This window comes from Haliotis rufescens, unplaced genomic scaffold, assembly GCF_023055435.1.
Source record: "Haliotis rufescens isolate VD_foot unplaced genomic scaffold, xgHalRufe1.0.p SCAF_13, whole genome shotgun sequence".
NCBI classification, from domain to species: domain Eukaryota; kingdom Metazoa; phylum Mollusca; class Gastropoda; order Lepetellida; family Haliotidae; genus Haliotis; species Haliotis rufescens.
In genome coordinates this window covers 27,758,018-27,878,365 of record NW_025963813.1, presented here as the reverse complement: position 1 = coordinate 27,878,365, position 120,348 = coordinate 27,758,018, and the positions used below count along the sequence as shown (strand labels likewise).

General features: G+C 40.7%; 6 protein-coding genes across 7 annotated transcripts; 2 read left to right on the top strand and 4 right to left on the bottom strand.

The window, feature by feature from the left end:
- Positions 1 to 1,977: 1,977 nt before the first annotated feature.
- Positions 1,978 to 6,812, bottom strand: LOC124152486 (protein-S-isoprenylcysteine O-methyltransferase-like). The gene is made up of 4 exons (XM_046525429.2): positions 6,601 to 6,812; positions 5,799 to 6,057; positions 4,572 to 4,789; positions 1,978 to 3,905 (listed from the first exon to the last, which is right to left on the bottom strand). Exons 1-4 carry the CDS (start codon positions 6,802 to 6,804, stop codon positions 3,723 to 3,725), a joined length of 864 nt encoding a protein of 287 aa, XP_046381385.2. The 5' UTR covers positions 6,805 to 6,812; the 3' UTR covers positions 1,978 to 3,722.
- A 3,966-nt stretch (positions 6,813 to 10,778) lies between these two features.
- LOC124152487 (ultra-long-chain fatty acid omega-hydroxylase-like) lies at positions 10,779 to 37,921 on the top strand. The gene is made up of 12 exons (XM_046525430.2): positions 10,779 to 11,140; positions 13,046 to 13,196; positions 13,823 to 14,010; positions 18,437 to 18,561; positions 19,971 to 20,033; positions 20,761 to 20,884; positions 23,871 to 24,015; positions 25,591 to 25,720; positions 27,607 to 27,719; positions 28,968 to 29,133; positions 33,213 to 33,278; positions 34,597 to 37,921. Exons 1-12 carry the CDS (start codon positions 10,964 to 10,966, stop codon positions 34,703 to 34,705), a joined length of 1,557 nt encoding a protein of 518 aa, XP_046381386.2. The 5' UTR covers positions 10,779 to 10,963; the 3' UTR covers positions 34,706 to 37,921.
- A 5,446-nt stretch (positions 37,922 to 43,367) lies between these two features.
- LOC124152488 (potassium voltage-gated channel subfamily S member 2-like) lies at positions 43,368 to 62,611 on the bottom strand. The gene is made up of 2 exons (XM_046525432.2): positions 61,880 to 62,611; positions 43,368 to 45,975 (listed from the first exon to the last, which is right to left on the bottom strand). The coding sequence occupies exons 1-2, from the start codon at positions 62,348 to 62,350 to the stop codon at positions 44,938 to 44,940; spliced, it is 1,509 nt and encodes a 502-aa protein (XP_046381388.2). The 5' UTR covers positions 62,351 to 62,611; the 3' UTR covers positions 43,368 to 44,937.
- Positions 62,612 to 72,191: 9,580 nt separating this feature from the next.
- On the bottom strand, positions 72,192 to 77,562 carry LOC124152489 (DNA fragmentation factor subunit alpha-like). The gene is made up of 5 exons (XM_046525433.2): positions 77,366 to 77,562; positions 76,888 to 76,999; positions 76,250 to 76,408; positions 75,823 to 75,953; positions 72,192 to 74,562 (listed from the first exon to the last, which is right to left on the bottom strand). Exons 2-5 carry the CDS (start codon positions 76,973 to 76,975, stop codon positions 74,350 to 74,352), a joined length of 591 nt encoding a protein of 196 aa, XP_046381389.2. The 5' UTR covers positions 76,976 to 76,999; positions 77,366 to 77,562; the 3' UTR covers positions 72,192 to 74,349.
- Positions 77,563 to 77,671: 109 nt separating this feature from the next.
- Positions 77,672 to 87,618, top strand: LOC124152490 (peroxisomal membrane protein PEX14-like). Its single transcript, XM_046525434.2, has 9 exons — positions 77,672 to 77,771; positions 79,409 to 79,465; positions 80,710 to 80,794; positions 83,723 to 83,857; positions 84,520 to 84,614; positions 85,123 to 85,314; positions 85,772 to 85,863; positions 86,396 to 86,612; positions 87,366 to 87,618. Exons 1-9 carry the CDS (start codon positions 77,742 to 77,744, stop codon positions 87,552 to 87,554), a joined length of 1,092 nt encoding a protein of 363 aa, XP_046381390.2. The 5' UTR covers positions 77,672 to 77,741; the 3' UTR covers positions 87,555 to 87,618.
- An 11,574-nt stretch (positions 87,619 to 99,192) lies between these two features.
- LOC124129262 lies at positions 99,193 to 114,250 on the bottom strand. 2 transcript variants are annotated; one of them, XM_046492774.2, is made up of 7 exons: positions 113,465 to 114,250; positions 108,601 to 108,812; positions 104,450 to 104,525; positions 103,962 to 104,073; positions 101,558 to 101,682; positions 100,402 to 100,572; positions 99,193 to 99,313 (listed from the first exon to the last, which is right to left on the bottom strand). In XM_046492774.2, exons 1-7 carry the CDS (start codon positions 114,081 to 114,083, stop codon positions 99,255 to 99,257), a joined length of 1,374 nt encoding a protein of 457 aa, XP_046348730.2. In that variant the 5' UTR covers positions 114,084 to 114,250; the 3' UTR covers positions 99,193 to 99,254. The 2 variants fall into 2 exon arrangements, with proteins under 2 accessions (XP_046348730.2, XP_046348731.2); XM_046492775.2 differs by having other exon boundaries at positions 101,558 to 101,667.
- Positions 114,251 to 120,348: the final 6,098 nt, after the last annotated feature.

The following is a 120,348-nucleotide window of genomic DNA, read 5'->3' as shown; positions in this document are numbered from 1 at the left end:
TACTCAGGACCCACCCTACCCAAGTACCTGAGTTACCCGATCCAGCCCTGGTACTAACAGTAAACAAACAGCAAGAACACAGAAAGACTATTTCATTTGTTCATACGGCCCATGAGCCTTAAAAGAGAGCAGGTGCTTTTCAAACCTAACTAACCCTGCTGGCCAGTTAATTGTATTATTACTTAAATCTACCTCAGCGATGACCACAATATATTTGTGGCCGCCAGAGATTTTAACAATTTTTCAATCACAAATTTCTGCATTACAGCAAAGATATTTTGGTCAAACAAAGAACAACCCAAACACGTCTATGCTACAAACAAGACAAAAAGACAAGCAATCAAGAAACGAAAACTTTGAACAGAAATGGTAATTGTATGCTTCCAAACAGACTAGACAAGGTTCTCGTTGTGGAATGCCACCAGCCCACCAGCTCTGCAGCTGGTCAAAACAGTCAGTTATGTACAGTTTTTGACAAGGAGAGTCTTGTCCAACAAAGAGACATACATGAATCATATGATATAAAATGTCACACTCGTCTGCAGTCTTAAACATAACAATGCACATATTCTTCAAAACATGATTGTGTAATTTAATACTAACAATAAACATACAAAAGGATTTGTTGTAAAGTTCTACAAAACAGTTGTAAGGCAATAGTTGAATAATCATGCCACATTGCTGACTTCTAAGATTCCGGAAGCTGGACAGAAATGATACTGGCCCATGAGGTTATAACAGGCTTACCTGGTTGTAATATGGAATGACTTACTCTCAATCGGCATCACTCTTTCCTCTACGTCACAATTTCAAGTCCCAATCCACTGGACACTGAATTCATTTGCAAGACAGGATTTGCTTTTACAAAGGGAAGGTGAGGTGAGGTGAAATGGGGATTAACGTCACGTCCAAGATTATTGCACTTATATATATATGCGTGCGTGCGTCTGCTTGTACAAGTCCGGACTGATGCTGATTTATAGTGCTAGCTGACTGACATACCATGCCGCAGTTTAACATGAATGCCCCACTGACTCCAAGCCGACCAGTCCTTGCTTTAGCCCCTCAATGCCGAGCGCAAGACAGGGTAAGAACAAGTACCATCTTTTAACATATTTTGGTATGACATAGCCGGGGATAGAACCCCGAACCTTCCACTCTCCGGGCGGACGATCTACTACTAGTCCACGGAGGCGTCTTACAAAGGGAGAATAAAATCTGGTGTAAATGAAGAGTAAAAATATCAAGTTGATCAGTAACTTGTCTTAAAGTTGAGCCAACATAATTTTTGATAAATTTCACTCGTAAAGAAGGGTGATAACTTCATAACTTTTCCCTCAAAGAAACACACCAAGCTTCTTTCATTTCCACCGAGATATTACCCGACTGTTTGTTTGTGGTTGAAAGCTGCAGCCAGCAATATTCCAGCTAAATGACAGCGGTCTGGAAATAATCAAATCTGGACCAGATAATCCAGTGATCATGGTGATTACAAATGTGAACAAAGATCCACGCTATCGGGATACAATGACACACTATCAACCATGTCACTGAGCTTTACCACCCCATCCATTAAGTTTCCACTAATGACAAGCATAGACAAGAATAATTAGGATGTGTGGTGGGCTGGGATGAAATTCTGATATTAACCTATAATGAAGTGGTCAGTCAGGGTGTTTCCCACATGGTCCAACCATCACCATGTCCAGTGGATTGAGGTGAGGTGAGGTGAAATTGGGTTTAACGTCGCGTCCAAGATTATTGCACTTATATAGCGACGTGCATGCACGTGTATGTGTGTGTGTGGCTGCTTGTACTAGTCCGGACTGATGCCGATTTATAGTGCTAGCTCACTGAGATACCATGCCGCAGTTTAACATGAATACCCCACTCAGACACAGTATACTGACTCCGAGCCGACCAGTCCTTGTTTTAGCCCCTTAATGCCGAGCGCCAGACAGGGTAACAACAAGTACAATCTTTTAACGTCTTTTTGTATGACGCGGCCCGGGATCGAACCCTGGACCTTCCGCTCTCCGGGCGGACGCTCTACCACAAGACCACGGAGGCGGTCCCAGTGGATTGAGCTGGGCTGAATGTACAGCATCAGGCCACTATCAATACATCATAGGTTTGTGAAGACTATACGCCTGAAATGCCCATCAATACACATGTTCATTATGCAGCGTAGTCGAGTATACTGAACCAACAAATCAAGATTGGCTAGTTCCAGTGAGGGAGATGAAGGAGCGCTCAAGCTAATGAGTGCTCAGATCACATAAAAGCAATATTTCTTGTGCAGGGTGTGCTACAGTGTTGCAAGCATCTATTCTCCACATTGCTTCATTATCAGACAACGGTAGGTTTCATACAAAACTCAACATTGATGCACAAAGTTGAGATTATACGGAGCCTCCATCTTCCCAAGACAACAGAGTTAACTGAACATGAAAGTACAATTTCCACCCTTGCCGAACTAGGCTGGAATTATGGAGTTATATTTTGGCTGGACTTAGGAGTCTATGCATATCAAATTTGCGTGACGAAATCAACATCTTGTTATAATCTGCCGTGAAGATTTCAGTCAATTGCAGGGTTTTTACCGCCAACTCTGTGTCAAAAGGTTTTTCCAAATCTGTTCCATGTTTATAATTAAGGTGCTCACATGATTTGATGCATTTCGCTAATTAAGACCCGTTTTATCACAATATAGATTTTGACTATCAATTAAATCGTCTTGACAGAAGGGACATAGCTCGTAATAACCACTGGTGGCGCTACAATCATGACAATCGTGCCCACAAATACCACCCTAGTTCAGCGAGGGTGAAAACTGGAATTTCATAGTCAGTTAACTTCCTTGCCTCGGGAAAATGACATGGCCTCATTCCATTGCTTGACTAGTCAGTACTACACGTCATATCATCCCTATGTATTCATGGGTGACGGAGAAATGTGGTGTATACAAAGCTGTAAAGTACTGACAATGAGTATCTGGCATACTCCAACCATATCAACAGGACAACACCAAGTACTGACCCATCAGTATCCTCTTGTGACCTTTGTCCAGCACATGTAAACTATGGACAAGATCTACGTGGTTCTTGGATGCTATCATGATGGAATGGGACCTTGACTTCACGAGATTCTACTAACATCAGCGGTAGAAACTAACAGGTTTGATCCACTAGTCCTTGTAATGATACCATATACTATAGCAAAACCCTTAAAATGGCAAATGTCTACTAGTCCTTATGATACCTTAACTTTTGGGCAGTTTGGCAAGGACCACAGGACTAGTGCCAATTTCTAACGCTGAAACAATGCATTTTGTGTTGACAACTGTACATATGAAATATCTCTTATCATCTATCCAGCCTGAGACTGTAACCACTAATCTTCAGTCTAATAAATATTTCTTTCTGTCAAGTAAACATGGAGAATTCAGCTGAAACAACTACCATGTACTAACACTAAAATCTATAAATAATGCCAAGTCTTGGCTAGTAGTAGTACATTAAAACGTTTTGGCACAGACTGCCTATCAAATACTGACAAATAACAAAAAAACTTCAAATTTAACTGTAAATTTCAAACCGGCAACACCATGGATTTCTCCTTTGACAAATTCACCAACAGTCAAAAAAACATTCCTGTGCATAGTGTTGAAAGATTGTCTATCACATACTGCAGTAACTACACAAATCCTGCATGTGTTTACATCAAACCTCAGCACGGAATCCCTTGATAAACGGCAAGCCTGTGCCGACTTTCCTCTGGTAGTCAATATACTCTTCACCAAAGAAGTTCAGCAGGTACAGTTCCTCTTCGAAGATCCTCTCCTTAAAGAACCTCCAGGACACAGCAGTGTAGCCAGCGAGGCAGACCGGGTTGCACAGTACCAGCTGCAAGGTGCAACATCCATGTTCACCATCAAGTTTGTTATTTCATTGGCAAAAGCAAATAATAAACACTTAACTTCCAGTTCTAAATTGACAAATATTTCGTAACGTAAATTTGTTTGTTGTTTAACATGTGTTTAACATTGCACGGACCAAAATTACTGCTATATGACAGCGGTCAGTAAATAATCGAAACTGGACCAGACAATCCAGTGATTAGTATCATTAGCATTGATTACACAATTTGGATATGATGACATTCATCAACCAAGTCGGCAAGCCTGACCTCCTGATAGTCGTAACGAAAGGCATAGCCAGTGATGATGTAGGCTTAACATGGGAAATGTGTTTTGAGTTAGTGAGTTGAGTTTTATGCCGCTTTTAGCAATATTCCAGCTTTATCACACACTGAACCCATGTCGGGAATCAAACCAAAGCTTTTGGTGAGCAAACACTTTACCCACAAGGCTACCTCACTGCCCTAATGTTTTTTTTAAGCTTTGGTGATGTTGTCAGGGTTATCCGGGTTGCAGGGAACCAAACAGGTAGCAAGCCTGCTTGTCAGAGTAATGTTGTCTAATATTAACAGAGCTCCAGATAACTTTTTGAGCAATTGACTTTTTACTCACTCACTCACTCATTAACATGAAGGGGGATACTCCTACTGACCTGGGTCCCTATACTCCAGTAGAACCAGCCGACATAGGCAGGATGTCTGAAGAACCTGTAAACTCCATGAGTGACCAGTAAGTGACCGGCTTGTTTCGTATGCTGCACATAGTGGTTGAAGTTTGTGTTGGCTGTCACCATACTCACTTTCCGCAAAAACTCCCCACCAATCACAAGCATGACTCCGATGAGGCTCAGAAATCGAATCTCCTTCAGACCTGATTTCACAAAAGATGTAAGGGTTAAATTAAGGCTGCTGGGCTACAATCATGAAAACACAAACAAATGCCTTACTTGGGCCCTGACAGATATGCCAGGTACTCAACAACAGGATGTGTGGGTCTCTGAGCCAATCTCAAATCTGGACAAGACAATCCTTTGATTGACATCATGAGCATCGATCTATGCAATTGGCATAAGATGACATGCATCACACTAGTGGTGTCACGATAAATCGAAATATCTATATATTGCTATTGGTAAGCACTTAAAGTCAATAAATCGATTGTTAAATCAGTTTCCGATCAATAGTATCGATTTCAGTTAGTAATATCAATAGTTTCGATTGTATTTACGATTTTAATGAAATACATGCAATGCTGTTAAATTTTGTTTTTCTTTTGATCATGAGTGGCAGTAATTTACACATGGTAATGTGGAAGTTTCTTTTTCTTAAATTATTAGGGTAAAGAAAAAACAAATCCGTCATATCTCAAACTTTACTTTTCATTTGTTGTTATGGTTATCACATTCAAAGGAAACTTTAGTTCCAAGGTTTAATTCAACTCTAAAATCCATCTGAAATGATACACTGAAAACTATCGATATTTATCGCAATAGTTGCTTGCAATATCAATAGTTATCGCAATAGTGATTTCCAGACCAATAGTCACCCCCACATCACACACCAAGTCAACAAGCCTGATCATTCGGTCCTGTTAGTCGTCTCTTACGACAAACATGGGTTGCTGAAGACCAATTCTAACCCGGATCTACACGGGGATACCACAGAAGTTTGTTTGTTGTTTAACGCCGCACTCAGCAATATTCCAGCTATATGACGGCAGTCTGTAAATAATCAAGTCTGGACCAGACAATCCAGTGATTGCCATCATGAGCATCAATCCACACAATTGGTTGTCAATGACATGCATCAACCACGTCAGCGAGTCTGACCACCCGATCCCGTTAGTCGACCAGAGAAGTAATTAGATGTACAACTCTTACTAGGAAAAATAAACCATTCGATGGTGAACTCTGTCCAGCTGGCTAGTGCCGCCAGCTTGTATTCCCGACTGTGATCAAGAAGATAGGACTCCAAGGACAAGGCTTTAGGGTTGGTGACTGCAGTTGTGTAGTACTCGGACCAGTGGAAGAAGGCAAGAGCTGTGATGTACCAGCCGAAGTGAACCCATGATGTGTCAGACATGCTAATCAGCAGTCCAGTTCCAAAACATACTCCCAAGAAACCTGCACGCACACCATTCTGAAAATATTAAGGAATAAACGCTGAATGAAGGTGTTTCTGAAAACAATAAAACACACTACAAAAAGACTTTCACTTGTATCCCCCCTCCAAAAGTTATATATACATATACCGTGTTTCTTCCAACTATATATATTTTATTGGGGGGGGGGGGGGGGTACGGGCGAAAGTCTTATGCGTCAGCGGTAGTAACTAACATTTAAATCCCCTTGTCCTCATAAATATAACATGTAGCAAAACCTTTAATATAATTTCTTCAAGACCTAATGATACCTTTACTATTGGGTAGTTTGGCAAGGACTATAGGACTAGTTAAAGACACTGTAATCAATAATCACTCTATATTCGATCAAAGCCACAACTTCATAACATAAAGAAAGGTATGCCAAAATCGTATGAATTGATTTATTAAATAATCAGCGATCAGTTCAAGCATGACAAAATACTCATTAACAAAACAATTACTCGAGGTTTTCATTCCCGTTGGCATAGGTGACACGTCGCTATGCAAACACTGTTCATGCGTACGAAGCCGAGACTTACTTTGTACATGTCCTTATTTTGGATATATAACCCAGCAATGACAGCATTACAGGCGATGACATAAGATCCTATTATGTAAACATGGTGATCGTCCCACAAACTCTCTATCAGAAAACTGAAGTATGTAAATACAGGCAGGAGACACACGCCACTTCCTAAACAAAAACATTTCAAGCTCGTTCGGCTATCTCTGGACGCTGCCATTTTAACTATCCCGCACTAAAAATCCCTTCACATGTGATTGGTTAAAATGTAGAGCGCGCCTGAACTTGGTGCCCGACTTCATGCGAAATGGCGAAGCGTAACCGTTTTGCTGTATTTAACTGTAAAACAAAATTATGATCCTGTCCACGTTCCAGTAGCCAGGGCACGATACTCTTCAAAATTGACCGTAGTATCACAACATAACATATAGGCGGGCAGTTATATCTGTATAAGATATATCTATCTGTAAAAGGTATCTGAAATACCAAATTAATTGTTATAACGAGAGTCCGTATAGAGACTGTATGCGCGCGTGCGGTCGGGACACGCCGACAAGCCATCAACCAAGTCTGACACCAGAAATGGGCTTCACACATTGTACCCATGTCGCGAATCGAACCCGGGTCTTCGGCGTGACGAGCGAACGCTTTAACCACTAGGCTACCCGACCGCCCCTTAGTCAATACAGAACATATTAGGAATATGTATGATATACTCGCATAATAGACTTTTTATTCGTAACATGTTGTGATATATAAGGTACTAAAACATATTAGTGTTATAATCTCCATTTATCCAAACTTTATTTAATGGAGTAGAAAATCTGCGCCGTTACTACTATTGTGACGTCATTACAAATTACTTAATCTGTCTCACAGTCTATGAACCATTATCTTCCATTCTGCCACGCCCTTTCTGTAAATATATAGCCCTAAATGAAGCAAGTCTAGATTTCCGCAGGTTCTGTATCTCCCATCTTACCGGGGCTCCTTTTCAATTAAAATGGAGTTATTTGTTTCCATCAAAATCATATATTACAGAGCCTAGGCGTTAGCCTCAAATTACGTCAACAATGCTGGGTTTTTTTAAATCTACATTTACAATGATCTTAAAAAACGTCAATCAAACCTGAAAGTATGTGCAATTCAGCCAATCAGAGCGCCGTAGTTTGAGTGACCTTGACGGAGTGATAACTTCCTCTGATATTCAACAAGCTTTTATATCTCTGGACGTTTAATTCTATATATTGATGGTTCAAGCTGAACATCTGATCTACCCAGCAAGGCTCCCTTAATTGATAACATTACATAGATCGACATTTTCCTTGCTTGATGACCTTGGCAGTGGTGAAAAATGTCAATAGTTTGGTTTCTGAAAAATATCCAAACTTTAAAAACATTATGTTCATGGTGAAAATGAATAGATTGTTTGATAGTGCTCAGTAAATATATTGTTTGTTGGATATAACTGGGCAAAATAATTTTTCTAAAACAATTCCGTACCCACCCCAAACAAATCAAATAGATGCACCCTAAATGCAGGGGGCACGGGTGGCCCAGTCGTCTAAGGCGCCCAGATGCATCCCTTGGGCACGCCAGAGACCTATGATTGTGAATCCCAGTTCACCCCGATTATGTTTCTAGGTTTGTCAGCACCATACCCGTGCTCGTGGGTTTCACCGAAGTGGTAAACGTCTGAGACCTACATCACTTCGGGCTTTCCTCCCACATTAAGCTGACACGCCGTGGTGTAACTGGAATACTGTTAAAAGTGGCGTTAAACCCAACTCACTCACTCACACCTACATATTATTATCGTATATATTGTTCTGTTGTTATTATTATATTATTCTTGTTGGATGTCAATATATGTGTTGTACAGACTCTCTGCAATTACATAACAATTTGACGTCAACTGCTTTGAGAACCGCTAAATTGCACATTAGTGTTGTCATGTGTTCATGTCATGGGTTTATGCACATATTCCCACTACACTTCCCCACAATAGGTTTTCAGCAACCCATGCTTGCCGTTAAAGGCGACTATGCTTGTCGTAAGAGGATCGGGTAGTCAGGCTCGCTGACTTGGTTGATGCATGTCACCCTATATACAAATTGCGTGGATCGATGCTCATGATGTCATTCACTGGATTGTCTGGTCCAGACTCGATCATTACAGACCGCCGTCATAAAGCTGGTATATTGCAGAACAAAACTCTCCATACGGAGAAACTCCACAAGCGATCTACAAGGATATTATATGAGTGTTCATGTCATAGTTTGTTTACGACGCGAGTGTCACCAAGATAGTATGACATGAACACGAATATAATGTTCTATTTATTACCGAAGAAGATGTCTACATACAGAGACGAATTTTACGGGCGCGTTGCAAGCCACGAACCGCTAAGAGAAAGCAAATTAATCGCTCATCCTGCTACAGTTCGAAGCGCTTGCGAACTCTTCCAAAATGGCGGCGCAACTAGCGCTTGGTTGCCTTGACGTAATGAAGAACGTAATAGAAGAGGCTCAATGACGAGCTGATGGAATTTATGACTACATGTACTTTGAAGATGTAGAGCAGGCTGAGGATGATGGGGTGTTGGCTGCCTTTGCTCATTTCCTCGTTGATCAAGTCAAGAATTTCTTGTTCCGCTCTCAAAGTAAGCCGTCATTTTGGTTTGAGAACGAAGCGACCTCAGCCAGCGATTGTTTCGCTTGCAAGCGGCTGAAAGTTAGCGCACTGTTGTAAGGCGAATCGCTGTTCATCGCTTGCAAGCGATTGGCGCTTTGCAACGCACCCGTAGTGTTTACCTATAAGGACAGCAAGTCGCAACATGACGCCGTTTCTAATGTGAGGTCACAATAAGATTCGAATGACGTCAACAATGCCGTCCGGATGACGGAAACAATACACTGTTGTCTCGTGACGTGATATGGCACATATGTTTGCACCCGTAGGTAATAAATGTATTTATCACACACGACCAGAGACACCAACACCTATATGGTCTCTGGCTCGACAATGAGGTCAGTACTGATTTACACCTTGTGTCAATAACTATCAATGTGTACGTGTGATAAAACATGTGGAAAATAGTGCAGGTCGGGATGTAGACCAAACCGCTAGAGCACACTCTAGATAGCGTTCACTTTTAGCGATATCTCCTTCTGGTGTCGACTTCGGAGTCTGCGATTCTGCTATCGTCTGTTTCCATCACTGGCCCAAGTAGTTTATAGATTAGAAAAAAAAGTTAAAAAAATTATAACCACACAAATTGCTAGATCGATATACCAGCAACCAGCATTTTCTAAAAGGGAGGGGTCAAAAATAACAAATTCCGTTCTCAGTCAATTTTATTTGTATGACTTTATTTGTTTGTTCGTTTGTTGTTTAACGCCACACACACTAATAATACCAGTCCGGCTATGCGGCGACGGCCTGGACAATCCAGAGATCGAAATTCCAGTCTCATTCAAATGAGATCTTAGTGCATAGTATTGCTACAGAATACTAAGTTCTTATTTCAATGAAATTGTCGAAATTGTGAGAATGATCCATGTCGTGGGGACCTACGATGACAAGCAATCAACTATATATTTAGTTGTTTCTTACGACCAGCATATCGGTTGCTGGGTAGCAATTCTAACCCGGAATATCTACAGTGTTTAAATGATTTAAACCAAATATACTGGATATTTTTAGTGGCTTATTGAGCCTAATCACAATTTAATTTGGTGGTAGGGGTTCATGGACTCAATTAGTTACTCAATAACTAGTAGTACTAACAAACAAACTCATAGACGAGGCCTCGCCTGCGAGTTTGTTTGTTATTATTATTAGTTACATATTAGTTACATGGTCCTGTGATTAGTGTCACCGCAAACTTTATTTTACAACTGTAGAACTCTGGTCGAGGAATTTTGAATGTGTAAACTATATGAAAAAAAAATAGACGAATACCCTATTGAATAGGTGAGTTGAAATGCATAAGTAGAGACATAAGTAGAATGGGTATCCTTCTTGACTGCTTATCCTACAAAAGAATAGGTCGGTCATTGTTTTAGCGGTCAGCAAGTAATTTCCTCACAGGCTCCAAACATTGAATCTCATGGACACAAGTGGTGCGCCGAAGTTAGCGATACTTGGCTCCTGTCTAGTGGTGTTGTAAAAGCGCATTACGTAAGGCAGCGTACAAGTAAAGTACTGGGTCAAACGTGAGCTCAGCAGACCGGGTCTTCGTCTGGCTCTTGGGGGCCTTTGTACTTTGCAGTATAGTAAAAAAAATAGTTTTCGCTTTGTGTTATCAAGGAATGTAATGACAGTTTGACTCTGAACATTGAATTTATATCATTTAGCTTGACAAGTACGACGGAAACATGGAGGGGTCTTCTTTCAATGCTGCAACCATTTTAAACACTATCATCATTGCGTCCTTGGGATATTTGACAGTCAAGTGTATCAGCGGCATTCTCAAGTTCTTAAAGTTCAGGAGAATATTTAACGCAATCCCTGGGGAACAGTCCTTCAATCCTCTGTTTGGGACTCTGCACAAGGTGAGATATAGCCGTGGCAATGGCCACACTTACATCTGTATGACACGTAACGGATTATTTAATTGATCTTTTATTCAGTAGGCCCTACTTGTTGTCTTTATCCTACCAGGTTATCAACAGGCCCCCAGTACCAGTTGCATATGGTATTGTGTTAGTGCACCGCTAGTATGTTTGTACTTGGCCTTAAATTACCCTTACACTAGTGGCCCAGTCATCTGAGGTGCAGCAGTTCGGTGTGCAGAGTTGCATCACCTGAGATTGTGGGTTTGAATCCTGGTTCGCCACAATTATGCATCTAGGTAAACGTCATAGACCTGCATCACTTCGGGCTTTTTTACCGCATTAATCTGACATGTCGTGATATAACTGGAATAATGTTCAAATCAGCTTTTAACAAACTCACTCACTCACTCTCTCACTCACTCACTCACTCACTCACTCACTCACTCACACATGCACAGTTATTTTGTTAGTGCATTACATGGTTGTTGTTTAACGCTGAACTAAGCAATATTTCAGCTATATATGACGGCAGTCTAAAGAAATGATTCTGGTCCAGAAAATCAAGTGATTGACATCATGAGCATCGATCTACACATCTGGTTTAAGATGACTGCTAATGATACTTTGACATGTGTTTCCTAGGGATGTGATGTGATTATTATCCCCGAATATGATACATTTTGAATTACAAATATGCATGAATTTTGCATGAATTTTTATATTTTTATTATTTTTTAAATATAAACACTATTTAAAAGGCTTGAAACTTCCTGAAAACTGGCCTCATTTTTCTCATTTCATCAATTAATCAATTCACTTTTAATAAGTTTAAAATTATTTAAGATAAAACACAATTTCAACACCAGTTAGAAAAAGACTGAAATAGAATTTTAGTCTTAAAACTATGTACATTGGACACTGAATATATAGCATAAACTAATAATTATAATAATAATGATGACAAGGACTCATTTTGCCAACAAAGTCATTCCATTGCTGTATAATGTCCCATGTGTCGGAAACTATGGATTAAAATATAAATCAGTACAGGATTACAATATGAATCACTACAGGTAAGTGTGTCTCAAGGATCGTATCATCTGAGAATATTATCGATGCACTGATATATTGATGAATCGTGACATACCTAGTGTTTACAGCTAAAGATGCCAAGTCGAAACTGAACATCCACCCAGTAGGGCTGGGATGGGTAACTCGGATACTCGGGTTGGGTGGGTACTGAGTAGAACCCGGTACCCACAGGACTACCCGGACCCGTGGTTAGTCATGTGATATTGTTTATTGACAAAAACTATCTAAAACTCTATGGTTACTCTACAAGTCACCAATGTTCCCATTTCCTTCTGACTATACATGGGGGCATGGCTCGCTGTGCAGAGTTGTGTACATTGGGCACTCCCAAAATATATGATTGTGGGTTTGAATCCCAGTTCGCCCCGATAATGTTTGTAGGTTTGCCAGCACCATACCCGTGCTCTTGGGTTTCATCGAAGTGGTAAACGTCTGAGACCTACACCACTTTGGGCTTTCCGCCCACATAAGCTGACACGCTGCGATATAACTGGAATACTGTTAAAACTTAAAAGTGGTGTTAAACCCAACTCACTCACTCACTCACTCACTCACTCACTCACTCACTCACTCACTCAGCAGGTAGGGTCGGGCAATAGGAGGGTTGGTACCCAGGTAGTAAATTTAAATTCATCCCTGCCCTACCATCTAGATCCATTTACTGCTAATTGTGTCATGACATGTTCACTGACAGTGTTGCCATATTGAGTTCTCCACTTATTGATGTGAAATCATGATGTGTATTAACTATTGGTTCATTACAAGATAACATACATCCTGTTTGTACTCATATTGAAGTTTTCCTTCCAGTTTCCAGGGCCTAATGAAGCAGGCATTGAATATGACTTCAAAGTAATGCAGGACGTTGCTCCAAAGATAGTAAGGGTTTGGGCAGGACCATTCCTTCCTGTAATTATATTACATCACCCCGACACCGTCCGACACCTGCTCAAGTCCTCAGGTAGGTTTACATTTACTTGGTGATGTCAGACACCTGCTCAGGTAGGTGGTTTGCATTAATTGATGCTGTCCGACACCTGTTCAAGTCTTCAGGTAGGTGGTTTACATTTACTAGTGATGTCAGACACCTGTTCAAGTCTTCAGGTAGGTGATCGATGCTGGCCCAATCCGACACAGTATACTGACTCCAGCTGACCAGTCTAATGCCGAGTCCCAGGCAGGGTAACAACAAGTACCATCTTTTAACTTTCTGTTCTCCAGGCTCTTTCACAAGACCGAAGAGGCAGTCTAGTGGTATCTTAAGATGTTGGAAGCTGAAAGGATGGTGAAGAGGCTGATTCAGTTTTTGCAAGTATTTGCAAACACCTTAAGTTGCATTTTATTGTAATTATATTGGTGGCTGCTCCAGTCTGCCTCTACTATTAATCTAGTTGGTCGGCTTGGAGTTTGGAAGGTCGGTAAAAGATGGGACTTGTTACCCTGCCTGGTGCTTGGCACTAAGGGAATAAAACAAGGCTCTCAGACACACGCACACGTTCATGCATGGTGCTATATAAGTGAAATAATTATAAACGTGATGTTAAACCCAATTTCACCCCACCTCTTCTATTAATCTGTTTCTTTCAGAGCCGAAGCCCAGGGGACAGTATGTATCAGGGCCGTATGACATGGGAGTGCCCTGGTTGGGGGAGGGTCTGCTTATTGCAAATGGAGCCCGGTGGGCTAGGAGTCGGCGCCTTCTCACTCCAGCCTTCCATTTTGACATCCTCAAACCTTACATTTCCATCAATAATCAATCTTCTAATGTTTTATTGGTACGTATTTGTTGTGATTACTTTGGTGCTCCTTTTTTTTAACTTAGCTTTCGGATCCCCTGTCCCCAAATTTCACATGTTCAATCTTTCAGAAACAATTGTTTATATTTCTCACTGCATCCACAAACAAATTTATGATACATGAATCCACCCAAGAACGCTATTGAACAAGCTCCTTCCCAGAGCGTGACACCTTCGTTACACTCTTGGTAACATCGCTGATGTCAGTGTGGCAGCAGCCATTACAAGAATCTTGAAATTTGCCCTCTAACCCCAAATGTAGTAACATTTATATTTTTATGTCTTTGGGAATGCCATGATAGTGAATTTTGAAAATGTTACAACTGACCATATTTCCCAGATGACTTTAACTTTTGATTTGTTTGATCAGATTAGTTAGAGATTGCATACGAATGGAAAATCACTCAAGTTCCCCCTTATATTCTTACTATACAAATTACATGATAGTTAAAATGAAATAGAAATTCAAATTAACAAAGAAAATAACTTAGCTGGGGCAGAGACCATATAATAGAGGGACGGCCCTCTAGCCTATGCGCGAAACCATCAGTGCTACGGCTTGTACTGCGCAGCCTGTCCGGAAGCGAGCAGAAACGCGTTCACTGCAGTCATCGTTGTCGCCTTTTTTTCCCATGCAAAAGATATATTTTACAATACAAAATTACACTCATGTATTTCTTAACATTGTTAACATTACAACTGAGATTTGTTGGTGCCCTAAAGCATGTCGTTGTCACTGTATTTGATGACTGTGATCACGCTTTGTCTTTGTCCGAGGGAACAAAATGGCGCACATGTAAAATCGGCAAAAGTGCAGATTTTGATTTTCAATAACGGCCTCTAATTCGCAATGAAAGTCCTTGGTTACCGAGGTGTATAAAAAGGAAATATGTTAAAAATTGGCTTAGTGCCATTTACAAATTTAGGGCGGATGCGATATTTCAGATTTTGACTCCAGAAATGGGACTAAATCTGACTTTTCCCGAAATAATTACACCACAACTCTTAATTTTCGCATGCTTTCAGACGAATGTGTTCCTATCATCGGTCCTGAATTAAATAGTTTTACATTCATCACGATTTCCCCTATGGCTTGGTACCGAAGGTATTTAGGTACGATCGGTAGTTTTTTTGTATGATTTTTGGCGCAAGGCCATATTTTACGTCACATATTTTAAGTTAAATTACCATAACATATTTGTTTATCTTCTGAAGATTTTGTCTGTATTAATCATGACTACATTTAATCAATTATTTATTTTATGCCGTGTAAATACTGATTATGAGCAAAATGATCTTGGCCTAGACCCAATCATAATAATGTAAATATGATGAAGGTACTACTTACTTTGTGTATTTACACAACAGTGAAAACATCATACAAAAATAAACATCCGTTACATGAAATATTTGTATTATAAAATTATCATTTGCTTTGTAAATGCCAAGAAAAAAGAAGGATTATATCGGCAGTCGTCGGGAGAGAAGTTCCAGACAACAAGGTCGAAGGTGTCAAACTTATCTCGCTCCGGCAAACCCCAGTATCACTGCTAGCCCCAAACTGGCATTAACCAATAACATTTGATTCTTTCGAAGCCCATTGTCAGACACATCGAAAATTCATTTAACAACGCTCGTAGTTTAATGTGTATTTTTAATTCATTGGAACTATTAGCATTATAAAATAGTAGCGAATTTACATGAAATAAAAACATTAATATGGCGTCATTTTTTTTCTGGCTAATAGTAAAGCATTTACACCAGTCGGTGATCATGCATTTTTGCAAGTAAATCTAGTCTGGACTTATTATAAGATATGAAGTTAATCTGGAGATATATTTTGTGAACATCGGGAATATGGTGATATGTTACAAGTGTCTTCCCTGCTTCTGAATGAGTTTTATTTACACTTCCTGAGTTCCTGTGCAATTTACCGGATCGTAGTTTTCTGTGGCGTTCGTAGTAGATTTGGTATATTTGTTTATTTATAATAGTTAACAATTGCAGCATAAAATGAGATATATAAATTGAAATAAATGTCCCGGAAGACACACATGTTCAGCAAATAATTTGCAGCCAACTGACATGTGCTAATGAGAGATATCATACAAAAATCTTTGTAATCCGCTAAGAGACGTCCTTTTATTGGATTGTCGCTGGTCGTAGTCGGATAAGCGAATTAACTCTTACCCCGGATATTATGTAATATTGTTTACGTGGTTACCAGAATGGTCAGTCGTGAATGTCTGCGCATCTATTGCGCATCTGCAGCAGTACAGGGAGGTTAACAGCAGGGTGTCGGGGTGTATCAGTTACATGCCAGACCGTAGCGCTGATGGTTAGTGATAAACTGTTGGTGAGGGCCGTCCCTCTATTATATGGTCTCTGGCTGGGGTAAGAGTATTTGGTGTCATGACAGTCATCACTTGTTTGTAAACGATTTGCGAGTTCAACTCCAAGGATGGTTGTAGCCAACTATCACAGTGGGGAACACAGCGATAGTATAGAGAGCTTTGCAAAGGGGCTATCGCTAATCTTTTTTGTGTAGTATGTTAAACTGAATGAAGCCAGCTTCATGAACACAGCAAATACTGTAAATAAGCACATTCCGATATCATATGTCCCTGTTCATCAAACTTATTATATAGTATGACTCTGTATTATTGCAGACTCTATATTATCACAGTATCGCTACATCTTGTAACCCACACCCCCTGTCGACTGTTTACTTATGCAAATTTAAGCACAATATTTCATTGCTTAGTCAAATACAGGACTCGTTTCTGTATGTCACGGCTACTCGTAAGTATTATATACATGTTAACTTTTTTATGATAGTTTCTAGAATGTTCTTGAAGTAGAATTACCCCTACCTCCATTGGAAATTGATTAGGAAAGAACCCATTTGTTTTGACGAAGTCCCTTCACCCAACCTAGGTCGTATGCAGACTGATTATGCATAATCCAAAACAGGAAGTGATGTAAACCACATAATCCACATGTATCACACCACAAAATAGCCACACCACGATAATATAGAGTTACCCCCCCTTGAGTTGCTAATGACAAGTACTTTGTTCACCGAACTCGATAAAGAAAACCAGCATAGATCAATACTAACTGATGTGTCATAAAAGTTGAACAAAGAACAAGAATTTTTTCCGTAGGAAATATTTAAGACATATTTAGCACGTATTTAATAGGTTAGTAAGCATTACGATCCATTATACATTAAATGCCGCGATAATATGGCATACAATCCAATGTTGAATGTGGTATCCATGTTGCCACAATCACATTAAAATCAGATCTAAGTTCTAGCTGCCGCAAACAAAGATCTGAGGACATCCCTTTACGGGTCATGTCAGAACGACCTTTTGCGAACTTTGACCGACCACTCAAATGACTAACAAGAAGTCGACATCAGCCAATTAGAAAGCAGCTTTCTTGAGCTTTACGGCACTCGTTTCAACCTGGCGACTTCCATTTCAGACTATGCTTGAAAAATATGTTAACACAGTTCTCGATTAAGTTTTTGAAAACTGAACAAACAAACATTCCGGAATGTCTAATATATGGTTGCGATTGTATGGCAGTGCTTCCCACGTACTGTGCAACAACTTCTCCGTTCAAATGTTTATCCCACGGAATTCAAGAGATAGACGATAGTTTTGACGTAATCAGTCGTATGGGCATTAACTGTCGTTTGGAATACCATGCGTTAACATTTTCGAGGTTGCATGATTAGAAAACACAATCCAACTGTCACTCTCATGATCTGGTAAGCGATGCTTTGATTGGTCGGATGAAAGGTCGTTCTGACGTAACCCATAATGGGATGTCTTCAGATCTTTGTTTAGCGATAGCAAGAACTAAGATCTGATTTTAATGAGATTGATGTTGCCAATGCAAATAGCTTGGTTTGTCTAATTCAGATCAAAATAATCGATACTTCTCAGACCTGTGAAGATCTGGGGTGGAATAGGTCTTCAGCAACCCATGCTTGCCGAAAAAGGTGACTGTGCTTGTCGTAAGAGGCGACTTATGGGATCGGGTGGTCAGGCTTGCTGACTTGGTTCATGCATGACATCGTATCCCAATTGCATCGATCGATGATCATGATGTCAATCACTGGATTATCTTGCACAGACTTGATTATTTACAGACTGCCTTCATATAGCTTGAATATTGCTGAGTGCGGCGTTAAAACAACAAACCAGCCAACCAGATACTTCTCAAGAAAAGTATTCATACACATGGAAAGTCGAGAGGATTTCCAGCATCCTATCACATTAAACAATGTTTTCAACCAATCAGATTACAGCACACACTTCCTATCTTTTGACAGTACCGGTATTGCTTCAGTCATCATAAATATTCTATGTTGAAATCATCTCTTCCTCAGAACAAAATAACAGAACACAGCAAGACAGGGAAAACCTTTGAAGTGTTCAACGTCATCAGCCTCTGTGCCCTTGACATTATCCTCAGGTGTGCCTTCTCCTACACCAGCAACTGTCAGACTGTCGGGTAAGTCTTGGAACAGTTGATCATGGTTTGTTTTGGTATAGCTCTTCCAAACACGCTCATCGTTTAACTTGGAACACACCCATTACTAGACCACTTGCGCATGTTCTTTTTTGTAAATCTCATGCTTTTCATGCTCTGTATGTGGCAGACCACTACGTTGAACAGCGTAACATTTTTCAGTTGACATTTATTCGTTGTGGGACATAGACGTCCTTAGAACTCCAGATAGGAGATTGCTTTTGCTAATATTAATATGAACTTCCATTATCGGGAAGTTAAATCCACTTTAAAATAGAAAGTGGTCAATTATTCACACTTTCATTGAATATACAGAAAAAGTGTCATTTTGGGGGGATTTATTCAGGTTTGTAAAGGAAGGTTTGTGTTTCTGTCTTTTGTCTCATTAAATGTCCGACATGATCTTTTTGACTTGTTGTTTATTTAACGGGGAATAAGAACTGCCTCATTCCCGACACTAATATTAAGTCATGAGGTGAGGTGAAATAGGTTTGAATTTTTTGTTAAAAAATATTACACATATATGGTGCTGGGCATGTGACTTATTCTGGTTTCATTGTGTTACCCCATTGAGATACCATGCCACAGTTTAACGTGGATACCCCACAGTATTCTGACTCCAAGGAAGTACGTCCTTGTTTTATTCATCAATGCCAAACACCAGGCAGGGTAACAACAAGTATCATCTTTTAACTTCTTTTGGAATGCTTTGGCCAGGGAATGGAACCACAGCCCTTCCGCTCTCCGGGCAGACACTATCCACAACACCACAGAGGTGGTCCTATTATTAAGAATATCTCTCACTTATTATCAATTATCTATGGGACATATGATGATAGTTAATACTATTTAATACTGCCTCTATTGCCCAAGTCATTGACATATATAACTGAATGTGGACCAGTGGCCTTGAATACATTGATCTTAATAGAATTGAATACATTACTCTGAATAGAACTGAATACATTGATCTTAATAGAATTGAATACATTACTCTGAATAGAACTGAATACATTAATCTTAATAGAACTGAATACATTAATCTTAAAAGAACTGAATACATTGATCTTAATAGAATTGAATACATTAATCTTAATAGCACTGAATACATTGATCTTAATAGAACTGAATACATTAATCTTAATAGAATTGAATACATTAATCTTTATAGCACTGAATACATTGATCTTAATAGAATTGAATACATTAATCTTAATAGAACTGAATACATTAATCTTAACAGAACTGAATACATTAATTTGAATAGAACTGAATACATTAATCTTAATAGAACTGAATACATTATCTTAGTAGAACTGAATCTGTAAACTGATTAGATAACAATAGATATGCATGATGCACATTTTAATCTTGTATTGTGTTTATTTCAGAGAGAATCATCCTTACATTCAGGCTGTCAACAACCTCACGACACTGTGGTCGGACCGATCTCTGTAAGCAGCCTCATTGAGTCCTTCAGCGACATGGGTGGCCCAGTCGTCTAATGAATTCAATGTGCAGAGTTGTGTCCCTTGGACATGCCAGAAACTTATGATTGTGGGTTCGAATCCTGGTTCATAATGATTATATTTCTAGTTTTATCAGCACGATATCTGTGTTCATCGGTCTCATCAAAGTGGTAACCGTCTTAGATCTGCATCACTTTGGGCTTTCCTCACACAGTAAACTGGAATACTGTTCAAAGTGACGTTAAACCAAACTCAGTATTCTACAATACTCTTTTCATTGTGAAAGAATCCCCATTAAGATCTGAATTAAAATTGGTCTTCAGCAACCCATGCTTGTTGTAAGAGGCGACTAACAGGATCAAGTGGTCAGGCTTGCTGACTTTGTGAAGCATGTCATCATATCCCAATTGTGTAGATTGATGCTCATGATGTCAATCACTGGATCGTCTGGTGCAGACTCAATTATTTACAACCACCATCATATAGCTGAGTGCATGGTTTAACAACAAACAAACAAACAAACAATAGATTTTGTGATGGGGATGTTTACCTAACTAGGTACACCTTACCTATTGCCTCAGGCCAATATAACTGACCATAGACCTATAACAAGGCCAGTATGAAAACACCCACATCATGACATACTAGTCTTCTGCCTACATCAACTGTCATCATCATTTGAGTGTGTATGTCTTTCATGTTTCATATGCAGAAACCCCCTGTTATACACTGACTTTGTGTATTTCCGGAGCCCGAGTGGCCGCAAGTTCCTCAAGGCTTGTGACTATGTGCATCAAGTTGCTGAGGAAATTATTGAGTCCAGGAGGAAAGTTGTGGTAAGTCATTTCTTGTTTTTATTCTTTCATATGAAGATAAAAGAGACAAATACCCAAGGGGTTATAATGTTCTCGTGGAAGCTGTATATGACCATTGCCCATGCCCACGGAGTGGATGCTCCATCCCGATAAGGTCTAACTCCTTTGTCAGAGATTCAGCGCCCTCACATAGATATCTGGCCTCATGGAAGCTGTATCTGACCATTGCCCATGCCCACGGAGTGGATGCTCCATCCCGATAAGGTCTAACTCCTTTGTCAGAGTTTCAGCGCCCACACATAGATATCTGTCCTCGTGGAAGCTGTGACTCACCCACGGACATCATCATGAAAGGAGTGGATGCTTCATCCAGATATGTTCCTACCAGGGGTCCGGAAAATTTAAAATCCCAATCGGACATTTGCATTTAGGCCACGCCCCCTTCAAATAGCGTATTTTAGTACGACTTTTCACACACATTACAAGTTTACGTATTCATAATATGATGAATTATGAATTGTTTCAATTTAAATTGTTTAATTCACCGGACAATTAATAACAAATAATATCATTTTAGATTTACATGGAAAACATACGTTTGTTTCTGTTATAATAACGATCTGTTAACGTAGTGAACGGTCTAATTAATATTCATGAGTTATATTCATGAGTCTGCTCAAGTGTACGCGTTGTAACATTTGGATCGAGACTATTATCCCATATTTGGTTATCACGTGACCTCACGGGAAAAGTTTTTTTTTTAAACTAAAGATTTTTTTAAAAACAAGACAGATAATTTAATCACAAATACTAAAATATCGTTGATAGCAATAGTTATTTGAATACTTTTTTCATCTGTACTTAATTATTGACCATAAAAAAATTGGATATCGATCGTCCGAGAAAGCAAAATGGCGGTCAATCAAGATTCAATATACGACTAGCTACTGAAAACAATAAAATCTAAAAAATCCTCATTGTATGTCAACCAAGTGAAAGTCGTTAGCCACGACTTACAGAATGATTGTCCAGACTTTGAGGGTTTGGCAGATCTGCTCGACTGATCTGCATCGGTCGACTGGCTGTCGTCACGCTTTCGCTTCTTGTCTGAGGTTACGTATCGTAGCATTTTGAGGATAATGAGGTACATCGATGATGCAAGGTAATAATGTACAGTTGTAAACACCTTTCACTCAAATTAACAAGATGTTCTCAGTAATAAATCCTCGATTAATCAGTGTCAACTCAGTTTATTGCCTATTACAGTGATTGACCGATTGGACTATCATGTAGGTACGATGTATTTACAGCAATCAAAACAAACAAAGCTTGTCAGTGTAGTTAATCTTCTTGTGTTGCAACTGCAGACAGAAACTGCTCATTCCTAACTGTTGATCATGTCCTGTCAAAATTTAAGAATGTCCGGACAATACTTTTTAAAATGTCCGGTAAGCAATATTTTAAAACGGACATTTGAGATTCCCAATTGGAAATGTCCGGCGCACATGACGGTTTCCGGACCCCTGGTTCCTACTCCAGAGATTCAGCGCCCAAACATAGATATCTGGCCTTGTGGAAGCTGTGACTCACCCACAGACATCATCATGAAAGGAGTGGATGCTTCATCCAGATATGTTCCTACTTCTTTGTTAGAGATGTTTTCTGTCAGGTATGAGTCTGTGGTAGCAGCCAGGACCCGGTTGTATGAAGCCTTCATTAACTAATTGCTACATTAAACCCTAATGATACATTAAATTCCTAATGCAACATTAGCATGATTAGTTAATGGCATCATTAAAGTTTGATACAACCAGGTCCTTCACACAACTGAGTTGTCTCCTACCAGATGCAACATATTTAAGAAATAAATGACGAGTGGGAGTTGTTTATCATACAAGAAAACACTGCAGAGAGAATAAACCACGAGGGGCGCAGCCTTAAATACTACTATTGTACGATAATTGACCACGGGTTGTTTATTTCTTATATGAGATATCAACATTTTGTGCGGCCTTTTTAATGATGTCAATAAAATGTAAATGCTTTAAAAACTTTTACCTTTATTTGAATAATGATGACTCCCTGGATACAATGCAACATCGGCAATGTCGGTCATGTCCATTTTATGAATGGGGGGATTACATTTGGTAATTCCTGGATATTCTCACAATTTTTAAGTCGATTACCTTTGCCTTTTCTCCCACTACCGATTGTCATATCTCACTTTTGAATGCGATCGTTCAGCCTTTGCATTTATCTGCGTTTGCAAGCTAACATATATGGGGAACAACTCACAAGACACTTCCCTCTCAAAACTAACATCGATGACATGCATCAACCAAGTCAGCGAGCCTGACCACCCGATCCTGTTGGTTGCCTCTTACGACAAGCATAGTCATATTCTACCCCGATCTTCATGATAGAACACTGTTTTATCATGAAATAGACCTGTGAAGATCCAGGGTAGAGTAGGTCTTCAGCAACCCATGCTTGCCGTAAAAGGCGACTATGGTTGTCAAAAGAGGCGACTAACGGGATCAGATGGTCAGGCTCGCTGACTTGGTTGATGCATGTCATTGATCCCAACTGCATGGATCGATGCTCATGATATTAATCACTGGATTGTCTGGTCCAGACTTGATTATTTACAGACCGTCATTATATAGCTGGAATATTGCTGAGTGCAGCGTTAAACAACAAACCAACCAATTTATCATGAAATAAACCACACTTTGTTCTTCATTGTTCTTTCCGATTTATCACATAGCTGTCATATATAACAAGATAATAGCACATAGGTGTGATACATGGAGTGTAGCTTAATGTAGGCTTCTGTGTTTCTCTGACGATATGAAGAAAGTACACAATCAGGGTCAAGTAACTCCGAACTGGTGACCCTGGTCCTCGTTACGTTTGTGTGAAGAGTTTCACTCTTGTGTTTTGAGTGCTGACAATAAGAAGCAAATGTCATGTCAGAATAAGTATATGATGTATGTTGTATTTTCAGAATGAGAATGGTCCAACAACTCAGGACAACGGAAAGAAGAAGATTCTTGACTTCTTGGACATTCTCCTGACGGCCAGAGACGAGGATGGGAATGGTTTGACCTCACTAGAGATCAGGAACGAAGTGGACACTTTTCTATTTGAGGGTATAGTTTATTACAATTGTATGATGGCACAAAATATAATGCACTGATACTTGAGGTGAGCTGAGCTGAGGTGAGCTGAGCTGAGGTGAGCTGAGCTGAGCTCAGCTGAAATTGGGTTGAATGTCTTATTCAAGATTCTTTCACTTATGTAGTGATGTGCATGCATTTGTGTGAGTGTCTGTTTGTACTGATTTTGTTGTATAGTGTGCCACAGGCAAGCACTCCATCCACTGCACCATGGAGGCTTTCTGATATGTCGGTGAACAGCAGCAGTCTGAGCAATTATGATGAAAGTCATATGATGGAGCGTATATGTACATTCACTATATAATAGATATAGTTGATGCAATAAACCAATTGTGACATCACGTCTATAAATATTCAAATGAGGTCACCTAGTTGGAACTACTTTTTGTCATATCAATACCACCTGTGAAGATTCAGGGTAGAATAGAACTTCAGCAACCCATGCTTGCCATTAAAGGCGACTATGCTTGCCGTTAGAGGCGACTAATGGGATCAGGTGGTCAGGCTCACTGACTTGGTTGATGCATGTCATCGTATCCCAATTGTGTGGATCGATACTCATGATGTCCATCACTGGATTGTCAGGTCCATACTTGATTATTAACAGACCGCCGTCATATAGCTGGAATATTGCTGAGAGCGGCATAAAACAACAAACAAACAAACAAATCATATCCATACATTGATGTGTTGCCTACTTGTTTGAAAACCTGTTGCCTAAAATTAGATGTCTTTTAATCACTTGACACCTAAACATGATAAATAGACAATGGGGGTACTCAGGCACCCAACCTGGACCAGGTCCAGCTCCTGAAAATGCTACCATGAAGGTCTAAAGTTTTACCAGTTATGTGATGACGATCCAATGATCGTCCTGTATCAAGATGCCCATATGGAGAACCTAGTCTATACTGCTGTGATTTTATTCATATGCAGTTTCTAAAGTTGCCTCAGTGGACAATTATGTCTAAACATTTTAAGAATAACATATGATAAGAAATCATTACCTTCACAGTGGTTGAAATTGGGCGTCACTCACTCACTCACTCACTCACTCACTCACTCACTCGACCGCCTCCGTGGTCCTGTGGTAGAGCGTCCACCCAGAGAGCGGAAGGTCCGGGGTTCGATCCCCGGCCGCGTCACACCAAAAGACGTTAAAAGATGGTACTTGTTGTTACCCTGTCTGGCGCTCAGCATTAAGGGGCTAAAACAAGGACTGGTCGGCTCGGAGTCAGTATACTGTGTCTGAGTGGGGTATTCATGTTAAACTGTGGCATGGTATCTCAGTGAGCTAGCACTATAAATCGGCATCAGTCCGGACTAGTACAAGCAGCTACACAAACACATACTCGTACATGCAAGTCGCTATATAAGTGCAATAATCTTGGACGCAACGTTAAACCCAATTTCACCTCACTCACCTCACCTCACCTCACCTCACCTCACCTCACCTCACCTCACTCACTCACTCATTCGCTCGCTCACTCGCTCACTCGCTCACTCACTCACTCAAATTAGGCATGATGCATATTTCCCAACCTGCAGGTCACGACACAACAACGAGTGGTATGTCCTGGATGTTGTACCACATGGCTAAACACCCAGAGTACCAGACTCGAGTCCAGGAAGAGATAGACGCCATTTTGAAGGGGAGGGAATCGGACAACATCCTTTGGTAAGTGAGTTAGCCAGAGAGTAAATGTGGCTAGGTGGTGATATAAATAGTATTAAGTTATTCAGTAAATTTTGAAATATTTATATTTTTCTTTCTAAAGGGTTGATGTCTTCCTCTTTTAATGAAAGAGACGATTATTTGGTGATCATAATCAGTGGATTCTGGGACAGAACACATCACAGCAAATCTGACCATTCATGCCCCAAGTGCCCCCAGTGAGATATGTGATCAAGGTTAAGGTCAATGTCCACAAGTTTCTTTTAGGGGTACAGGACATCTTCCTGAAGCAAGGGAGTTAACTGACTGTAAAAGGCCAGTTTCCACCCTTGCCGAACTAGGCTGGAATTTCTGGGCTTGATCGTAGTGCCACCAGTGGCTGTTATGTCTCTCCTGTCCCTCCTATTGACCAATCAGATTCTGCCTCTCATATCACTTTCATTTGCTTCAAACAAAATGGGGGCGTCCAGTCTGATCGGTAGTCAAGATCTATATTGTAATAAAACGGGTCTTACCTCACAAAGTGCATCACATCACGCGAGCTTCTTGATTAAAAACATGAAAAGAATTTGGAAAATATCTGTCGAAATCCAGTTGACGGTACACATGGTATGCAAATCTTTCAATCGACCGAAATCTGCACAGCAGTTTTACAAACTGGATGTCAATTTCGTTATGCAATTTTGATTGTACAATGCATAGACTTGTCAAGACACCATAATTCCAACCTAGTTCAGCAATTCGCTGTGCAGAGTTGCCTCCCTTGGGCACACCAGAGACTTATGATTGTGTGTTCGAATCCTGGTTCGCCCCGATTATGTTTCTTGGTTTGTCAGCACCATACCCGTGCTCGTGGGTTTCACCAAAGTGGTAAACATCTGAGATCTGCATCACTTTGGGCTTTCCTCCCACATTAAGCTGACACGCAGTGATATAACTGGAATAATGTTAAAAGCGGCGTCAAACCCAACTCACTCACTCACTAAGTTGTGACATGTTGTCCTTGCATTCTAAACATTTTTGCTTTTGAGGCTGAAATGCCAGAACCTGAAACTTTGCTTGGGTGATCATGATCCCTTGCAGCCATTTGAAAATGTTAAGTTGGCGATTTCTGCTTTATGATTCTGGAAATTCCTATGCAGTAAATATATGACATGAGGAATGACATATGATACAAATTTTGGACTATTTCCTTTTACCCTGCTGTCCCATGAAGATCGGGGGTAGAATAGGTCTTCAGCAACCCATGCTTGCCGTAAAAGGCGACTATGCTTTTCGTAAGAAGTAACTAATGGGATCGGGTGGTCAGGCTCGCTGACTTGGTTGATTCATGTCATCTTGTCCCAATTGTGTGGATCGATGCTCATGATGTCAATCACTGGATTGTCTGGTCCAGACTCTATTATTTACAGACCGCCGTCATATAGCTGGAATATTGCTGAGTGCAGCGTTAAACAACAAACAAATTTTTACCCTGCTATGACCTTGACCTTCACATACCCCCAGTTTATCCAGTGTCCACACCTGAAGCCTTGGGATTAATGTCGTTGAAATGTTGTGATTATGATCCAAGCAATGGTGTCGCTAAAAGCTGCTTGCACAATTCTGATCAGATTTTAAACATGGTCACCATGACAACTATATTGAAAATGTCACTTTGATCATTTATCAACAATTTCTGTATGATCAGGCAAAATGATGATAACATGGAATATGTTTTGAAATTCAATGCAACTTCTGTTTTAACATTCTATTTTTGCCTATTCAGGTTCACCCTTATGTGGGTCTGGTCTGATATGATACTAGTATTCCTGAAAAGATTCTGTGGCTGTATTTTTCTAGTTTGTTGCTGTCTGCGCCATGACTGATAAGTGTCTCCACTCTTTCAGGGAAGATCTTCCCAAACTGGAATACTTTTCTCTGTGTTTGAAGGAGTCGATGAGGAATAGAACACCAGTCCCTTTCATAGAGCGTGAACTGACGAAGGACATTGTCCTTGATGGTATGTTCTTATTATTCCCCACCCCGTTTTTCTTTTTCCAAGCAGAACTCAGAAACCATAAAAGATAACTTTACAAAACCTGGTACACACTTTCAACCTTTGTTATATATGTGCCTTTTGCTAATTAGCTTTCCCCTGCATTTTTAATACATTTTATATAAGATTTTGAAAGTTGGAGCAGAATTTGAAATCCCTTTAGACATGTCTTTAAGAACGTGGTAAACACATTCACCATATAGTGTAGATATGCCTTTTGCTGTTTATGATCCACCCAATTATTTTGTTTTTATACAAATTTTATAAATTTAGACTTGTCTGTTATGTACTCCATGAAACTTTGTAAATATGTGTCAGGCTGTTACAGAGTCTTTGTTCTTTAGAGATTTCAAAATTATGTTTCATTTTCTTAAATAGCACACCAGTAGGCAATACAACTAACAAAGCTATAAAAGCATTCATAGAAGATAATTAGAAATTCACCAGGTTTTGAGGGATCTGCCAGTTTCCCGAGACAAGTGTGTCCACTAGCCTATATCAAAGCCTCGTTTCTTCCCTTGCCACATCAAGCCACTTTTCTTGGCTCAATCGTGGCGCCACCTCGCTTAGATAATAAGTTGTGCCCCTTCTAATGAAAACGAGCCAACCAGTCCTTATTTTATCCCCTTGTGACAAGCAACAGGCAGGGTAACAACAAGTACCATCTTTTCACACCTTTTGGTAAGAAATGGCCAGTGGATCGAACCACCGACCCTCCACTCCTGTCAGATACCCTATCCATATCTTCACAGATGTGAGTGATTGGTATTGAGGCACACACGGATATTTATATATTTTGGCCTAATATGCATATTTTCATATTAAACCATATTCAAATACACATAGGGGCGGTGGGGTAGCCTAGTGGTTTAAGTGTTCTCTCGTCTTGCCGAAGACCCAGTTCGATTCCACACATGGGTACAATGTGTGAAGCCCATTTCTGGGTGTCTTCCCGCTGTGATATTGCTGGAATATTGCTAAAAGCGGCGTAAAACCATACCCACTCACTCAAATACACATGAAGTTGAAACAATAAGGAGATTAACAAACTGTGTTTTCAATTTAGACATTTCAGAAGTAGATTGAATATCTGTAAAAAGAATTTAGACCTAACCTTGAAACCACAGTTGGCTTATCACCGTTCTACCACGACTCAAAAACCAATAAATGGTAGTAGAGCTAATGTGTTGTTTACTGATTCACTTTCTTCAGGATATCACGTCCCCAAAGGCACTTTTGTGGCTGTGCAGCTATACAATCTGTGCCACAACCCCCACGTGTGGGAGCGCCCCCTGGACTACTATCCTGAGAGATTTCTTGCTGAGGAGGTGAAGGCACAGGACCCCTTCGCATACGTTCCATTCTCAGCTGGACCAAGGTATTTATTTTGGAGATTAACCTACTGTGTTTTCTCTGTTGAGATTTTTTCTATAGATTTCACACGGCTAAATTGATTATGGAAATAAAAGATTGAGAAAGAAATTATTTTGTATAAATAATACCTTCCACATCACTCAAATCAGATGTTGCAGTCAGAGGTGGTTTTTATGATTTGAAACCTCCGACCAATCAGAATGAATGTGTTTTTTTCAAATTCATGATAGTCATGAATTAATTTGGCCTGGTCATACAGCCTTTTTTTTGCATAAATTTAATATGGGTAAAACTTATATACTTATCCTTTTGTATGTAAAGGCTATTTACAATTAACAACCTAGCTGTTTACTTGTAAATATTGATATACATTAAACTACATTTATAGGGAACATGCGAATTGACAAATATAACAAACTGTTCTTTTGGTCCCGGCCATTTTTCATATATTTTATCATATAAAGTTGATGGATATAACGAACACGCTCATAACGAAAAAACGGATATAGAGAACTCACGTTGTGGTCCAGTGTGTACTCTGTCAACGATCATGTTCAAGTGTATAACAAACTGTTAACTCCTGAGCTGAGCTCCTCATGTGTCATCTGCCTATTAAAGTATCCGCAGCCAAGCGCTGCTGTTCAAAGCGTCAATAAACAATTGGAGGCAATTGATTTACTCTGATGTACTGACACCTTGCCCTCAAATTACACCTTCAATGGGCGATCTTTTTGTTCCAAAGGGCAATAACTCTCCTTTTGATATGATATAAGCAACGGTCCAAACTGTCGCTTCCGGTCTGGTTCCCGGATCAATGCGCGCTGCGACAACTACTGACATGTAGAGACGGAGCAAAGCTAAAGAGTTATCCTGTTGCCCCTGCGTTCAAAAACAGTCGTTTACAACTGAATATTTTTAACTAGCACATATTTTGTAGTGATTATTAGTTTATAATATGAACATTTGTTGAGTCTTCAACAACAAGACGAATTGTCACTTTGGAATATAGCGGGAAAAACGTCATGAAAAATGGTATATTGCCACGGTATTTTCTACGGTCAGAAAAGAGCGAGGCATTAGTCGGTCTGGGCTAACATATTGCATCCATGAAATAATGCGAACTCATTTTATTTATCAGCCTTTGTGTTATTTCCCACAACAATTCAAGCATTCAAATCTCAACAAATACTACCATGGACTTCAATTAAATAACATTAGTGATACGCCAACATTTGCAGCACACAGACATCTTTGACAGGCCTTTACCAATGATCTATATAGTAAGTATACATCCGTGACTTTACAAATATTTTAAGAAGAAATAACGTTCACAATAATAAAACAACTGATTTTAAATGTATCTTTTTATATCAAAATTAAAGTTGCATCTGAATATTTAAATTTACATTATTTTTTTTAGAAATAGGCCAAATGAACATCTACCATGCATCTATTAAGCACTCAGTTACTCATTTGCAATATACATACCAGTCATCATTCTTTGAAATAAGAGATTTACCCATATTATTCTGCCCCTTATAACATGTGTCCCACCATTAAGTGCTCTGAGTCATCACATGTGTTAATTCATTGATCCATCATTTCTTACAGAATTCTGATACTCATGCTCTTAAAATGGTAGTTAATTACAGAGATTTGTCCCAACAAACAACAAATCATACTGACTACCCCACAAAATGTGTATGATGCATAAATAGATCTAAATCATAGTTTTATCTTCTTGTTTTAGTAACATCATATTTATTTTAATGTTGACAAATTATTTTCCATACAAACCCACACACTATCCTAAGTATCCTGATTTTCATTCAACAGTACTTCAAGACACCTGTAGTATAAAGTATATTTATATGAAAATATGAATATGAAAGTTTATCATCAAATCTTCTGATGGTTGAATAAATGCAAATTGAACCCCACAGTCATTCCATGTAGATAAATGGATTTATTTATGTTATTTGTTTTTGCATATAACAGATTATTCTTACATATGTTACAGTCAGTGTCTATAATCAGGCCCAATATGTATATTGACTGATTCACTCAGGTAAGGCATATTTTTTCTTAAATTTTCATTCACTTATTATTGCCTGAAAAATAGGACCTGATTTTAAACAGACTGGCTGTAATGAATAAGACTCCATAATTTAATCCTCCTCAATTTAATTTGGATCTATTTTGATCTTATCAAGATCAAAGTAACTTATGTAAGAAATTAAAAATGTTTTCACAATGAATTGATTGATTCTCCAAACCTGAAAGAATACCAGAGTCCCTTAATTTTTAATGTTACTTATCTTTATTAGCATAATATTCAGTTCCGAAACAGATGACAGCTAAAAAGTCATGCATGTGTAATCAAATATTAGTACACATGCACAAGTGTGCCATGATATTAAATAAAATAATAAGAGTCATAGTGCAATGCAATGCTTTGAACGCCTATCTAGTGGATAACTATACAATACAATCAGTCGTGGTCATCCCTTATGTATCATTAAATCAAGGAAAATTTATTTATTACATGGCAATAGATAAATCATTGTTTAGGCGAAAAGATATGCTGCCCACACACAAGCGTGACTGTTGCCGACAGAGGTGAAGGTTATACTAGTTAACTGTCTATAGGCGTCATAGTAACATGTAGTGCTCGTTTTGCGCATACCACATGCGCCATCAGTTTAAGGTTGGACCGTCCGGGTCAGCGCACCTAGCGGGTAAGTGAAGGGAAGATAAATTGAAAAAGATCGCCCATTAACAATAGTAACACAGTGATTGAAGTGGATATATTCTGTACATGTACAGTGCACACTTGTGTTATTTATCGAGTAATATGATGTCACATGACTTGATAAAGGATGTCTGATGACAGAAATGCTTATTACGAACGACGGATATAACAAACTAAAATTAGTGGTCCCTTTGAGTTCGTTATAACCATAGTTTACTGTAGTTTCAAGAAAAAAGAGTTAGTTTTATGAAATGATTCTTTAGGAGGTGATCTGTCTGAGAGCTTTGTGAATACTGAAATATTGCCAATGTTAATTGCCAATGTAGGACAAGAGGTGTTTTGGGCATCAAGTTTATGAGTTATGTCAGAAACATATATTATACATATTTGTATGAAAATTGTCTGACGTTTTGAAATGTCTAGCAGCTAACTCTTTCCTTCCTTTCACTTGCCACTTCTGAATTTGTGGCATGATCAATAGAATGATACAGCAGATGTTTCAGAATTCAATTGAAAATCTATCTCTGACCCAGTACCTGGCCTAAGATGAATTATTCACAATAAGATTGTTCTATTTTTATCAACATTTGCTAGGAAATCAGCTTAAGTCAAAGATTTGCTCATGTTCACAATAAAAACAAAGCAAATTAATCGCTCATCTCTGGGTCTGCAACAGCTCGAAGCGCTTGCTCACTTTTCCAATATGGCGACACAACTACCGCTTGGTTGCCTTGCCCTAATGAAGAACATAATAGAAGAGGCTCGATGAGGAGCTGATGAAATTTATGACTACTTTAAAGACGTGGAGCAGACTGAGGATGATGGGGCCTTAGCTGCCTTTGCTCATTTCCCAGTTGATCCAGTCAAGAATTTTCCTGTCCTGCTGTCATACTAAGCCGCCATTTTCTTATGAGAAGTAAGCGACCTCAGTCAGCGATTGGTATGATTGCAAGCAGCTGAAAGTTAGTGCCCTGTTGTAAGGCGAATTGTTGTACATCGCTTGCAAGCGATTGGGGCTTTGCAACAGACCCCAGGTGTTATTTTTTTAACAACGTGCTTTAAGAGTTGCAGATTCCCTAAAAGAGACCTCACTTGTGCTTCATGAACAGTATAATACACATAAAAGAAAGACCAGATAAAAATAACAACAACAATAACAATAATAATAATTAAAAAAATATATAAAAATATGTTGTCAATGTTTTATTCTCAGCTCCTTGGGGAGAATACAACCCAAGCTGCATGTAAGGTGCTAGAAGGTTAGCCATCATTACCATTTCAACCTACAGATGATATTGCTGATAAAACCAGTATTTTCATTATTATTTCAGGAACTGCATCGGACAAAACTTTGCTATGCATGAAATGAAGGTCGTCCTTGCAAGAATACTTCACAGGTACGTTGTCTTTAGTGCTGTCTTACATGGTACAGTATAAGTTAAAGTGGTATCATTTGGGGTATATGTGGTTTTTTGGCACCCTGCAAATGGTTTTATACCACAAGAGGAGGAGATCCTGCTATATCGAATTATTCTTGCTGGCATGATTCTATTTGCAATTGTAAAAGAATTAAAACAATTTGAACAACTGTTCGACTGAGTTCAGGTTAACTTGTGCTGTGTCATGTGACTTTCATTGACTCGTAAGCAACATGCTGCTCATTGCTTTGTATTCTTAGCTTGGTAGTGGGTGATAAGGCATTTATTCTCATGCTCAGAAATCCTTGAGCAGCCTGTTTTCTTCATGGTGGGATATAAGGGATTTATCCTCATGCTAAGAAATCAAAGTGCAGCCTTTTTTCGTGGTTGGGTATAAGGGATTTAATCTCCCGCTCTGAAATCTTTTTCCTATTTTATGAAGATCACTTGGACCAATGAGATCTCAACATTCTGATATGAAGATCATTAAATTGTAGCAGTACCTCGAGGGGTACATGGGGTTTTATGCATCCTGTGTTAGGTTTTAACGAGGGACACATAAAAGCCCATGTAAACCAAGTGATCCTGCTACAACAAATTGATCTTACCGACATGTTTTAATATGACATTGTAAAAGAATACGAAACAAGTTCAAAATTAATAAAAAACAGCTGTTCGATTGAGTTGTGCTTTGTCACGTGACTTTCATTGGCTCAGAAAAAGTGTGCAGCGTTTTGCTTCAAAGCGGGGTATAAGGGATTTATTCTGCCTCTTCGAAATCCTCTTGCAGCCTGTCTTGCTAGTGGTGGGGTATGAGGTATTTATTCTCCTACTGAGACACATAGTATTTTATCAAGATCATGTGGACCAATCAGATCTCATCATTCTGACATGGAGGTATGATAATGTCAGTTGTCAGTCATCGGTCTGTCTGTTGTCTCTAAACTTTTGACTCTTTCTTCAAACTGGGTGAAGGGATTAGCCTGCAGGAACGTGTGTAGTATGAGAATCAGCCATCCATCCAGCTGTGTTTACCTGAAACCACAAGGCAAAATAAGGAGCAGAAGCTTTGTTTAGATGATCCCAGCTATGATGTCTCTGTCCGCATAATTGTGAACAAGTTTTAAACAGTGGCGGATTCAGAATTTTGACTGCTGCACCTTGTGGCTTAATGATTTATTAATTCAGTAAATCAAACTGAATTTCTCAGTTAATTATGATAATTATTGAGTTCATTTAAGCACCATCCTCTGTGTGTAATTGTGCCCATTATTGACAAAATCATGTTTACTCCAAGGTTCACACTACGCCTTGATGAAGATCATGTGGTCAAGATGAAGAGCATGGCTGTACTGAGGACAGAGACTGGCATCATGATGTATGCCACGCCGCGGACCCCGGCCTGATCTCCACCTGATGGCACCAGCGTGTACACCAAACACACTTCCACGGGGATAGTACCATGGTACAGGAATTACGAATGTGCTTCTTATCAACTGCTCCAACTTGAATTGTTTGATAGGCATTACTTAGAAGTTGACGGATGACAAAGTAGACACAATATATGGATAACAACTTCTTTATTACTGTAAAGGCAATGTTTCAGTATAGATCCTTATACCATTGTCAAGCAAGACTGGGTGTTGATTGCCACGTCTCCATGTAGACAACGGATGAATTGTTTGATAGGCATTACTTAGAAGTTGACAGATGACAAAGTAGACAAAGTATCAAACAATTCATCCGTCGTCTGAATGGAGACGTGGGAAGCAACACCAGCTTTGCTTGACAACGGTATAAGGATCTATACTGAAACATCGCATTTACAGGATTGAAGAAGTTGTTATCCATAAATTGCGTGTACTTTGCTCCAACTTAACTGTCAGTCTCTAATACTGACTGTTTATTCTTCACAATTCTGGTGTTTATTCTGTAAACAAGGTCATGAAATAAGTCTCCAATTAATTGCGACCTCATTGTGCAGGTTAAGCCCCCAAGGTTGTGCAATCATGCTCTGATACTATGTTCTTTGATACGATATTGTATTTCTAAATTAAAGTTACACCATAGTTACACATAGTTAATTGGCGATTAAATTACTCACCATTGTCTTTTATTTTATTACTTCAGAAATTTATTTTATTTTACGGGCACTAATTTGGTGTCGCACCATGTAAACACAAAATGGTGACGTGTGTTAAACAAGCAACCAATCATTGTAGAAAAAACAATGCAAGATAAACATATTTGCTCATATATTAATCATATTAGGCATATTATCTTTATCACAACTCAAGAAGTGTTAACCATAGGCAATACAAACATATTCCAAGTGATCTTCAGGGTCAGGCATTTGTTGTGTGACCTTCTTTGAAGGTCAAGGTAACTGTACAGAATCAACCACCTGGGGTGGTCTGACATGTAGTTTGTAAGTGCTAGCATCCATGTTGACAACTAGAAATCTTCTTGCATGTCATCGTCTGAAATTGAAAAGTCTTTGTAAAAAGTGTGTAATGATTTCCAGACCACTGAGGAAACAACAGTGAAGGGGTCAGCTCCTGTTGAACTTTCCAACACACATCAAGTTTTACAAGCAGGCCTCATTAATGATGTAAAAGTTTTGCTCAGTGTGGCACGACATTCCACTATGAGCTGTGTCAATAATTGTGTTTGTGTTTGTTGTCAAAATAATCTCTTGTACTATATTAATGGCTCAAAATGAGACAAAGTTCCTAATGTTATTTTTGCATTGGAGCTACATAACCTTTCCATGTACTGTTTTAACATGCATGAACATTTACCAATGAGTGTTATGATTTAGTTGTGAAGTTCCCTGTAGTTGTGTTCATTGTTGACGCTGGTTGTGTCCGAGTGATGACAGATTGTGTCCGAGTGATGACAGGCTGTGTCTGCTTTGGGGAGGAAGAGTCTGAGATGAAGGAAAACAGACGATTCCGAAAAATTTAACAGTGTAACGAATTCTTGAAAATCATTTATGTATGAGTGTAGTTCCAAAGTTGGATGTCGGTTAAAATCTTGATTCCTTAAGTTTGGGGTTGGGTTGTAACAGGTCTGAAAGTTTTCAATCCAAAAAATGAACTTTGCCGAGATTTTATAGTTTGGGTCACTAAAAACCGTCTCTAATTATCTTGTTTTCATCCTGAAACTAACAGCATCACAATACAAGATCATGCCAGTTGTAAAAAATTGTTTGGTGTGTTGGTGTTTTATGTTGCACATTAACTTTTGTTGAAATGTATGCTTTAAATCTTCGATTTTTTATGTTTTTGCATTTTGAAAAATGTTGAGTCTCACAATTCTGTTTAAGAGAGTGTGTAGGGATATATTTCAACTGTGCTGTCGAGTGTTGCAGCTGACTGTGCAGAGTTGCATCCCTTTTCCATCCCAGAATCTGCTATTACTTGGCTTCATTCCTAGATTTGCCCTGATTAGCATCGATACGTTTTGTCTGAAGATGGGGGCCACCAAGAAGCACATAATACAAGTGTGTGAGGTGGCGTGAAATGAGGTTCAACATCTTGATCAATATTATTGCACTTGTATAGCGACGTGCTTGCATGCATGTGCATGTGTATGTGTGTGCTTACTTGTACGTATGTGTGTACATGTGCATGGTATATGCTAGCTCTCTGAGATACCATGCCAAAGTTTAACTTAGATACCCAACTCCGACACAGTTTAAAGTTTTATCTCCTAAAGGGGAAGTTTACACACAAAAATCACTTTCTGTCTTATTTGAAACAAAACGCAATTTTAGAATTAGTTAATATCAATGTTTGAAAATATATCCTCATTTTTCTCACAGTGAAAATAGTAAGCTCACAATAAGTGTGAAAATGTTATGTTGTTATGAGGCTAAACATGCTTGACTTATCCCCCTTAGATTTTGAAGTATTTGGTGCTGAATAAACTGGGTCCCTGTCTAGTCTCAACACAATAGATAAGAAGTACCAGTTTAGGGTGAGACAACATGGCATCCGATACATTGTCTGATTCCGAAGTTCCCTTGACCCATCAAGAAATCCTAAAACTATACACTTATGAACCAATGGAGGATATTGATGAAGATGACTGATTAATACTGGATGATGAGCAATTTTTCGCTCATCTTAAGTTAAATAGATGATGAAATAATAAATAACAGGATATGGCAGAGCTGTGTGCTATTAATAGGACTGTAATGATATGGTAGTACTTCCTTACGGTATCCCAATTGTGTGGATCAATACTCATGATGTCAATCACTGGATTGTCTGGTCCAGACTCGATTATTTACAGACCGCCGTCATATAGCTAGAATATTGCTGAGTGCGGCGTTAAACAACAAACAACAACAACAACTTCCTCACGATACGATTCATCTCTATGAATCTAATGTCATGATGCTACTGTGGCAGTAGGCGATATACACATGTTCATTTGAATCATTGTCTTTATTACATATGTATCAATTTATTAACAGGGCCATGGGTGGCAAGTCGTCTAAGGCGCCGTGATTCGCTGTGCAGAGTTGTGTCCCTTGGGCAGGCCAGAAACCTGTGATTGTGGGTTTGAATCCTGGTTCATCCAGATTACGTTTCTAGGTTTGTCAGCACCATACCCATGCTTGTTGGTTTCACTGAAGTGGTAAACGTCTAAGACCTACATCACTTTGGGCTTTCCTCCCACATTAAGCTGACACGACATTACTGGATTACTATTAAAAGAGGCGTTAAACCCAATTCACTCACTCTATTCATTAACTCATGAATTGTTTCCATCATATTAGGTGATATGTAATTCTTGGTGTGATAAACTATTATGTAAATGTTGTTGGTTTGTTTAAATAAAAAATCAGTATTTTGTATGTATTGAATTGTGGAATCAACTTTTCCACAGTGTAAAACATTGGATGCTGCAAAATGTACTTTTACCACAGTGATGTTTTGCACTTTTGTACTGATCTTTAAGTCACTCAGATTATTGAATATTTGTTGATTATAGAAGTAGGAACAAGTGAGGCTTGTCAAACTGAATTTCCTGTTTCTCTTGACCTGCCTGCAAATGAAATTATTATGTTATGAAAAACTTTGTGAACTCAAATTTAAATTTTGCATCATGTTTCATCCTTTCGCACACACCAACTCAGTCCTTGTGTCAGATTGGCAGTGGAACCCCTTCATTCATACTTCCATCTGCAGAGGGTGTGGCCAAATCCTAAAGTCATGTGCTACATAACAATCAAGTTTGCTTTGATAGATCGTAACCTACTGAGGAAATACAATAGAGTAAACTACGGTTATGACAAATTCAAAGGGACCACTAATTTTAGTTTGTTGTTCAGAAGTTATCTGTATCTGTATATAAAAAATCCAAGCTCCCTTAAAGTCATGGAATTTAATTTTTTTTACAGGCCTATTATGAGTATGCATGTGTTGTGTTGATCTCAGATTTTGAGCCTGAGAATTACTATCAGTTATTGCTATATGCACTTAAGGTGCAAGATCAGACTTTGTTTTATAAATAAAAATTCTATCCCAGTTCTGTAATGATGTCATTCATTATTTTGATTTTGTGTCAAATGGGCACCAATTGACAGGCCAAATTTGATTTCAGTTGTAAAAAAATCCTTTGTCTGCCTACTCCATGTGCATGTTAATGATGTAGAATAATCAATGGGTTCATGATTACGCTCATTTCACACATCTAATAACATCGCAGCTTGAATTTAACATTTGCACCAGACCATGCAGTGTTGCACTCTTTAAAGGTGCTTTCCTATCATGATCATTGGCTAAAACTAGGTACATAGCCATAGATGACAATCACTTACTAAATGTAATTTGTCTCGCTCATGAAATAATTTGATTGAACAAAGCCTAATAGCAAATGGTTCCAGGATATTTATCATAATTTACAACTCAAAACAAGTTAAGGACCAAGTAATTCTTTCATATTACCATTAATTGCCGTAGTTAGTCTGTTATGGCATGAATTAACTATCGTACTGTAAGCTATGTTTATAACGAACATGCTTATTTTTTGGTTCCGGACATTTGCTATATATGATGTAAATATGCTTATAACGAACTACGGTTATAACGAACTAAAATTAATGGTCCCTTTGAGTTCATAATAACCGTGGTTTACTGTAATATGAATGAAAGAATCGATCTGGTGCCCTGCATGAAATAGACGCATTGACTGCTGAATTAGAGTTATCTTTAACTGTAAAATTAATACGCTTTATGAGATGTGAAGTATCAGGCAAATGAAAGTGGACTTCCAACCCTGTTGTGGGTGATTCCCCCTTAATTTTGAAAATATTGGATTTATGCAAATGTTATACAATTATATGTTTACAGATATCAACGAATACCAAATAAAGATGAGTGGACACCTTTACAAATGTACATTGTCCATCACTACCTTGTTGTGTGCTATGTTATGTACAATGAAGCTTCTACAAATGTACATGTATTGTAAGAAAATGCAAATTTGACAAATGCTTGAATAAAAGAATTGTTGCATTTTCGAAATGTTTTATCACCTTATATAATACTAGCAATGCTAGCAAAAAAACCAAAATACTACTTTGACGGTTTTAGACAAGTTTCAATGGACTTGCGGGAATTGAAATGAACCCACTTCTTCAGTGTGACAGATAGACACCTTGAACCACAAGGCTACCCCACCTATCCTTTATATCAGGACAAGTACTTATCATACATGGGCCAGGTTTGTCCACCCAGTGGGGATTCCGGGTCAGAATTCTTCTCCACTACCTCATAATTGTCCATCCAATGGGGATTCTGGGTCAGAATTCTTCCCCAGTAACTCATGTTAGTCCACTGTGGGTATTCTGGGTCAGAATTCTTCCCAAGTAACTCCACCTAATAGTGATTCTGGTTTAGTATTCTTTCAGCGCCGCGATTCGCTGTTCAGAGTTGCGTCCCTTGGGCACGCCAGAAACCTTTGATTGTGGGTTCGAATCCCGGTTTGCCCCGATTATGTATCTAGGTTTGTCAGCACCATACCTGTGTTTGTGGGTTTCACCAAATTGGTAAACGTCTAAGACCTGCATCACTCCTCCCAGATTGGTGATATGACTGGAAAACTGTTAAAAGCAGCGTTAAACCCAACTCACTCACTCACTAGTAGTCTTCCCCAGTACCTCATGTGTTCACACAATGGTGATTTTCCTGTTAAAAACTGGTCCCCAACAGCCTTTGCTGGTCGTAAGACTTTATTTTTAGGTGGTCTCCCTCTGTGACCAAAATTCACCGTTAGAAATGGTCCAAGCAATTCATGCTTGTAGTATGAGGCGACATGGTGGATCTTGTGGTTGGGCTGATAGCGTGTCATCGTATCCCGATAGCATGGATCGCTGCTTATAATATCAATCCCTTGCTTCTTTGGTCACATCTTTCCGCGGTAAGGTTTGTTGTTTTTTTTTGGTTTTTTTTGGTTTAACGCTATTTACAGACCGCCGTCATATAGCAGGAATATTGCCGAGTGTGGCGTTAAACAACAAACAAGTAAGGTATTGTGTGGTCAGACTCTGTCACTTGGTTCACAAGAATTTGCAGTTCTGATTAAAATAATTCAAATCCAATACATACGTGGTAATTTGTACAACTTGCACAAAAGGTTGTCCAGTTATGTGTTTGGAGGTATATTTGTTAGAAGCGAACTTATCTGATGTTAATGATTTTATTTTCAGAAATCTGGCAAAGACAAGAGTGGGTTATGATCTGAGTGCTATGGGTTGCCTGTTATCTCACACATATAATTTTCACACCTAGTTTGCCCTTTACGCCAGATGGAATCAGTTTCGGCAGAAAATCTAGGCTTGCATTGACAATTTATATTTATTTCACGATAAAACATTGTTTTATCATGACCTCATTTCTGGAGATTCGAACATGCGCTCACAACATAATGATGTTATTTTTGAGAGGGGAGTGTCTGGTGAGTTATTGCCCATAGATGTAGCTGGGCAACGTAGATAAACGCTATGGCCGAACAATCGCATCCAAAAGCCGGAGAGATACCATAATCGGAATTTGGAGAAAAGGGTACAGGTGATCGACGTGAGGATTGTTAGAATATGCGGGAAATATACACCTGTGCATAAACTGGACAGAAATTTATATACGGGTATATATTTTTAAAGCTTGCACATTTTATCATCATCCTTAAACAGGCTGTAAATAATGTTGATATCTCATATAAGAAATAAACGACGAGTGGGAGTTGTTTGTCACAACTATATGGAAGGGCCTGAAAAAATGACAGCTATATTCTTTACAAATTAAATCAAATATAAATTTGGACATTATTTAGGGACTGGCTATATAAAGCGTACATGTATTTGAGTGTGCGTGTGTGCGTGTGTGAAAACATTCCACAAAATGGGGGTGGGGGCGTCGGCGGAGAAATATGAAACAGTCCTTCTTCCAAAACCTCCCCACCCACCCCCATATAAATGGCCAATCCCTTATGCGTTTATTTCCTAGTTCGATTCTCCAAAGCCTCTGCTTCAGCAACTCCTTGGCGTAGTAGGTTTTGTCATACTGTAACGCAGAATTGTTCCAGACTGTCTCAGTATTGAAATACATCATCTTATTTCCTCCATGACGCCAGGGAAATCTCTCGGCTGTCAGCTTACTCCACTCGCTTGATGTACTGCTAAATTCTTCTCTGTGTCCATGTACAGTCAAGTCCCGTTAATCCGACATCGATGGTTGCATATGATTATGTCGGATTAACGAGTATGTCGGATAAACGAAATTTAGTAGTATCAACGTTCGTGATCGAAAATTGGACAACTACACGATAGATAAGGATTCAAACACGTAATAAAAATTATAAAATGAATATTCATATTGTTATGTTACATTGTTGGCGGAATATGTTTTCTAATCATGCAACCTCTAAAGTTTAACACAAAACAACTGTTACGGACAGTATGACCGATTCAAAATACTTTAAACATAGTCTGGAATGGAAGTCGCAACTTTGAAACTGGTACCCAAGCTTAAGAAAGCTGCTTTCTAAGTGGCTAACGTCGACTTCCTGTTGGTCACTTCATTGGTAGGTCATAGTTCGCGAAAGGTTGTTCTGACGTGACTTGTAATGGGATGTCCTCGTCGAAAGCGAGAACTTGTATCTGATTATAATAAGATTGAGGTAATCTAAGCATGTGAATTATCCTGTTTTCTTTATTTAAAGCAGTAATTGTTGATTGTTAAGCAAGTTTATCTCTGCAGCCGTTGTAATATCCAGATACCAGCCGATTCGTCTCGCATCAAAACACGGGCTGTGTACTCGCGGGCAGGTGACCACGGAGTACGCTGATCACTGTGTCGGATTAACGAGACTGATTAATGAGTGATTTCGGTAATTTGTTGCAAATTAGGTGTGTCGGAGTCGGAGTGCGAGATTGTCGGATTAACGGGACTAAATAGCACTGATTTAATCGGTTCCCATCATTAGTGTCGGATAAAGCCGATTGTCGGATTAACGAGTGTCGGATTAACGAGACTTGACTGTAGTTTATCCTCAAATGCTCTCTGTCTTAGGTTGAACCCATCTCACTCACTTACAGAGAGTTCATGTAACTCGTATAAAGTCCGAACAGTTGCAATTCAAGAGACCCTATGCTTATATACAGTGCGTTCATACTTGTCTAGGTCGACGTTGAAACCGCCTCCGTGGTATTGTGGGTAGAACGTCTGACCTAGAGAGCGTGATGTCTTTGGTTCGATCCCCCGGTCGCGTCATACCAAAAATAAGTTCAAGGTGGTATTTTTTGTTACCCTGCCTGGCGCTCGCTATTGAGGGGATAAAACAAGGACTGGTCGGCTCCGAGTCAGTATACTGTGCCTGAGTTGGCTACCCAGGGGGCTCTGGTGACGGAGGTTCTATCTTAAAGTGTTAACTATACTTCAGTGAGTTTGTGTGCCAAGTTATATGCATATAAGTCCTATGCGCACGGTTTTAGAGTGTAAAGATTCAACAGTGTAAACACACATTTAGGAAACTTGCCAGCCATCTTGAACTTTGGCAGATTTGTCAATAGTCGAAAACGTTCAGTAGTTGTGAATATTATCTTTTTAGAAACATAATATGGCTATTTCGCAAAACAACACTTTTTTTCATCAAAACATTGAACCTCATCTGAAATATGGAAGATATATTGATAATTGGTGGCCATATTGGATTATGCAAATTAGACATATTTCCCAAACTAGGATTGCTTGGGACTTTTAGTATGTTGTTTTCGGGACCTTATAGAAATGCATTGTGGGGAAATAAATTCTGTTGCAATTTGTTCCAAGTGAAACCTTATTTTGCCTGGACTATAATACATAGTCCACTTAAAGAAGTTGTGTAAATCAAACTAATTCTATAAAGGAACCCTGCAATCTCTTAATTTCGGGATAAGATGGGAATGGGAGTGAATGTTTTAATAAATATATGCTCTGGGTCTGTAAGAGAGACCAGCACTAAAAAGATTCAGATTCCACCTATCCTTTCTCTTGCACTTGCTTTAAACAAAATGGCGGCGCCCAGTAAAGATGATTCCATCGATAATCAAGATCTATATTGTGATAAAACGGGTTTTACCTGCCGTGCCGAATTCGTTCGAGTGCTGGATTTGCAGAGTATGTGTACCGTCAACTCGTCGTCGACACATATTTTCCAAATCTTTTCATGTTTTTCATCAAGATGCTCAAGTGATTTGATGCACTTCACGAGGAAAAGCCCGTTTTATTACAATAAAGATCTATATATCGATGAGATCGTCACGGCTAGGCGCCGCCATTTTGTTGGAAGCAAATGCATGTGATATGAGAGGTGAAATCTGATTGGACAGTAGTGTGGACATAGAAGGAACATAACTCGTAATAGCCACTGGTGAAGCTACGATCGAGCCCAAAAATTCCAGCGTAGTTCGTTCAGCAAGGGTGTGAACACTCTTGCCTAGGGAAGATGCTCCAGCTTGATAACGGTGCAAGAATCTACATCGAAACGTCTCTAAATGTAATGAACCACAACTTCTTGAGAGGGTGAGTGAGTTGGGTTTAACGCCGCTTTGAACAGTTTTCCATTTATTTCACGGCGCGTCAGCTTAATGTGGGAGGAACGGTTTCAGACGTTTAACACTTTAGTGAAACCCACGAGCACAGGGCTGACAGACAAGGAGACCTCTCGTGGACTAACAAGAGCTACTGACATACAGACTGTAGACTGTGTGTGTCTTTGAATGTGTGAGGTGCAGTGAAATGGGGTTCAACATCGATGTCCATGATTATTAATAATAAACAAATATAGCACTGTGCATCAACACGTGTGTGCGTGTTCGTGCGCTTCCGCGTGCGCGTGTGTGACTGTCCTGGTATGGGTTTATTGTGCCCATCGAGATACCATGCCGCATTTATCACATTATACCGACTTCGAGCTGACAAGTCCTAATATACCTTAATGCCGAGCGCCAGGCAGGGTAAGAACAATTACCATCTTTGACGTATTTTGTTATGACGTGGCAAGGGAGTCGAACACCCGACCATCCGCTCTCCGGACAGGGGTTCGATCCAAAAGACCGCGGAAGCAGTCTCACTTTCAGTGGGTCCTATTGCGACATGAATTTTTTCATTCTCACTCCTTCTCTGACAGGACTAATTTTGTTTGAAATCTCGCAAGATACCTGGCAGCTGGTTGATCTCTGCTCCTTCCTCTGTTCAAGAGCGCGTGTATCTATGACCCTTGAGTAGCTGTAGAACAAGATAAAGGTGTTCACGAAGATGGGAACAGTTACGGCCAACAGCAAGACACCGCTAATCGCACACCCCGCCGCGATCAGTTTGCCACCAAATGATCTCGGGACGACGTCACCATAGCCGACCGTTGTCATGGTGATCAGGGCCCACCAACATGCATCAGGAATACTTCCTACTTGGTTATTGTCTTCTGTGTAAAACATGACGCTACCGAACAGCAGAACGGCCAAAGCAAGAAAGGATAACAGTAAAAGTAGTTCTTTGGCACTGGATCTAAAGGAGTACATGAGTACACGGAAACCTGTGACGTTTTTAACAAGGCGGAGGAATCTGAAAATGCGCATGAACTGCACGCATTCTATGATGTCAGCGGAAGTGGTTGTGAAACGTTTCGACGGGATAAACAGTTCCAGTCCAGCGCTGATGTATAAGGCCGCCAGAGCGATGAATTCAAAAACGTTGACAACGTTTGTGACGTACAGCTTTAAACTTGGACAAAACAGAAGTCTCAATAAAAACTCGAACGTGAAAAAAATGAGAGCGGCGTACTCAATGTATTTCAAGGAATCGACTCGCGCATGCGCTTGGGCTATTTTGGTGTTCTTGTTCGGCAAGTTTTTCAAGTCTTTTGGTGTCGGTGACGATTGTGTTGTGTTGTGATCGGTAGTTGAGGTGACGTCATAATAGGCGTATTCTTCATCGTCATAAACGTCGTCATAGTCATCAATGTAATTAAATTTTTGAAGGACTGGCAGTTGTGACTGGAATTCATCCCCGAGGTATTCCTCCCATTCCCGTTTTCTGAGGTTTCTTTGGAACAAAGGATGAGTACTGGCCACGATTACGAACATCGAAGCGATGACAAATAACACCACAATCGCCATGAAGACCTGAAACAAAAATTGACAAAACATTAATTAGTGTTAGATGAACGACTTCAGTTGAATAAACAGTTCGGTGATAAACGGGATACGGTGAAATGTTATTGCTAGTTTCCTTGATTGTGTGCACAGAACTGTTTGTTTGTTTGTTTGTTTGTTGTTTAACGCCGCAGTCAGCAATATGCCAGCTATATGACGGCGGTCTGTAAATAATCGAGTCTGGACGAGACAAGCCAGTGATTGACATCATGGGCATCGATCCACGTAATTGGGATCAATGACATGGATCAACCAAGTCAGCGAACCTGACCACCCGATCCCGTTAGTCGCCTCTTACGACAGGCACAGTCGCCTTTTACGACAAGCATGGGTTGCTACCTATTCTTCAAATAGTGGTATTATTGAAATAAGTTTTGATTATGCCTGGTTGAAACTGGAAATGTATGTCATTTTATGCATTATTTAGGCGCAGATATATTGACTTTGATATCCAAAGCTGGAACGAAAACTTAAGGAAATTGTATTTTTGTCACCGTGCGTCTCTTAAATTATTATTGGAACTGAACTGAGGACATGACATGATGAGAGAGAGAGAGAGAAAGAGAACAATGGGCATAAAGTTTTTTGGGACGGTGAGAGGTGACATGATTTAGATACAAGGTATCCATAAATCGCAGATATAAGTTAGCTTTAGCAATAATCATATACTGAATGATATTATGTTGTGGGTTGAGTAAACAACAAACTAACGACATAAATGTTGCATGTACCTCAAACAGATGTATTAGATGTTGAGCAATTCCTTGAACATGGTTAACATTGCAATTGTTCAGTATCGGTTAAATTAAACATATTCATGGGTATTCCCTTAATCTAAGGTCAGTACACAACGGGCAGACTGCTTTTTTACTGAGCTCATCGTCTATCCAACACACATTTTCCTGCAAACAATATACACTCCAGTGGAATGGAATGTCTTTAAAGCTACCAATTGTTGTCATTAATTTGAAATGTCAACATCTAAATCTTGCAAAGTAAACTTTTAGTTCACCGTCCTTTCGGATGGATTAGTAGAATAAGGAGAGCAAATGAATTATTTGTGACAGTGACCTCAGCATTTTCATATTTCCATTGGGCAGTCCGTAGTCCGTCCGCGATACCGTGATTGTATTCATCGACGTTGTAAACGTCTGAGACCTGCACCACATAGGGCTTTCCTCTTAATCCTCTTGGTGACACGGGGCCATATATGCTCTGATTTAACTGAAATACTGTTCCTAGTGGTGTTATACCTCACTCAATAACTCTCTGTTTCCCAATTGCTTCTCTGTTTATCACTGTAGTGAATGTCCCTCTCACTAGCAGTTGTTCGACTTTGTTTCAGGTCTTCGTGGAGATTGTTATTTGTTTTTCCCAAAGGACCTTAGAATAAAGGAATTCATCAGAATGAATTCGAATCATCCCAAGTCCTTTAAAGTTCATACTGCATTTATGGTTAATACTATATATAAGATAGCTTCGTGATAAATCACAAAGAACAACGAAGAACGAAGCGTGGTTTGTTATTTTTTGCCACGGGCGACTATGCTTGTCGTAGGAGGCGACTAACGGGATCGGGTGGTCAGGCTCGCTGACTTGGTTGAAGCATGTCATCGATCCTAATTGCGAGGATCGATGCTCATGATACCAATCACTGGATTCTCTGATCCAGACTCGATTATTTACAGACTGCCGTCATATAGTAGGAATATTGCTGAGTGCAACAAGCAACCAACCAACGTGGTTTATTTCACGATAAGACATAGTTCGCGAACACCTGGTGTCATCACTGATTTTCAGTGGTCCATATAAATACAAATTTTTACAAATGGACTCTGTTTCGGCAGAAAATGTAGGCTGGTTTATTTATATGTATTTCACGGTAAAACAGTGTTCTATCATGATGTCATTTCTGGAGATTCCAACATGCGCTCGCAACTTGATGACGTCACATATTGGACAACGTTATTTTTGTGAGGGAAGTAGTATCCTGCTAGTTGTTCCCCATAGACGTAGCTGGGCTACGCAGATAAACGCGATGGCTGAACGATCACATCAAAGGTTGGAGAGATATGACAATCGGTGTTGGGAGAAAAGGTAAACGTAATGGCATGAGCCCTCAGGGAATGTGCGAGAAATACCTACCTGTTCATAAAATGAACTGTCCTACATTGCCGAGATCTGATTCTATTGAGGGAGTCATCATCATTTAAATATGGGTAAATATTTTCAAAGCTTTTACACTTTATCATCATCCTAAAGGGGCTGTACATAATGTTGACTTCTCATATAATGCGTCCCGAGTGGTTTATTATCCCTGCAGTGTTTCATTGTACGATAAACAACGACCACGAGTCGTTTCTATCTTAAATAATGGCGATCTCCCACAGCTGTAAGCTTATGTCAATACACCCCACGGCTATGTCGTTAACACCACGTGTGAAACACAGTAATGTCATTAGACTTGACATTTGAAACAAAACAAAAGTGCCCTGAATTTGGAATGGGTTTTTTAAACATCAAACGGCACAGTCAGTCCCAAATATACCACGACTAATGGATTCGCTCCCTTTCATAGGGCTTTCTACTTTGACATTGATTATATATTGCACAGTTCTGTGTAGACAGAGACGCTATAGATTGTAAATATACATGAACAAATGTGTCAATAAAGTAGTATGATTACAAGCATAAAATAAATATATAAAAAGTAAACAATAACAGCAACAATTCTAAATTCTTAGGCAATAAAATGATCGATTCGTGTTTCATCGTGTTCTTCCGGTCTCGTCTAAATGTCTGTTTAACTTGAATCTGTGATCTAGTCTAATGACACGTTTCTGTTTAACAGAGAGAGAGGTTTTTAATAGGGTTTGTTTCAATGCTTCTGATCGTGTAATAATGATTTGAAGATACAATACACATTCCGACAATGCATTTTAGCGAGGAAGCTACTAAGTTTTCACTATGACAAGGTCTTCACTGTGGCGAGTTTTTCACTGTTATGAGTTCTTACTGTGACCAGGTCTTTACTGCAATACAATTGGGATACGATGACATGCATGAAGGCGACTATGCTTGTCGTAAGAGGCGACTAACAGGATCGGGTGGTCAGGCTCGCTGACTTGGTTGATGCATGTCATCGTATCTCATTTGCGTGGATCGATGCTCATGACGCCAATCACTTGACTGTCTCGTCCAGACTCGATTATTTACAGACCGCCGTCATATAGCTGGAATATTGCTGAGTGCGGCGTTAAACAACAACCAACCAACATGCATGAACAAAGTCAGCAAGCCTGACCACCCGATCCCGCTGGGCGCCTAGCTCTTACATGGTATTATTGTGATCAGGGAAGGGGTTTTCCCTCGCTTTAAGGTACAGTTCCACCTTTGATGGATTTGTACTCGGCACTTCCTGCGGCTCTGTGTTAATCTCAACACAGATCACTGTTAACGAGCGACTGCTCATTTTCTCCTTTCCTCAGCTTGCAGACATCAATGTCAGCATTGATCAGTTTGAAATGCACTTGTCACGCTGTGCCGCGCCTAAATAAATTCTTCAGACAATACAATTATTGGTGTGTAAACAAGTCTACTTTTAACCATGAAATCTTCACTATGACAATGCATTTTGTAGGGGATAGTGATGAAATGAAATGAAATTCTTGAAACATCGCAATATCACAAATATAGGCACGGATAACTTAGTTTTTTTGTTCAAATGACAATGGTCTTCAGTGTGACAAGGTCTTCAATTTGACGAGGTCTTCACTATGACAAGGTCTTAATTGTGATGAGATCTTCATTATGACAAGGCCTCTCTGTGACGAGGTCTTTACTGTGACAAGGTCTTCACTGTGACGAGGTCTTCACTGTTTCGAGGTTTTCTCTGTGACGAGATCTTCTCTGTGACGAGGTCTTTACTGTAGACAGAGTCTTCACTGTGACGAGATTTTCACCGTGACAAGGTCTTCTCTTGAACGAGGCCTTCACTGTTTCGAGATTTTCTCTGTGACGAGGTCTTCACTATTTCGAGGTTTTCGCTGTTACGAGATCCAACTGTGAGGAGGTCTTCACTGTTTCGAGATCTCTGTGACGAGGTCTTCACTGTTTCGAGGTTTTCACTGTTACGAGAGTTTTTTCTGTGACAAGGACTTCACTATGACAAGGTCTTCTCTGTGACGAGATCTTCACTGTTACGAGATCCAACTGTGAGGAGATCTTCACTGTGACAAGGTCTTCACTGTGACGAAATCTTCTCTGTGACGAAATACAACTGTGAGGAGGTCTTCAGCGTGACAAGGTCTTCACTGTAACGAGATCCAACTGTAACAATGTCTTCACTGTGACGAGGTTTCAATGTGACAATGTCTTCACTGTGACGAGATCCAACTGTGAGGAGATCTTCACTGTGACAAGGTCTTCACTGTGACGAGATCTTCTCTCTGACGAGATCCAACTGTGACAAGGTCTTCAGCGTGACAGGGTCTCCACTGTGACGAGATCTTCTCTGTGACGAGATACAACTGTAACAATGTTTTCAGTGTGGTGAGGTTTTCACTGTGATGAGGTTTTCACTGTGACAAGGTCTCAGTGTGACGAGGTCCTCATTACGGAGATCCAAACCAAACTGATATCATATCTTGATATTTACTCTTTAATATCAACTTTACACGAAATACATTTGGCGTACTGACTATCAAGGTTGATCAACACGTGTGTTGTTAATAGGTTTCAATCACGCAACCTGAGGATCATTCATTACCAATAAACAATCGGGAGTAATATCAAGCATGATCAGACCATTAACTGACAGTCAGGCGATGTAAACAAAACGGGCCATTCACCTCCATTTCCAGAAGGCTGAAAAACAATACACACCTCCATGCATTTCCAGTCTGACATGAGTACATTCTGCTTGGGGGAAATACAACTTCAAGCCAGATTTATAAGGCTAAATCGACAAGTTTGTGGTCTCATGGAAAATCGTTCAAAATCATACTTTTTCTCACATTATGTCTCAACATAATCTGCTTTGACCTATACCTGATCCGTCTTTGAATCTTATCGGGGCACGGGTGGCCCAGTCGTCTAATGCGCCGCGATTCGCTGTGCAGAGTTGCATCCCTTGGGCACGCCAGAAACCTATGATGGTGGGTTCGAATCCCGGTTCGCCCCGATTATGTTTCTAGGTTTGTCAGCACCATACCCGAGCTCGTGGTTTTCACCGAAGTGGTAAACGTCTGAGACCTGCATCACTTCGGGCTTTCCTCACACATTAAGCTGACACGCCGTGATATGACTGGAATAATGTTCAAAGCGGCGTAAAACCCAACTCACTCACTCACTTTGAATCTTATGGTATATCTATATACTTTCTCGTGAACATTATGTATAACAGCGGTATATACATCCACGTTATTACTCATGTACATAATTTATGTATTCATACTTATGCCAGCAGCCCAACACGTACTGTTACATTCTTCTGTTTATTCATTTGTACGGTGTTGTTTACATAAACCACATTTAATGGATGTGCACAAAACCCGTCCCAAGGGTCTATAGATTATACCTGACACGAAGGAACTGTTTTCCGTTCATGACTATGTGGACATCAATGTCAATATTGACCAGTTTGTTTGCAATCACTTTACAACGTAACACAAGTCTGTGCATGAAGTGGTTAAAAGCTCCCTGTTATTTCAAACAATATACCTGTCAATGATACGAGCTTCATTACACAAAGCGATATTAGCACTACGACTATCGCACGCTACGTACAGAGTGAATGAATGAATGGTTGATTATGGTTTTACGCCGCTTTTAGCAATATTCCAGCAATCTCACGGCGAGGGACACGAGAGATCGGCTTCACACATTGTACCCATGTAATGAATCTACCCCGGGTCTTCGGCCCGACGAGCGAACGCTTTAACCACTAGGCTACCCAACTGCTCGCGTTACGTATGGAACAAGGCTCTGGAATTCGTTCGAAAAAAAGACTTAAAATGTTTCACATCGTTTTTTCGTTCATACCCTAATGAACCGAAAACAAAACAAATACACAGTCAATACAAATAATTGAATTCGACAACGAAAACATGTTTTATCAACAATAGTTAAATAAATATCAATTAATCAACAAAGCAGATGATATAACGAGATTGATAAACAGTCCAGGCTCAGGAGTACATACTGTGGCGTGACATGACATGATCAGGGGATTGTTTGATTTATGCACAACTTGAAACAAAAGTCAGACGCCAATCAACGGGGAGTAAATCTAACAAAGTTCATTGGACCTGTCGGGGGCACGGGTGGCCAAGTTGTGTAAGGCGCCGCGATTCGCTGTGCAGAGTTGCGTCCCTTGGGTACGCCAGAAACCTATGTGGGTTCGAATCCCGGTTCGCCCCGATTATGTTTCTAGGTTTGTCAGCACCATACCCGTGCTCGTGGGTTTCACCGAAGTGGTAAACGTCTGAGACTTGCATCACTTCGGGCCTTCCTCCCAGATTAAGCTGACACGACGTGATATGACTGGAATACTGTTAAAAGCGGTTTTAAACCCAACTCACTCACCCATTGGACCTGTCAATCAAGGCAAGAGGCGAGAAGTAGAACTGCGAGTATTACGAGTTAGAATAGAGGTAGGTCAGGGAAAAGCGGTGGTTTCAAAAATCATGGTCAGTCACCGCCAGATGTAAACATCAGTGTCCTAAGAAAGGGAAGACACAGTTGGAAAGATGCGGGTTAGAAATGAAACTCGAAGACATGATATTTATGGAACTGATATTGTGCGTTGTCGGTGCGGTGGGTGTGGAACACGGCGGTATTGTCGTCTTGTTGGTATGTCGGTATATCGACAAATAACACTAACATGTTACTAGGCCTGATAACTTAACTATAATACAGGTGAGCAGAAACGGAATTCCCTCAACTGTAACATTCGTCGCCCCTTTCCGTAACCTGCAAGAAGACTCGTCCCCTAATCGTTGAACGTTATGTGCGAAAATACGACAAACCAATCAGAATGACTTCAAGTACTTCGGTCAAAGAATCCCCCGGGAATAATTTTTAATTTTACACATGTCTTGCATCTATAAATATACCTTAGATACAGTTAAATGTGTTCAATCATACTGTATAAATACCGGAAGTCGCGATGTGTTTTAAATAGCATCTGGAATATATATGACATGGAGGAAATATACGTGAATCATTTTGTTAAAGTATGGGAGTAACGATCATGTTAGCGCTAATATCGCTTTGTGCAAGTGGGCCCTGGAATAGCACGAGTTGGTGACAAATGTCAACTGTATGTGGGAATCCCCAACATTCCGTAGTGATGAAAATTGTCCGCTTCGATGGGCGTGTCTTATTTTTTTATATTCACTGGAAAAATGAATGCAATAACAAGTGACCAATTCAGCTAATCAGATTGCAGGAATTACAATGAACACAACGAAAACTTAATTGTAAAGCCGTTCCACAAAGCGGCATTAGCGATACGACTATCGTTAGGATCGACGCCCCAGGAACCCAGTCGCGTTATAATCAGTACGACGTTACGTCTGGCACAAGGCACACAAATCGATATAAGCGCTCACACGAACGTAACTCCCAAATGGTAACATACTTTTACGACAATCGTAGGCTAAGACTGCTTTGGGGAACTGGCCCCGATTGCTATTGTTTTCTTTTGTTTGTTTGTTGTTTAAAGCCGCACTCACTAATAGTCCAGCTATTTGACGGCGGTCTGTAAATAATCGAGTCCGTAAATAATCCAGTGGTTGACATGATGAACGTCGATCCACGCAATTGGGATACGATTACATACATCAACCAAGTCACCGAGCCTGACCACACGATCCCGTTAGTCGCCCTTTAAAGGTATTATTTAAAAGTTATTTGAAAGGTTTATTCGACTTTGAATACTATTTCGGCATGTACGCTTGTCATTGAAGGAAGGCTGTAGAGACAGAGTGCACGGTTATGTATATACAGACAAAGGATCTAATCAGGTCGGATCTTAGATTCGAACCTACGTCCCAAAATGGAACCCGTTGACTGTAGGGCACAGTCCAGTAAGCTGACGATACAGACATTGCTGTCTGTGCGTGGATTCAAAATAATGTACAGTCTCAGGGAGTCAGGTTAAAACTCCTTTGTTAGTCGAGTTAGAACGCACCTTACGACGCTGTGGGGAAGAATGAACCAAGCGACTCCAGGCACGGCTAAGGGACGCAACTCTGCACACCGATTTGCAGCACCTTAAAACACTCGACCACCGTGCCCTCATCGTGGATGCCAACGTCTGAGGATCATCTGGGTTGGTCTAGACAAATAAGTACGTTTATTGCGATTACAGAGTGTTATCAAAACAAAGCCTGACTGGCGAAAATTCCAGATGGGAAATAACTCTAAGTGGGGCTGAATAAATTGGACATAAATACGCCAAAAGGAGACCACCATTAATAAAATCCACTGGGGAGAGCATTTTATGTATTAAACACTTGACTGTCAAACTGGCTGAATTTAGTGTCATAAAATATGTCACGTTCACTGGAGGGTTGTAATAATGTTGTTGAAGCCATGTCGGCCATGAAATGACACTATTGATTCGTGGGGCATATGCTGCAATCCATAAACTCCACACAGGGTCGATTGCTGCGATTACTCTTTAAATGGTAGCAGCTCATAACACGGAGTCGCTTATCTCTGTATTTTAATGATGGTTGGATGGATGGTTTGTTGTTCAACGCCGCACTCAGCAATATTCCAGCTATATGACGGCGGTCTGTAAATAACCGAGTCTGGACAAGACAATCCAGTGATAGAAATTATGAGCATCGGTCCACGCAATTGGGATCGATGACATGTATCTACCAAGTCAGTGAGCCTGAACACCCGATCCCGTTAGTCGCCTTTTACGACAAGCATAGTCACCTTTTACGGCAAGCATGGGTTGCTGAAGACCTATTCTACCCCGATGTATTTTAATGAAGAATGATTCATGTATTTGCAATGTTGTTTCCAAAATGTCCTTTTAATCAGCAAATGTCTTCTGGGTATTGCATCTTTAATAATCATCGACAAGTAGGTGGTCTATGTTTGGCTACAAGAGTTCTTTTACATGATGTATAGCCGCAAAAGGCCATTCATATTTGTTCGTTCCGGTAATATAAATAAAATATATGTAGCACTGCAATGGGGTTTACATTTAATCATGTAATGAAGACATTTCTATTTTAAATACGCTTGACATCGTCATTGTGTGCTTATGTTATGATTTTTGTCCGTCGTCCGTTTCAGCATTGAAACTGATGTAACGGGTTATTTGAATTAAAAAAAAACAGCCTCCATACCAACCTCTTCTCGTGAGAAACTATGGATATATTGTTTTTAAATTTACAACGAAGAAAGGATTTTAATTTGAGAAAAAAAGTAAATAATGGTGTGACACTTGTCAGAAAAAGGGTGTTTCCAATAAGTTGAATATCCAATATTGTCCCCACAATCAGCATCGAACGTTCGGTACAATGACAAGCTTTTAACATTTTAACAATGACCTTATAGTGTAATATTTTTCAATAGACATATTAATAATTTGTTCCATCTTTCATACATTGATAATGGTGTTCATAAATCGTGAATGATTCTGTAATTGCTTTGTGGATAAAGCGTTGTGGCGGCGAGAACGTAATGCGTTACACCATTAAGCCTGCTATTAGTACTGCTGCATTGACACCTGCCTTGAGATACAGCACGCGTTGACCCAGGATTAATGTGTAGAATTGTATATGACAGTATGTACCTGAAACTTCATTCTTTGTCCCAGGATTGATGACTATATAATTGTATCCGGCTAATAAATACGTTCTTGGCAATTATAGAAGATACATATCGCCAGTATTTACCCTAGCTTGCGCGCGCTCTTTGATCCATGAGTGATGGCTAAAGAATAGTGAAATGTCAGAACTCACCAATAAGATCAGGTTGTATGGTCCAACATTGATGAATGTTTAACTGAATATTGCCAGGAAATGCTCTATTATCTTAGGTTCTCTGGCCCCACATTGATGACTGTTTAACTGAATATTGCCAGGAAATACCCTATTATCTTAGGTTCTTTGGTCCAACATTGATGAATGTTTAACTGAATATTTCCAGGAAATACCCAGTTAGCTTAGGTTCTTTTGTCCAACTTTGATGAACGTTTAACTGAATATTGCCAGAAAATACCCTAAAGGCTCAGGTTCTTTGTCCGACGCATTGACGACTATAAATTAAAATTTAATAAAAATATTCCCTTTTTTTACACGGAAGCTGTTATATGTCGGGCTGCCGGGCAAAAGAAGGTATACACCTATGTTAGAAGGTGACTAAATTCGATGGTGATGTATTTCATACGGGTATCATGGTTGTGTTTTGGATCCTAAGTCTGCAGTGTTTCGGTGACTGTTTTCAGCCTCGTTACGGTTTGAAATGTTTTGGTCAAATCCAATTTTCAAGTGTATTCTTTCTTTTGCCCGGTAGTGTATTTACAGCGTTCCCTCGCAATACTTCTGTATTCCCTCGCTGTAACGTATTGATGTACCATATGTACCAGATATGGGAGCTCCGACGATACGGGGATACCTTTGTATTCGTGCATTATTTTCAAATTTATTCCTGATTTTAAAAACAACGCACGAAGTCCAAGTAATTTGAAAACTATTTGTCCAAATTTTCAACGCTCGTCAACATTATTTCCGATAAACATGCGAGTGAGAATAGATCTGTTTATCGGATTCATCAAATGAAAAAAATATTGCAATTGAACATGTGAAACATATTATATGTTCGAAGTCATCACACATGTGGCTGTAATGCCGATCATTTCACTTGGGGGTAGATGTGTGGTTGCACTGAATTCAACCTAGTGGTCGATTCTTTTTATCTTTGATTCTGTAACAGCAATATTGACATTGACTTAAGTGTTTCCTAGACCCGTGAAGATCCAGAGTAGAATATGTCTTCATCAACCCATGCTTGCCGCAAAAAGCGACTATGCTTGTCGTAAAAGGCGAATAACGGGATCGGGTGATCAGGCTCGCTGACGTTGATGCGTGTCATCGTATCCCAATTGTGTAGGTTGATGTTAATGATGTCAATCTGGATTGTCTGGACCAGACTCGATTATTTACTGATCGCCATCATATAGCTGGAATAATGCTGATTGCGGCGTTAAACCATAAAGACAGAAACAATAACGATATTTCTCTGACCAAGTTCAAGATTTACTTGATAAATCAGTAAATACAGCATTGTCCAATATGGATGTAAGTATTGATTACTTAGTGGATGCCTTGAAATTAGCGGGCTCAGACATGCAAAAAAAGGTTAGAAATCCAAAGCCAAATCAATTGTGTAAATGGTATGATGCAGAATGTGAGGGTCTTAAAAAGAAAAGGTGTAGGGCACTCAATAAATTCAGGAGATGTAAAGATTAGGACTCACTTAGAGAATATCATAACATAAGAAACAAATATATAGCTGTGTGCAAAGAAAAGAAACAAGAATATATACATGATAAGCAACAATCCTTAGAAAATAACATTCATAACCCTAAACTATTTTGGTCAGAACTGAAAAGTCTAAGCAAACATCAAAAGGCAAATAATATCAACATTAAGGATTGGTACATCTACTTTAAAGAATTATTACTTTCACAGATACTGATCAGAGCCCTGAAAATCAGTTCCAGGAGTCACAAGATAATACACAGACTCAAACAGATACTCAGTTTGCAAATGATATACTGGATTCCCCTAATACCAGAGATGAGATTTTAGAGAGTATACACCATCTTAAATGAAACAAATCACCAGGAATGGATCAGATTATTCCTGAGTTTTTTAAACATTCCTCAGATATCATTGTACCGTACCTTGAACTTATATTTAATGTTATATTAGAAAATGGAACATTTCCAGATGCATGGTCAATCGGGATACTTGTGCCAATACATAAACAAGGTGATCTAAATAATATAAACAATTACAGAGGTATTTCACTGCTAAGTATATTTGGTAAACTATTCACAAACATAATAAATAAAAGATTAGTGTTTTGGGCAGATACCCTCAACAAAATCAATGAAGAACAAGCTGGATTTAGAGAGGGCTATTCAACTATTGACAACATTTTTATCCTTCAAGTTTTAGTTAACAAATACCTCAGTGTCAAGGGTGGGAAACTTTATGTGCGCTTCGTTGACTTTGCCAAGGCATTTGACTCAGTGCAGAGACATAAACTATGGAACCTTTTAAGATCACATGGCCTCAGCTTTAAGATGAACAAACTATTAGGTAGCATTTACGAGAATATTAAGGTGTGTGTGCGAAACAATAATGAGATTTCAGAAACATGTATTAGTCAGTTAGGAGTAAGACAAGGATGTATCTTAAGCCCATTTCTCTACTTTTTTTCATAAATGAACTGACTGTACAAATAAATACCAACTGTATGGTGTTCAGCTCCATCCAGGTATTACACAGATATTTTTACTTTTATTTGCAGATGATATTGCTCTCTTTTCATCAACAATCAAAGGACTGCAGTGTCAAATTAATGAACTTGAAAGTTACTGCAATAAATGGAAGCTAACAGTTAACATGAGTAAAACAAAAGTTTGGGTATTTAAGAATGGAGGTCATGCAGCAAGTAAAGAATATTGGTCCTTTAAAGGACAAAAAATAGAAACTACAGGATTTTATAAATATCTTGGTGTTTACTTCAGTAGGAACTTGTAAAACATAAACATTTGTATCAAGCTGCTTTACAAGCAAGAAAGGTCTTTGTAAGTATCCATAAGAGTTTGAAAGTTTTAGAAACCATTTCTCATCAATCATTTTTAAAAAATATTTGATAGAAAGATACTCCCCATTTTGTTGTATGGGGCAGAAGTCTGTGGTTTACAGCACTTTGATGCCATAGAAAAGATTCATTTATATCTTTGCAAATAGTATCTAGGTGTTAAAATAAACACTTCCAGCTTGGTGGTGTATGGAGAATGTGGAAGATTCCCTCTCTATGTATATTCAAATATAAAAGTTATTAAATACTGGCTGAGACTTATTGACATGCCCTCATATAGATTGCCAAAAAAGTGTTATAATATGATGATAGTTTATGATAATGATGGGAAAAGAAACTGGGTTACAGGTGTTAGAGTTGTGGCTTTGGTGATATTTGGCACAACCAAAATGTGTATTCCAAATCAATGTTTATACTTTCATTAACCCAGAGATTAAAGGATATTTATTTACAATCTTTGACTGCATCATTGACTCTAACAAACAAGTGCTCTTATTACAAAATGTGTAAATCAGAAATAATTATGGAAGATTATTTATCAAAAGTTAATGTTAAAAAATTTCGAACGGCTCTTTCAAGTTTTAGATGTTCTTCTCACGACCTTCTAATAGAAACAGGGCGCTATGCAAACATTCCTCGTGAAGAAAGAATCTGTAATCTATGTAGTTTAAACTTAGTAGAAGATGAATTTCATTTCTTACTTGTATGTCCAGTGTATTTACACCTTAGAGAAAAATACCTGCAAGCTTATTATTACAGGTACCCTAATATTATTAAATTTGTTACACTGCTGTCAAACACAAAAAGAAGTATCTTACAAAATGTTTCCATGTACATATATTATGCCTCTTTATACCGACAGAACCTTGTGAAAGAATAATCTTAGCTGCTTGGTATTAGGAAACTATTGTGTATATACATTAAGTACACTTTTATAGATATTTGTCATTTGAATAAACTACAAACAAAAGAGTTAGAAATGGTATTAAACTATTAGGCTGTCATATGATATTGTGGGACGTGATATTACAAATGGTTTAGTATAGTTATATGTATATGAAATGATATGATGTGACATGACATGATGTGATATGATATGATAAGTGTTGTGGTGTGATATGATACATGAGGGGATATGATGCAATATGTTATGTGTATTATAGAAATTGGGTAAATACTGTTTTTTTAGTGTACATATTATATGGCTTGCGGTCTTCCAGTGTTGAATAAATATTGATTGATTGATATGATATAAATTGGCATGGAATGACATGACATTATATGGTATGATATGATAAGATATGATGGGACAAGCTATGAAATTGCTAATGTGTTGTGTGATATGACATGTTGAAATGTGATATAATATAGGTGTGATATATGGTACGATGGTATGTATGGTATGTTATGATATGATAATGGTATATGAAATAATACTATATAGTATGATCTTATAATAATGATACAATATGATATGATGTTATAGAATATGTTGTATGATACAACAAGTTGTAATATGGTAAAATAGAAATTATGAAATTACAGGGTATGATATTGTACTGTAGGTGTGAAATTATGTGACTGTGTTGAGATGCGATGTGGAATGACGTAAGGTGATTTGGTGAGATATGTACATAAATTGTATAAAATTGTATATTCTTCAAATTGTACTATAGGCCTGTGGTCTCTTCAGTACGTGAAATAAAGATTGATTGACAGAAACAAACAAACTTTTCTTTCATACAGATTTGCTTCTGCACTTGCTGCAGGGAGAACCTTTCACGACAATCATGACGCAGCAAACTGGTACCATTTATTAATGTATTTCATAAATATAGGGATGAAATAAAGAGCTATCCAACTTGAATATGAATACTAAAGTAGACACAATTCATGAAAAACAACTTCTTTATTGTTTGTTTGTTGTTTAACGCCGCAATCAGCAATATTCCAGCTATATGACGGCGGTCTGTAAATAATCAAGTCTGGACCAGACTATACAGTAATTGACATAATGAGCATCGATCCACGCAATTGGGATACGATGACACGCATCAAACAGGTAAACGAGCCTGACCACCCGATCCCGTTAGTCGCTTCTTACGACAAGCATAGCCGCCTCTTATAACAAGTGAGTGAGTGAGTATAGTTTTACGCCGATTTTAGCAATATTCCAGCAATATCACGGCGGTTAAAACCAGAAATGGGCTTCACACATTGTACCCATGTCGGGAATCGAACCTCGGTCTTCGGCGTGACGAACGAACGCTTTTCACCCGACCGCCCTTCTCTTACATAACAAGCACGGGTTGCTGAAGAACTGTTTTAACCCGGATCATCACGAGTCAACAGCTTCTTTAATATACTACTATAGCTACGTTCGCTATAGTTCATTAAACCTTTGTCAAGCAAGAGGCTTAATTACGAATTTTGTCTATTTTAATTCATTAACATTTTATCCAAAATTAAGGACAAAATCATGTTAGGAAGGATGAATATCCCAAATTTAGTGAAACGATACTCACAAATTAAATAGGAGAGCAATAATTTTACAAAAGGCATGATTTCTTTTTCAACTTGAAAATTAAGTCAAGAACACGTGCAAAATTGAAATGACAGCTGTCAACAAAATAACAAACCGATATGGCAGTTATGTGTGTCTGTCATATGCGTTTAAAAGGTCACACTGTCACACAAAATGTATCGAGAATATATCCTACGTTAAGGGTCCAATGTGGCTTCCGGAGGGGCAGGATACGCTCACCTTTTTTGTGAACAGCTGGTATCACTATTTTATAGGGATTCGTTAGGGGTCGTGCAATGGACTTTCCTTTTAAGATTTCTTTTGAGATTTCTAAAGATTATGGAAAGGGTTTTGTCGCTGTTAGTACGTTCATCTTAAATCATGAAACACTTAGGTAACCATAAAAATGAGACAGTAATATTTTATATAAACGTTACGTGTCGACTCAGAAGGAAATGTAACGAAATGTTACATTGTGAGTCTTACCTTTGCCGCGTTGGAGGATGAAGGGTTGTCAAGGATGGCCCACACCGAGGCTCGGAGTCGTTCCAGGCGGGGGAACCAGAATATTTTTGGTTTCCCGGTACTTGTGTCAATCGTCTGGGATTGTTTTTCAAAGTTTCTCAAAGTTTTCCTGTCTTCCACAAACGTGACGAAGTTGTGATAGCAACAGTTCTCCATTATCGCGATATCTATCCCCCAGAACGCGAGTTCTCGCGAGAACACGTTTGGACAAACCGTCGGGGGAAGATGGAGCTCTCCGTGATGAAGAAAATCCAAGATGGCCGCGAAAGAGTCGGAATGTCTCTCAAAAAAATATTCTTTTGGGGAGCTGTCCTTCACTGTAGCTTCCGTTAAACACACCGATCCGTTCTGGTCCATTAGCTTACCAAAGGTCGCGTTGGACACTTCATATTTCGTCCCACTGATGTTCATAAGGATTGTAGGGCCCGCCATCTTGCACACTGACGCTGAATCTTCAAATGAAACTATTTGGGAAACACCAATGAGAGTTCTGGTGAAATAATTCACACTAACATGACGTAAAATTTCGTCGCCAGCCTCAGATAAATCTGCAAACCCGTATATAAGGAAATTCTGAACGAATCCTTTATTCCATGATAGTGTCAAGGCGTAGCCGTGGTAGATAGGTAAATACGTGTACCCAACATACAATACCAACCACCACAATGACTTCAGCCTGTATGTGTTGATCCAATGTAGGGAACATAGGCTTGCGGAGCGTTAAAATAAACCTGTATTGTCATTAACGACAGTCAAAGCTTCACGTTCATCTGGGATTTGTGCAACTATCAATGATTCAGGTAAGAAAGACCATCCCTTGTGATTTGCGCATTGACAGTGTGAGTTGGAATTCATGTTCCGCCACTCTGTATCATTATCGTTTATCGATAATTGTTGATGGTGGCAACACAGGATGGTTCACTGTCGCTGTAGGCGGCTCAAGTCGCCTTCCGAACAGCGTTCAGTGATAAACAAATTCGTCCATCGTGTGTCGATATATACTGTTTAACCAGGGGATCATGAAATATAAATGTTAATACTAAGTATTAGAACAAAGATAAGTGTTGATGACAAACATCCCTTACAAGAACGTTTATGTCTGAAAGCACCAAAACACATCCTATAGTTTGCACGTGCCTCACGCACTTGCGCGACAAACGAGCGTAGTGTGTCTTTCCTGATTTTGACACGTTCAAGGAAAGGCGATAAGTCTCTGTGGATCAATATTGGTCTTTTTGATTCTGCTTATCATACAGTTGTGAATTACTTAATTTCATTCATTGATTGAGTAATTACTAGGGATGCGGCGTCGGCAACGCACAGAGCTTCTACGGGCTATTGGCATGCTGGAAATTGGCAAAGTCTGCGTGCAGGGGCCCATATGTTCAATTTTTAACAGTCAGTGATTATTAGACTATGGAACAGGTACCAACAAACCCAAAATGTTGACGATCGACCCCGTCCTGGGTCAACGACAAGAGTACAGGATCGATTGATCCGAATCCAGGCTCAACGGAATAGAGATCAAACGGCGAATTAAATGGCTTCAAACTTTCACAGGGCTACAGGAGTACGAGTTGCGGGTCAGACGATAAGAAATCGTGAACAAGCAGCTCATCTCCATGCTCGACGCGTGCTGTGCCGCCCCCTACAAATCGTCATATTGCCAGCAGACGTCAATGGTATACACAGTTTTAGTCATCCGTCACCACTCGCCTCTTTCCGTAACCTGCAAGAAGACTCGTCCCCCTATCGATGAATGTAATGTGCGAAAATACGACAAACCAATCAGAATGCGCGTATGATTTCAAGTTCTTCGTCAAAGAATCCCTCCGAAATAATTTTTGATTTTACATGTGTCTTGCATCTTAACATATACCCAAGACACAGTTAAATGTGTTCAATCATACTGTATAATTCCGCGCGTCCTGATGTGCTTTAAATTGCATCTGAAATATATATGTTATATGGGGAAATATATCTGAACCATTACGCAACGACAATTGTTTGAGGTATGCCCGTTTGCGCTTAGACGGAACCCGGTCGCAAAAATGGCCTTGAGAGGGGCACGAGTCGCTATTCGGCTTGTCCCGGAATAACACGAGTTGGTCGCAAATGGTTTATGATGTGGAGTGACATCGCTCTGCCTGAGCGAACCCAACTCCTAACAGAGTACAGGGAAAGGTCACTGGACAGTACTGTCGAGAGTTCATACTGACAACCTTTGTTGTCCCGCTTGCACGGCGTTTGGGTCGACGTTTTGTCTTTCGGGAAGACAACGCCCGTTCTAACCGTGAACGAATGGTCAATGGCCACCTCCATCGGCCATGCAATGAGCCCACACCTCACATCCACCGAACACGCCTTGGACTTAACAGGGTGACGTGTGCGTCAACGTCATAGGCCGCCGACTACTGGGCCCTGCAAGAGGAGTGGGACCTATTCCCTCAAATCGCCTCGTCGAGTGAATAATTGTTTGACAAATCGTGGCGGTATTACGCACTACTGATCCACAAACGTCAACTATCAAATTTCCCATCTTACCCCTTTCACCTTTCAAGATCGTTGGCGGTCATAATAACATCTGTCATACTTCCGTACCGGTTGTGACCCGTGAAGATTCCGGGGTATAATAGGTCTTCAGCAACCCATGCTTGCCGTAAAAGGTGACTATGCTTGTCGTAAAAGGCGACTAACGGGATCGGGTGGTCAGGCTCGCTGACTTGGTTGATGCATGTCATCGATCCCAATTGCGTGGATCGATGCTCATGATTTCAATCACTGGATTGTCTGGTCTAGACTCGATAATTTGCAGACCGCCGCCATATAGCTGGACTATTGCTGTGGCGTTAAACAAACCAATATTAAGTTCAAAAACGTAACATCTTTTCGCATACGTTTTCTTTTCACTTAAACTTTTATATAATACTGTCGCAATTTCACCCCGTGAATGGTAAAATAACTGATTTTGTTTAGAAGCCCAGCGACCTTTAGAGTGAGTAGGATTATATCACGCTGCGGACAGTATGCCAGGAATGCGCTTGTATGTTGGAAATTGCAGATAATTAAGGGACATTATGCTCCACGCACTGGTCTAGACGTTGTAAATAAGTGACTTGTGTGAGTGTGTGAGTGGAAGTGTTTTTGTTGTGATTGTCAGTGGCAGGAATCCAAACTCATTTATTTACTACTGAATTCCCCATATTTTTTAAACAATTTGAAGTCGCATATTGGCTGCCATTTTCCACGACTACGACAGAAAAGAGAAGTTTATTCAAAACTTCTGATGCCTGAACATTCGACAAAATAAAATATAAAAGTTTTATCTGCGATCAGTGGATCAACACAAGGTACCCTCACAGTAACTTTTCAGTAATGTCCTCTCCCCGTTGAGTCCTCTGTCCTCGATTCCTACTCTTTATTAACTCATCCCAAATTCGCCCCTAGTGTGATTGTCCCCCTGTCTGTCTGCATGCATGATACACACTGTTGTCACTGTGTAGCTTCTACCTCAGGGGGCGGTCGGGTAGCCTAGTGGTTAAAGCGTTCACTTGTCACGCCCAAGACCCTGGTCTGATTCCCGACATGGGTACAATGTGTGAAGCCCATTTCTGGTGTCCCCCGTCGTGATATTGCTGGAATATTGCTGAAAGCGGCGTAAAACCATACTCACACACTCCTTCCTCAGTTTTCTATAATATTGGACGTGGTGGAATATGTTAATTTACTCATTCACAAGCCACTGATAATGTCTTCGAATCCCAGTGTAAATGCAGAAATGGTGTTTTTCATCTGTTTCAAAAGTTCATGTTCTATATGTTGGTAAAGGTTCAAGTTTCATTTATAATTTGAAACCAAAGTTTTTCGAAGTTAAATATCGTTCGAGAATAAAGTCATCTTAATTTGAACCTCCTTACTTTGGCTTAGTGGATGAAGTTTTTCGTCCTAATATGTCATATGACCTTTGAAACCTAGAGATTGTGAGTTCAAATCTCCATTTCTCAAGATTTTTTTGCAGATAAATAATTAACTTGTTTACAGCCTCAATTTCATTTCAAGTCACATGATCTAAAAAACACATGTTCCCCTCACAATCGGTCAAATCTCCATCCTGTCAGGACCACGGTTAAATTCTCCAAAGTATAAAGCAACACAAATGTAAGTAAACTCATATTTTTCAATGCCAACGTTAATATTATTTTATTTATCAAGTGTTCAATGCATTCATAACTTGTCCCGGAATAACACGAGTTGGTCGCAAATGGTTTATGATGTGGAGTGACATCGCTCTGCCTGAGCGAACCCCACTCCTAACAGAGTACAGGGAAAGGTCACTGGACAGTACTATCGAGAGTTCATACTGACAACCTTTGTTGTCCCGCTTGCACGGCGTTTGGGTCGACGTTTTGTCTTTCAGGAAGACAACGCCCGTTCTAACCGTGAACGAATGGTCAATGGCCACCTCCATCGGCCATGCAATGAGCCGACACCTCACATCCACCGAACACGCCTTGGACTTGACAGGGTGACGTGTGCGTCAACGTCATAGGCCGCCGACTACTGGGCCCTGCAAGAGGAGTGGGACCTATTTCCTCAAATCGCCTCGTCGAGTGAATAATTGTTTGACAAATCGTGGCGGTATTACGCACTACTGATCCACAAACGTCAACTATCAAATTTCCCATCTTACCCCTTTCACCTTTCAAGATCGTTGGCGGTCATAATAACATCTGTCATACTTCCGTACCGGTTGTGACCCGTGAAGATTCCGGGGTATAATAGGTCTTCAGCAACCCATGCTTGCCGTAAAAGGTGACTATGCTTGTCGTAAAAGGCGACTAACGGGATCGGGTGGTCAGGCTCGCTGACTTGGTTGATGCATGTCATCGATCCCAATTGCGTGGATCGATGCTCATGATTTCAATCACTGGATTGTCTGGTCTAGACTCGATAATTTGCAGACCGCCGCCATATAGCTGGACTATTGCTGTGGCGTTAAACAAACCAATATTAAGTTCAAAAACGTAACATCTTTTCGCATACGTTTTCTTTTCACTTAAACTTTTATATAATACTGTCGCAATTTCACCCCGTGAATGGTAAAATAACTGATTTTGTTTAGAAGCTCAGCGACCTTTAGAGTGAGTAGGATTATATCACGCTGCGGACAGTATGCCAGGAATGCGCTTGTATGTTGGAAATTGCAGATAATTAAGGGACATTATGCTCCACGCACTGGTCTAGACGTTGTAAATAAGTGACTTGTGTGAGTGTGTGAGTGGAAGTGTTTTTGTTGTGATTGTCAGTGGCAGGAATCCAAACTCATTTATTTACTACTGAATTCCCCATATTTTTTAAACAATTTGAAGTCGCATATGGGCTGCCATTTTCCACGACTACGACAGAAAAGAGAAGTTTATTCAAAACTTCTGATGCCTGAACATTCGACAAAATAAAATATAAAAGTTTTATCTGCGATCAGTGGATCAACACAAGGTACCCTCACAGTAACTTTTCAGTAATGTCCTCTCCCCGTTGAGTCCTCTGTCCTCGATTCCTACTCTTTATTAACTCATCCCAAATTCGCCCCTAGTGTGATTGTCCCCCTGTCTGTCTGCATGCATGATACACACTGTTGTCACTATGTAGCTTCTACCTCAGGGGGCGGTGGGGTAGCCTAGTGGTTAAAGCGTTCACTTGTCACGCCCAAGACCCTGGTCTGATTCCCCACATGGGTACAATGTGTGAAGCCCATTTCTGGTGTCCCCCGTCGTGATATTGATGGAATATTGCTGAAAGCGGCGTAAAACCATACTCACACACTCCTTCCTCAGATTTCTATAATATTGGACGTGGTGGAGTATGTTAATTTACTCATTCACAAGCCACTGATAATGACTTCGAATCCCAGTGTAAAGGCAGAAATGGTGTTTTTCATCTGTTTCAAGAGTTTTGTTTAAAGTTCATGTTCTATATGTTGGTAAAGGTTTAAGTTTCATTTATATTTTGAAACCAAAGTTTTTCGAAGTTAAATATCGTTCGAGAATAAAGTCATCTTAATTTGAACCTCCTTACTTTGGCTTAGTGGATGAAGTTTTTCGTCCTAATATGTCATATGACCTTTGAAACCTAGAGATTGTGAGTTCAAATCTCCATTTCTCAAGATTTTTTTGCAGATAAATAATTAACTTGTTTACAGCCTCAATTTCATTTCAAGTCACATGATCTAAAAAACACATGTTCCCCTCACAATCAGTCAAATCTCAATCCTGTCAGGACCACGGTTAAATTCTCCAAAGTATAAAGCAACACAAATGTAAGTAAACTCATATTTTTCAATGCCAACGTTAATATTATTTTATTTATCAAGTGTTCAATGCATTCATAACTTCAATTTAGTAATTATTTTGCAGTTGTAAGCAATTTTGAGTATTTTGTCGGAAAGTTGTTTGTTATTGTTTTAAATTGGTAATTTTGACTATTTAATTGGTTCAGCCTAAAGTAAGGATTGTATTTTCTTTCTATTTTAGTTTTCTGAACCTCGCCCACCAACGTATTCAACGTAAACAAATATAGTCGTCTTATAACGAGACTGAAATTGCCTCATCATAACGCCTCAAAACGTAAACATAGTTTAAAGTTGTATTTTGAAGTCGTCTTTACCGTTCAACGACAGCTCTTCAATTCAACTCCTTCACCAACGATTATATCTGAATGAATATTGTTCTTATCAACGATTGTATTGAACACTGTGATTGACGCTCAACATCATGTAATAAAAATCCCTGTGGGTGCGAGTGTCAGAAGTTTGTGTTTCTTGCATCTGCACCCACATTCGCCCCTTTGTTGACCCTGTCAACGAGCATGTTGACAGGGAATTAGCTCTTAGGGGAATAAAGAACAAAATCGACATCACTGTCCCGGAACGCTTTATGCACAACATGTAAACAGTGAACAACAATTGCACAATGAGCGGAACACCTGCTCTGACAACACAAACACAGCGATGAGCGGACCTTCCAGCTCAGGCGTACAAGAGGTGAGCGGAGCTCCAGCTCACCACAGGGCGTTTCCTACGAGCGGCACATCCTGCTCGAGGTCGTCCCTATGCCAGCACTCGGAATACCAAGCCTGACTAACACCATGTAATGGTAACACATATATAGTAACGAACAACAATGGACAGACAAAGAGACAATGACGTTGCTTTGGACATTGGACATATGGGCGTGATGACTCGACACAGTTCAGGGGATGATCAATTAAGGCAATAAATGCCATACTATAAAAAGCAGTAGTTAAAGGGAAGTGATATGGTAGTCCAGGCTGACTGACAGTCAAAATACAATGAAATGTTGGTGAGGATTAACAACGGGGATTAGTGTCTTATAAATAATGACAATTAAGTTATGGAGACATATACATGTCATGGCTACAGGGCAATTAGCCTTTGGAGTCAAATGTACTTCAGACAATGGTAGCCGTAAATCAGTCGCTATGACAACCCTAATCTATGCTCGTGTGTCGCACCAAAGTGGATGGTCTGTGCCACTTTGGACTTGATTCCACATCAAAGCCGACATGGGTGCTATCACTGAAATGTCTGTTCAAAGCGAGTGGCCCAGTCGGCTGTGCAGAGTTGCGTCCTTTGGGCACACCAGAAACCTATGGTTGTGGGTTCGCCCCGATAATGTTCCTAGGTTTGTCAGCATCATATCTGTGCTAGTGTTAATCGTCTTTGGTCTGCATCGCTTCGGGCTTTCCTCCCACATTCAGCTGAAACGTCGTGATATAACTGGAATACCGTTCAGAACGGCGTTAAACCCAACTCACTCACTCATTCAAAGCAGCATTATCACTTACTCACAAAAAGGTTAGATGTGACATGTTTCGCACTTTCCTTGTGTTGCGTGTTTAAACAAAGCACAGGACCATACTCATAAGAAACATCTGCTAAGGCAGTCTGTTTTGCGATTACGACCACGTCATAAGCATGTGTATATAAATAACTATCAAATAGTCCTGATACCAGGTGTTCGCGAAATCCTGCCCCAACATTGGCACTCGTGAGTGAGTGAGTGAGTGAGTATGGTTTTACGCCACTTTTAGCTATATTTCAGCAATATCACGGCGGGGGACACCAATATATGGGCTTCACACTTTTTACCCATGTGAGGAATCTTACCCGGGTCTTCGGTGTGACGAGCGAACGCTTTAACCCCTAGGCTACCCCACCGCCCCATGGCACAAGTCTAATCAGGGAACTGCACCGGACGTAATTTTGGTCACTACTACGAATTCCAACACAATTCTCTATTTCATGTAATGCTCAGTGTCCAGTGTTAGGCGGGAGAGCGACACCCATAAAACTGCTCGATCAATGCTGATTGGAATTCCATGTCCTACAAACGTAAAAGCTTGATAACCGACATAAATCAGCTTATGTAGCGTTGTGTAATAGGTGTCTAAAGTCGAAGTAAATTACATCGCGTGGAGAAGGAAATGTACATAAAAAGTTCCTTCTGACCTGGTTGTCCTGACATCGCCTTTGGAAAATGATATTGGCGTATGCAGCTGTGTCTTTCTGTGCCATATGTTAGGAATTGATACTCATTAAATGATTTTTTTCCATATAATCCTAATGGTTTGGTTTGGTTTGTTAGTTGTTTAACGCCGCACTCAGCAATATTCCAGCTATATGACGGCGGTCTGTAAATAATCGAGTTTGGACCAGACAATCCAGTGATTGACATCATGAGCATCGACCCACGCAATTCGGGTACGATGACATGCATCAACTAAGTCAGCGAGCCTGACCACCCGATCCCGTTAGTCGCCTTTTACAAGCATAGTGGCCTTTTGCGGCAACTTGTATGAGCCCAGACTAATGCTAGTTCTACAGTTCTAGCCCACTGAGATACCATGTCACGGTCTTAGAGCGTTCTCGCTTATTTTGTGTTTCTAATCTCCCGCCGCCAGCAAATTTCCCTCCCGCCGAAAGAACTGTTATCCTGAATTATCCGCCGTACGTCTGTATTTGTATGCTTCTTGGAAAACGTAATATCAAGTTTCACAATGGTTTGAAAACCACGGTCCTACATAAATAAATGACAGTATGCGTTAAAGTGAACTGTTGAAACTTGGAATGAAAGCTACTCGTCTATTTTGATTTGTGTTGCGATATAGAGTTCTCCTCCACTATTGTTCATATATTTTGAACTGTAAAAGAGACGTCACTTCCTGAAATTTTCCCATTAAAATATAAATGCATATTGGGAGGTATCACGTTTTTGACATTAGTCTGTATCCGAACTCAATGTAAACGGCCAAAAACTGACACAAATATGTAGATAATGGGTCGCCAAAATGCAGCTTAACAAACGACCATGGTACCGTGCTTACAAAGTACCGAATGCTTTCCACGAAAATCAGAATTCACTCGCGTTTCCTTGTGCCTTTTCTGATAAACGGCACCCCAATACGTGGATCGAACATTCTTGTATAGATACCAGCGCAATGCCAAGACTTACGAAGAATCAGAGAAACCAGACTTTATGAGGACGACATGCTCGTGGTCATCTGGTATCGTTGATGAAATCTGTAGATGGTGCTCATGTGGGCATTAAGGCAATGGCAACCATGCAGTTCTCCTACAGCCTGGTTTCTCCGATTCTTGGCATGAGGCATCCGCCCCCCTCTGGAAAACCTTTGAGATGAGGAACACAAAAAAATAAGGACTCCCGAAAATGGAAACCCCACTCAAACACAGAAAATAAAGAATCCGAGCCGCCCAGTCGTTGTTTTATCTCCTTTATGCCAAGCGCCATGCAGGGTAACAAGTTACCCTCTGGTATTGTCTGTTAGTATGACGTGGCCAGGGATTGAACCATCGACCTTACGCTCTCCGGGCATACGTTCTATCCACATGACCACCAAGGTGGTTTAACTTCGTTGAATTTTTCTAGTAGTGTTGTCATTCAATTTGTTTTTATTTATTTTCTTTCTAAACATTACAATTATACCATTGAATGAGGTACTGGTAGTCAAAGCCAGAATTACCTATTTTCTGTTCCTGGGGAATACTTGCTGCTCTCCTCAAAACCTCATGGTTTCACCATTCAGTCTATTAAGACAGATAATCTGTAGTTCCTCATAGCCCGTTGGTTATTCTCTAAATCATAACCAAGACCAACCTGGGATTCAAACCTACCATCAGCTGATCTCGACAGCAAGTGATCACGTGGCCACCCATTCCACCATAACCACAAGAACGAAAAATACAAAACAATTTATTCAATTAGATAAATAAGATATCAAAATCATTAACATTTATAAAAACTACACTGGTGATTAGGAGGTTTGTGATACATGTGATTGTTTCTGATGTGCAGTGAAAGCAACTTGACAAAATATGTCACTTTTCCTGTCTCCTAAGGTGATTACAATCAAGTTACATTTAATGTAACACATTTATAATGTTGATCCCATGGTATCCATTAAACACATCAACAAGATAAACACTCAAAACAGTACCATCTTTCCCTTAATGCATGATAATAAACTGATAATGATGCCACTGAACTGATCAAAGGCACTTGTTCCTTCATAAAAACTGACTGTGACAAGGGAAGTAATGCCTTCATTGACACTACCCTTATCAATGGACAAAACAACAAACAATTCACACACTAACATGACATGAAAAATAAAACACATGTACCATGTAAAACATCTTGAATTGCTGCCATTCTACAAAACATATCTTGGTAAACCAGAAAAAGGACGTTCAGTAATGCAGTACTTTAGTACCAGTGAGGGGTTGTGTCAAAAGTTTCCATGTTATTTCTAAACATGTTCTGTTCTGTGAAAGTTCATGATAAATGATTACTTACTGTTCCGTGAAGGTTCATGATAAATGATTACTCACTGATTAGTGAAGGTGCATGATAAATGATTACTTACTGATCTGTGAAGGTTCATGATAAATGATTACTCATATTTCCATAAAGGTGCATGATAAATGATGACCCATTTCTATGAAAGTTCATGATAAATGATGACACAGTTCTGTGAAAGTTCATGATAAATGATTACTCACTGATCTGTGAAGGTTCATGATAAATGATCACTCCCTAATAATACATGACATCTAAGTAGAGCTTTAGAGACTGCAGTATAAATGAAGTGGACTTATGGATTCCAGCTGCTTAGTGTTCAATGTAATGTTTCAGTTCAGATGCTTGTAACTTTATCCAAAATTGCAATGAAACTTATTGAAAGAATAAAGAAGATGGAAATGTCAACTATGTCTTCACTCCTAAAACTGTTGCTTGGTAACCATCAATAACCTGGCTCTCATCATAACGTGCAGAGTATGTTTTGGTTTCCATGTTAGCAACACTGAGTGGGTTGAGTGTCAGGCTGTTCACAAGGTCAGTGTGTCAGCTCAATACTGGAAGAAGCCAAAAAGGAAGCAAGTCACAGACTTTTACCAATTTGGCAGTCTTCGACTTTAGCAAGCAGTCCAAAGTCCGAGTCTTAAACATCCTATTCGGTCCAGTAAGCTCACCTAATAGTGGTCTGTAATAACACTAAAATCAACTGAAAATGATGCTAAGGACCTTGTTTAGGCTAGTACACTCCAAAGGGTTGAGCGCTGACTACTTTGGTGAAACCATTTGTAATGGTCACAGACTTTTACCATTTTGGTGAAACCCACATGGTATGGTGCTAAGCCAAGGATCATAATCAGCGTACTAACCCATGATCACAGAATCCAGCACTCCTAAGGGACATAACTCTGCCAGTGAGTTGTGGTGTCTTGGACACAAGGGCCACATGTGCCCCTATTGTTCTAAAGTGTATTGGGTTGGATTTCATTTCCGAGTAAGGTGGCCATTGTCAGACATGATAATTTGGACACAACTCACAGTTGGAATGTTTACATTAACAGAATAAAAAGTCAGTCCTGCTGTGAATAGTAAAACATTACTCCTTCAACTTGTAACGAAAACTAATGCTAAAGTATATTCACTTGCACACATTATATGAAATGTTGACTCCCATCCTACACATGTACCAAGACATCTGTAATAACGCAGAGTGAGTGAGTGAGTTGGGGTTAACGCCGCTTTTAACAGTATTCCAGTTATATCGCGGTGTGTCAGCTTAATGTGGGAGGAAAGCTCGAAGTGATGCAGTTATCAGACGTTTACCACTTCGGTGAAACCCACGAGCACGGGTTTGGTGCTGACAAACCTAGAAACATAAACGGCGCGAACCGGGAATCGAACCCACAATCATAGGTTTCTGGCGTGCCTAAGGGATGCAACTCTGCACAGCAAATTGCGGCACCTTAGACAACTGGGCCCCCCCGTGGCCCCCCGTAATAATGCAGAGATGATTGATAGTATGAATTCATGATAAAAAGTCTATTCCTTGTCCTCGACTTTCCGCTTCTTGCCAGCCTCCACATATGGGCTGTGCTGCCTTGCCTTGTGGTAGAGACGCAGAAGGTCGATGGCCTCTGCGGCCTGCTGTCTCTCATCCAGGTGTCGACTACAGGAGTCTTGCAGAGCCTTGGCATAACTCTCCGTGTCCTGGAGCAGTGAAGCCAGCTCCTCCACCGATATGTCCACAATTTGCTGTAACAAGAAGGTTCAACAACAGTAAACATATTGGACACAAACAAATATAGATACACTGTCACACTGAGTCTTCCACCGATATGTCCACAACTTGCTTTAACAAGAGAGTTGAACAATTGCAGGATTTATAGGATTCCAAACTAAGTGCGCTTGGCAGGCAAATTGGGAAAGAATCATTAACTTGTTCCAAATTTGAATTTGTTTAACGTTCATATTTTCTTCAACTCAGAGGTATTATAACATGTTTAACACTGCATCAACCAAGTCAGCGAGCCTGTCCACCCGATCCCGTTAGTCGCCTCTTATGACAAGCATAGTTGCCTTTTACGGAAAGCATGGGTTGCTGAAGACCTTTTCTACCCCGGATCTTCACAGGTCCCATTCAATGCAATAATGTAGCCATGGTAACACAAAGGATAAATGCCTCTTCCTGTTTATCATGTTTACTGCTCTTGTTATCAGTGAAATACAAGTTGCCTCTTAAAAGTCATAACATTTATTGACCAAGTTTATTATACCTGTTCGTTCACCTGAATTTGCTAAAGGAATATGATGTGTTTTTTTTAAAGCACATAACACTCGATACAATTCTCTTTACACTATGAATTATAAACTACTATTCTAATCTTTTTTTTAAACTCAGAAACGTGCAACGTAGATCGTGTTAGGTAGGCAGAGCATGTATACTGTTTTGTTGGTCATCTACCACCTACAACTCCACCTCTGTTAAACTGCAGATTGTTTATAACAGTCATCAATTATTTGGACCCCAAGGTAGCGTTGTAGCGAAGGATCACTGTATATTAAGTTTACAGACATTTGTTGCAGTGTTGGGGCTGAATATCAGCCTCTGAGAAGGTCTAGACAAATAGTAAAGATAATACACACAATCAAATATTCATACATTGTCATGCTGAATCAGTAAATATTCTGTGACCAGAGCTTCTGATTTTTGTGAGTGCCTTTGTCATTAACCCAGAAAAAAATAAATCCTCTATTTCATGGTCCCATGGTCCTGGATTTCTAAAACCTAAGGCCATGACTTTTACACATGAAGCTCATTTGACCTAAATTATATGAATTAATCACTTGCCTTACTTTTATTTTCTCCAAATATCAGGTTGGCTTGTTCGTTAAGAAAAGGAAAACAAAATGATCTGTCCCCTTATCAAAAATATATTTCTGGCTCTTCAAAGCTTTCAGAAGATTTATTCACTATGACAGATTCAAAAAAGATATAACCAAGTATTTCTCTACCTGCAAGTCCTCGTTGGAAAATGTAATGATCCGCGATACATCCCTCTGTAGCCCGCTGACCAGCTGTTTGACCCGCTCAGACATTCCCTGGGCCCCGTCCATCGTGTCCACTTCATCACGAGACACCTCCTCTATCAACAGTGTGTGTTTGCAATGTTATTAAAATCAGACATCTCTTCAAAGATCTTTGAGACTACAATTGAATTATCAAAGATATCTTTGGTCAAACAAACAAAATTCAAAAGCTTATTTGACTAAAAGGTTCTAGGAATCCACAGTATTTCCAAGCCAATTGGTTTACTCAGAGACGTATATATACATCCGTGGTTTACAGTTACTTGTATTGTTGTATTCTTGTTTAAGATTTTATAATCAACAGATCAAGAGCCACTTGTCTCCTGGGAAAAGGCTTAACAAGAGCCCTGACCTGCTCCCTGTGGCCTCCACTTCTCCGAGGTTCGCAACATCAGCAACGTTGCATTGTTGGAGAGAAAGGTGAAGTAGTCCTCCTCGTCTACTTCTGTTCCATCTTCTTCCAGCACCACCCTCACCACCTCTGTGTTCGCCAGTCCCAGCTTCTCTCTCCCTGTAATACACCAACTTCCCTCATAAAACTTTTTGTCTGTGACATTAGCCAAATATTAACTGTCCACTTAATAACAAGAACATTTATTGAAAATGAGACAAAGATTCAGTCTGTGAAACCAAGGATATTTTGTTTAAGCATACACAAGTCTTGTACTTCTATTGTGCTTGCATGGTGGAGATATTGCCTATGTGATGGTTCAATTGGCTTCCTCATCATGTGTCCTCTGACCATCATGTTACAATTATTATCCTTCTGGTGTTTTTATTTACCCACTAATGTTAATCCTGCTACCATATATAATTCTGTACCATGTTCAAATTATTCGGTCTTGCTTGACAACAGTAATATGAGCTAAACATCGCTATTACAGCAAAATAAAAAAGTTGCGATACATAAATTGTGTCTACTTTGTAATTTGATGGTAATTTATAGCTCACATCTTCCTCTTATATTTGTCATGTGTTACAGTTACACACCCTTAAACACGAGCTCATGTAGCGTGGCTGCAGTCACGGACTTCTTATTGGTTCGGTCGCCACTCCAGACTTTGAATGGCCTTGACATTCTGTTGACGTTGACCGCTATTCGCTACACGCAAAATAAAGTATTTGAAGTGAATCATATCATAGGGGTAACCTACCATAACCCTGTAACGATCTATCAAAGTGACACCCGAGATCAGTGAAGCGAGAGCAACAGCCTGCAGCTGGAGACACTAAGCGCTATAAACTGCAGGCGGTAAACTGCAGTCTTACCCAGCATTTTCCAAATTCATTGTAAAATGAAATATAGATGACTGATAAACAAAACACAAGAAAAGTGCTTTAGAGCTTTTACCCCGTTTTCATTATTATGAGGGAAGGGTAATTTATCAAGTGCATGGATCAATAATCAATAGTTGGTAAACCCATAACAGGCAATAACAGACACTACCAGCCAAATTTGTACATTTACCTAAATCTCATAAGGAAATGTTTTCAAGTTTGTCCGCCTTTGACTTGATTTATGATATATGTGCAACAACTAGCTTTATATCGCTAAAATCCTCATGTAGATAAGACTTTATTTTGAATTGATATGCTACGAAACTGGTTTATCTTATCAGTAAAATCATTGGACGTTAATTTTAAATTAACGCCAAAATGATCATAAAGTATCTGGCGATATCGTTTTAATTAACGAAACGCCAATGCACATTTCTTCTTTTGACAAATACTTGTAGAGATCAACTTCCTGTTTTGTGTGTCATAAGATCCTATTTGATTGGCTGGAGGAAAAACTAGAATCCAATCAGTTGTCTAGATACAAATTTTACATTGAAGGCATCAACATGGCCGACGAGTCAGGGAAAGTTCCCGATGTGAGTTAATAGTTTCTTCGATGACAACAGTCCTGCTCATTTGCCATCACAGGGTGAAGCGCAAAAATGACATGGCATGTGTCATATTCATTTGTTGAGAATATTATTTTTCGGATTAAAGCATAGGTGTCAATACTCAAGATGTAAGATCGAATCATGACCTTTGAACTGATTTGGCCAATTTTCCTTTTTGGACATAGACATTCGTGTTTTATTTCGAAAACAATAAATTAATCACAATGACCTTTGAACTGGTACCGCTAGGATTCCAGGTTAGAATTGGCCTTGAGCAACCCATGTTTCTCGAAAGAGGCGACTAACAGTGACTAACCAGTGCTAACGGGATCGGACTCGCTGACTTTGTTGATGAATGTCGTATCCCATATGCGTTGTCGGTAAATCAATGCTCATGATGTCAGTCGCTGGATTGTCTGGTCCAGACTTGATTATTTATAGACTGGCTTCATGTAGCTGAGTGCACTGTTAAACAACAAACACACAAATATGTTGACAGTGCAATGGCTTGCAATTAACCAGGTCACACATTGCAGCCACTTGATCCTCATGTTGCTTGTTAATGGGCACCAGGGTTTTACCTTACACATAATTGTGTGTCCAGTATGCGTGAACATATGTATTGGACATAGAAAATATATAAACTGCTTCCAGAATGTAACATTCTTCATGAAGTAAGAAGTTTGAAAAATAACACTCTCTTTACATTCGTAATAAAAATGTATTTATTCGGCCTACCTTCAGAATACAGTACCACAAACTTTTCAAACCCATGACAATACCCTATGACGTAATTTGTAGTATTTTGTTGCCACAATGAAACAATGCCCTGTGACGTCTTGGGTCATCGAGTGTGCATAAGCTCCTCACAGTGATCTTTCATCTCTACACGCAATGTCATTGAATACGCTCAGCAATGTTGAGAGTTTTGAATATTTGTTTACTAAATTTAGCCTGCGGCGGCACATTTTATAGCAAGCGCTAGTTTACGAAAGCATTTTCAATATGTTTTTTATTTCGTTTAATTTGTAATTCAACTGGCTAAATTGATGATAAATGGGAACTAATATACATATATTGTTTTTTCTTTTTATTAATTTTTATTATTATGCACAGGAATGCAGTTTATTAGGTAATATTATATTGGCACACACAACACATCCAAATGTTGCTGGTCTTAGGGTAGGTTACCCCGAACTCTATCCTTAGCCCTAGGATTCCCTTTATGATCAATCACCCCCTTATGATCATTAGGGTTAGGCACCCGTTAAGTGGCTATTAGTATTATTGATTCTGTAGTTGCTCCTAATATTCTTCACACAAAAATGCCGAGAAAAATAGGATGAAATGATTTAGTGTCGAGTATTGTGGCTACTGGAAACTGTCCTGGAACATTGTCACAAGCCACTTTCACACACTACATTCATTCAGTATTGATTCAAAAGCGAACTCACCCTTGTGTCAATGATATTCACTCACATGTTCTATGTTGTTTGCAGATTGCAAAGAATGGTCAGTTGAAATGATGGTCAATACATTTATGTCATGATACAGTATGTTCACCATATGAAGTATGATATATTCCAGATGTCAAATGTCTAGCTTTTGTTGCTGTGTTTCAGACTATTGAGGTAACAAAAGATGTTCTGGCACCAGCAGATGGGCCCAGAGAAAATCTTGTAAGTTCATTTTTTGTATTTGGCATGAATTAATATGAAACCTTCATATGGTAGTTCATTTTTCCGAGGCAAGCGAGTTAACTGACTAAAAAAGTCCAGTTTCCACCCTTGCCAAACTAGGCTGCAATTATGGAGTTATATTTTGGCAGGACTAATGAGCCTATGCATAGTCCAATCATAATTGCGTAATGAAATCGACATCTGTTTCGTAAACTGCTGTGAAGATTTTGGTCAACTGCAGGATTTGCCTTGCATGTGTCCATCTACCACGGCATCAACTCCATAATTTTTCAAATCTTTTCATGTTTATAATCAAGGTGGTCACATGATTGCATGCACTTAGTGAAATAAGATGCTTATTAACAAAAACGATTTTGATTATCGATCAGCTCGTCTTGACTGGGCGCCACCATTTTGTTTGAAACAAATGCAAGTGATATGAGATGTGGAATCTGATTTGTCAATAGGATGGATATAGAAGGGGCATAATTGGTACTGGCGCTACAATCAAGCCCAGAAATTCCATCCTAGTTCGGCAAGATTGGAAACTTGACTTTTAGAGTCAGTGAACTCCCTTTGCTTTGGGAAGATGATGGTAGTCAAGAATACTTGCATGTTCTGATGAACATGTACATGATTAACAGCTCCCAATCATGCTAATGTATTCTTTTGTTAAGCATTGATTCTTACTGATTTAACATGGAGACAATTTATTGTGAATTGAAGATAACTATAGTAAAAGACATAAGCAAATATTGTCGATAAAATATTGTTATATAGTTTCTGTGACTATGAATTAACAATAGCGAACAGGAAATGTGGCTTTTTAGAGTAAAGCATTTTTGAATATGTTGCTAGTAATACTACTAAACTAGCCTTGGGGCATGTTTGGTAGATGATTATGGGACCCGTGAAGATCAGGGTAGAAACGGTCTTCTGCAACCCATTGTTGCAGTAAAAGGCGACTATGCTTGTCGTAAGAGGCGACTAACAGGATCGGGTGGTCAGGCTCGCTGACCTGGTTGATGAATGTCATCTTATCCCAATTGCAGGAATTGATGCTCATGATGTCAATCACTAGATTGTCTGGTACAGACTCGATTATTTACAGACCGCCGTAATATAGCTGGAATATTGTTCTCAACATAGAAGGGTCATGATGATTAATGTGACAAAGTCAAGATCATGCCTATGTATGGTATTGATAATACCTCGCATCATTAACAATGGTTTACCATTTCTAGATAAGTACTGCTGTGAAGTTCTTGCAGAATCCCAAAGTCCAACAGAGTCCACTGTATCAGAGGAAGGCATTTCTTGAAAAGAAAGGTAGGATATTCTTCATGTTGTCTTCACAATTACTCAAGAATGTTACTGTCCTCCATGTAAGTTTGAATCAGTTTTCATAATCTTTGTTTGACTTTTGTAACTGAACTTACCCGAACTGAGTTATTTTAGCTTGTTTTCCATCCTTCTGTATGTTCACTAAAAATTTGAATGAGTTAACTCCATAAATGGTTTATCTGGACTGGAGCTTTTATGAGCTAACCTGTCTGTAGATCATGGTAGATAAAGTGAGCTGATGTTGTGGCCTGTATGTCTGTCATGTGTCATGAACATATTCTTTTCCGAAAGCAGTTGATCAATGAAGTTGAAACTTCACATGTTGTCACCAATGATGACAATTTGTTTGAGAGGTTTGAGTCCGATATTCAATATGGCCACCACAGGAGCCATATTTAAAAAAAACTAAGTATAACCAGAAATCAGCCATTTGTGTTCAAAATGAAAGGAATTTGGTGTCTGTTTAGTTGGGTTTGCAACTAATGTTCTGTGTTTTACCATATTTCTAATTTTGACGTAGTTTTGGCTATTGCGTTTTGACCATTTTGAAATTGCCAGATTGAAGAAAGGTTTGCATGTATGTTTCTCCTAATTATGGCATCATATTTGCTTCAATTCATAATAAGATTAATGTAAACTTTAGGTCCTCAGTACTGATAATCTATCTAGAGCAGGGGGCACGGGTGGCCTAGTCGTCAAAGGCGCCGTGATTTGCTGTGCAGAGTTGCATCCCTTGGGCACGCCAGAAACCTATGATTGTGGGTTCGAATCCCGTTCATCCTGAGGCATGTTCATGAGGGCGGCAGCTTGCCTGACCGAGCGAGCGCACGCGTGTACTCGCGGTCAAGCGCGGGAGGTAGTTCACCTAGTCATTCAAGATGGCGTCCAACATTGTGAAAATGATGGAACTGTGCATAACAAACGAAGACAATACAAAATTCTACACACTGTTTGTCCATCCAGGTGTACACAAGCGATGTTCAGATATCAGATATTCTAGCTATGACAATTTTTGTTTTTATTCACAACTGGAAATAATATTACAACCTCAAAGGACGTTCTGTTCATCCCGAAGTGAGCCCTAAACAGGGGGTCGCTGTATCGAGGTACGGTAGCCTCTACATAGTCCTCTATGCGTACTGTGCCAAGTGGAACTTTGATCCCTCTTCTGTCTTGTGATAAAACACTAAGAGCTGTGTGGGCGTTATCCAGATATGTGGCATCCATAGCCTCCGCGAGCCTTGAGAATTCCTCTAATGCCAACTCGAGTAGAGCGGCCCTGACACCCGGCAACGCCATTTTGAATGCTGTGCCTCGAGAGCGAGTACGCGCCTTCCGTTCAGGAAGGCGTCATAATGCCTTCTTGTATGTTCCCGCGAGCGCCCACCCTCCTGATCACGCCTGTGATTATATTTCTAGGTTTGTCAGTACCCATGCTCGTGTGTTTCACCGAAATGGTAAACTTTTGAGACCTGCATCACCATGATCACTTAGAGCTTTCCTCCCGCATTAAGCCGACACGCCGCAATATAAGTGTAATACTGCTAAAAGTGAGTTAAACCCAACTCACTCATTCACTCACTATCTCAAGCAGCTTCCTCATGAACTTCTCACTGTTGCAGTCTACTGCAGACTGGGGTATCTGCACCCCCTCATGCAACCATGGGATAAATGTATATAGTGAGATAGGATAAGTTTAAAAATTTTTAAATTTTACATTTAATTGTATATTTTTATGTTTATCCTGTCTCACACGCTATATGCCCACCTGACCAGCCACAGTTTCTCTAGCTTGTCAGCTCTAAGAAAGAGAGTAATATGGCAGGGGTAGTCAGGTTATGTAGTCGTGAAAGGTTACATACACGGGATTACAGTGTGTACCCATTTGTTTGGGTGGTGACCATGGTGATGCTGGGATGTGTTTGGGTGAAATGTTTTTAGAAGCTTGAAACTTACTTCAAGCAAGCTTCCACATAAGGATTGAAAGAAGAAGGAAGAAATGCATAGTGTGAGATAGGATAACCATATAAATATACAATTAAATGTAAATAAATATACAATTTAATGTAAAATTTACCATTTTTGCTCTGCGCTGATTAGTCATTGGTTTCATCATGTTGTTAATGTGAAGTGGTTCCTGTGAATCGTGGCTACTGTTTCTCCCTTTGGCATGATGCAGGGTGTCACGTTCAGCATGTCTCTTTGTCATCCATCCATATGTCTGCCTGTAATTATTTACTGATAATCTATCTGGAGCAGGGGGCACGGGTGGCCCAGTAGTTTTGCTGTGCAGAGTTGCATCCCTTGGGCACGACAGAAACCTATGATTGTGGGTTCGAATCCAGGTTCGCCCCGATTATGTTTCTAGGTTTGTCAGCACCACTGGGTTTCACTTAAGTGGTAAACATCTGAGACCTGCATCACTTCGGGCTTTCCTCACACATTAAGCTGAAATGCCATGACATGGAATACTGTTAAAACCGGAGTTAAACCCAACTCACTCACTCACTAATGTGAAGCAGTCCATAGTACTTTAATTCTTGCAAATGATGTGGGCTAGTGGGCTAGTGTTAATTTCTGACACTGACTACTGGTTAAAATGTCGCTACACCAAAGGATCAGGTTTCAATTCCCCACATGTGTATGATGTGAAGCCCATTTTTGGTGTACCCCACTGTGACATTGAAAACTTTATAACATTGCAACCATTTAACTAACCAATTTGATATTTCCTTGCTTGCAGACCTGTTCTGGCACATACAGACACATAGAGACTGTGCATGCGCGCGCACACTCACGCACGCACTCACGCACACACGCACGCATGCACACGCACACACACACAGACACACTGCTATGTAAGTGCAATAACCCTGAACGCAATGTTAAATACACCACCTGTCTTACATTCAGGTCTCACCAAAGAGGAGATAGATCTTGCTGTGCAGAAGGCAGGAGTAACTGACCAAGCCACACCCCAACCCCAACAGGCACAGTACCCCCCGGGGCCGTTCCAGCATGCACTTGCTGTGCAGCCACCCCTTCAAGGTACACAACTGTAGGATTCTAGCATAGTCTTACATGTCTGAAAGGGCCGTGAATTTGGATCCATTTTTCTAGATGTTTTATTTTGTAAAGCCATGAAATTCTAAAAACACAACGAAGCATTAAGAGCCCTTACAAAGTCACAGAATCTGACTTTCAAGATTTATTTTGATATCTTATACTTATTATAAAACCTGTAAACAGATTTAAAACTGTAAACTGTTTAGAAACATTTAAATTTAGTGTCATGTAAAGCAGCGATAGAAATTGGCACTAGTCCTATAGTCCTTGCTAAACTGCCCAATAGTTAAGGTATCATGAGGACCAGTAGAAATTTGCCCTGTGCTATGTGTTTGCTATGTGTTATTATAAGAACAAGTAGACTAAAACTGTTAGTTTCTATCACTGTAAATACCTTTCTTGTAAATATCAATCAAGTAAAAGGCCCATTTGTGCTACATCTTTTTCCTTGACAACATTATTTTGTACCTGATGCCAGTCAATGATTTGAAAAATAAGTCCAAAATGAAGAAGCTATGAACCTAATATTTAGGTTGTGAAGTGTTCTGTCCAATAAATACTGATAGATATAGGCCATTGCCCAGGTAAGCTAGGAAAATTGTTGTGTGTGTAGTGCTTGACCATTTTATCACATTTTCCTATAGCACCGCTGCCATCGAACTGGGTGAGAGTGAAGGATTTCACCACTACCGCTGTCATTGTATCCAGCATCTCGTATGCCATGTACAGAATGTATCAGGTATTATTATTACTCGTTAGGGAATATTGCTATCTGACTGGCAATTTGCTGTCTTGTAAATACCCATACACTCCTGTAAAAATATAATGACATCACACGTTTGTCACTTCGCTCTGCATATTATGATCCTCTTGGCTTAGGCCAAGTGCTGAGGTAATCAAGATGGTTGAACTACTATAGCCTACTAGTACTACCAGACTCCCTGGACACCGCCCCTGTTCCGCCTATGGTCTGGTGATAAAAACATCTGCTGGGAGAGTAGAAGGTCAGGGTTTGATCCATGGCATCACATCATACCAAAAGATGTTAAAAGATGGTAATTTGGTGTTACCATACCTGGCGCTCAGCTACAACAAGGACTGGTTGGCTTGGAGTCAGTATATATAAGTGCAATAATCTTGAATGATACGTTAAACCCTATTTCACCTCACCTCACTTACAGCATTGCTCCTGAGGAAGGGTTAGGGGTAATGTGGTGTTATCTAACATCTTGTTGCCATGGTTACAGCTGTACATTAGGCCCTGGCTCCAGGGTAAGTCAGCCCAGGATGACAGTCGCATGGATCGCCTGGAGCAGCAGCTGGTGGAGCTGCAGAACCTCAACCAGAACATGGTCCAGGTCCAGGAGACGCTCAAGTCCATCCAGGAGTCGCTGACCACACAACAGGCATCTCTGGCAGCAATCACTCACACAGCACAGGTACCACTGCAAATTCCTACAACTACCATACCTCCATTACATCATTGCCATAATCCCGTATTTTGACTGTGATCACTCTATAGAATCTTTCAGATTTTCAACAGAAGTCCTCTTCAATGACAGATGATCCTAATTAGTTTTGTGGATAATAGTTTTCCTCCTCCATTGTTCTGCGCATGCACCATGCGGGAAAACCTCACTTCTTTCCTGTGTGTGTCCGCACAGAGAGCGGATGGTCCGGGGTTTGATCCCCGGCCGCGTCATACCAAAAGACATTAATAGATGGTACTTGTTGTTACCCTGTCTGGCGCTCGGCATTAAGGGGCCAAAACAAGGACTGGTCGGCTCAGAGTCAGTATATTGTGTCTGAGTATACTAACAGTTGTTTAATGCCTTCAGAAATTTATGTTTGAGTTCTGCATGGCAGTTCAATGCACTAAGGGTTGTCTGATTTCAGGGTTCCTACACTGCTGTGAAGGGTAAAGACATGGATCTTTTGCAAGATGTGAAGACTGAGGTATCCTCACTGAAGGGCTTGCTACTCAGCAGGTGTGTTGCATCTCAAATAGTGACTCAGAAGTCTGAATTTTACTCAGTGGATTTATTGTATTTCATGCATTTTCAAGCCATGCTTCAGCCACTAGGGTGGTACATTAACATAGCTGACCCGTGAAGATCCGGGGTAGAACAGGTCTTCAGCGACCAATGCTTGCCGTAAAAGGCGACTATTCTTGTCGTAAGTTCATACAAGTTGATCCCCAATTGCGTGGATCGATGCTCATGATGTCAATCGCTGAATTGTATGGTCAAGACCGAATTTTTTGCAGACCGCTGTCTTATAGTTGGAATATTGCTAAGTGTGGCGTTAAACAACAAACCAAACAAGACCATTAACATAGTTCTTTGAGGAAGCATTCATTTTAGCACTACTGAAAATATAAAATAATTTCTAGCTCTGGTCGTATCATTGTGTGTCTAGTGTGGGAGGAAAGATCAAAATAAAGCAGGGCAAATTATTTGTGTCAGTTCTCGGATGAAACATTGTGCAACTGGTAAAACCCTGCTGAATTGTTTATCCCAGGCGTCAGTTTCCCCCAGTTCCGCAGACATCTCCAGTGCTTCCATCCTGGCAGATGTCCACATCCTCTACAACTCTGGCGTCAAGTGACAGTTCCTCCAGCCAATCAAATGACACAGGGACAAGTTCCAGTAATAACGTGTTGGAGGGAGCATCCAGTCAAGATGCTGAGAGATTGGCTGGAACAGGGGGAGACAACTCCAGCAGTAGTCATGAACAGGTAGGATGTCTTGACATTTAAGTGCTTCATCAGTGATTCTCACTGTTGATTGGTCAATTCAAACAACATAACGTCATATTGCTGAACTATTTAGAACAATGCAATACATCTGAAGAATAGGCTGTCTTTGATTTAGTTCCTTTTAGAAATAATATTCCTTTAATTTGTCTTCATTTATCTTTCTAAAAATGACGGACTGCCTCCTTGGCCTAGTGTCTGCCTGGAGAGCGGAAGGTCAGTGGATTGATCCTCAGCCACATCACACGAAAAATGGTACTTGTTGTTACCCTGCTTGACCCTTGGCATTAAGGGGATAAATCAAAGACTGGTCAACATGAAGTCAGTATACTGTGTCTGAATGGGGTATCCATGTTAAACTGCAGCTTGGTATCTCAATGGACTAACTCAATGAAGCCGACATAAGTATAGGCTAGTACAAGCAGACACGCACATGTAGACTCACACACATACACCTGCATGCACATTACTATGTAAGTACAATAATCTTGAACGTGGTGTTGAACCCCATCTGACTTCATCTGACTTTCTTGAAATGACAGTTATTTTGGATTACAACCAGGAACAGTTAGCAATGGTTCGGACGACCACAGGGTAAATAAAAGACGTTTCTACACTTTTGATGGTCATATGTAATAAAGGAAAGTATTTTTTGGAAATTTGAATTTTTTTCAGTGTCAAATACCAGACACTTACCCACTCACTAGTTTATAGTCTGCTTGTGATTTGTTTCAGATAAACTCTGATTCTGAAACAGTTTTAGTATCAGAAAGTACCGGTACTGACCAATCACAGATGAATGGATTAGAGGTCAAAGGTGGTGAGCCTCACTCTGGTGATGAGCCTCATTCTGGTAATGACAACCTCAGCAAAACAAGAGAGCATTCAGAAGAGGAAGCCCTTCAAGCCATTTCTTCTTCATGAAGTCTGTGATCGTCGTTGCTGGAAAAAAGCTTGTGATTTGGATATAACTGTTCATTATCCCAACTCAAAATTCACTGACAATTTGAAGTTGATTTCTCTTGAAACCAAAGATGAAGACAGTTATACCTTGTCATTGAGAAGCCCAAGGTTACGCGAGGTATCACATGGGTGGAGGGATGAAGTCTTTCTGAACGCATTCTGATTATTGATGTGCAACTGTGGATGCAGATTTGGGGAAAAGGAGGTGTGATGACAAGTAAACAAATGGAATGCTGACAATCCACATGGCAGTTCGAGTTTGCTAGTTCTTGTTATTTTGATTGTTGTTAAATAGCCAGTACGTCAACCCTTCTGAAGCATTGTTTGCAAGACACATGAAGATCCGGGATAGAATAGGTTTTTAGCAACCCATACTTGCTGTAAGAGGTGACAATGCTTGTCGTAAAAGGCGACTAACAGGATTGGGTGGTCATGCTTCGGTGACTTGGTTTATGCATGTCATTGTATTCCAATTGTGTGGATCGATGCTCATGATGTAAATAACTGGATTGTCTTGTCCAGACTTGATTACTTACAGACCGCTGGAATATAGCTGGAATATTGCAGAATGCGGTGTTAAACAACAAACAACAAACACTGTTTGCAAACAATATCCAAATATCCCCGGGCTAACTTGGCTATGCTCGCCTTATTCCACGAGAGAAGTTTCTGCACCAGAGACCACATTACATATGATATCTAAATATGTACACCCATCAAAAACACATGCAATATCTTGAATGGGCTGCATAAGATGTGATGATATGGCAGAGGTACATGGCTGGCCACAAGGAGCTCTGGGTAGGAGAGTGATTGGCAACATGATTGGCTTCAACACAACCGAGGCATTGATATTATAATCTCGGCTCTGATGAGCGATGGCTTCTAATTCAGTCAAGCTGGTAATTAGTATTTTGTAAATCATCCCTAAGAAAAACACACAAGCTTTCTCATTTTGCCTCTTATAATAACATGAGCGAAGCCAGTTAATCTGCTCAGCGAAACTCTACTGTGTTGGTTTGAGAATTCAATCATGCATGACCTAAAGGTGTGATGTCGCATCGGAAATTATACATGCATGATTTAAGAACACCAAGAACTGTTGATGTACTGGCCTTTGAAGGTGTTGTGATTTGTTAACACTAAGGATATCCCATCAAGCTTCCAAATGTACATACGTTTGTTTCATTTGCTTTTAAACAGAGTAGCACTTCCCCCTGCACACATACACTCCCTTAAGGCTGTGTGTGCCACCAATGTCAGCTTGTTGGTGTGACTTTGTGTTTCCCTTGGAGCAAAAACATTATGTGTACATGTTGGTCTTATTTTAAACACAAAAATGTATTTGTTTCTACTTTGTGATACATTTAGGCTAATTTGCATGTTCCATTCAGACTAATTACAATATTCTTGTAATGATTTTGTGACAGACCTTGGTTGAATGAAATGCGAATGACGGCAGGGGGGGTGGGATTGGTAGGGCAGAATGGTGGCGGTGTATGGAGTGTGCAAGTAAAGGTGAACGTGTTGAAATTAACTTACAGTTAAGACTGTCATTTACCTGCAGTGTTGACTAATGTTTATTCTCCAGACGAAGGTCCAGGTTAGAATAGGTCTTCAGCAACCCAAGCTTGACGTAAAAGGTGACTGCTTGTCGTAAGCGGCGGACAAGCGATGACAAACGGGATCGGATGGTCAGGCACACTGACTTGGTTGAAGCATGTCATTGTATCTCAATCGTGTGGATCAATCACTGGATTTTCTGGGCCAGACTTGATTATTTATAGACTGCCGTCATATAGCTGGAATATTGCTGAGTGCGGTGTTAAACAACAATGTTCATTCTGTTAGTCATGGTCGACTAACTCAAAGACTGATTTGTGTGTGTGAGTGACTAACTTCAGGACTGATTAGTAGTGTGAGTGATTGTCACGAGTTGCTTGAGAAAATTTTTGAATGCTCACAGGAAGACAAGAATGAAGTACTTGGGACCTTTCTTACCCAGACTCTCTGTGGGATCAGACACCCATGTTAGTGAGCAATTGAGTGATGATTGGTTAATGCTGCATCATCAATTTTTCAGCTATTTGGGGCTTCAAGAAGCGTATTAAGGTATTGGGTGGTCATTGTCGGGACTTGGTCGGTTGGTGTGGATTGTTGCTGACAATATCAATCACTGTTTTGTCTGGTCCAAATTTCATTATTACAGATCCCTCATAGCTTGGAACAAAAACAAAGAAAACAAACCGATTGGGGTAGAGGAGACTACCCTTTGCAGTCATCATGATGCTGTAATTTTAATATTGGTCATTGTCAATTGACCCTAAGCCATTTTAGGCCGTCTCTGTGGTCTCGTGGTAGAGCGTCCGCCTGGAGTAGAAGGTTCAGGGTTCTATCCCTGGTCGTGCCATTCCAAAAGACGTTGAAAGATGGTACTTGTTGTTACCCTGCCTTGTGCCCGGCATTACAGGACCAAAACAAGGACTGGTTGACTCTGAGTCTGTATGCTGTGTCTGAGTGGGGTATTCATGTTAAACTGCGGCATGGTATCTCAGTGAACCAGCGCTATAAATCAGCATCAGTCCGGACTAAGGCACTCACTCACTCATGCATACACATGCTGCTATATTTTACCTATTAATCAGTTTTGTTTATGATCAATCATAGTAATCAATTGCTATGCAGTATCTCAGAGAGTCTACATATTTGTCATACAGCTACAGGATTTGTATGTACAGTTTATCATGTGTTAAATTCTTTCTGCTTTCCTTTTTCAAAGAAATAATCTTATATGTTCATTCACTTCATTTGAATTTGTTTAACTCAGTTCATGTTTTGTCTGAGAAAGGAAGGAGGGCTGTAACTATTTAATACAAGAAATAGTTACATTTGTAATGTCTATTATGAATGGAATGGGGGAGTTGTACAATGTTGGCAATGTGGCACCTGGCCAGGTGACTTGATGACTTTTTTTGTGGCCTTACGAATGTTGGCATCAAAATAGATGCATCAGTACCATGTGCTAATCAGTCTTTCAATACAGAGATGCATACAATAAAGGGTGCACATTACCACTTGTCTGTCATTTTGGTCATCAATGTGCACACTAGAAACCTATAATTGTTGGTTCGAATCCCAGTTTGATTATGTTTCTAGGTTTGTCAGCACCATATCCGTGCTCATGGGTTTCACCGAAGTGGTAAACGTCTGCTTGTCACAAGAGGCGACTAATGGGATCAGGTGGTCAGTCTCGCTGACTTGGTTGATGCATGTCATCGTGTCCCAGTTGCATGGATCTATGCTCCTGATATCAGTCACTGGATTGTCTGGTCCAGACTTGATTATTTACAGACCACCGTCATATAGCTGGAATATTGCTGGTTAGCGTTAAACAAAAAATTAAACAAACAAAAAATAAACATCTGAGATCTGCATCACTTGGGCTTTACTGCCACATAAATCTGACAGGCTCATACTGTTCAAAGTGGTGTTAAACAACTCTCACTCGTCAATGAGACCTTTGGATTTTAGCTCACTTGAACTGGAATAGCCGTCCCTTATCTGCTATCAGTCTAGTGTGAACTATAACATCATACACGTCTCTGAAACTCAAGGCTTCTGCTCATCCCACAAGCAGCTAGAAAGTAACCCTTGTACACTCATTTACAGGAAGAGAGTTGTAAGACACAAATCTCGTGCCAAACATTCTATGCATGTCCACTGTGATAACCTGTGTAATTGAATCATTTTTTATCCTTTTCTTATCGCGGGCGTATCGTCCTCTCTCCCCAACAAGCTACGGCCCTGTTCACGTCACAAGGCCTTATGACGTAATCAGGTTAATACCGCGAACGAAACGTCTGTAAAACATTATTGAATGAAGCATTCCTAAAATATATATTATTTTAACACCATGTGAACAATTACCTTATCTTTTATAAGTTTGGGCTTGGGTAATACCCCCATCACACCAAACTAGTTCTCAATACGTTCGTGAAAATGTTGTCGAACGAACTCTAACTGTGTGTGAACGTAGTGGACGTAGTAGCAACTATTGACAGTCTTTTTATGAACTTCATGGGCGGGCTCGGACGGGGAGGGTGCTCTAGAACTTTGAGTCTGCTCAATTATTTATCCCGTCCATCCCGTTCTGCAATTAGTCGGATTGACAACGTACTACGTACGAGAAAGACGTATTACGAACGGAACTGCCGTACTTCGAACCTACTAGGGACGTGTTACGACGTGGTGCAGTCGGACATAAATTTCAGTACGTGTCGACTTCTCTTTGGAGGCATGATGTGTACAGCTCGGAGCCCTGAACTTGAATGAAGACTGGCTATACAACGCGCTCGGTATCCATAGGAGTCGGGCCAGGACGGGCAAGGACGCGAATACACACGCACTTGGGACGAGATGAGGACGTACTGCGAACGAGTTGGTCGGGTTAGGAATTAGTTAGAACTGGCTTGGACGTTTTGTGAACGAGGTAGAACTGGTTAAGAACGGTTTCAGAACGGCTACTGGACGTGCTGGAACTGCTTCGAAACGTTGCCGGGATAAGGTGAACGGGTACTTTTTCACGATCTGAACTGGATACAAACGGACTGCAGGCTAAGAACAAGATAGACGTATTGAGGACTGCTTATGAACGAACAAGCATCGTATTTTACGCCAAACTATGCGTTCTACCGTGATCACAGCCCGTTGTAGTATATTTTCTTTTAGAACGGGATGAAACTACTTTGGTGTGATAGTAGCATAAAAGGCAAATCAATGTCGCATTACATTACTGTTTGAAAATGCTGCCATTATTGAAACACTGCTGCTTTGAAGTTCCAGTTTCTTCTCTGAAATAATGAAATCACATGGACATTACTTCTGAAATCCGATAATTTCCTTGAGGTTGGACAAAGCCGCATTTTGGTTCATTTAAAATATTGATATGAAAATTATCAGACGTACAGATGATTGACAGCCTTTCCCCCTGTCATACTTGCAAGGTTTTGACTTCTGACATGACCAAATACGTACATAAGAACGCTGACATGACCAAATACGTACATCAGAACGCTTAACATGAACGAAAGGGCCCGACAAGTCTAACAATGTAAGTGTAACCAACAATGACTTTTTACCCTAGGTTTGTACTCTCTTTAAGATAATGGGACTTGCTCATGATCAAATCTCATAGATGCTTCATGATATCCTTTATAATCAGCATTTTCGTCACACTTTAGCTTCAGTTTTGCCCATTTGTTAAATTGTGCAGATCATGTGATCCAGAAAGGGTCCTTATTACCACCTCTGAGCATGCCATCTACCTGTTCTCTGTTGATTCTGGCGCACGGTGTCAAGGGGATACAACACGGACAAGTCGGCACGGAGGTATTCTGTGTCGAGTCGGGTAAAGCCATGTTAGACAGCAGCATGACATCTCAGTGTGCTAACTATAGGAAACCGGCATTAATCCGGAATTGTAAACGCATCCAGAGAGACGCAAGCATTTACTTGGCTCAGGACCCGTGAAGATCCCATGCTTGTCGTAAAAAGGCGGCTATGCTTGTCGTAAGAGGCGACTAACGGGATCGGGTAGTCAGGCTCGCTGACTTGGTTGATGCATGTCATCGTATCCGAAATGCGTGGATCGATGCTCATGGTGTCAATCACTGGATTGTCTGGTTCAGATTTGAGTATTTGCAGACCGCCGTCATATAGCAGGGATATTGCTGGGTGGGGTGGTAAACAACAAACAAACAGTCTTGGCTAGGGGAGTGTTATTGAACGTGGCGTTAAGGACCATTTCACCTCGCCTAAAGGTTTTTGGTTGTACTTCACAGATGCATATATACACTTCTGGCCCGTGAAGATCCAGAGTAGAATAGGTCTTCAGCTACCCATGCTTGCCATTAAAGGCGACTGTGCTTGTCGTAAGAGGCGACAAAAGGGATTGGGTGGTCAGGCTCACTGACTTGGTTGATGCATGTCATCGATCCCAATTGCGTGGATCGATGCTCATGGTGTCAATCACTGGATTGTCTGGTCCAGATTTGAGTACTTGCAGACCGCCGTCATATAGCTGGAATATTGCTGAGTGCGGCGTTATACAACAAACAAACAAACAAGATACACTTCTTCCACCGATGTTTCTCCTTCTACCGAATGTTTCATTCTTTGGCCAGTCTTAAATGGGACGCTATCAGTAAATTATTAATTTCATTATTACCATAATAACTGTTTTACATGTTATTATTATTGTCAGTTTTGTATTAACCTCGTCAACGTTTTTGATACACCCAATATTTCTTCTGGGGTTTTACAGGAGATATCACTTGCATGGGTGAGATCGGCAAAATTATTTCAAATGCTATATGAACAAGGGTTGTATTCTCTCGCTGTAGGGATAGCCTAGTGGTTAAAGCGTTCGCTCGTCATGCCGAAGACCCTGACCCGTGGTATTGCTGGAATATTGCTAAAAGCGGCGTAAAACCATACTCATTCACTCACTCACTTTATCTGTTGCACTCGTTCGCTTCGTTGTGAATGGTGCTGTCTTCCGCTGCCAGCAATATTCTGCTTAAATCGGCCTCAAAATAACCGAATCGGAGGTAGACAAACAAGTGACTGCTATCGTGAGCAATGTCCCAATCTCGAAGTGGCCGAAGACACACTAATGAAGCCAGTTATTTATGTCGCAGGCAAAATTTGTCACCAAATATTTATATCGAACTTTTCACAACACCTTTCTTGCAAGTACCTGATGTTGGCTTGCACAGCCCGCCTCACGTGTGGACCGGCCGGTACATCCTGGACTCCAGCACGTGCAGTCCGTCACCTGCTGCAGAGGCAGGTCACATGCCAGTCCACGACAAGCTCCATGTGCTGGGGTCCAAGCACACACCGTGTTTGACAAATGCCTCGTATGTCATTTTATTTGTTATATTTCACAGGTATGTTGAGTGAGTCTTGGTTGAATGCTGAACTGTGTGATATGATTGCAAGTGTAAATTGTTTTTCTAAACATGCAATGAGGGCGCCAACGCTCCGAATCCTATGAATCCCAAATAGTATGATCTAATTTTTCACTTTCAATGTCATTGCTCACCATTGAATCCCGACTACCATATAACACAGCTCTCAAAAGCATTGAGAAAAGTGTATGATTTGAAGTTAAATTTTTGAAAAATATCGCAGAAATAAAATATGTAAAGGACATTCCCACGTACAACATTATTCTTTTTGAAAAATGTGACTGTGCTTGTCGTAAGAGGCGACAAAAGGGATCGGGTGGTCAGGCTCGCTGACTTGGTTGATGCATGTCATCGTATCCCAATTGCGTGGATGGATGCGCATGTTTTCAATCACTGGAAAACAGTGGAATGTCTGGCCCAGACTCGACTATTTACAGGCCGCCGTCATATAGCTGGAATATTGCTGAGTGCGGCGTTAAACAACAAACCAAACCAATCTTTGCGTCCCGCTTACAGAACTGATGAGTCCCAAATATCCTCAGTAGACCCCGAATCCCGCGTAACAAAAGGGGGTTGGCACTCTCTGCAACAGTAGGTCTGTTTTCATTGTGTCAGTACATAGAAGATAATTACAGATAGTATTTTTTTATATATGAAGGAGCCATGCACAGCATGGAAACCATGCACAAGTAAGCGTCAATTTTGCATAGTTTAGAATTACCTATGAGGTACAATTTATGGTTAAACCCTGCATGTTCTGTTTGTGATGTGATATAGTTAAACATTACTTGTTCTGAAAACTACATGGTCTGTGTGTGATGAAACCATGTCGGACAAGTAACCCGTGTAATACATTTGTATGGCGACCGAGAGCGGCTATCATGGCCACATGTCCATACGAGAGTGCGATGGCCCCTCTCAGCCACCATACATTGATTATATACTGAACAACAAAAGTTCCTGTGAAATTGAATAAGATTTAATGCAAAGTTATGTTTTTTACCAAATCTGAAACAATTTCAGATCTGAAAACAGATAAGACTCCTGTAAGTGTTCAAATGGTTTAATTTGCCATACTGACTTCAGAAAATGCGTGATTTCATAAAAAAACCATGAACATGCCAAAATGTCAATTTACAAATCGATAGCGTGTGTGACCACCTCTGGTTGCAATGCAAGCAACACATCTTCGTCTCATGGAATGGACCAGGCGTCCCACAAAGTCCTGTGGGATATCTGTCCAGATCTGCTGGAGCATGTTTCGAAGTTCCTCGAGTGTCTGTGGAACACGTGGTTGACGTCGAAGGCGCCGATCCATCTCATCCCACATGTGCTCGATTGGTGAGAGATCAGGGAAGCGAGCCGGCCAGGGGACGACATTCACGTTGTTTTGTTGAAGAGAATTCTGAACAAGTCGAGCAATATGAGGCCGGGCGTTGTCATGTTGAAAGGTAATACCTGGGCCATGGCGACGCAAAAACGGTAGAACAGGGCCGATGATCTCGTCGCGGTAATCCCACCCCAAACCATAACGCTGCCGCCCCCGAACCGATCTTCTTCCATGACACAATCATTGACGTAACGTTCACCTCGACGTCGGTACACTCGAATCCGTCCATCGCTGTGGCTGAGGTGAAAACGTGACTCGTCAGTGAATAGAACTTGTCCCCACTGCATGGCCGTCCAGCGTAGACGCTGTCTGCACCACTGTAGACGTGCTTGACGGTCGTTTCCTGTCAAAATGGAACGTCTGGTGGGTTTTCTGGCGACAATCCCTGCACATCTGAGGCGACGGCGTACGGTTTGTGAAGATATTCGTCGAAGGCCAGGTATTCTTCTTGCAGTCACTGTTGCTGGCTGGAATCGAGTTCATAGGTGTGTTGTTCAAATCCAGTTGTCTTGTCGATTATTGGTTACGCGTGGCCTGCCACTGATAGTCTCTGGCTGCATTCGTCTGTTGCCAACGTTGCTATAAACATCAAATGGTGTTTCTGTTAAATTGTCTTGCAACATCACGTTGACTCGATCCTGCTTCAAGCATACCAATGGCTCGCAGACGCTCATTTTCGGAAAGGCGTGGCATTTCGTAATGTTGAATAATTGCATAATTTTGTTGTTTTTCTGAGTGGTTGTTGTCAGCACGATGCTAAACAATGCATATGGAATCCCGTTAACGCACCTGTTTTTATACCCATCCTTGGGTAGTGAAATGCATGGGGCTTGCATAAAAGTCAACTTTTGCACGGAATGCATGCTTTTCTGTAGCAGTTGCGTTTTTGTGACTTGATTCCATACATGTACTACAATATTGAAAATCAAACTTTACTTGTTTGAAAAATACACTAAAATATTGGTGTCACAGGAACTTTTGTTGTTGAGTATATTTCACAGAAGGTAAGAAAGATAGCTTTGATCCTAAGGATCAACACGGCGCAAAGACATTTTGTAGCATACCTTCCTGATGGTGCAAGTACCTATACTATCATTATGAACACGTGTAACCCAGAATTGTAATTTGCATCTGGTACCGTCATGTCGTCTCAGGCGCCGCGATTCGCTGTGCAGAGTTGCATCCCTTGGGCACGCCAGAAACCTATGATTGTGTGTTCGAATCCCGGTTCGCCCCGATTATGTTTCTATGTTTGTCAGCACCCTTCCCGTGCTCGTGGGTTTCACCGAAGTGGTAAACGTCTGAGACCTGCATCACTTCGGGCTTTTCTCCCACATTAAGCCGACATGCCGCGATATAACTGGAATACTGTTAAAAGCGGCGTTAAACGAGGCGTTAAACCCAACTAACTCGCTCAGGATCGGGAATGAGAATATGAAAATTACATATTTCAGTTTAAATGTTTGTTGTAGAAAACAAGATTATGGAATCAAAACTTATGTTTTCACAACAAAGACTTCCTGAAACAAGGGGTATTACGTTGACACAACCATAGTCTTATGCATGGTACTGTTGACAATGGTGTATATCTTAAGTGGTAGAGTAATTAATATTTTTTCATGATTTATCTTTTCAAAGTTATAGCTAGATTGCGTAATATTATTTTATAATGAAGTAGATCGATCAGTGGAGACATGCAGATATTGTTTAAAATTGAAACAAACAATGTTGTACGTTTTAACCATACTTCTGAGAGTTACCTCCCTAATGTTAATGTTTACTCCTGTAGCCCGACAGTCAAATGTTCACGCTGTCCAAAAGTGCTAATACCTCTTCCACATAAACTGGGTCAAGGTTTCCCGCATAGCGATATGCTGTAGTGCTGCCCCTGTCCCTCCCGACAGGCAGAACTCGCTCCGTGGAAATGGGTTAACGTTTCCCCTATAGTGGTAGGCTGCAGGCATGTTCCCGCCCCTCTCGACAGACAGCACCGCTAGCGGCTGCATGCGAGGAGCTGAAGCACATAAGGGCAGGTACACCAGTCCAGGGCCCGGTTCCACACGGCGTTGTTAGCGCTAAGGTGATCGTAACCCCCATACTTTAACATGGGCTTACGATAATCATAGCGCTAAGGTCGCCCATCTATGATTGTGCCCGAGTAACACAAACATGTTTAGTGGAATAATTTATAGTTAAAAATGTTCAGACAAAGATAGTTTGTTTACATCACATCCCCCATGTATAACTTCTTTCCTACCGGTAACTTCACAAAGCGCGGACCATGACGTAACAGCGTTGGAGCCGTCTTTCCCGGTGTTCGCGAGACCTACAGTAGCATGTGGTAGGACCCGTATATGTTGGATTCTGATTGACATTTGCTGATATCATGTGCACGCTAACGTCTTTTTGGTGCCATCAAAAAGGCTTTCAAATGACATGTGGTTGGCATTTTGTCGGAGTGCGGAACAAATTAAAGTTGACTTAAAAACCCATTGTTTAAATATATGGAAGTTTTGTGTACGCTTCCCTTCACAGGTACTGCGGGTGGCCCAGTAGTCTGAGGTGCAGAGTTGCGTCCAATGGGCACGCCAGAAACCCAGGTCACCCCGATTATGTTTGTGGGTTTCGCCGAAGTGGTAAACGTCTGAGACCTGCATCACTTCGGGCTTTCCTCCCACATTAACAGCATATCAGCTTAAACTCAACTCACAGGTACTGCAATAACATTCACACTGGCGATTGGTACAATGTGGGAAGGCCCATTTTTGGTGTCCCCCGCCGTGACATTGGTGGAATATTGTGCTAAAAGCGGCGTAAAACCAAACGGCAACTTGTTCCGAACTTAATGAGTATTTTCGCTTCGGATGCCTTGGAGTCTTTGTTGAGGAATGTTTTTGGGGTTATGGAAATGTCTGTATGCAAATTATTTGTTTAACGCCGCGGTCTGGACCAGACAATCCAGTGATTGAGATAGTTAGTCGCCTTTTATGGGTTGCTGAACACCTATTTGGTCCTCTCTGGTAGTAATGCCAATTGAGAGATAACGATTTTCGTAACTGGGGAAGTTGTTATCTTACTTGCTGAATCTGCGTGAGGACACCTTAAGAATGGGGGAATTGTGGTTTTGATTCTCTGCTGCAAGAGCTCAGGTTGTTGAAGCATGTATCACTCGGAAATGTTTTCGCCGCTACATATGGAGGGATTGTGAAAGTCAGGTGTTCAACATGGACCAGGCAAATTACAAGCGTTAAACGGCGTTTATTAACAGTGTGGTATCTTGACAGGTGATGTGATTGAAGTCTACGAGACGACAGACTGCCAGTTGTAGCTGAACTCCTGGAGGTTGACAAACCCATCTCCTGAAAAGAAACCGAAATTGTACAGTACTGGAGAGTATGCAGCTAGCTTCTATAAACATAACTTTCGAGGAGCATATAATTCTCCGTTGGGCGCAGCCAATATGTGAGCAGGTGTTTACATTATATAGCATTTCGATCTAAAAAACACGTGCAACATACGGTTTTATGTCACGACTGAAGACTCCAGGCAACTTTTGCATAACTAACAACCCATGAGGAGTAAGCATATACTCCGACACGTTGTGTTGATAATAAAGAAGTTGACATCCATTTCACAGGTGGACGTTTGCGAATGAGAAGCCAGCTCACAAACATTCTCTGCAACTCAGTACCCGTCTCGACAGGGCCACGAGAAAGATGTAACCGGGGTGGACAGGTGATCAAGTCGAACGTGACTCATTTGTGACTCATCTCGAATCTTTGTTCCAGCACATTTCGTGGGAGGAACGGCCGAAGTGATGCAGGTTTTAGACGTTTACCACTTCGGTGAAACCCAAGAGTTGTAAAAGTCCAGTTTCCACCCTTGCCGAACTAGGCTGGAATTACTGGCCTCGATCGTAGCGCCACCAATGGCCATTACCAGTTATGTCCCTTCTAAGCCTCTCCTATTGACCAATCAGATTCCACTGCCCGTATCACTTGCGTTTGCTTCACACAAAATGGTGGCGCCCAGTCAGGCCGATCTGATGGATAATCAAGATCTATATTGTGATAAAACGGGTCTTACATCGCGAAATGCATCACGTGAGCACCTTGTTTACAAAAGGAGTTGGCGGTCCACATGTTTTGCAAATCCTTCAATCAATCTCTGCATGACAGTTGACGAACCGGATTTCGATTGGACTATGCATAGACTCGTTAGTCCAGCCTAAAAGTAACGCCATAATACAAGCCTTGTTTGGCAAGGGAGGAAACTGGACTTTTATAGTCGGGAAGATGACGGGTATGGTGCTTAGAAACATAATCGGGGCAAACCGGGATTCGAACCCACAATCATAAGTTTCTGGCGTGCACAAGGGACGCAACTCTGCACAGCGAATCGCGGCGCCCCCTCCACATGAGAAATGCATAGCCTTAACAATTCAAACCGTTGTCGTCAGAGAAGGCGAAGAGATACTTGAGGTCAGGTGCGTCTATCTGGAGGTCCTTGTTGATGTCCAGCTGGATGAAGGCTCGCGCTATCTGGCCCTGGTCAGTCGTGTCCAGCCCCAGCTTGTGGCTCTCGGACCACCATTCACGCTTGCTGATGTTGCCATTTTCTGAAAAAGTAAATCTTTAGGTACATTGTTAGTTTTTTTTAAACCAACAAGAAGGTCCATATGAACGCATTGTCGCAAATAATTGAAGCTGACATCATTCATTACCTCGTTCCAACAATAGTCTGAGTTGATGTCCATTTCAGATCACAGTCCTTCATGAGGTTATTCTTTGCATTGGGGACTCTTAATATCAAGTTTACGAAGTTCAAAGCTCCGTTCCGTAGCGTTAAGACGATAACACTTTTATCACAGGTTGGACCCGTGAAGACTCGGAGTAGAATAGGTCTTCAGCAACCCATTGGATGTCAATCACTGGATTGCCTGGTCCAGACTTGATCATTTACAGACCGCCGTCATACAGCTGGAATAATGGTCAGTGCGGCGTTAAACAACCAACTAGATAGTACATAATTTTTGGGGAAAGGGGCGGATAACTGAGTTTGAGGTGAACAGGCAACAATATTGACAGCTATAAGTGACTTGTGCTCAGATTTGAAACATAGCTGCTTTCAATCCATATTGCATGTAACTTCGCTTTTATCTGTAACGATGTTAGCTGTCAATTACGAGATGTTTATTGCGGACGTTTTGGATATCCAATCCTCGGCATTAATCTACATTGAAATTCACGTCCTCTTACGGGCGGGCCATCGAATTAAGAGACTGTTTAAAATGAAGCTGGAAAATATGTCTTCCTGGCTACAAAGACGGGAGTAACCCAACATGGCGATTGGACGGCTATTTGTAGCGTTGTCATTCGAATATGGTAGCGGAATATTAAATGGTGTATTATCCTGCAGAGATATGATCCTAGTGTTCAAGGTCGACTATTCGTCATGAATCAAGGACAGGGGGAGATAAATTAATTACACACATCAGTTTGTTTCCAGAGCAGTGCCTATCCGTTCTTCGTAAAGGGGCCAGGCAATAATGTATCGCTGTTAGGAGCTTGTTACTGTCAAGGCAGATAACTACATGTACTCACTGTCGGTGTCAAAACTGGAGAAGAAACAGTTCATCCATTCGTCTGGCTTGATTCGATCTTTGCAGTCGGAACACGATGTGAAAAGGGAGTTCGCTGCAACACTGGGACGACTGGAAAATGTAGTGCTGCAAGTGACAACTATATGTACATTTCATCGTACCACGCATAAGGTATTACGGCCAGCATACTAGCGTGTTTTACGCCGCACTCAGCCATATGACGGTGGTCTGTAAATAATATATTCTGGATCAGATAATCCAGTGATTTGAATAAACATCGGCCAATTGGGATAACATGCATCAAGTCAGCGAGCCTGATCTTCCGACCCCCTCAGTCGTCTTTTTAATACGACAAACATGGTTTGCTGAAGACCAATTCCAACCCGAGGCAAGCGTGTCCACTTGCCAAAATGAAAGCCTAGTGTCTTCCCTTGCCACGTCAAGACCATTTTTCTTAGCTTGGTCCTGTCGCCATCTCGTGTAGATCACGAGTTGAGCCCCTTGTATATAAATGAGAACGCGATATCCAATCAGATCACTGTTCGTATGACTTCACACAGATAGCGACAACCACAGACGAGGACCTGGTCGATCAGATTACGAAAACATTCGCGATTTCATCCGTCACAAAGGCAATCGTTGAGGGGTCTTAAGATGGAAAAACACATTCTTGTAAAAAATGACAGGCAGCGGTAAATCATTTTTATACGAATGTGTACTAGTCGTGTTTAAAGGAATGACTTATCGTACCGCTTACAAGTTTGTTTTGTTTGTTGTTTAACGCCGCACTCAGCAATATTCCAGCTATATGACGGCGGTCTGTAAATAATCGAGCCTGGACCAGACAATCCAGTGATTGACATCATGAGCATCCATCCACGCAATTGGGATCGATGACATCCATCAACCAAGTCAGCGACCCTGACCACCCGATCCCGATAGTCGCCTCTTACAAGTACCATCCTAGATCTTCACGGGTCGCTTACAAGTACAGTACTTGGCAGTGTCGATATAAAACTTGGACAGACTTGGCAAATACTTGTCTTCACGTCCATGTTTTCGGATGGTGAAACGTTCCTTGATTTGACTGTTGATGTGTGCTATTACCATATTAAGCAAAGGGAAGTGGGCTTGATGTGGCAAGGGTAGATGTAGACTTTGATAAATAGGCTAGTTGACGTTCTTGCCTCGGGAACATGATTCCCAGCAACCTATGCTTAATTAAGGGGTGGCGGAATGTTTGTTTTTTTAACGCCGCACTCAGCAATATTCTAGCTATATGACGGCGGTCTGTAAATAATCGAGACTGGAGGCATCATGAGCCTCGATCCACGCAATTGGGATCGATAACATGCACCAACCAAGTCACCTTGCCCGACCACCCGATCCCGTTAGTCGCCTCTTATGACAAGCACAGTCGCCTTTTACGGCAAGCATGGGTTGCTGAAGACCTATTCTACCCCGGATCTTCAAGGGTCGGGTAGTAAGGCTCGGAGGCTTGACTGCATCGTACCCCACCGGTGTGGATCACTGGTTTGTCTGGTCCAGACTGCTATTTATAGCAGGAATATTGCCGAGGTCGGCGTTAAACTAAACACATTCTCAGCTGGACACCATTTAATCAACGATCTTCGAGATGCGACCTTCATAAATTTCCACCCTTGTCGAATTTGGCTACTTTTACCAGTTGCGTCTCATATTGACCAATCAGATTCCACCTTTCATATCACTTGCATTTGTTTCAAACCAAGTGGCAGCGCCAAGGCAATGCAATGTGATCGATGATGAAGATCTATATAAAGCGGTCTTACTCCACGAAGTGCATCAAATCACATGGGCAATTTGATCAAACATGAAAGATTTGGACTGTTGAACCAAGGTGGCGGTACACATGCTTTGCACTTAAATACTACAATCGAGCTTTATCTGCATGGAAGTTGCCATGTTTACGAATCGTATGTCTATTCCGATACGCGATTTTGACTGGAATATGCATACACTCGCGATCGTTAGGCTAGTAAAAATATAACTCAGAAATTCAAGCCCAGTTCGGCATAAAATTGGACTTATAGTCAGCTTAGTCCCTTGCCTCGGGAAGATGCGATAATAGCAGCGTTAAGTTGGTTTTGGAGAACGGGTCAAGATTGTTGTAAAACGCCGCACTCGGTGCTCATTATTCCAGCTATGTGGTGGCAGTCTGTAAATAATCGATTCTGAACCGGACCAGATAATCCACTGATTGACAGGAGTTTCGATCAACGCAGTTGGAACACGATGACATTAATCAACCAGGCCAGCGAGCCTCACCCCCCAATCCCGTCAGTCGCCTCTAACAAGCATGGGTTGCTGAAGACCTACTCTAACCCGGATCTTCACGGGTCGCATCTGGGATGTGATGTACTCACGTGGGGGGACCGGTCGTGGGAGTCCGGGGCGTGACGGGCACATGACCAGTAGGTTCCTGGATGTCTGAACATGAGACATTATCGGGAGTCGTCTGGAAATTCTTCATGAAACCTGCAAAATAATAAATCCAAGCCTACATGCTGCACATAGGATTTGTTTTATTAATAAATACTACGTTACCTCGATTAGTATCTTCATAACGTCAATTGTACAAAACAGGTTTTCAGAACCGATAATGTTTGAGACCTAACAAGTTTCATTCAAATCATTTTAAACCTGTCTTATGAGTTATTTCAGTATGTACACTGACTTCATTTAATTAATTGACGATACCGGGGGTCGAACCACCGACTGGGCAGACGCTCTCTCCACTCCACCACGGAGGCGGTACCTTAAGTTTTGCTCGGGATTTAAACAGCGCCTGGAGTGATCGATCGATGGCTACCCCTAACCCCGCCGCTTTATGGTATTCGGTAACGCCACCTACCTAATTGGAACATTTCTTCCACGTCCTGCTCGCTACACGTATCGGGGACACACACGCCCCACGTCACTGTGTCATCCTGGAAAGAAAGTAGAGAATTGAACCCGGAGTGGAATCATGAGAATGGGGCTTCAGCAATACTTCATGTCTAAATGATTGCGTCACCCAATCACATGCCTCAAGGTGGAAATCTGACAGTGCCAAATCTGGTGAATGAACTCCCTGCCAAGGTTGGGGGGAATCCCAGAAAATCTAAGCCATCAACTTGTTAGCTAATGGAACGACCTTCTGAGGACGAGACGTTGGATGTTATCACTGAATATCTCGTCACTTTGACACCTGCAGAAATATGCTGCCTGGTTGTATACTAGTATTTGGTTCAAATGCAGCATGTATGCATAGGGGTGTGAGAGTTGGGTTTAACGCCACTTTTAACAGTATTCCAGTTATATCACGGCGTGTCAGCTTGATGTCGGTGGAAAGCCCGAAGTGATGCAGGGCTTAAATGAGCCTGACCATACGTCAAGTCAGCGAGTCTGACCACCCAATCCTGTTAATCGATCCGTGAAGGTTCGGGTGAGAATCTATCTTCAGCTACCCATGCTTGTCGTAAAAAGCGACTATGCTTGTCGTAAGAGGAGACTAACGGGGTCGCATAGTCAGGCTCGCTGACTTGGTTGATGCTGCATCGTACCCCAACTGCGTGGATTGATGCTCATGATGTCAATCACTGGATTGTCTGGTCCAGATTCGATTATTTACAGATCACCGTCATATAGATGGAATATCGCTGAGTGCGGCGTTAAACAACAAACAAACAAACAAGCATAAATTTTGAAATAGAAATGTCGACCATCAGAAAATAATTCATAAAAATATTAAATATTAGGATTGGGCATAAAAACAATCAAGGAAGGGATCTGTTAAAAGAACAACCTAACATACCGTGTATCTGCAATTGTAGCAGGTCGGGAGTGGGAGTCTGGAATATTGATTTCCCTTCTTGTTATATAACAGAGGCGTGATGGTTTTCATATCTGTCGAGTCAGCACTCTGTACCGGCTCTGCCTCATAACAACGTAAAGTGAAGCAGATTTATGTATTTCAATAAACACTTTGTGTTACAACCAAACTGTTAATCATGTTCATCTCTTGGAACAGATACGAGAACATACACCATTGTGTTAGTGGTGTTAATCAACAGCCCTGACTTAAGCTTATACGGTTTTGTTATGATTTGATGAATATTTGACATAAACTGACGGCCAAAAGAAACGTTACCAACGATATTTCTAGGATAGAATATGACCAACACAATTAGAAGCAGCAATAACAATTGTATTGTAGAAATCCATCATTCAGAACAGTAAAATCCGTTTACTAATTCAACAACAAAGTCCTTGACCTCCTTCAAGGACATTTCTTGACAAGGGATCATTCGTCCAATATTCGATCAACAACATTGGTTACAACTTTAAGGTGACGACGGCCCAGACCGTTCAATACGGGATATGACCTCCATGAGCGGCAATGCATCTTCGAATGCGGCGTCGAACTGAGTAGACAAGCGTCTCATGCAGGTATCCGATTCCATTCCTCAAGGAGGGCAACGATCAACGCTTGTCTCGTGAAGGGAGGATGTTGACGTTTCCGAAGACGACGTCCCAGAGATGTTCTATGGGTGACAGATCTGGTGATTGAGCTGGCCACGGCAGGACAGTCACGTTGTTGGCGTTGAGGAAGTCACTTGTAATACGGGCTTTATGGGGTGTGGCGTTATCTTGTTGGAACACCGTCCGTTGTTGACGCTGGATGAAAGGAAGAACCACTGGCCGTAAGATATTGTCAATGTAGCGTTGTGCTGTCAGATTGCCTTCGATGATGACAAGTTCCGTCTTCTCGTCCCCGCAAATGCCGCCCCAGACCATCACACTTCCGTCCCCGTACGGTTCCACCTCCTGGACACAACAAGGAGCCGTACGTTCACCACGTCGTCGATAAACTCGCGTCCGAAGGTATTAAGAGTTGGAACCTGCTCTCGTCACTAAACAACACTCGCCGTCATTCCCTTTGTTGCCATCGCTGAGTTTGCCTGCACCAAGTCAATCTGGCACGTCGATTTTGACGGGTCAAGGTCATGCCCTTGAAAGGGCGATAAGCCCGGAGGCCATAATGTCGTAGTCGTCTGGTCACTGTTTGCCTGCTGACCGGATGTCCTAAGCTGTTGGCAGCTGATGACATCACAGTAAGAAATCTGTTCCTCAGATGAAGGACCCGTAAAAAGGCGTCATCCTGCGGGGTCGTGACCTTTGGTCTGCCACTCCGTGGTCTGTCTGCGGTTCTGCCAGTCTGTCGGAGACGTGCGATCAGTCTGGTAATGGTCATCTTGGAGCAGTTCATGTTAAATGGCAACCTCTCTCTGTGTCGCTCCCATCTGCAGCATACCTATGGCTCTCTCCCTCTGGACAGCGGTCAGTCTTGGCATGTTCGTTGGTGTTAATCATCGCAACCAATGATAGGGAACAGATCCGTGCGTAATTTATACCCGCAAATTGCACGATAATTTTGGAAAGAAGGTTTTAAAAAATTGCTGAAAAACACCAATATCTCCCAAAATCCGCAAAGCACGTCCAAAGAACGAAAGAGAACATGAAGGCTGTATTCGTGAGATGTGTTCTTTGAACAGGTTGGCATCTTTCTTTCAAAGTGGCAAATCAGTTAATGTTGGTAACGTTTCTTTTGGCCCTCAGTTTAGATCCATCAGGTTATATACCTCACATGACTGATGAAATACAGTGAACGTTCTTTTATCCTACTTTGCCGTTCAAGATGAAATCGTCCGGATTAACAAATGTCCGGATAAACGAATCATGCTTTTGTAGTGAATTCCTAGATGTTCCCAGCAAAACATTCCAGTCTTGAATTTGTTTACAGGAAAGTATACATAATTGAGTGAGTGAGTGAGTTTTGTTTAACGCCGCTTTTAATAGTAGTCCAGTTATATTACGGCGTGTCAGCTTAATGTGGGAGGAAAGACCCAAGTGATGCAGGTTTCAGACGTTTACCACTTCGGTGAAACCCACGAGCACGGGTATGGTGCTGACAAACCTAGAAACATAATCGGGGCGAACAAGGATTCGAACCTACAATCATAGGTTTCTTGCATGTCCAAGGGACGCAACTCTTCACTGCGAATCGCGGCGCCTTAGACGACTTGGCCACCCGTGCCCCCGAAAGTATACATAAAGGTAACACACGGATCAGAGACTCCAAATATGCGAGAGAGCTACTGCTGCTGCTGCTACTCCTATATATATTGCGCTATCATACTACACAAGGCATGCAGAAAGCGCTATATAATTTTTATTACGGTGGATGTGAGGCGCTGGAAGGTTTACCGTCATTACCATCTCATCCTTCTGGGTACCCATTCAGTGCTGGATGAACAGAGGCATGATTGGAACAGAGTCACTTGCGTTAAGGACACACAACATGTGCTGCGTGTGCTTCACTGTGGGGCAGTACCAAATCCCTAGCAAGTCCCAGGAGTCAATCTGGCGAACACGGTCTCCCATCCAAGTGCTCTCCGAGACCAACGTTGCTTAACCTCGCCTGATTTGTGACCTGTGTCCTGTAAGAGCTGATCAAAGAAGCGTGGAGTTGCTGAATTAGCTGACTAAAGAAAATAAAAACACTCACTTCTCAACAAGGCATGCATATTTCGACCAATATATAATCCATTGTCTCAGGATATAACGTATATATCTCTAGATAGCGAAACCTCGTTAATCTAGATGGTCAGTTGGTTAAGATAGGCTTGGGAAAACGATAACTGTGGACGTTATATTTTTTGTTAGTTGTTTAACGCTGCACTCAAGAATATTCTAGCTATATAACGCAGGTCTGTAAATAAACTAGTGATTGACATCATGAGCATCGATCCTCGCAATTAGTATACGATGATATGCATCAACCAAGTCAGCGAGCCTGACCACCCAACCCCATTAGTCGCCTCTTACGACAAGCATAGTCGCCTTTTACGGCAAGCATGGGTTGCTGAAGATCTGTTCTTCCCGGATCTTCACGGGTCAAATGGGGACGTAATGATGTCCAGAGTAACGAGGCTTCACGTTACATTCAAAGTGTTGACATACCATTTGAGAGATGTCCGCAACCAAAGGCAGATGATGAAACACAGCCCGGCAGTATTTTCCTTTGAAGTCGATAGGGGAGGTAAGCGTTTTGTTACCAAGGATAACTCCAGGAGCCAACTGCGCGTGTATGCTCCGACATTCCTTCGGTTCGCCCAGCCAGTGTACATTTCCCTCGAAAATACCACTAGGCGGCTTGCCGTAGGAGTCCAGCACTGAAAATAAGTGAGTGATTGAATAAATATTCCAGCTCTATACTGCGGCCCTGAAATAATACAGTCTGGGTCAGACAAACCAGTGATTGCGAGCATGATCAGCAACCCACGCCGTCAGGGTACGATGACATTATCCGTCACGTCACACATTGTACCCACCCCATCCTCCTCTTACTTGGCTTAGGACAATCATTGAATTGCGGGCGGGGGACACAAGGGTGTGAAGATCTGAAGCAGTCCCATATTGTACTACAGGGACGCTACAATTGCGGGCGTGACCAATAGTTTTGCAGTGGTTTGATGCTTTTCTTGACATAATCTAGTATATGTAACGTAAAGGACAGTATCGACGAAAATGTGTTTTTTCGAGTAAAAACAAATGGCGCTTGATATCGATGAGAGGGCGGGTATTAATTACTCGCTTTTCAGGACCCAAGATAATATGGCTCAAGTCCTACTTTTCATAGCCTTAGGTAATAAGGCCAAAGTCCAACTTTGCACAGCAGAAGGTAATAAGGTCCAACTCCTACTTTTCACGACCCAAGGAAACATGGTCCAAGTCCTACTTTTCACGACCCAAGGTATCATGTCCAAAGCCCTACTCCCTAGCATTGTATTAGTATGTAATTTTTACAACCCAAGGGAATATGATTCCAGTCCTCACTTTTCATTCATAAGTATCGCGGTGATTACCTAGGGCACTGACGACCTAAAATAACAATTTCCTTGCCTGACACTCATTATTTTTGACTGACGAAGGCCATCATCATGTCGCTGTAGCATCCTGGCGTGATACTGTCGTTGACGCTGAGGGGGAGGATGTCCCGGGCACTACCAAGAGTGAGGAGTCTTTGAAGCGTCCTCATCTTACTTCTGACATTCATGACATGAATGGCCCAATTTCAGAGCTGATGTTAATCAACTTTCGGAACAATTTGGGATGCTTGTAGAGAGCGTCAGCCACAAACAATGCTGTTTCATTCAATGGTTGTTGGTCCAACGTGAAACTGTTACTTAGATCAGCTTGTCCGGAGACACAAACCACCGACAGAAATAAACACACACCTTGACTCCACATTGTGAAAGTGTGGACTGCTCGTGAAGACTGGAAGACGGTTGTGGCGTCTTCCGGGCAACGATGTTGCAACAATCTGAGTGTGTCTTGCCACAAGCTGTTAGCAAGTCATACGATACCAGAACATGCAAGAGTAGCCGGTTAGGATGTGTCTCCTACATTCCAAATAAAGATGACGATGCTTCTCGTGCAGGATTGTGAACAAATTGAGGGGTGACATGCCACAAGGTGAGCCATTCTCTCCCTCCGTCGCAATCCATATGCTGACCCGATGTTAAAGCTCAGCACAAGTCAAATAAACAGCTGAGATTAATATGGTCCAGCTAAAACTCTAATAAGTTTTATCTGTGGGACCTTGAACGTGTGTCTTTTCGAAGATTGTTATAATCAAGCCGAGTTTGTTCACGTGATAACATATTCTCTCGTGATGATCAAGGTTAGAATTGGCCTCCAGCAACCCGTGCTTGTCGTAGGAGGCGACTAACGGGATCGGGTGGTCAGGCTCGCTGACTTTGTTGATGAATGTCATCGTGTCCCAATTGAATGGATCGATGCTCATAATGTCAATCACTGGATCGTCTGGTCCAGACTCGATTATTTACAGACAGATGTAAGAAAATTCATATTCAGTTTATTCAGTTAAGCTGTGTTTTTCGGAACTTTTCTTTGCACTTGGAAATAATTAACTTACTTGTCAGTGCCCTAGGTAACAGTGAACTTACCTGTCAGTGCCCTAGGTAACAGTGAACGAAATTGTCAGTGCCCTAGGTAACAGACAACTTACTTGTCATTGCCCTAGGTAACAGTTAACTTACTTGCCGGTGCCAAAGGGTAACAGTGAACTTAACTGTCAGTGCCCTGGTAACAGTTAACGTACTTGTCAGTGCCCTAGGTAACAGTTAACTTACTTGTCAGTGCCCTGGTAACAGTTAACTTACTTGCCAGTGCCCTAGGTAACAGTGAACGTACTTGTCAGAGCCCTGGTAACAGTTAAATTACATGTCAGTGCACTAGATAACAGTTAACTTACTTGCCAGTGCCCTAGGTAACAGTTAACGTATTTGTCAGTGCCCTAGGTAACAGTTAACTTTCTTGTCAGTGCCCTAGGTAACAGTTAACTTATTTGTCAGTGCCCTGGGTAACAGTGAGTGGATTTACTTGTCAGTGACCTGGTAACAGGTAACTTACATGTCATTGCCCTAGGTAACAGTTAACTTACTTGCCGGTGCCCAAGGTAACAGTGAACTTAACTGTCAGTGCCCTTGTAACAGTTAACCTACTTGTCAGTGCCCTAGGTAACAGTGAACTTACTTGCCAGTGCCCAACGTAACAGTGAACTTATTTGCCAGTGCCCTAGGTAACAGTTAACTTACTTGTCAGTTCCCTAGGTAGCAGTGAACTTACTTGCCAGTGCCCTCGGGAACAGTTAACTTACTTGTCAGTGCCCTAGGTAACAGTTAACTTACTTGCCAGTGCCCTAGGTAACAGTTAACTTACTTGTCAGTCCCCTAGGTAAAAGTCAACTTACTTGTCAGTGCCCTAGGTAACAGTGAACTTACTTGTCAGTGCCCTAGGTAACAGTGAACTTACTTGTCACTGCCCTAGGTAACAGTGAACTTACTTGTCAGTGCCCTTGGTAACAGGAAAGATATACACGAGTACCCGAGGAAACAGTGAATGTGCGTGCCCGATATAACAGTGTACGGACGTTTGCTCGACCAGGGTAGTCTTTCACGCCACAGGATTTCAGGAAGAGAGTCAGGGCTACATCGAACAGGATAGGTATTTTCGAGCCTTGGTGAGGGTCATATGACCTGTAATTTGGAGTGTCAAGTGGTTTTATTTGATCATTACCCAAGAACATCCAACAGGTGACACGATGTATAGTGATGCCCCATATGGGATATAATTTATTTGGGTAATAATCATCTTCTTGAGTAAAGGGCGTTAACTGACTGTAAAAGTCCAGTTTCCTCCTTTGAAGAACTACGCTGGAATTTCTGGGCTTGATCGTATCGTCACCAGTGGGTATTACGAGTTATGTCCCTTCTATGTCCCCCTTTTTGACCAATCAGATTCCGACTCTCATATCACATAGTCAGTTAACTCCTTTGCCTGGGAAAGATGGGTAATAATAGACATGGCCTTGAGAAATCAACATATAAAGTCGGAACATATGATCCGTAATTACTCTTAGCTTGCAGCTCTAAAAAAATTGAAATAAGTGAATGGTTTGATCCAGACAGTATAATCTTGATGAACACATCTTGGAAGTACCAAACATTATGGTAAAGTTTGTAAGGAGAGTGGAAACGTCAGTGCATGGATTAAGGGTAATATGTGCAGGGGGAGATGAACATCTCAGAGTCCCTTTAAGGATGCTTCAGTGTTCGACACTAACACTGGTCCGCTGGTCCGAGTTTAATATCTTTTCTTAGGGGCCAGTAAAATGAAATAAATCGTGGTCCGTTGGTCTTGTGTTATTTTGGGGTTGATCAAAGTAATTTAGGTCTGCACGACTTTGAAATCAGTGATATGTCGACTATAAACTCAACAAGCAAAACCACTAACAAATGTTGATATTCTAAACTAATAATGTGAAAACCAGACCGGAAACGACAGGTTGGACCGTCGCTTATATCATCTTAAAAGGCGAGTTATTGCCCCTTGGAACACAAAGATCGCCCCATAACGCACGAACTCGCTTGATTTTTATGACGAATGTCTTACAGCACTATCTGGGAAAAGTGAAAAGTTGACCAGTTGCAAACAAATAAACAACTGAAGTTAACTAGAATTAACTTGTCTTTTATTACAGCTATTTGGTAAACATTGATCTTGAGGAATTAGACACAAAGTTGTAAAGTGTGCATGGTTTACCCTTGTACGAGGGTTTGCATTACGTAATGGCAAAGGTGAAACGTTATTTTCGCGAACACCTGGTGTTCTCTGATTTTCACCGCTATTTTTCCGTTTACGCCCAATGGAATCTGTTAAGGGGGATAATCTCTGGCGTGGACATTTTATTTTAAATAATAACGTCAGAATGGAAACTGTGATGCTTTCTATACCATTAATGGTTTATCTTAAAGTGGTTGTGTTCTATTTGACGTAAACAGGTAAATACCATTAATAACACTTTTATGCAGTTAACAGTTAACACTGTGAGTGGTCTCCCTCCATGCCTCTATGGTAACGTGTGAATTTGGCGCAGCAGTTAAAAAGTACGTCTCACTCAATAGAATGCACAGGGAACCTCTTCTTTTTTCCATTTGAACAGTTAGATTAAATCATTTTCATCTTTAAAATACCTATATGGATAAAGGTAAAACTTAGACAATTTTCTTAATACAGTAAGACATGGTCTTGGATTAGGGCCGAACTTCTACTTACTGTTGAGAAGATCATCTTAATGCGGTGAACATCTTACTCGGCCCACTTGCACAAAGCGATCTTGGAGCTGCGACTCTTGTAAGCCTGTGTTAAAGTACCTATGGGAGTTACGAATCTTATTAGCGCTACGATCGCTTTGTGAAGGTGGGCCCTGATCTGGGATCACGGGAGAATGTATACTTACTGTTCAGCGCCCAGGGAATGAAGGTGTAGTTAAGGGCGTCTCTGGGTGGTATTTGAGCGCTGATCATGGCGTCCATGAAGTTCATCATGTCGTTGTAGCAGACATCGGTGATGGTGTCGTTGCTGGTCATGGGAAGAAAATGACGAGCAGAATTGCCGGTCAGGATTCTCCGGACAGTTCGGAGTTTATCGAATCTTTTCCAAATGGCGCCGCTCACCATCTGCTTTGCCTGTGGGTTGTCTTGGGTCATGTTATGAGCTTGGAGAAAGCCATACACATCAGTGATGTTGACTCGGTGGAGTTCGTCGGCCAGGATTTCCAGGATGCTGGCGGTTTCCGGCGACTGCAGCAGTCCTGGTAACATATCCAGAACAAAGTTCCAAAACATGCCAAGTTTGGGGTCATTTCCCCCTAGCTTCAACAACGGCTTAGCAGCAGCGCCGATCTTGAGAAGTTTACGGAAAAGAACTGGGTGTTTATATAAAGCGTCTGCCACAAACAACGCCGTCTCATTCAGAGGTTGTTTGTCCGGGGTGTAACTGTGTGCCAAGTCGGTTTGCCCGGAAACATATGACAGAAACACGACCACCATAACAGCGAATAATGTGTAGCGAATCATGGCGAAAGTTCATCCAATTTCACACAATGTTCAATGTTCGCTCTAACTGATCCTTTCAAAGAGGTCCAGTACTTTACATTTCAAACACAGGGCGTCGGAGGGATCTGATATGGATGACACACGAGCGATACTAAACGCGTCCGTCGCTACCAGTTGTCGCTAGCTTTGTGATACCAATGGTATGCCAGCAGGACTTAGGAACCTGTTTGCAATGGCAACGTCATGCTAAATATAGCATTTTTGTTATCTATGGTATAGTTTATAAGTAAAATCCCTCGTGACACACTGGCAACCCGGGTACGACCCGGTACATTTACCGAAAATTGTAACTCGACTTAAAATTTTGTATTTTGGCCTTGGATTGAGCCATTCCGAGTTTGTGAATACACAAGACAGTAAGCAATATGGTGACTGATGCAGACGTCTGGGCACCGTCAAGTGTAAATTCTATTTGGGTTGGGGGTGAGGTCAAAGTAACCGTCCATTATCCAATAGACAGATACACTGAGGTCTACGTTGTCTATTCGGCTGACCACAAAATAGTATGGGATTGAGACTAGATATTTAGTATCGAGATTAGATATTGTTTCAGCTTCAGCCGCAAGACCAGATATATTTTGTTTGTTTAAGACTATGAGCTTAGTATGATGGTTGTACACAACTTGTTAACAACATGATGACGTCATTGATGCCGAGAACGATGCCTTGGACATCTTCACTCAACAACGCGTGTGTCCATTATAGGCCTTGGTGGCCACTTGCTACCGTCGGGGAAGGACAGCAGTGTGGAACCGATGGCGTCAATGAAGTCGTCACACGTGGAGTGCTGGGTCAATGTCTAACCACGGTTATCGAGTAAACGTTACACGTATCATTGTATTTAACTTGTGACAATGTGGCGTTCTCAACCTCAGCATTCAACGTGCCGATGACAGGGTTCCTCTCTTAGTTTAGTCGGGGCATTCACGCACTTAATCATGCCATGTACCGATGCATTTTAAACAGTTTAAGATACTGTCTTATCAAATTAGTGCGCAAGATTTGAGAATCACAGATTATGAACATGACCATTCGTGCTTGCTGCACTAGATCTTGACATTCTCTTGCGAGTTTGGACATACAGAAACGTGCATTGGTTTTTGTATCTCTCCAGGTAAATATTGTTTCACATCAATGAGCACTCGTAAATCGACACACCCACCTTTTTATATACTTGTCAAGTCCAATCTTTTTACTGTTTATCTTGCCTGTTTATATATGAGTGTCTGAAGAAAGGGCAAAGTCTAGTTTGTAAGCTATCTGTGTTCAAATGACTCATTTTATTGATATTAACGGTGTGCATGTGGGGTTATATGTACTAAAGTTTTTATATTATTTCAGAATTCCTTATGAAAAAGAAGCTCGTGTGTGTCGATACTGCTGTCATTTTGTCCAGATTTGCCGGTTTTATAATACAAGTGAGTGAGTGAGTTGGGTTTTACACCGCTTTTAACAGTATTCCAGTTATATCGCGGCATGTAAGCTTAATGTGTGAGGAAGGCCCGAAGTGAGCACGGGTATGGTGCTGACAAACCTAGAAACATAATCGGGGCGAACCGGGATTCGAACCCACAATCATAGGTTTCTGGCGTGCCCAAGGGACGCAACTCTGCACAGCGAATCGCGGCGCCTTAGACGACTGGGCCACCCGCGCCCCCTTTTTATAATACAAAACCACTGAAACACCATGCTTGTTTAACATTGATACCCCACTCAGACACAGTATACTGACTCCGAACCGACCAGTTCTTGTTTTATCCCCTTAAAGCCGAGCGCCAGGCAGCGCAACAACAAATACTTTCCCATAACATTTTTTTCTATATAGTGGCCACATTCAATAATTCCAAACGCATGAAAATGCCACCAATACATCAACCTAACAGAATGGTGAGAATTTGCCGCTTTGTAAGCGAGATGACACAATGTATGACCGTAGCGCACAAATGACAAGCATTAGGCGTTGTTAGGTGGGAACTAATGGTCTCAGTGAATCAGTGGGATTTCAAGGTTATGGAATTTGCTTAGGGACTACCCATTTGATATTCGGGGGTGAGGGTGAGTTGGGGTTGGGGTTGGGGTTGGGGTTGGGGTTGGGGTTGGGGTGGGAAGTGCTAGAAATTGCAAGAAGCAATAATTGTGCTTCTATTAAGAATCAAATTAATACATATCTGGTTGTGCAAATGTAGCTGAAAAAAAGCCAGTCTACATACAAAATGGCTACAGCCGGCATAGACTACGGCTGTAGGACAAACTCCAAACGTGTTGATGGTCGATTTACTTGGATGCATGATGCCGATGAGGTCTTGAGGCCAGTCTTGGTATACTTTACGCGTAGTACCCGTCAGTTTCAATTACAAAGGGATAACGCTCGCCAAAACACAGTTCATATGTAAATGGATTGTTTGAGAAATAGGAACATGGCCATCAGGACTGACCCCAAACCCATCTGTGGGAATAAATTGGGCATCTATTGTCAATCGTCTACTAATTGTCAACTAGTAGAATTGCAAGAAGTAACGTTCGAGTTAAAATGCAAAATATTTCTTTTCTAACAATAGTACCAGCAAAGTATGAAATGGGGCTAATATCCAGCATGGTGGTAATAAAAATGATGCTGACAAAGGCGAATCTGGGATTCGAACCCACGATAACAGATTTCGAGGACGGCTAAGGGAAACAAGTCCGCGTTCGACATCTAGACCACTCTATTTGGGCACAGAGGAGTACCCTGCCTCTTGGCAGGGTGAGATTTTAAATCCTCCATGTTCACATACGTAACCTACGAAAGCCTAATGGGGCCACCTTGGTAGCATCAGTTATTTGTTTTCTCGTAATTATAAATATTTTCTCGAAATTTCGAGTTTTTTCTCGTGACTTCGATCATTTCTGGTAATTTAAATTATTATCTCGAAATTTCAAGTATTTTTTATCGTTACTTCGATTATTTCTCGTTGTTTCAATTGTTTTCTCGAAATTTCGAAACTTTGTAATAAACTTGAAAATAATCGAAGTAACGTGAAATACTCGAAATTTGGAGAAAATAATTTAAATAACTGGAAAATAAACTCGAAGCAACGAGAAAATAATTGAAATAACGAGTAAATAATGGAAGTAACGAGAAAAAATCGAAGTTTTTGTTTCGGTTCGACTCGTCACATTAGGAAAATACAATGTCATGCATATGAAGCCTATCCCCGCCGTGACATGGCCTGACACACTGGGTGGACTGACAGAGTGTGTGTCACCCTCACGCACAACTACTGGACAGCCTCGTCATAGGACCGCCATGCTTATCGTCAATAGTTCCGACAGCGGCGTAGTTAATTATCTCAGGTTTTTTTATCTAGAAAGGGCGCCGCGATTCGCTGTGCAGAGTTGCGTCCCTTGGGCACGCCAGAAACCTATGATAGTGGGTTCGAATCCCAGTTCGCTCCGATTATGTTTAAGGTTTGTCAGCACCATACCTGTGGGTTACATCGAAGTGGTAAACGTCTGAGACTTGCATCACTTCGGGCTTTCCTCCCACATAAAACTGACACGCCGTGATATAACTGGAATACTGTTCAGAGCGGTGTTAAACCCAACTCACTCACTCTGGGTACAACGCTTGCAGGCAGATTGCTCAAGTTGAGAATACCAGTTAAGATGAACTTTATACTGACTCAAGCCTGACCCCACAACACGTCGGTCAGCAACAACCATGTGGACAGATATCACTGGAGCTTCATGGTAATGCTAAGTGGGATATGAATGAATGAATACTCTTTATTTCCCCCAATGATTTGGAGAGTAGTACATACAATTACATTACATTATTTGACAACGGCAATGGCAAAATACATATAAATACAACAGATTGAGCTGGGTAAGCAGTAATGAAGTGATGCGTGAAATTGTATTTACATGATGTGTGACATAGCTTCACACATATGTGGCAGATACATATTATTGTATTATATAGTTATGTAAATATTAGTTTTAAGTCATTTAAGTGTTGCATTGATATTTGTATAATGACAATTGCATTATGAATTGCAGGTGTATTATTTCTGATTTTAACTAATGAATGTATTTTGTTCTATCAACAGGTTTGGTCATTTTTGATACAGGCTATAATTATAAGGACACAGAAGGTTGAGTCTATTATTAGCTCTATAGTTAGTTTCATTCTAATATGATTAAGGGTAGATAGGTAGGGCTACCACATTATTATGTGGCCTGATTTAATGAATACCGATTGGATCATTCAAACTCTTGCCCTCTTTCCTAATTCAAAGCTGCACTTCACAGTCACTCTTTGCACCATCAGGATTGTAATACCATGGAGTCATAAACAAATGCAAATACCTCACAGGTTAGTTTAATCTCTTACATTGGTTTATGAGTGTGTACACTTTATATGTTATATTTGTATTGTGTGGATATAAATAAAACAAGTAAATTCAACCTTAATAATGGTAAATCTAACCTAAATGTAAATAACACTTCAGTCAGGTTCTAGTGCATTTCAGAGTATAGAATCAATACAAATAACTATCAAATAACTCATTCAGGTAATTATATTTTCCCTATGAGTGAATCGTTGCATGTTTGAGTGGTTGATTGACTGATTTCATATATGAGAGGAAGAATAGTGTATATGTGAATGTAAGTACGAATGTGGTTTTAGCCTAAGTTGTTTTGATGTGTTCCAGGTGTTGGTAATGATAATAGCTATGTTGATTTGTAGTTACTGTAGAATTAATGTTGCATATTGTTTACACGGATTTTAGGTACGCTTGGTATATCTGATTTGGCGGAGCTTGGTTAACGTCGTGTGCACCCTAGTGCCATACACCGGGTAGGAACTATGCTATTTTGCATCCCGTATGTTTATGTGATACTGAGTATCACATCTATTCTATTTGATATGCGTATTGCATTAAGACGTCTGTGTCATATTTAATTTGAATATATTTTGAAGATATGAGTTAATCAAGGAGTTATCTCCCCTTGTTGTATTGTCATACGATCTGTCCTTTGTTTCACCTAATTTGTGTAATGGACTGTTTTTAAGCCTCAGGTATATTGTATGACGCTGTATATATTGAATGATATATTGTTTCAGGGTGTGTTTAATTGACCGGGAATAAAACGTTCTCACCCCGTAACCAGTGTCTTTGACTTTTGATGTTGCCTCCACACTAAAATCGGTTACACATACAAGATGGATGTTAAGTTCCATGAGCTGACATGTTTAGCCACGATACTCATAAATGTAGCCCAGCTGTCAAGTGTCATGTCCTGGACCACATCTGTAATGGCACCGAGGTATCTTGACGTCATCACTAAACGTGTCCTCAAGTCTGAGATTGTCAAATAGAGACTTACTAAGCACATTTCTCTGTTTCATTAGGTCATCACAGTAAAGCAATTGGTGCTTAACAATGTCATCACATTCACAGTTACAGATAAGACACAGTCCTGACGTTACAGGTGAGGGTGAGATATGTGAAGGCCTATTGTATGTCACATGGGATACATAGGTATAACGCCGTCAATAAAGGATGTGCTACGACGGATATATGCAGGACTTGACGCGGAAGATAAAGTACACGACTTGACGCGGAAGATAAAATACTGTATTTATAGGACTTGATGCGGAAGATAAAGTTTGTTTGTTTGTTGTTTAACTATAACTACAGTACTGCATCTTCCGCATCAAGTCCTATATATACAGTACTTAATCTTCCGCGTCAGGTCCTATAAATACATTACTTATCTTCCGCGTCAAGTCCTATAAATACATTACTTTATCTTCCTCTCCGTGAAGATTCCGGGGTAGAATAGGTCTTCAGCAACCCATACTTGCCGTAAAAGGCGACTATGCTTGTCGTAAAAGGCGACTAACGGGATCGGGTGGTCAGGCTCGCTGATTTGGTTGAAGCATGTCATCGTATCCCAATTGCGTGGATCGATGCTTAAGATATCAATCACTGGGCTGTCTGGTCCCGACTCGATTATTTACAGACCGTCGTCATGGAATATTGCTGAGTGCGGCGTAAAACAACAAACAGACAAACCAAACTGAACTCAAATCGATATTTCCGAGTGAATAACGCTTATCTGTATAAAAATAGGAGATTTGAGAGAAATTGCTTTTCAATGTCAAATACTATATATTATTTATCTCGTGATATGATAAGTAAGGTATTATCATTCGTTCACCACACATAAAAATATCTCC

Bases quoted from the DNA above. Each gene is read 5' to 3' on its own strand.
- LOC124152489 (XM_046525433.2), bottom strand. From the start codon at position 76,975: ATGTCAAGGCCATTCAAAGTCTGGAGTGGCGACCGAACCAATAAGAAG. The intron at 76,409-76,887 runs GTGTGTAACTGT...GGTGTATTACAG, and splicing joins ACATGAGCTCGTGTTTAAGG to GGAGAGAGAAGCTGGGACTG. The intron at 74,563-75,822 runs GTAGAGAAATAC...TTCTTGTTACAG, and splicing joins TTTCCAACGAGGACTTGCAG to CAAATTGTGGACATATCGGT.
- LOC124152487 (XM_046525430.2), top strand. From the start codon at position 10,964: ATGGAGGGGTCTTCTTTCAATGCTGCAACCATTTTAAACACTATCATC. The intron at 18,562-19,970 runs GTAAGTCTTGGA...TGTTTATTTCAG, and splicing joins AGCAACTGTCAGACTGTCGG to AGAGAATCATCCTTACATTC. The intron at 24,016-25,590 runs GTATAGTTTATT...CCCAACCTGCAG, and splicing joins GGACACTTTTCTATTTGAGG to GTCACGACACAACAACGAGT.
- LOC124152488 (XM_046525432.2), bottom strand. From the start codon at position 62,350: ATGGCGGGCCCTACAATCCTTATGAACATCAGTGGGACGAAATATGAA. The intron at 45,976-61,879 runs GTAAGACTCACA...TTTTTGTTTCAG, and splicing joins CATCCTCCAACGCGGCAAAG to GTCTTCATGGCGATTGTGGT.
- LOC124129262 (XM_046492774.2), bottom strand. From the start codon at position 114,083: ATGATTCGCTACACATTATTCGCTGTTATGGTGGTCGTGTTTCTGTCA. The intron at 104,526-108,600 runs GTATGTCAACAC...CTTTCTTTCCAG, and splicing joins TTGCGGACATCTCTCAAATG to GATGACACAGTGACGTGGGG. The intron at 101,683-103,961 runs GTGAGTACATCA...TGTCACTTGCAG, and splicing joins CCCACGACCGGTCCCCCCAC to CACTACATTTTCCAGTCGTC.
- LOC124152486 (XM_046525429.2), bottom strand. From the start codon at position 6,804: ATGGCAGCGTCCAGAGATAGCCGAACGAGCTTGAAATGTTTTTGTTTA. The intron at 4,790-5,798 runs GTAAGAGTTGTA...TTGTGAAATCAG, and splicing joins CGAATGGTTTATTTTTCCTA to GTCTGAAGGAGATTCGATTT. The intron at 3,906-4,571 runs GTCAGTAGGAGT...TGCACCTTGCAG, and splicing joins ACTGGAGTATAGGGACCCAG to CTGGTACTGTGCAACCCGGT.
- LOC124152490 (XM_046525434.2), top strand. From the start codon at position 77,742: ATGGCCGACGAGTCAGGGAAAGTTCCCGAT. The intron at 77,772-79,408 runs GTGAGTTAATAG...GCTGTGTTTCAG, and splicing joins AGTCAGGGAAAGTTCCCGAT to ACTATTGAGGTAACAAAAGA. The intron at 85,864-86,395 runs GTGTGTTGCATC...TGTTTATCCCAG, and splicing joins AAGGGCTTGCTACTCAGCAG to GCGTCAGTTTCCCCCAGTTC.